The sequence below is a fragment of the Carcharhinus amblyrhynchos genome, chromosome 14, assembly GCF_965287045.1.
Source record: "Carcharhinus amblyrhynchos chromosome 14, sCarAmb.v2.hapA, whole genome shotgun sequence".
Taxonomy (NCBI): Eukaryota; Metazoa; Chordata; class Chondrichthyes; order Carcharhiniformes; family Carcharhinidae; genus Carcharhinus; species Carcharhinus amblyrhynchos.
The window spans coordinates 40,203,998-40,348,176 of NC_137337.1; the positions used below are offsets into that span (position 1 = coordinate 40,203,998).

General features: G+C 40.1%; 2 protein-coding genes across 2 annotated transcripts; one reads left to right on the plus strand and one right to left on the minus strand.

Annotated features, from left to right (window-relative positions):
• Nucleotides 1–6,324: 6,324 nt before the first annotated feature.
• On the minus strand, nt 6,325–87,199 carry exoc5 (exocyst complex component 5). Its single transcript, XM_080202759.1, has 18 exons — nt 86,998–87,199; nt 66,382–66,476; nt 55,065–55,212; nt 42,795–42,989; nt 39,935–39,999; nt 39,488–39,516; nt 39,068–39,177; nt 37,244–37,288; nt 36,943–37,083; nt 35,600–35,682; nt 31,921–32,130; nt 22,232–22,379; nt 21,891–21,999; nt 17,861–17,981; nt 16,524–16,610; nt 14,325–14,433; nt 11,570–11,785; nt 6,325–8,519 (listed from the first exon to the last, which is right to left on the minus strand). The coding sequence occupies exons 1-18, from the start codon at nt 87,022–87,024 to the stop codon at nt 8,331–8,333; spliced, it is 2,127 nt and encodes a 708-aa protein (XP_080058885.1). The 5' UTR covers nt 87,025–87,199; the 3' UTR covers nt 6,325–8,330.
• Nucleotides 87,200–87,282: 83 nt separating this feature from the next.
• Nucleotides 87,283–103,734, plus strand: ap5m1 (adaptor related protein complex 5 subunit mu 1). The gene is made up of 8 exons (XM_080201995.1): nt 87,283–87,436; nt 90,801–91,464; nt 92,195–92,422; nt 93,559–93,698; nt 96,615–96,700; nt 98,158–98,273; nt 100,003–100,099; nt 103,442–103,734. The coding sequence occupies exons 1-8, from the start codon at nt 87,372–87,374 to the stop codon at nt 103,522–103,524; spliced, it is 1,479 nt and encodes a 492-aa protein (XP_080058121.1). The 5' UTR covers nt 87,283–87,371; the 3' UTR covers nt 103,525–103,734.
• Nucleotides 103,735–144,179: the final 40,445 nt, after the last annotated feature.

The following is a 144,179-nucleotide window of genomic DNA, read 5'->3' on the forward strand; positions in this document are numbered from 1 at the left end:
CTAGTAAACCTCCTCTGCACTCCCTCCAAGGCCAAAATATCTTTGCGCAGGTGCGGCGCCCAAAACTGCACACAGTACTCCAGCTGCGGCCTCACCAATGCCCTATACAGCTGCAGCAAGACCTCCCTACTTTTATATTCAATCCCCTTCGCTATGAAGGCCAGCATCCCATTCGCCTTCCTGACCACATGCTGCACCTGCAAGCTGGGTTTTTGCGACTCATGCACAAGGACCCCGAGGTCCCTCTGCACCGTTGCCTGCTGCAGTTTTTCGCCCCATAAGTAATAGTCCTTCCTACCATTCTTCCTACCAAAGTGGACCACCTCACACTTGCCAACATTAAATTCCATTTGCCATTTCCTGGCCCATTCGCCCAGCCTATCTAGATCCTTCTGCAGACTCTCCACACCCTCCGCACAATTTGCCGTTCCCCCAATCTTGGTGTCATCCACAAATTCTCTGTGATGATTCATTGGGAATTTCAGCCTCCAGCTGTGCCCACTCTTCTAGATCCTGGCAGATTGCCAGTTTGTGTACTTCAGGATAGCTTCGAACCCCTTTTCCTCTGAAAATACATTTCTATGGCAGCATGAATCACAAGGGCTTTATATCCAGGTAGAAATGTTCATTAGCTATTTTTGAGACCCCAACTCTTTTTTAAATCTTGGAAGTAAATGGACAGTTTAAAGCATAACTGCTTACAACCCAACATTGTCAACACCTTCTTGAGACTTTGGTGACAAGCTAGTTTCACCAGCATAAACAAATGCTGCTAACATTGTCTCCATTTTGAACTTCAGAACAGGACACATTTTACCCTAAATTAGAGACATTCCTAAATTATAACCATCTTCTAAATCTCATAATTGTAGTAATAATGACTACTTGTGGAATAGAAAATCCATCTGACAGCATCAGGAATTTACTAACAGATTTATGGAATACCTCAAGACCAAGATAATGGTGTCAGAAACGTCTGCTTTAAGATCCAATATTTTGATTGTAGGATATGATACCTACTTAGACATTTTTCCCCATTAGCAATTAAAAGCACACGAAGGACATTTAGATGGTAATATTTTAGAAAATCCATTTATAATTATGTATGGCAATTTACAAAGATTAACTGTTTAAAATTAAAGTGGAGGGGATAAGCAGGGAATTTGGCAGTAGTTTGAATGCAGTTTGGAATTGTGGAATTGACACCCAGGTACCAGAAATCTGATAATATAACATGCATCATACTTGTCATTAAAAATGAGCTGAGATTTAGATGTGAAGTATATTTTTCATAATGCTTCCTGTACAAATAGCAAAGAAGTCTAAATATATTCATGCAACTTAAAATTCATTTCATTAAACAATTTATTTAACCATTAATTTAGATACATGCACACAGTTTTAGAAAATGCTTGTTAGGCCCTTCTTAACAACTGCAGTAGCCAAACTTTACATTTCACATTGAAGTTCTAATTACAAGTTTAAACATAGCACTCCAGAGAATATTCCATTTCATTTTAATTTCTTTTCCACATGCTATACAAAGACTATAAAATGATTCTTTAAAAAACTGATAGCAGTCGTGGCCACTTACAGTTTGAGATTAACACTTAAAATTTTACATTTCAAATACTCAAAAGTCAGCTACAAAACAGTAGTTCTTACAAAAAAATCAATCTGAAATATTAACTCTGTTCTTCCCTCCACAGATGCTGCACAACCTGTTGACTGTTTTCAGAATTTTGTCTTTTTTTAAATACAGAACAGCAGCTACTGTACTGACTGTAAACGACAACATTTTTGATTTCAGGGCACAAAGTTAATCATATTATTCGTACTTAGTTTTTATACATGCCATAATGGTCATTGAATGTGCTATAAAACCGGAAATGCTTTCAAGGTTATACACCCACCACATTAAAAATAAATCAGCAGAATAACCGTTATTTACCCATTGTGACTTTTTTTGGAATAAACGTTAGCAGAATTTTCAAAGAGAAATAAATGTTGATTAAAAACTTTTCTTCAAATGTGCGGAGCAATTGACTGTAGTTATCAAAACATGCCATCTAAAGGTACAATGTGGAATTACAGTACTAGCTGTGGGAAAATGTTTGGAAAACTCAGTTCTTTCGTGAGCAGTTTTGGGATTCTGTAACTCATGTATTGATATTAAACAATATTAATATTAAACAATAGCTAATTCTTACCAGCAATTACTTTAGTCATGGTTTCAGCTTTTGGCATCATTAAAATATATTTCGTAAGTTTGTTTTTTGTATAAAGCACACATCATTTTGTGCATATTAAAATGGATTGTTTGTAGGGAAGCCACTTTAATTGGTTAGGAATCGTTTGTATATACAAATAATTATTCTTCTAAGGACTGGAAAATAACTAGATGTTATTGGCTGGAACTCGACCACCCCGCCCACCACAGAATCGGAGTGGCGAGGGTCCGACAACGGAAATCTCCGTTGACCTCGGGCAGGAGTTTGCCTGAGCGCGACTGTAAAATCCCGCCCAACTTTTAAAGTTGTGTAAATTGATGATCGCCCAGCCTAACTGTACCCAAAAAAGAGGAAAAGACAAACAGAAAGGAAGCAAAAAAGTTTCTCAATTTTTCTGTAGCTAATATCATTAATGTAAGTGGGCAATCCAGATATTTCCCAATGTTGGACTGAGCCAAACCGATGTCCGAGCAGACATCTGACATAATAGCTCATCCCAAGTAAATTGAATGAGACACACTATATGCCAAAAGAGAAATTCAATAAAAAAGGTATTATTCTATTCTGATTGCATTTTGTAATTTCTCCTAGATATTACAGGGAACAGACTGATCAAATTGCCAAAAGTTAGGCCTATCAAGATTTCCCTCAGAAACTTTGCAAATCTTTTATTGCAATACTTTTATGGCCACTAGAGGTCTATCGAATTTGATGAATGCATTACAGTAGGGGCAAAGGTTATTTGGAGAGCACTTGACTAACTGGCCAGTAACAGATTATACCTAGGATTGTACAGCACATTATTTCCGAAAAGACAAAGACAATCAGATGAGAGAACTTGGCTGAAACTGTTAACTGGCTCAGTTAACTTGTATTTTCCAAAATAGTCATGTGTTTTTCTAGCACACTAAACTGACTGAAATGTCTAGATTGACATGGTACAAAGTGTACCTTCAGATGTCTTTACTTTCTTTGACGAAGCTTCCCAATATAAAACTAGGTCACGAGGTTCCCTTTACTTTGAAACAAAATAGTAGTATGGAATCACTTCCAACAATAAAGTATTAAGTATTGATTTTAAATTGTAAAACTTGAAGCAGGGGACAAAAAGATGCGTGGTCCCAGAATTACAATCTGTATACTTTACTCACTCCTTTTAAAACAGGGTCGCAACTTAATATCAAAACAAAATTAAGCAAAGTTGTGAGAGGTCTTTATTACCAACAATATCAAAGGATCATTTTCTATGTTTACCATTTAATAAACAAGTGCATTACTCAGGATAATAAGCCTTGCATACTGACTGTTCTCCACAGGCCCAAATAAAGCCTAATCCTCTAACAAATGAGGTTGAGTGAAAAAAGTTTTATGCCCTGAAAAATAAGTGTACAGGTATAGTTGAACAAATAGTTAATTCGTACAGTTTGAAGTCAGGGTGCCCAAAAGAGACAATCTTCTCATCTGAGTGAAGTGCTGCATTTAAGAAAGTAATCTCCAAGTCAAATGAAATTCTCCCACAACTTGGGCAGGAATTTTGAATAAGAGCAGAAGTCATTTTTATCTTCATTCCTTCAGAGAGAGTTGGTCAACCACAAAATCATGGAACAGATTTACTTGGCTGAGACAAAACCAGCATACAACAAATCTTCTGGAGTGCCAGTTTCAGATCAAAAGCAAACATGGACTCAAAAAGGATACAAGAGCTTATGGAATGTCAGGTTTAAGTTTCATGTCAAAAACAGCAGCAGCTCTGAGGTGCTGTGTAAACTTAAAAGATCACACAATAGCTGACATAGTTATCCTTTATCGGGTAGAAGTAACAGGTACAAAACAGCCACTACACTGCAATGGAGACCAACTTCTTTCTCCCATCTAACAAGCTTCCCAACATAGAAGTTTGAGTTAACTCACTCTAATTGAAGTATCAAAGGGCAAATGCCTTCCATTTCATTTAGGAGCCTTTCAGTGGCAGAACCCATAGCAAACTTTCCCAATTAGGGAGATCCAACTGGACAGAAGTGTGCAAGCTTGGCCACTACACTTCAATCCAATTCTCTCTAAAGCATAGATTGGTTAAAGGAATGTACATGTAATCTTTTGATATGGTGCTACTATAAATATTTGTTGAAGACCAAGCACAGTAGATGAATAAAAACGTAGCACCTTATGTTTTAAACTGTTGTTTATCAATTAAAACTGCAGACATTTTCTGGGAGTACACTAGCCAGTCAAATGTACATGGAACTTTGCAGCACAGAATACATTTTCCCCTTAGTCCCATTGCTCTTCCTTTCCTCCAGATCCTTTAAAACGTTCCACATTAATTATCCACTTCATTTACAAAAGTGATGAAGAATTCTGCTTCCATTACTGTACCTGGAAGCACCATCACATCCTAACAACCCTGTGCATAACAAAATAATTCCTCATCTCCATTCTTTTGATAATAGTCTAAACTTAAGATTGCTATAACCGACAACCAAACTTCACAGCCAAAGCCATGATTTTTAGAGCCGAATCGCCCCTTCAAGTTATCCAGAATACTGGCCAAAGCTCACTTTCTATTCTGAGTAAAATGAAGCATCAACTTGTTTTAATAATCCAACTCAATATATCGAAACATTCCAAAGTGATTTACAGAGGGACAAACAAAACATTGGCTGCTGATCCAAAGGAAGTCGGTGAAAAAAGATGGTGCTAAAAGTAGAATAAGTCTAGGGACAGAATGGCAGACTGTGGTTGCCCATGAATAGTGTACTTACACATTGGCAGCATGGTGGAGCGAAGGAGAGGGAAAGCGTGCATCAGTCCAGAATTAAAGAAACAGTGTGTTTGGGAAAGAAGCAAGCTTAGGGCAGGATGAAATGACAAGGAAGCCAAGGTAGGTCATGAAGGACTGCAAGAGGAATAAAGCTTCATGTGGAAAAGAATAAAGGTTGCAGACTTTTGGATGAGCTAAGGTTTACAAAAAGGAGCCCATGTTTTTGCTGTGGGGTGGGATTTAGAAATTTCAGTGCCAAATGTGATGCATCAAGTTTATGGGGCTATTATGGAGAGGGCAGCAGGTGGTCATGATGATAGAGAAGATATGGGATTGGTAGCTCTGTTTGAAGTAAAATAGGATTTGATAGCTACAGTCTTGTTCAGCTTGTGTGAGCGATGAAGGGCATAGGTGATGTGACAGGGACAGAAGGTAATGGCTTTGAGCTTCCCAGTGTTATCCAGAAGATATTATACAGCTATTATCAGTTTCTCTGACATCTAGAGAGCCAAGTACTTTCAGTGCACGTGTGGAAGCCGAGGAGGATGTCACCAAAAGGCTGCAGGTAAAAGAGGAGGAGGAAGCCAAGAATAGATCTCTGTGGGTAAGTAGGCATAACACTTTTCTCCAAGCCTTCGGGTACTTTTTTTAAAGCACGACTGTGTCACAAACATTCTACTTCTTTTAGTCGCATGCAACGGGTAAACAACTCATGGCACAATGCACAGCAACATTAGAAGCAGCTTTACTAAGCTTATTATTTGTCACATTCACCCCCAAGTGATGGAATCACACTGATTAGTAAATACAAGTGTAAAAAACAGATTACATTCCTGTTGTGTCTTACTATACCACCTAAACCCCTAAAGTGCTCCTAATATAAATAACTTTGACTAACAGGGCCTGCTAGGTCAATAAGAATTAAGTGAGGGAAAAGCTATTTGTTTCAAAATCTGAAAGCAAGTCATTTGTAGAACATGATTTCTCATAATCCTACTGTACAGAAGGCCATTTGGCTATCAAATCTGCACCAACCAGAATCCCACCCAGATCCTCTCTCATAACCCCATGTTTCACCCTAGCTAGTCCTCCTGACACCAAAGGGTAAGTTAGCATGGCCAATCAACCTAACCCGCACATCTTTTAACCCGGGGGGGGGGGGGGGGGGGGGGGGGGGGGGAGAACCGGAGCATTTACCAGAGTTTTCACAAACTACAGCTACACTAAAATAGTAACATTGCAGAGCTGCTGTCGGAGGTTGAAGCCAAAATGTGAAATGATCTATGGTTCTGATCATCCACAGGAGGGGGAGGGGGGGGGGGGTGGAGAGAAATATGCTACAAATGCAGCCTTATATCACTTATTAAATTCATAATCAGTATGAATCAGTGTGTTTACAATCATGTCTGCACATTGAAGATCATGTTCTCAAGGTTTATCTGGCTTCATCATACCTCATTGCCTAAAGTTCTCTGACCTTTGGTGCTGGCCCACAGCTTTAGCTACGGGTTCTTTTGACATCAGCTTAGTCCAACTTTCAAACAAAAGGCTGCAACTCTATCGCATATTTCCATTAATCCAAAGCTCATTTGAATAAGTCATTCCAATTAAGCAATTTTAGCGAAAGGAGGAAGTTTAATTCAGATTCAACAACTTTAAGAATTTACCCTTAAAATTGTTTTAAGAAGTTTACTCTTAAATTAAAGGGTAAACTTCTAGAACTACTACATGTCTCTGAGTCAAAGATTGTAACGAGGATACATTTCCAGCCTACACTGCATTACTCCCACTAATTCCAATATACCTGTTGTTAAGTGGCCTGGCAAGGAAGTCAAATATGGGGGAAATCAAACATATCATATTCAATAAATTAATTTCAGAAAACTCAAGACAGAAATGAACCTCAGTAGGTTTGACTTTCCTCCTCTTCAGCGAGTTTTCTTGCCTTTAAACAATATTAGATTTGCAGCCATCAGGAGGTTTAGAAGTTATATAATGAAAAATCATGTCTGGTTACCACGACAAGTGGCATTTCAAATATTAAAACCATTTGTCCTGACCATTGAAGAACTGTTTAAATTGGATAACTTCTCTTTCCACTGTATATAGATAACAACATCCAGGATTATTGACAATAATAGAAATAAAGAGAAATACTTCACTACGTTGTATAAGGGGGCGATTGCAGTTTAATGATGAGAAAGCAACCTTTACAATTTAACCATCAGTGGAAGAATTCTTCAGTTTTCCACCACTCATCATTTGTAACTCTTTGCTCTTCATAAAGAGGAGGAAATACTGCACAGGATGCATGCGAAGAAAATTATAGTTAATACAACCTTTTGGAAATAATGCAAAATCAAATTCTAGAACGTCAAAAAATACAAAATGTAAAAAATTCTGACCATTTGTTTATAGTACTTTGAGTCACATTGATGAACAAGATTTGCTCAGAGAACAATTAAATTATCTCCAAAATAATTTGAGTTTTTTTGCAATTACTGATGATTATGGCAAAGATGATTAAAACTCACTCACTTTAAGAGACAGAAATGCATTCCCCCATTAACTTAGAAGAGCAATGACATTCAATTCTTCTTTCTCCTTTAGTAATTTTATTACCACAGCAGAGAACAGCAACATCAACACCAGAGATGGCAAAGGTAATATGTAGTTCATCAATACTAAAGCTAAGTTAATTTACATAGGAATGGCATAACAGTGATACATTGCAACTTCCTCAATCCTTAGCCCATTTCCAGACCAACAAAATAACCCATGAAGCAATAACTATGTTCGATATGCCAAAGCACCTGCTGTAGCTGTTTAATCAAAGACCTGTATAAACAAATATACTCCTATTAATATAGTGTTACATCTGTGTACAGCAAGAGGAAATAAATCCATTATACCTGGATAAAACACTGTACATTTTCTTCAAACAAGTGTTTATAGAACTGAGCTTTAAACTTATTCAGTGCTTCAACAACCTCCCTGATTGTATTTAGTTATGAACGTAAATTTTGTAACATATGCAAAACTTGAATAACGTTAGTAGCTTCTGATAGGTTCAGCTCCAGATAATGTTAGAGCATAAATTGTGCAAAAATATGACTGTTTAGCTTGGATTAACTCAGCCTCTGTTTTTAATGAAACACAGTTCAATAATGGCTGCCTTTTAATGATGTCACAAATATCCCAAATATATTTGTAAATGGCTATCTAACAGGAGTTGGAATGCCCTGTACTTAAAGCTTCCAAAGTTCCAAACAGCCTAAGCTCGAAAAGTCCAGCACATCAAGCTCGACACTATATTCTGCTTTCAAAAATCAAGGATTTCAGCTGAAGTGACGACCAAGGCGTGCTGATCTGTAGTCGGACCGTAACTGCACAAAGGCATGAAGGATGTTCTTGTCAAGATTAGTCAGATGCTCTCCAGAACAGACCTGCTTAAGGTTGTCAGGTGCTACTACCAGGAGATTACAGAGTGCATGTAGCGTGTCAAAAAGTTGCAACACCAAGGGAATCTGTAAGGAAAAGGAGAAAACTTGCAATTAAACAAGGAGTTTTAAGTCTAGAGAGAGCAAATCACATCTTTGGGGAAAAAAAATTTATAATCTGAAGGATACAGAAGACATGTGACCAAAGTGGTTTGGACAAAAAAATTTGTTCTCTCTTCCCCAAGAGAAATCCACAACCTGGAATCATTTCTGGGAAACAAACTTTTTAGATTTGGTGATGATTAAGCATAGAATCATAGAATCTGTACAATGCAGGAGGCCATTTGGCCCATCAAGTGCAGCAACCACAATCCCACCAAGGCCCTATCCCTGTAAACCTACATATTCCCCCATGCTAATCGCCCTGATACTCGGGTCAATTTAATATGGCCAATCCACCTAACCCACACATCTTTGGACTGTGGGAGGAAACCAGAGCACCCAGAGGAAACCCACACAGACATAGGGAGAATGTGCAAACTCCACAGACAATAACCCGAGGTAGGAATTGAACCCAGGGCCCTGGCGCTGTGAGGCAGCAGTGCTAACTACTGTGCTTCCATGCCGCCCCAAAAACGGGATAGCAGAGAATGGTTTCAATCCATAGACCTCAGGGTTATGGGCTCAGCATGTTTCCACTGCGCCACTCTGCTATATGATTGAGAAGTGCTGACAGAAGAGTGCAATAGCAAACACATAATAGTGCACTTTACATTTAAGTATAGATGAATACAGTAGTGAATCTCTTGTGGAGCTTGTGATAAGTTGCAGGATTTCTTTTTAGCAAGGGCAAAATGTTACAACATGAATCATAGCACATACAATTCTGCTAATGAACATTGTATTCTTCAGATTACTTGGATAAACAAGGGGCAAGCTGAGAAAAGTCTCTCTTATGAAGTTAATAGCAAAGTTTTTCAAGAAATTTGGTACAGAAAAACCCTGGCCAGTTTCAAGTTTTCATTGACAAGAAGTTGTGATGTCTGGTGCATTAATGCACCAGCTTTTTGAAAGCTGATTTGTTTAAGATATGCAAATAAAAGATGTTTACAGAAATATTAAAATATTTCAATAGTTAAGTTGTGAAAATAGAATATCAGATTCTGGCTGATTCAGTCTGTTTCTGGTCAATGATAACCTCCCAGATGTTAATAGTGGGGGATACAGCAATGATAAAGCCACTGAATGCCAAAGGAGTGGTGGTCAGATTCTCTCTTCTTGGTAAAGGTCATTGTCTGGCACCAGTGTTATTGGTCACTTATCAGCCCAGCCTGAATGGTGTCCAGGTCTTGCTGCATATGGACACTGACTGCTTCAGTATGCAAAGAGTCACAAATACTGCTGAACAGTGCACAATCATCTGCAAACATACCCTTTTGACCATATGATAGAAAGAACATCATTGAAACAACTGAAGATGGTTGGGCCTGGGACATTGCAGCAAGAATGTCTCAGGACTGAGATGACTGACTTCCAAAATTCACAATTATCTTTTCTTGTACAAGGTATGACTCTGACCACTTGAGACTGTTCCAACTGATTCCCCTTGACCTCAGTTTTACTCGGGATCTTCTATGTTACACATAGTCAAAAGCTGCCTTGATGTCAAGAGCAGTCACTCTCACCTCACCAGTTCAGTTCATGTCCATGTCTGGACCAAGACTGTAATAAGGTCAGGTGCTGAGTGGTTCTGGCAGAATCTAAACAGAGTCAGTGAGCAGATTATTGGTGAGTAAATGCACTTGATAGCAGAATATATTCCACTTTCCATGACTTTTCTTAGATGCTACATTCTATCCATTTTCTTGTGTGCCTCAGAAACAGGACAATAAATAAAGATCAGCTTCAGTAAATAGAGGCCTTCGAAGTGTGGATGCTAAAACATATGCTTAAAATTCCCTACAGAGACCGTTAACAATTGAAATTGGAAGAACAAAAAGAACTCTTAAAAGTGACATCCAGAAACAAAGTTAGTATTTCTGCCTTTGGTCAGAGATGAAAAGTTAACAGCGATTTCTTCTAGAGGGCGAAGTGGCAGACAGAAGGGAGAGAAGTCCACCTAGGCATAGGATGATGGGATCAGACAGCTATTATACAAGAGCCACAATGGATTTGTAAGCATGGCACCAGACAGATGTGAGAGATATACAATGTCAGCAGTTCTCCTGGTAGGAGTAGCTACAAGCAATACAGGATAGAAGGATTTGAATAAGTTACATATCAGGCAAAAGTCTGTCACCTTAAGAGAAAAAAATCCACCATTAGCTTTTCAGCAACTTCATACTTCTATAAATACACAGTTTCATTTTCTTCTGTTGTATTTATAATGATTTCAAAAGTATACTGTAATAACAAAATAAAGTATTGACTTATTTTGATTCAATACTTCACATTTCTATATATATTTCTTGTTGTAAATCCCTCATATCAGCCTGATATGCAAGACCATCTGGTGATACAAGTATAAAACTGCTTCAATTAATTTACTGAAAATGGGGCAGCTCTGTCTGATCTTCAATTTTGAATATGGATTTGCTGAATGTCTGCATGGATGCATTTAACTACTTTACATAAATAATTTTCTATGATTGCTGATTTACAAGCAAACAGGTGTTTGGATTAAAGGCTTTTGGGCAACCAAAATTTTAGGTGCTAATGTAATATACTCCTAACAACACTGCATGACTTCTGACCAATTAAAAAGAACCCTTACAATTTATTATTATTCAGTAAAAGGCAGTGCTAACTACCAAAGTAGACAGTAATGAAAATTCCAATAAATTTAATAGAACATACATCTATGTAAGTTAATATGGGGAAGGTATTCTAAAACTAAACTGTTCATTATTATTAGAAGCCACTTTTCTACGAGATTTGCATTGTGTTGGGGGGGAGGGGGGAGAGAGAGAGAAATTGTCAAGAGTAAATACCAAAATTTAAGTTTTAAAAAAAAAGTTTCCATACGCAACCGAATTATTTAATTTGAATTCAGAGAGAAGAAAATGGTACATAATCAAAGGCAGTGAAAAGTACAAGACATGTTGAGACAATAAGTTAATATTAAGTGTATACAACACCTTAAATTCTTTGGCACACTTCCGATATTCAGCTACATCACAGATAGCCAGCATGCCACCCATTGAACTGTAAGTATACTGCTGAAGGTGCTCGTGAATTAGACGATGGAAGCGAACTCCAAATTCTGTTAGAACAGTATCCACATTCTTTCCATCCATTGAATTTCGATTTTTTTCTACTTGCTTTCGAACATAGCCACAGACTTTGACACAAGCCTACCCAAAAAGATCAAAGTATGACAATAATACAATTTATTACATTCTATTACGAAATGGAACATAATATTCTATGCTCAATGCAGTTGCTTCAAAACTGTATAAAAATAAAACATTTAATGTTATTTTAAAATCAGTTTCAAAGTTGGTAAATACTAAGGAACTTTTAACTTGTAATGATTTTCTTTTACTTGCATGATTCAAATCATTAATGAGCCAAACAGAGCTTTAATTTTGAAACCAAAATTTATGTATATCTATACTGAATTTTTAATAATTCTACCTTCAGGGATAAGCACACCAACACTTGTGTACAAAACATTGATCCCAAATTAACAAAGACTCATGGAGCTGTTTTACAATCAGACTCCTGCTGGGATTTATTGCTTGATGTGTTTCTAAAGCAGCTGTTCCTGTGTAAGCAACAAAATTATTGCAAACCCTGGCAAAACATTGTCACTTCTATCTTGGGATCACTGCATAAAATAGTCTTTGATGTATACGCTATTACTATAGAGGCTAAAACTACACGTCAATCCATTACCGCCAGCTAGTTGCATCAGACAATAATTTTACTTTTACTTTACATGTAATGTATGTATAATAGGTAATGCATTTAACTAAGCCAGTATGAAATTGTGCATTTTGAAAATTCCAAATGTCCACAATTTGCAGATGAAAGTTCAGACTGTGAACAAGTAATGACTCAAGATTAAGCCATTTGCCTTGCCTCTTGGGGAAAAGTGAAGTATTGGCCCCACCAGTTTCAGGGGGGATAACATTTTGTGGCAACATCAAGCAGCTCAAACAAAGCACATTAGGGTCTGACAGTCAAAAATCTGGGGTTTCTAGGGATCATCTATCAATATGATACATTCAGGGAAATCCCAACAGGAACTAGTGATATAGAAAATGCAGCTCTTCCCAACTTTTTACTTAGGAAATATCATGCCATCTAACTAGGTTGCATTCTAATTCCAATTATAGAAATGAAAGCAATGTTGTACTTCACAAGCCAACAACAGTTTGCCATACTGAACTTATCCAACCATCCTGTACTACAGTCAGCAGCAGGCTTTTGAAAGGACGGCACAGTGGTTAGCACTGTTGCCTCACAGCACTGAGGACCCTGGTTCTTAGGGTGACTGTCTGTGTGGAGTTTACACAAAATTTCCCAGTGTCCATGTGGGTTTCCTCAGGGTTCCTCCCACAGTACACAGATGTGCAGGTTGGGTGGATTGGCCATGCTAAATTGTCCCTTAGTGTCCAAAAGTGTGCAGGTTAGATGGATTAGCCATGATAAATGTGCAGGGTTATAGTATAGGGCAGAGAGTGGGTCTGGGTAAATGTTCTTTGAGAGTTGGTGCAGACTCCTTCTGAACTGTAAGGATCCTATTTTGTGCTTATACAGAAGAAAAAAAAGTGAGCTAATTCTACCATGTTCACTGTCCAAGACAGGAGCAGCAGATACTGTGCAAATTATAGGAAAAGTACCACCCCTTCAGTCATCAATAATCTTTCCAGATATTGTAAGATAATATAACTAATATTGTCTCCTTATTTCCTTAGAGAGACAATATTGATCCAATCTACTGAATGAAGAGTGCTACCAACACAGCATGACTTGTTTGATCAAACTTTTGCCTTAGTAAGACTATCAGGTTTTCAAGCTCCATTACAGGAATGGAGTCATAATGTAGATGATCAGTTCAATACTACTGCAGAATTACATTGATCGAAGTGCCACCTTCTGGATAAGACACTAAAATGAAACATGTTGTCGTAACTAAGATTCTATTGCACCCTTCAATGAGCAGATTTTTTTTAAAGAGATGCGGCCAACATTTTATCTCAATCATTAAAAAGCAGTTGATGTTTTGTTCTTTGCAGAACCTTCCTGTGTACAAACTGACTGATGTGGGTATGCCGGCGTTGGACTGGCGTAAACACAGTAAAAAGTCTGACAACACCAGGTTTCTGGCCAGAACTCTCCATTCACCTGACGAAGAGGCAGTCCCCTCGAAAGCTTGTGAGTATATTATCAAATAAATAGGTTGGACTAAAACCTGGTGTTGTCAGACTTTTTACTGTACAAACTGACTGCCATGCTTTCTTGCATAACAGTGATTGTAATTCAAAAAAAAAACAAATTTTAGATGCAAAGTGCTTTGGAACATCTCAAGCATGCAGCAACTATGTAATGCAAATTCTCTCTTTCTCATTCTCTGTTTCTCATAAAACACAAAGTAAAACAAAAGGAAGGTTAAAAAATGGTAAACAGATTCAAACCGAAAGCAATAACCATGGAAATAACTGATTGCAGATCAGTAATTCCACCCTAAGACTGTCAGCACAATCTTTTGACACAGCACAGGAATATATCCCAGAAAAGCATCTCAATTATTGTACATATAAATGTTACACTTAATTCTCCTGAATTGCTGTGTCAAAAGATTGTTTTATTATGGATGGTTTACAGATACATACATTATGGATGGTTTACAGAAACATACATTATGGATGGTTTACGGATACATACATTAGTATATTGAATTAGTACGTTGTTTTCATCCTCAGGTTTGAAGTCTGTCTTTTTCTGTTCCACACTCAGGATGTGTTTCATGTGTCCAATCATGCAATTCAATGTCCTTCATAAAAAAAAAGTAGTTATTTTTAATGAGATACAGCAGTTACTTTATTCAACGCTGGTACATTTAGGCAATTTTAAAAAATGCGAACAAATAATATATTTACTGAAGTAGTGTAAATTGCAACATAAATTGTGTAAAAAGGGTTAACTTTTGAAATATTTATATCAATAATATAATAAAGTTCAAAATATTTACTTTTGACTTCCACAATAACAAAATATACAATCTTCCCAGAATTGTTCCAGAGATGAGATAGATTCTGTGCTGGCACGGGTTGATCTTGACTATTTTTATTAGTGATCTAGATGATATATTTATGTGTCTACAGGTTTGCAAATGAACAATGAAAGATTATGAATATTGGACTATACATGATATCCAAGGTAGATATGGGGGGATTCAGACAGGCAAATGATGTTTAAGCTGGTAAAGTGCTGTGTTATATATGTAGACTGGGTAAATAAAATAAAGTTCACAAGAAGGCTGACTACATACTGCAATGAAGTTACTGCAAAAATCTCCTAGTTGCCATACTCCGATGCCTGTTTGGGTACACTGAGGGAGGATTTAGCATGGTCATTGTACCTAACCAGCACGTCTATCAGACTGTGGGAGGAAACCAGAGCACCCAGAAGAAACCCACACAGACACAGGGAGAACGTACAGACTCCACACAGGCAGTGACCCATGCCACTTCAAAGCCAGGTCCCTGGCACTGTGAGGCGGCAGTACATCCCTCAAGTAAAAAACACTCATACTGATAGATGCTGATTTGCTAAAATCCTATAATCAAAAGCGGATTTATGTTCTCAGTGGGGTACTATAATACTTTGTATAATACTGGATAGAATTAACAGGGCCAGAGTGATCTCCCGGGCTGGTTCTGACTGCCCAAGTTTCCCAGGATTGCTTCCCACAAACACCTGGATTTTTCAAATCTAGTTTCTTGCCTCTTCCAAATCTAATGGCTTTAGGTGAGGCAGCAGTGCACATACTGTGTTTTAAGTTGTGAATTAATTAAGTGGAAATTGGTTGGATGGGCTGGAGATTTTTTTCCTGTCCATCACGTAAGACTTCAGTTGTGTGGAACGACAGAAAAACTAGGATTGTTCTTGATGCAAGGAAAGTAAAATTGAACATTCCTGTTAAATCTTAAATTATGGGTTTTGATAAAGTAAATGAGGAGAGGTTGTTTATACTGGTAGGTGGATTGGCAAATAGAGAACACAGATTTAAAACAACTGGAAAAGACCCAGTGGGAAAATAAGTTTTTTTTTAAAAACCTCAGTTATAATCTGGAATGTACTGCCTGGTAAAGTAACAAAAGCAGACACAATATTAATCTTAAAAAATAAATTGGATATATGGTCAACAGGAGAAGGCTAGGATAGACAGCATGGGAATGCAACTAATTGGATAGCTGCTTCCAGCAAACACACCTGGCTGAATGTCAAATTTTATGATTCTGGAACCCTAAATTTACAAAATAGACCAATGCACCTGCATCCAATTTAGGTATTGCCAAGGATTCAAAAGTCCAACCAACTGGAAAAAATGTTGCTCATTAAAAAAGGACATTTCAAAAAAACCAGCAAGGATCTGGAGGAAGTAAAAGAAATGCTAAAAATATTCACTTCACAGCACATGGTCCTTTAATAGAATCTGAAATCATTAGAACACATTTACCATTGTGCTTCCAAATATAAATGCAAAATGCACTGTAATCAAATTATACCAAAGATTTTTCAGATAGTTAGCTACTGTAGAGCCTTCAAAATCTTAATTTGAAACTAATTTCATTCTAAACGAAAACGCACTGAGAATTTTCAATTACCCAAACTTTAGAATCTCCCATTTGGATAAAAGGCTTTCTATGGTACAAAAAGTAATTTTTATGGGGAGAAAAATGTTTATTTTGTTTATGGATTAAGCAGCTTAATAATGACACTATTTAGTGAAAGGCTCTATCCAACAGATGTCTGATGGATGATTAACCAAACGATAATGAGATGCTGTATAGACAGATGAAAAACTGTGGGGTTTAATGACATCCCTGATACAGCATGTTGCAATGAATTTATATTTACCTGTCAATCCCTGTATCCAGTTTAACTTCCATCTGTTCAATCACTTCCTTCTTCTTCTGCAGGCACTCAGTGAGTTTAGGAGAAGAGCTGCAGGTAAAGCAAACATTAACTTATCTTACTGCCCAGATTTTGAACTGGCGTAACTCCTCAAACGGAGGGGACACTGAGGAAAGCCCTTCGTTTTTGCAATTCTTATGATAAAAGATCTTTGTCAGGTTTTTGAAACCAACCAAAATCCATCACTTTCACAATGGAGATTTGGACCATTTACTCCAAAAAAAATTAGATTCCACCATTTGACCCCCAGACTCAGTTATTGGTTTACAAATAATTAACACTGTAAATGGAATTTGAAATAAGTTCCTGTTTCCAACTGAGGTGCAGAACAGAACTTGCTGGAAGATATGCGCTGCAAAATTCTTAATAGTCCTAATACATTTGGCTTTCAAATTACATGTTCCAAATTGCTGTTGAAGTGATCTCCACAAAATGTTGTTCATCATTCCCAGAAATTTGTTATGAGCCTTGAGGGTGCAACATATTCACGAGTATGTACACACTTCATATGGGGAAGGTACCCAGGGAAGATGTGTTATATTTTGTGCAGCAGGTGGTCAGGAAGGCGAATGGGATGCTGGCCTTCATAGCAAGGGGGATTGAATATAAAAGTAGGGAGGTCTTGCTGCAGCTGTATAGGGCATTGGTGAGGCCGCAGCTGGAGTACTGTGTGCAGTCTTGGGCGCCGCACCTGCGCAAAGATATTTTGGCCTTGGAGGGAGTGGAGAGGAGGTTTACTAGGCTGATACCGGAGTTGAGCTATGAGGAGAGGCTGAATAAACTAGGCTTGTACTCATTAGAGTTTAGAAGAATGAGGGGAGATCTCATTGAGATGTATAAGATGATGAATGGGATGGATAGGATAGAGGTGGAGAGACTCTTCCCGCTCAAAAAAGACAGTAGGACTAGGGGGCACAGCCTCAAGATAAAAGGGGGGCGGTTTAGAACAGAGTTGAGGAGGAACTTCTTCACTCAAAGGGTGGTGAATCTCTGGAATTCTCTGCCTGTTGAAGTGGTGGAGGCTGCCTCGCTAAATACTTTTAAGACGCGGGTTGATGGGTTTTTGATAAGAGAGGGGATTAAGGGTTATGGGGAGAGGGCGGGAAAGTGGAACTGAGCCGCGACAGATCAGCCATGATCTTATTGAATGGTGGGGCAGGCTCGAAGGGCTAGATGGCCTACTCCTGCTCCTATTTCTTATGTTCTTATTGCGTGAGTTCCATATGATTATTGGCAAAATTCAGTGAAAGTGTTCTAGCCAATCAACAAAATTCTCTCACCTTATCAGTGGCATGAGGTGGTCATTAAACTGTTTGTCAAATAAATGAAAAATAGTATTTGCTTGTTGTACAACATCTAAAAAGTAAAGAGGTGCAGTCTTGGAATCTGTAGACGGGATTGCTGAGGGAAATAAAAGACAACATGCTCTCAGCTTTCAATCATGTATAAAGAACCAATTATCAGAACACTAATTAAATATTATCTGTTTTATTAATTGCCTAGTTCATAGAAGCAGGCCAACTTAACCAAATTCATTAAGGAGATAGACAACTATAGACTCAGCCTAATTTCAAATCACTACAAAATGATGAAAAACAATTTACAGATGACAACAAGGTTTCAAAAACAGACCTTCCTATTTCATGCATCTTGATTTCTCAGAGGAAGAGATAACTCGAATAGAATGGGAAATCACTACATAACATAGTTCATCACAACTTCCAAAAGGTTTTGGATAGTTCCAACCATAAGGTATTAGTTACACTCAAAGCTGTGGAAATTCAAGGCAAATCTTGGGAACAGCCATTAGCTGAAGGGTAGAAAATTGTGTAAAATGAGAGTTATGTTGAATGATTAAGAGAATGAAGAGGGTCCCAAAATAGCATTTTGGTGGTTAAAAGTAGAGGTTAGATGATTGTATAAAAAAGTAGTGATGGACACGTGGGCAGAAGAGACCCCCAGTTTTCATCTTGGAAAGGATGTATTCGAGGTGTGATTTTACTGAGTATTCAAAATCATCAAGGAATGTGAGGAAATAAATCCAGAACAGTACCTTTTGGTTGAGAGTCCTAAGTTCCAATCAGTAAGAAGAAAACTTTGGCTTATTGGGAAGTTCTTACAGATAGAATTTGAAGCACAAATCTGGAAATCATTTTAGAAATTGCACCGCACTGGGTGGCTCGTAGGAGCTTTCTAGATGAATGATCTTGCTGATCCATAACTAACAATTGATCTTGCAAATACAGATTAAAACTCTATTAAAATTAGATTCAAAACTTACAGAAGTCAAAAATTATACAATCACTTGCAATTTATAGCACTTTCAACGTGGAAAAATGCACTAAGCAACTAAGAAAAACAGCGAAACAAAGAGGAGATTAGGAAGGAAATCTCAAATGCCTGCTCAAAGAGATTAATTTTAAAATGAAAATACCTTAAAAAGGAGAGTAAAACAAGCTTATGGAGGAGGGACATTTCAGAGTGGAACCTAGGAAACTGAAAGCACCCAGAAGTTCACAAGAGACAAAAGTTGGCGAAACAGATAGTAGGAACGGACATGGAGTATACATGACAGCCTATACAACTATGAGAGTCATCTCAACCAGTTTGAGCCTCTGACAGGGTCCATCACATCATTCACACACAGATGGATAGGACTGCACTCCTGTTTATTCTTAACTGTCCAGGCATCAACAGAGGTCACCTGCAATGGCTTTTCTTCCTGCTCTGGTAAGGTTGACTTTGCAGTCTCCTATTTCCCATCAACATGCTATCCCTCAACATCATCATTTGGAAGTGTCCACATGTATACGGAATCTACCTCATTAATGTCTCGTTCCCCATCTCCGCTCATTAAAAAGTATCACACTGTTCAAACATCCAGTACTTGACGAATAGAAATTTCAAGCAGATATTGGCAAGACCCAGGTCATTGTCTTCAGGCCCAACTCAAGCTGCTTCCTTGCCACTTGTTCCTACTCTCGCCCAAGCATCTGTCTGAACTTGAGCCTTGGGTGTCACATTTGACTTGAGATGCATTTCTGACCATATATCTGCATCAAGTCACCAACCTATGCTTCTGTATCATCCAACTCCACGCCAAGTTGTAAAAGGATATGGTATGATAGTAATGTTTTTCTCTTTTAATTCACAGGTTTTAAGTCGGTCCGCCTTGTTCTCCAACGAGGGGCATACGCACGATGGGTCGTACTTGGGCTGCTCTTGAATGTTCGAGATTGGCCTAGTGCTTCATGTCGTTAGTGTGTGCTTAAACTGGGACCAGATGCTGGGCAACACGACAGCTCAGTGACTATCACTGTTTGCTGTGCAGACACATGGATTTGGGCCAGTGTCTGTGGGAGTTTGCGCATTCTCCCTGTGCTTGCGTGGGTTTTCTCCGGGTGCTCCGGATTCCTCCCACACCCCAAAGATGTGCTATTAGGCTGATTGGAAGTAATAAATTGTCCCTAAATCAGTTCCCCTCAATGTAGATTGCCATAAAAACAATAGATAAGGGTCATGGGCGGGGGAGGAGACTGGTAATATTAAAATGGTGGCGTGGGCTCGTTGGGCTGAAGGGCCTGTTTCCCGGGCTGTTTTTGTTCTTTGCCATCTCAGTTCATCTGTTGCTGAAACTCCCATCCATACCTATAGGCTTGGTTATTCCAATGATGTTGCTGAGGGGTTTGATAGAGATGAGAAACAGGAGAGTTGTAAGAAATGTCCTTGGGGAACATTTTCCATAAATTTGAGGTCATCCAAAAACTTTACTGTTCATATCCTAACACTCCAACTCCTATTCATTCTGGTATTCATTGACCTACATTGGCTCCCAATAAAACAACACTTCCAGTTTAAAATTCTCATCTTCCTTTTTATGTTCTGTCATGGCCTCTCCCGTCCTTTTTTCTGTAAGCTCTTACTGATCTCTTGTATATCTTCAGTTTTCATCATTCCATTATTGTCGTCTATGCATTCAGTCAGTAAAGCCCTAAACTTTGGAATTCCTTCCTTCATGATACTCCTTAAAACCTACCTCATTGACCAAGTTTTTGATTAATATCTCTATGTAATTTGGTATCTAATTTTATTTGTTAAAACTCCTATGGGATGTTTTACTTTGAGAAATTTAATGTTTAGATGAAAGCTGTTGTGGTTGGTTTTGGTTATAGGTTACAAAGATGCGACCTTCAGAAGGATTTAAACCAAGGATGAGAATTTTTAAATTTAAAATTGACTTGGAATTTGTATTAATCAGTGAGGTTAGATGTAATGGCAAATGTAACTCAGTACAAGACTACAGAATTTTGGAAGTGTCAATATTTAAAGTATATGGAAGGTGGGATATTGGCCAATAGAACACTGGAGGTTTTGAGTCTGATATGAATGAGGGTTTTAGTCTGAGATTAGCTGAAGAAGGCAGGAGGCAGCTGATGGCTTGGAGAAGCAATCAGGCAATCCTTGTGAGAGATTAGATATAGGTTCAAATAGAATGCAGAATTGAGAATGGCCCAGTTAAGCCTGAGCATGCCCTGGGAAGTGGATTGAGTCAATGGTAACAGTGCACAGAAACTAAAGTCAATGGCTTTGTTCTACTGAGTGTTTATACGAGACAGCATGTCAGGCAAGCTGTTTGACCACACAGGTTAATTCAGGAGTTTGAGAGAGAATGAACACGTTAAATAGGGTATTATTAGTGTAGATGTGGACGTTGATTTCCATGGCTTCAGACAGTATCATTAAGAGAAAACGGAGTTGAGCAAAAAAGAACCATGGATAGTCCCCAGTGGAAATAGAGGGGAGGCAGATAGGCCATTTTTAAAGAAGCTGCAAAAAGATACACAAGGCCAAGCTAAGAACCATCTCACTAAGCTTCAAATTCAAGAAAGGGCTTTAGAGAAAGATCACATGATCAGCAGTGCAAAAAGGCTGCAGCGAGGTCAAGGGGGAATGAGGAAGGTTCATCACAGAATGCCATTTATCACTGTTTAGGATCATTTGGGTCTTAAGGATGGAAATCTGATTGGAGTGATTCAAACATGGAGACAGAATAGCAACATGTTCAAGGATTTTAGAGAAGAAAGGGTAGTTAGAGATGTTCTAGTAGTTAGTGTCTGCAGAGAGATCAAGGCTGTTTTTTGGTGAGGTAGCAGTGACAATAAATTTGAAAGGAAGACAGGAATGGTATACATGATGATCGAATCACTTAGAACATCAGCTAAAGTGGGGGCCAAGAACAGAAATTGGGTGATTAAATTTAATGTCAATAAAAAAATTTAACTAATCCATAGAGAAACTTCCATTAATTACCTGCAAGTCCAATTTCTAGAGCATAGTCAATATGCTCAACACACAAATACTCCACAAGAATAGTAAATATTCGAAAAGCATTCTTTGGTAAATCAGAAGAGTCAGACAGCTATTAAAAAAAAAGATAAGAATTAGTAAAAGGAGACATTGTTTGATATAATAGTTATATTGAGCTGCCACAAAGAAACGCTTCTCAGGATAACCTCTCGTAAGTGAGTTCAAAATGGAAGACTGGAAGCCAACAATGATACCTACTATTTGTGACCCACTCAAAGAACATGGCAAAGTTCCAATCTCAAAACTGCAGAACAATATAGTGATGTTTTAAATAACATTCTTACCCTATGACACCTCTCAAAGGCCTGTCTGGTCTCCTGCAAAAGATTGACAACCACCTCCTGTGACAGGAAAGTCTCACCATGTGTGTCAATACTTGGCCCCAATGGTAAGTTGGTACGTTGGCGAATTCGCTCTTTTAGATCCTGAATCCTACAAAATATACATCCATTGTTCAACAAGATCATCCTCAATTCAGGTGTACAAAGATTTACAACTGTACTAATTCATAGCAGAGAAGTGTTTCTAAAAGTATACAGTTAGCAAAAAAAAGGTGCGACTGTACAAAGTCGTCATTTATCATAATGCTGATGCCAGACATACCTATGAGTGACATTTTGTAATCATAAGACTAAGACATAGGAGCAGAATTAGGCCATTTGACCCACTGAGTCTGCTCAGCTATTCAATCTTGGCTGGTAAGTTTCTTGACCCCATTCTCCCGCCTTTTCCCCCATAACCTTTGATCTCTTTACCAATCAAGAACTCATCTATCTTTGTTTTAAATACATTCAATAGCCTGGTCTCCAAAGCCTTTCTTCTGTGGCAATGTATTCTATAGATTCACCACCCTCTGGCTAAAGAAATTCCTCTTCATCTCGGTTCTAAAGGGTTGTCTCTTTATTTTGAGGCTGTGCCCATGGCTCTTGATATCTAATGGAAACATCTTCCCCATGTCCACTTTATCCAGGCCTTTCACTACTCTAAGTTTCAATGAAATTTCCCCCTCTCATCCTTCTAAATTCCACTGAGTACAGACCCAGAGTCTTTAAGTTCTCCTCATGCTTCAAGCTTTTCATTCCCAGGATCACTCTTGTGAACCTCCTCTGGACCCTCTTCAAGGCCAACATATCCTTTCTTAGATATTTGTTCCAAAATTGCTCACAATATTCCAAATGTGGTATTGCCAGAGCCTTTTAAAGTCTCAGCAGTATATCCTTGCTTTTGAATCTGTGTAATACTATAGCCGTAACAAAAGCTATCTTCTTAAAAAGTGAGTTAAGTGTGCAGAATTACCCATTTTGTGCAGGTTGTTTAACACTGTAACTCATGCTCTCTCTGTCAGGGTGAGGTTCTCATGCTCTGTGTCAGCATGTAGGGCTCCAAAGCTTTTATCATGTGTATAAATTTTCATGACCACAAAATTACTTTCTGAATTAGTTAGCTCATAATAACTCCATTGTACAAGTGGAGCTTCCTATCAGTTTGAGGGGAGGTAGTGATATTGTTGCTTGACTAGTAGTCCAGAGACCCAGGTTCAAATCCCACCATAGCACTTGGTGGAATTTTTAAAAAACTCAATGAAACATCTGAAATTAAAAGTCATCATTGTCGATCGTAAAAATGCAACTGGTTCACAAATGTTCTTTAGGGAAGGAAATCTGGTTTGGCCTACGTGTGCCTCCAGACATACAGCAATATGGTTGAGCTTAAATGCCCTCTGAAATGGCTAAGCAAGCCATTCAGTTGTGTTCAATTACAAAGGAAACAAAAAGGAATGAAACCAGACAGACCACCCAGCATCAATATAGGCATGGAAAATGATAATGGCAAACCCAACCCTACCAACACTGAAGTCTTCCTTACTAACATCTGGGGGCTTATGCTGAATTTTGAAAAACTGCCTCAGGCTAGTCATCCTCACAAAATCATACCTTACAGATAATGTCCTAGACACCACCATTCCTGTTCTGTCTACACTTCCCATTGCCTTGGAAAAGCAGCCAGTATAATCGAGGATCCCACAGAACCCAGATATACTCTCTTCCACCTTATTCTGTTGGAAAAATGATACAAAAGTCTGAGGATATGTAACAACTAACTCATGAACAGATTCTTCCCTACTGCCACCAAATCTTTGAATGGACCTGCCCATATATTAAGCTCATCTTTCTCTACAACCTGGCTATGACTATTATACTACATCCTGCACCTTCTCCTTTCCTTCTTCATGAATGGTATGGTTTGTCCATAGATCAAGAAACAATATTTTTCACTCTATACTAATAGATGTGACAATAAAAATCAAATTAAAAATCAAATATGCCCTGTCCACCAGCAGGACAGACCCCACAGAGTGATGGTGACATAGTGGTTGGTATACAGTCAGGAGGGAGTTGCCCTGAAAGTCTTCAATATCAGCTCTAAACTCAGGAAGTCTCATGGCACCAGGTCACACATGGATAAAAAACCTCCTGCTGATTACCACGTACTCTTACCACTAATTCAGTACTTCTTCATATTGAACACCACTTGGAGGAAGCACCAAGGTTGCAAGGGCACGTGATGTACTCTGGGTGGGTGACTTCAACATCACCACCTAGAGTGGCTCAGAAGAACCACCCACAGACTGAGCTGGCTACGTCCTAAAAGGATATAACTGCTAGATTGGGACTGCGACAGATGGTGAGGGATCCAACAAGAGGAAAAAACATGCTCGACTTCATCCTCATCAATCTGCCTTCCAGCAAATACATTTGTCCATTACAGCATCAACGGGTGTGACCACCACACTGTCCTTGTGGAGACAAAGTCCCATCTTCACACTGATGATACCTTCCAACATGTTGTCTGGCATTACCACCCAAGTTAAATGGGATAGACTTCGAACAGATCTAGCAACTGAGGACTCTGCATCCATGAGATACTGTGGACCATGAGCAGCAGCAGAATTGTACAACCAGAATCCATAACCTCATGGCCCAGCATATTCCCACTCTACCATTATCACCAAGCCAGGAAATTAACTTTGGTTCAATAAAGAATGCAGGAAGCAATATGAACAGCAACTCAAGGCATTCCTCATTTTGAGATATCAACCTGATGAAACTAGAACACAGGACTACTTGCATGCTATACAGCATAAACAGATGGTAATAGGCAGAGCTAAACGTTCACCCAACAGATCAGATCTAAGCTCTGCAGTCCTGCCACATCGAGCACGAATGATAGTGATCAATTAAACTCACTGGAGAACGAGATTCCACAAATATCCCCATTCTCAATGATGGAGCAGCCCAGCACATCAGTGCATAAGATGAGGCTGAAGCATTTGCAACAACTTCAGCCAGAAGTCCAAATGGGATAATCCATCTCAGTCTTCTCCAGATGTCCTCAACATCACAGATGTCAGTCTTCAGCCAATTCGATTCACTCCATATACCAAAAAGTAGGTGGAGGCACTTCGCACTGCAAAGGCAATGGGCCTGACAATACTCCAGCAATAGTACTGAAGACTTGAGCCGCAGAACTTGCTGTGTCTCGAGCCAAGTTGTTCGAATACATCTACAATATTGGGATCTACTCAGCAACACGGAAAACTGTCCAGGTATGTGTTGTACAAATCTAACCCAGCCGAGTATCACTCCATCAGTCTACTCTCAACCGTCAGTAAAGTGGTCATCAATAGCGCCACCAAGTGGCACTTACTCAGCAAGAATCTGCTAATGGATGCAGAGTTTGGGTTCCACCAGGGTCATTCCGCTCCTGACCTCATTAGAACCTTGGTTCAAACATGGACAAAAGAGCTAAATGTCAGAGAAGAGGTTAGCGTGACTGCAATAGTGCAAAATAAGTTTGTGTGGTGCCTTAATTATGGTTAGAACAGTGTTTTAAAGTGCAAAGTATACCATTTACAGAAAGCTTACATAACATGCTCGACAATTCTGAAGTCTGTCTAGAATTAAGTGAAGCATTTTGAAACAGGTGACAAGTTTCCATCAGCATGGATGAATCGAAGCAGAAAAGGGGTAGGTTGACCAGACAGCACTAGAGCCTCCAAATGCATAACCATTTTTTGGGTGGCTTTGCAGCACTGCAAATACTAAGACATTGCAATGAGGCAAGTTAGTAATTGCATGTGAATCAAAACACTGACTTTTCATCTAAAAAGAAGTCGCTCTTCCATTCAACAGAATGCAGAGCTTAATATCGGGAAACAAACTTCAATGTACACAGACAACATAAACACACTTGAGCAAACTCAACAACTTTAAAAAAAAATCAGCTGCACTAAATTACAAATTAGTTTCTTCACACTTCACTGTACTGCATTTTCAAATGCTTTTTCAAAGCACTGTCCCTTAAATTTAATTATGTAATTGTACAGACATACCAAGCATTACAAAAGGGGACATAGTGATGGAGTGCACCTGCTGTGCATTCAGGTCATGGTATTTAATTAGATAAATTCATAAACGCTCTTCATGTATAGACAAGCTAAGCTGGTTTCTAGACTCTTCTGTGAAATCCAAATTGGATGTCAGGCCTGAAGCAAACTCAGTCACCAAAATAATCATTAAATTGGCACTGTAAATGGCTGCCTATCAAAGATAAGAAACCTTTATTGTATGAATCTGATAAATTGTTTGATTGCAATATAAATGACTTGAGTAATAAGCATATTAACAAAGTGCAAAGAGAGGGAAATGCAGATTTTCATAGATTTGCCCCAGAAAGTGTAATATGAGCAATTTATGGAAATATTTTATGGGACTGAACCCTAGTTACCACTCAAGCTAGAACTTCCATTGAAAATTATTTTTCAAAGGAGGAAAATGATCACTGATATGGTAATAAAAAATTTCTACAAAGGGACACTGGCCAGGGAAGTGGGGGATCACGCAAATGACCCAAGGGCAGGAATGAAATCACCAAACCATTCTTTTGGATTGACCCACTGCATATCACTTTCACTAGATGAGTATGACCCAATTTAATCATCTGAAATTGTGTTTAACACATCACTCAGTTTTTTGCTACAGGCTTCATAAACTGATTTACACTTAATTTGCCATTGAGGCAGCTTTGATGAGATCATGTACTACCATATTGTATTTCAAAAAACTAAATTACTTTGAATTCAATTATGTTGATGAGGTTAGAAAGATTATCTACTCCAACCAAAACCTTCAGAATAAAACAATTTAAGAAAGCTGTTCGAGTACAGCTACAACACTGGCATCCAATTGGCAATATGGAAAATTGTACAGGTATGCCCTATACACAAAAAGCAGGACAATCCAACATGGCCAACAGCTGCCCCATCAGTCTTTTTCAATCATCAGTAAAGTGATGGAAGAGGTCATCAGCAGTGCTATCAAGTGGCACTGGCTTAGCAATAACCTGTGCATTCACACTCAGTTTGGGCTTGGGCCACTCAGTTCCTGGCTTCATTACAGCCTTGGTTCAAACATGGACAAAAGAGCTGAAGGCCAGAAGTGAGGCGAGAGTGGCAGCCCTTGACAACAAGACAGCATTTGACCAGATATGACATCAAGACACCCTAGTAAAACTGGTGTCAATGGGAATCTGGGGCAAAATCTTCGACTGGTTAGATTCATACCTCGCATAAATAAAGACGATTGTGATGGTTGGGGGCCAATCATCTCAGCTTCAGGCAACCATCATCAGCTGCTTCATCAATGACCTTTCTTCATCATAAGATCAGAAGTAGGGGTGTCAGCTGATGATTGCACAATGTTCAGTTGCATTCGAAACTCCTCAGGTACTGAAGCAGTCCATGTTCAAATGCAGCCAGACCTGGACAATATCCAGGCTTGGGTTGATAGCTGATGAGTAACATTCATGTCACAGGTGCCAGGCAATGACCATCCCCAACAAGATGAGTAACCACTGCCTCATGACATTCAATGGTATTACCATCGCTGAATTACAGCATCCCGGAGGTTACCATTAACCAGAAACGGAACTGGACTAACCATGTAAATACTGTAGCTTCAAGGGTTGGAGGCCAGGAATCCTCCAGCATTCAACTACTCTCCTGTCTCCCCAAAACCTGCCCACCATCAGGTTAAGTCAGAAGTGTGATGGAATATTCTCCATTAGCTTAGAGGAGTGCAGCTCCAACAACACACAAGAAGCCGAACACTACCCAAAACAAAGCAATCCCTATGTCCCACGGTGATATACCTTACAAAGATTCACTGCCTCCATCATAGATATACAGTAGCACCACCAGTTTCTACCAAATGCAAGATACACTTTAGTAACTCATTAAGGCTCACTAGGCAGCACCTTCCTAACCCACAACCACTGCCAACTAGAAGGATAAGGGCAACAGACACATGGTAACACTACCATGTGGAAGTTCTCCTCCAAACCACTGACCATCCTGACTTGAAAATACTTTTCCATTCCCTCACTGTCGCTGGATCATAATCCTGGAACTCCCTTCCTAACTGCACTATGTGTAGTTACAACACAGGGACTTGAAGACAACTCACCACCACCTTCTCAAGACTATTCAGGGATGGTACTGGCCTAACCTGTGAGGCCTATTTTCCATAAACGAATGAAAAAAAAAAGAAATTTAGTCTTGAAGTCCAAAATGTCAAAATTATTTACAGGAGTAAGGCTGACATTTTGAGCAGACCAATCTTTGGTTTTAGAATCAGTGATTGATTATGAATACCATCAGTAAGCATTAGTCACATCCAGTGTTCCCTGCAAAGAATGCATATGCACAAAAACCTGGAAGGTAACAAGCAACAAAAACACAACTTGTATATTCATATAGTACCTTTAATGTAATAAAATGTCCTATAACTTTTCACAGGAGCATTATAAAATAAATAAGGAGCCACATGAATATTAGGGCAGCCCGGTGGCAAGCACTGCTGCCTCATAGCACCAGGGACCCAGGTTCAATTCAAACCTTGGGTGATTGAGTGTGGAGTTTGCACGTTCTCCCAGTGTCTCCCAGGTTTCTTCCAGGTGCTCCGATTTCCTCCCACAGTCCAAAGATGTGCAGTTTAAGTGGATTGGCCATGCTAAATTGGCCATTAGTGTCCCAAGTGTAGGTTAGATGGATTAGCCATGGTAAACATTTAGGACTATGGGGATAGGGTGGGGGAAAGGGCATAGATAAGAGACTATCACAGGAAGTTGGTACATGCTTGATGGGCTGAATGACCTCCTTCTGCACTGTACAGATTCTATGATTAGTTCAAATGACAAAAAGTTTGGTCAAAGAGGCAGGTGTTCAAGTTCTTTAAATGGAGGAGAGTGAAGTGGAGAGCCAGAAGGGTGTTGGGGCTGTATTCCAATCTTTGGAGCTTAGGCAACTGAAAGCACAGCCAATGGTGCAGCAATTAAAATAGAGGATTTTAATTGAGTTAACAGGTCAGAATTAGAGTGCAGATATCTCAGCAAGTTACGGGACTGGAGGAGAATACAGAGCTAGGAAGATGGGAGACCACGGAGGATGTGAAAACACGGATGAGGATTTTAAAATTGAAACGTTTCTTGACCAGGAGCCATGCCATATCAGTGGATGATAGATAACAGGATTTGTGCAAGTTCAGATATGGACAGAGTTTTGTGTAACCTCAAGAGGGAAGAATCTGAGAAACCAGCCAGAAATGTGTTAGAATATTCACGTCGGAGCAAAATTTAACAGTACCACATTTTGAAATGATTGGCCACGTACAAAACATTACACAGAACACTGGTCCAGTCTCAGAGTCACAGGAGTTTACAGCATGGAAACAGGCCCTTCAACCCAACTGGTTCATTACACCCTTTTGTTTTAAAACCTTAAGCTAATCCCAATTGCCTGCATTTGGCCCATATCCCTCTATACCCATCGTACCCGTGTAACTGTTTAAATGTTTAAAAAGATAAAATTGTACCCGCCTCTACTACTACCTCTGGCAGCTTATTCCAGAGGGTCACCACCCTCTGAAAAAATTCCCTCTCTGGACACTTTTGTATCTCTCCCCTCATCTGAAACCCATGCCCTCTAGTTTTAGGCTCCCCTACCTTTGGGAAAAGATATTGACTATCTACCTTGTCTATGCCCCTCTTTACTTTATAGACTTCTATAAGGTCACCCCTCAGCCTCCTATGCTCCAGAGAAAACAGTCACAGTCTATTCAGCCTGTCCTTATAACTCAATCCATCAAGTCCCAGTAGCATCCTCGTAAATCTTTTCTGCACTCCTTCTAGTTTAATAATATCCTTTCTATAATAGCGTGACAGAATTGCACAATATTCCAAGTACGGCAGTACCAATGTCTTATACAACTTTAACAAGACGTCCCAACTCCTGTATTCAATGTTCTGACCGATGAAACCAAGCATGCCGAATGCCTCCTTCACCACTTTGTCCACCTGTGACTCCACTTTCAAGGAGCTGTGAACACGTACCCCTATGTTCTCTTTGTTCTGTAACTATCCTCAACGTGCTACCATTAACTGAGTAAGTCCTGCCCTGGTTCAATCTACCAAAATGCATCACCTCGAATTTGTCTAAATTAAGCCAGTTTTGAATCCATTTATATACCTCACCCTGGATCTTATGAGATTTAACTTTATGCAACAACCTACCACGTGGTACCTTGTCAAAGGCCTTGCTAAAGTTTATGTAGACAACATCAACTACACTGCCCTTATCTACCATCTTGGTTACCCCTTCAAAAAACTCAATCAAATTTGTGAGACATGATTTTCCACTCAAAACTATGCTGACTGTCCCTAATCAGTCCTTGCATCTCTAAATTTCTGCAGATCCTCTCTAAACATCTTCCAACAATTTACCCACCAGAGATGTGACGCTCACTGGCTGCAGTTCCCAGGCTTTTCCCTGCAGCCCTTTTTAAACAAAGGTACATTTGCCACTCTCCAATCTTCAGGCACCTCACCTGTGACTATTGATGATTCAAATATCTTGGCTGGGGACTTGCAATTTCCTCCCTAGCCTCCCACAATGTCCAGGGATATACTTCATCAGGTCCTGCAGATTTATCTACCTTGATGCGCTTTAAGACTTTCAGCACCTCCTTCTCTGTAATATGTACATTCTTTAAGCCATCACTATTTATTTCCCCAAGTTCCCCAACATCCGTGTCACTCCCAACAGTAAATACCATTGAGAAATATTCATTTAGGATCTCACCCATCTCTTGTGGATCCACACATAGATGACCATGTTGATCCTTAAGAGGCCCTACTCTCTCCCTTGTTATTCGTTTGCCCTTTATGTATTTGTAGAAGCTCTTTGGGTTTTCCTTTGCCTCATCAAGACTTGATAAATCATGAAGACTTTAATGAGTGTTAACACCACAAAAACACAAAATGCTGGAAAGGCTCGGCAGACCTGACAGCGTCTGTGGAGATAGAATAAAGGCAAATGTTCCAAGTCAGGACGACCCTTCTTCAGAGTTCAACAATTTCAGACTATAACCTCTGTCCTTTTTAGTATGGTAGCTGTTGGTGATTCTGTCTTCCCATTTACACTTCCTCTAGGCACATCTTTTGTATATTCCTATCTATCTCTTTTCACCTTTCATCATTTAATTTCTCTGATCTTCCACTTTATCACAAACATTCCTGTTTGCTCTGACCCACCTTTTCTTGGCTTAAATACTTATCTTTCTAAGCACTCCACATCTGACCAAGGATCACCTTCCTGAAATGTTAACCCTGCTTCTCTCTCCACAGATGTTGTCAGACTTGCTGAACATTTCTAATACTTGTTTCATTTAAGCATTCTAATCCCTACGTGACCCAATCTATATCAGTGTTTTAATTTCAAAACAATTAATCTTGTACCCAATCTAAAAATTGGGGTAGCAATAACAAAGACCGCTTGATGTAAGAATGGCGAGAATGTCAGAAAATACCAAAAACCAGGCTGAATTTCTTAAAAGTTTGTTTCAAGTAATCCACTTACCCTCCAGAGCCATAGGACCGTTTCTGATGATTTTTGGAATCGTAATAACGTTGCAACACCATACTACTCCTATTTTTCAAGTACCCAGTCTCAATTTCTATATAATTTTCAAGGTATGAAATGAAAATGCCTTTGATCATCTTAGCCAAAAAAGTCTGCTTATCAGTGCCAAGGTCGAACTCTGATAACTTGCTTGCCAAATTTGTGGTCCTGTAGGACAGAAACACAATATCACATTTATTACCTGCTCCCCAACCCTTGCCAACAGTATTCAACCAACTACTAGATAGCATTTTTATTATACATCTTGACCAGGCAGATTTGACTTTCACATTTTCCTTCCATTTGTAATATACTTTACAGCTCGACTCACTTACAAACTCAGCTTAGCAAGCTCTCTGGAGAGTTCAGCTGAGATTTAAATACATAATTTTTGAACACTGTCATGCTTGTTTTAATTTAAAACTGTATTCCACCATTCAAGGCACAGTATATTAGTGGATTGACATGCTGTGCTACTATGCGAGTCTGGGTAATCGGTTAAAAATAAGCCTTGGAAGAATCTGGTGTTTGGGTTTTGCCCTCCAATGTACATATCACATACCATGGAAAAGTGGAAGAAATGCAGGCAAAATATGCAAATATAAAAGCAGTTAACTAGCTTTCATGTTATGAAACAGCAGCTTGAAGTGCATTCATCAACCTGAATGAAGGGGATTAATACTCAAATTTTGTAACTGCAGTGCAAGTGCTGACGTTGAAATGATTCCCCAACAAATAGCAATAGTCATTGTTACAAGGCATCTGCAGACAAGGAAGGCTGTTTATCTTCGGTCAACTATCTGCAACGGCCTACGCATTCCACCTTGCATCTTCCAACTGTGTCATCTTAAATAAGTATTATGCTTTTATTTTTGATTCTATTGAGAAGTCCCATTCCATAAAATTGTCACGATGTACAAAGACAATCTTTGATATCAGTTTTCTTTTCAATAGTTTGAACCACTCCAACCATTTTCCTACACCTGCAGCTTAATTTGAATTATCTTTTCAGCTTGAGTACTGCTGAAAAAGAGAGACATGTCAAAATTTTTCATCTTGCACTCAGGACAGGTGCAAGAATGCCAAATTCCAAGACAGCAACAATTTATACTCCATGAGAAAAGGCTGCTGGTGGTTTAACAAGTTTACTCCAATCGATTGAGAGTTTGCCATGGAAAATGAACCAGGGAACGCTCCAAAGCCATGCACGTTAGGTTGATTGGCCATGCTAAGTTGCTCCTTAGTGTCAGGGAAATTAGCAGAATAAATACGTGAGGTTATGGGGTTAGGACCTCGATGGAGCTGTTGTCAGGCTCAATGGGCCAAATGGCCTCCTTCTGCACTGTAGGAATTCTTTAGTTCTGATGTGTCCTTTTTCAGCATCAAATTTACAGAGTAAGCAAATAGCTTGATGTTGATTTTATGTTAACAGCAATTCAGTTGTTGGCATCAAGTTTTTCAGGTTTACTTTACAATTTGAGCACAAAAAAATTAAGGCCGCCTGAATACTTTCAGAGATGCTGCTGTCTTTTGGATGAAACATTAACCAAAGCACTGACAGCCCTCTCAGTTGGATGCCAAAGATCCCATGGCATTATTTTGAAGAAGTGTGAGGGAGTTTTCCCTAGTGTCCTAGATAATATTTAGCCCTCAATCAACATCACAAAAACAGATTATCTGGTAATTATCACACTGTTTTTTTGAGACAGTTGCTGTGCACAAATTATCTAATGTGCTCCTTACATTACAACAATAACTACACTACTTCAAATCTACTTCAATTACTGTAAAGCACTTTGGAATATCCCATCGTAATGAAAGCCAGATATACATATTGAAACTGAGTAACTTCCCACAATACGCTGAGACAATGATACAAATACTATGGAATACTGGACTGTAGAAAACACCAAGAGAAAAAGCGTCACTGCATTTTAGGAAAAATATCATTGACCTCAGCATCTACAGCACATCAACCATGCGACTGGCAAAATTACATTTTAAGCCAAAATGAGGATGTAATATTTTTTGAAGGGTACTCTATTACCCCAAACAAAAAAGGTAGCTCTTTCCATTTAAGTATTAAAAAATTCACCTCTTCCCCATCTCTTATATGAATTTCAATATGCATCATGGGAAGCAATACAATAAAGTCCTGCCTTTTGCGACTTTCTTGTTCCTGTTTTCACTTATTTGTGCTTTGTAACATATACGGTAACATAAGAAATAGGAGCAGAAGTAGGCCATCTAGCCCTTCGAGCCTGCCCCGCCATTCAATAAGATCATGGCTGATCTGAAGTGGATCAGTTCCACTTTCCCACTTTCTCCCCATAACCCTCAATTCCTTTGTCTGTCAAAAACCTATCTGCCCGTGACTTAAATATATTTAGCGAGGTAGCCTCCACCACCAACGGGCAAAGAATTCCAGAGATTCACCACCCTTTGAGTGAAGAAGTTCCTCCTCAACTCCAATCTAAACTGCCCCCCCGCTTATCTTGAGGCTGTGCCCTCTAGTCCTGCTATCCTTTCTAAGCGGGAAGAATCTCTCTACCTCTACCCTATCCATCCCTTTCATTATCTTATACATCTCTATAAGATCCCCCCTCATCCTTGTAAACTACAACGAGTTCAGACCCAGTCTATTTAGTCTCTCTTCATAGTCCAACCCCTTCATCTCCAGTATCAGCCTAGTGAACCTCCTCTGCACTCCCTCCAAGGCCAAAATATCCTTGCGCAAGTGCGGCGACCAAAACTGCACACAGTACTCCAGCTGCGGCCTCACCAGTACCCTGTACAATTGCAGCATGACCTCCCTGCTTTTATATTCTATCCCCCTCACTATAAAGGCTTGCATTCCATTCACCTTCTTGATCACCTGCTGCACCTGCAGGCTAGGTTTTTGCAACTCATGCACAAGGACCCCCAGGTCCCTCTGCACTGTAGCATGCTGCAGCTTTTCGCCCTTTAAATAATAATCCCTCCTACTATTATTTCTGCCAAAGTGGATAACCTCACACTTGCTAACATTATACTCCATCTGCCAGGTCCTCGCCCACTCGTTCAGCCTATCCAGATCCCTCTGCAGACTTTCCACACCCTCTACGCAATTTGCTTTACCACTCATCTTCGTGTCAATTAATTTGAAATAGATCTTTCACTTTACAATGATTGTTTGCAATTGTGTATGTCAGATATGTCTTAGTGATGAGGCTCTGGAATATAACAGGTGTGGTGTGACAGGCGTTAACTCTTGGAATAATTTCAGAGGGAACTAGACTAATTCCTGACGAGGACAGAAATCACATGATTATAGAATGTAAGTGTCTGTATAAATCTTTGTAATCCTTGGTTTGCGAGACCTCCTTGGCTGCTTTCACGGGGAGGGGGGCGGGGGGTAATCGGAGCAGGTCTAATTCAAAAGCATGTTCCTCCTTAGTGATTTTGCCATTTGCAAGGTTTCACAGGAATGTAACCTCGCAAATGGCAGAACTTAACTATACTGTAATTAGTTGAAGGCAATGACTGATGCTTAAAAACATCTATTTTTTTGAAAATGAGCCACAAATACTATTTGAAGCACGATACTTGAAACATAAGTATGATTTTCTCATAATTAAGACACATGGTAACATCTTACCTTGTATATAGGTCATATAGGTTCTTTAAGTATTGCTCTGCGTCAGATCTTTTACATTCTTCTAATCGATCTCGAATAAAACTCTAAACACATATGCAAAAGGCAATTATTTCCAACTCTAGGATTTTGAATACATAATTTGTGATCACCTAGTGACAATAAATTGATTGCAGCACATAACTCAATCACATCACCAATGAAAGTACACAGCAAATAATCACGTCTGCAACAAGTGTAACTAAAAACAATGAGTACTCAATGCTTGAATTTACTTTTGAGAAACAAATTAGTTAAATGCCTTGTTAAACAACAGTACTGATGCATCAGAAACATTTCAGGCTAATTACGGGTTGGCAATGTGTCACAAAAGGTTTGAATGTCAACAAGATTCCCAGGCCAAATTTCTAAATCCCAAAGTTCACTCTTCTTAAAATGTAGTGCATGTGTTTGGAAATATGATATAGTATACAGGATTCTGTCATTTATAAATAGGGACAGAGTTAAAAAAAGGAATGATAACTCTATTTGAAACACTGGTTCTGCCTCAACTGAAGTACTATGCCCAGTTCTGGGCACCACACCATATGAAGGATTAAACAGGGTACAGAGAAGACTGTCAAAAATGGTTCCAGGAATGCAGCAGTTAAATTATTGGGGTTAAATAGATTGGAGAACCTGGGGTTCTTCTTATTGAAAAAGAGATTAAGAGGAGATTTGATAGAGATGTTCAGAATCATAAAAGAATCTGGACAGAGTATATAGAGAAAAACTGCTCCCACTGGTGGAAGAATCAAAAAGCAGAGGAGACCGATTTAAGGTGACTGGCAAATGAAGCAATGGTGACATGAATAAAATCTTTTTTAATGCAATGAGTGGTTAAGATCCGTAATGCACAGCTTGAGTGTGTGGTGGAGACATATTTAACAAAGCCTTCAGAAGAGAATTGGATAATTATTTGGAGAGGAAAGAAATTGCAGGGCAATGGGTGAAGTGGGAAAAATGGGACTTGAGTTGCTCTTGCAACAGTCCCGATAGGGCGACGGGCTTCCATTTTTGTTATAACCATTCTTTGCACCAGCTGGAGCATAGAATATAGAACAGTACAGGTCCTTTGGCCCTCGATGTTGTGCTGAGCTGTGTCCAAACCCAAGATCAAGCTATCCCACTCCCTATCATTCTGGTGTGCTCCACGTGCTTATCAAATAACCACTTAAAAGTTCCTAAAGTGTCCAACTCCACTATCACAGCAGGCAGTGCATTCCATACCCCAACCACACTGAGTAAAGAAAAGAGTAGATGGTCGCACAACTGGGATTTTAAGTACATGCATAGTAAAACTTTACCTGAAGTTTAATCTCAAAAATGTTTTGTATAAGTTTGGCCATCACATTCTCTGGACTGCTGAAGACTTCACGAACTTCTTTATTTACTCGTTGGCATAACGTGGCTGTATCTTCAAATAAATCATTCCTGAAGTATGAGCCCTACACAGAAAACATTTAAAACATTACAAGTCATGGAATCCATGGATTAAGATATTGTACTAAATATAGTCAGCTGAAAATATATTTTGCACATAAACACTGAATATTTAACAGAAGGAAATGAAACCACTGCACAAAAGATGGGATTATAGCAGATTACCTCTTGGCACTGTTTTATATATACATCCACACAATGAGAATAACCCTGAAAGAGAGAAAATAGATCCATATTTCATAAGGTTTAAATGAAAAATTGAGATTAAATTAGAAAGCAAATATTCTATTAAAAACAGAATTCTTAGTTCCTTGATTGCAATGGTTTCCATGAACAGCAATGAATGTCTCTTGGTTACCCATTTTAAAATAATCAATTAAAAAATTAAAAACACATACACACAAGACTGGTGACAATAAGCAGCATAAAACAGAAAAGCTGAAAACTGAGGTCAGGCAAAACTGAATTTTTCTCTCTCCACAGATGCTGCCTAACTTGTTGAGTATTTCCAGCATTTTCGGTTAATATTTCAGACATCCAGGTGTCTGCACGGTGGCACAGTGATTAGCATTGCTGCCTCACAGCACCAGAGACCTGGATTCAATTCCTGGCTTGGGTCACTGTCTGTGTTAAGTCTGCACATTCTCCCCATGTCTGTGTGGGTTTCCTCCAGGTGCCCTAGTTTCCTCCCACAGTCTGAAAAGATGTGCTAGTTAGGTGCATTGGCCATGCTAAATTCTCCCTCAGTGTATCCAAACAGGCACCAGAGTGTGGCGACTAGGGGATTTTCACAGTAACTTCACTGCAGCGTTAAAGAAAGAATATTTGTCACACTAATAAATAAATAAAATCTGCAGTATTTTGCCATTGGGAAATGTGAAGTCGATGTTGAAGTAGGTAAATGTGAGAAGTTGACAAGAATGAGATAGATGTGCGAGACAGAAGCAGGTAGGAAATGTAGGATTGAAACTAAAATGAAAGAGACTAAAGTAGATGAAAGTGTAACAGGTGACATATCAGCAAGTGAAGCAGATGAAACAAGTAGGTGAAAATCAGAAATCAGAGAAAGGGAAGCAATTGGAATTGAGAGACAAAGGATTAAAATAATCGAGAGATAGGAAACAGTTGAGGTTAAAACTGATGAGATAGATACAAACAAATAGATGAAACAAAAACATAACTGCAGAGGTAAAACATAACAGGAAAAAAATGTCAATTCTTCACCAATAAGACAGTCAAGGTTTGGATAAAAAACAGCAGGACCAGTACAAGGCAGTAAACATTCTGAATAATTATTTCTTCCAAGTACTCGCAAAGGAAGTTAAAACACATTTTTCTTAAATAGAGAAGCTTTTGCAAAATAAATGACCTGACAGACAAAAGTCTCAAAAAATTTCCAGAGAATATGTTATTTATCTCAGCAAGGCACTGCAAGAAGTATTGATAATCAAAATGAGTGAGTTACTGAATATTGGCAAGGTGCCAGCACATTGGAAACAGACCTCCGTTCTCACCTACAAAAGATGAGAGAACAAGCACCAGCAACTACAAACCCATTAGTCTCACTTCACTCCCTTACAATAATAAAAAAAATCAAGAGCACACTCAAGGTCTTTCTGTGCTATAATAAATGAACAGCAGTCAACCTTGGTTCAGGAGGGAAAATCCTGCTTGATCAACCTCTTAGAATCAAATAGAGACTATGAAAATCCCTTCAAACCTGTGGGGATTCAGGGAAATTTTAGGAATGTGTAAGAAATTAATTCAGGAGTTGAAAGCTTTGGGAATTCGCTGCAGAGGAGAGGAGACAGCATTAAGGTCTGAGTTGAGAAGAAATCAGAGGTACGTCAGTTTTCAGCCTCAAAAGAAAATGCCTCAGATGATCTTGGTTCACAAAGCCGGAGGAGGTGGGTAAGGGAGAATGGGGATTTTAGTAAACTTTAACAATTAATATAGTTAGACAAATATAGTTAAACTTAAAATGAATACCTTAAAATGGAGTAAAACTGATGCAACCTCATGCATCCTGGAAACTTCACCTCTTTTCTGTGCATTTGTAAATTCTTGAATCAACTGGCATTCCAAGTCATGATATTTACCTAGCAAAGTCAGAAATCATCTTTTACTTTGTTTGGTACTTGGAGTCTGAAATCATTTATTAAATTCTCAGATTTTAAATAGAAACACTGTATATATTTTTAAGCATTCTGTTTTATGACTATTGGACATCCTTCAACTTCTCATTAACCAATTATAGTATTTTACCATAAAAAGTTAACTTCTAATCGCTACAAAGTTATCATGGCATACTGGGAGAACATTAGTGTCCAAACTGTATTTCTGAATATGCCGATTTGGAGGGTTTCCTTGCAATAGTTACAGAACATCAATATAGTTACAAGAACTCACTTGCAATCTTTGACTTCACTTCCGAAAACCTACAAGGAATGAAGAAAGAGAAATACCCCATAAGAGATCTCTTACTATCCTTTTTTCATATTGAAAATTCAATAAGTGACAACTTTCAGATGTCTGATGAACACTCCAACACTTCACACAAAAAGTGCAAGACTGTGCACCAAGATAAGTTAACTTTTGAATCCTAACATATCTCCTTATTCTTAATCAACACATTTGAAACACAAAAGTTTGATCTCACTGGTTAAACACTTCATTCTCACTACATTGTTGCACTGAATGCTGAAAGTCATTTACATAAAAGAGAAAACAGTACTTTATTGCAGTGCGTATGGTTACTTTGTTAACATGGTTTTTTTTCAATCCTGGCCAATTTCATTCAAATGCCTACCAAGTTAAAGGTTATATAATGAAATTCTATTTTGAATATTTGCTCACCTGTCAAAGGGCAGTTCTTGAGCAATAAGGTGCAGCTTCTGAATTATATCAGCTGCTTCCTTAATCTGAAGAAAAAAGGTCATATTCAACTATGAAGTAAAAGACAACTTTTTTCCTGCTTCAAAAAAAATCGAGAGTTCTAAAAAAAGGTAGTGAAAATATAAAACTGGCTTGCCAAATTTAAGGATCCTTCTATACGTCAAAAAGAATATGGTTAGTGAAGAGTACAATCTTGGATTATTTTATCCAAAACACAATTTTGATTAAAAGTAAAGCAACAGTTTGGAAACAGAGCTAAAAAAAGACCATCCACACACAAATAATGCAGGTTATTAATGCTCTTCTGTTCCACCTTCACTAGGTCTAACTCTCCATTAGAAGGGCTTAAAAGTTGAGCATAATGAAAATGTACACAGTTTATAGAAAGTTGCAGATTACTGATGGCACTGAGTCAGCCATCAGGGTTGTGCATTACTCCGGATCCTAGCAAAGGAAAAAGTACAACAATTTACTTTGTGGCTTCAAGTACTTTTTTTTTTGCTTGCGAATTAGGAGTAATTTACAACACTGATGGCCATCAGTAGCCTTTTTTCCATTATATCACATCCTCATGATGCTCAGCTTAGCTTCCTTCTAACCATAAGCTTCAAGTAAATGGAAACAATGAATATTCCATGGAATGATTAAGTGAAAATAATCCAGATGATCTTGACTGAAGAATAATTTACACACTGCTTACAATGGCTATTCTTCAAAAGTACTTCATTGGTTGCATAACATTATTGGGATATTCTGCAAATGGTATTACTGGAATGTAAGATTTTCTTTCTATAACCCAAAATGCAGTAAATCTCCTAATAGAACTGTGTTAGGGCAAGATCTATCTTGAGATGACACTGTTTAAATTTGTGATAATGACGCAACCTCATTAAGTCTTAACTGTTCTTTTTGTAGTATGAAAGAATACTGATTACACTTTAGGGCACTGAAATCAGTAAAATAAATCTACCATTTTAAACTAGCTCAGATTACTATTAAAGGATACTGGAATGATATTAAAATACTAATCACCAGCATTGAGTATGTCCACATCAAATCTAGTATTCATGTCAAGCAGGTTAGAAACTGGATGGTTAACTTGACCAGTATGAAGTAGGAGTGTGATGGGAAAAAAGAAAGCAGAAAGAGAAGGGTGGGCGTGTAAGACAGACAGGGAGCAAGATAAAGACAACAGTGACAATGGAACACTAGACTAGGGCTCTCAGCAGTGAGGGGAATATGGGGAAAACAATGGAGAGGAAGGTGTAGATGGAAGGGAAAAATTGGGTTTAGATAGTATTTGATCAAACCTATTTCCTTTGCCAATAAGCAGATGGCGTATCTGATACTATCACCATCATCAGAGATGTGAGCAGAGGTAACTCAGGGAGAGGGGGTGGCATGATGTCTGCATGAGTACGAATACAATGCTTGGTGAAGGTAATGGGAAGAAAGTGGGTGCAGTTTTTCAGTTGTGGATTGGAGCTTCTTCATCGTCCGATAATTATTTCCACTAAGTGTTTGGGGGTCAAGGGAATTAAGCACTCTGATCTATACAGTGAGGAAGGTTGAACTCGAGGCAGGAATGGTCTACATGTAATCTACTCTCACCCTGGTGCTTCTCCTGGAAAAATGCATCCTTCAAATAACTCTCCCTTTTCAGCCAAGAGTGTGCAGATCCATATCTGTTTGATGGGCTGGGGGAGGTGGAACTTCCTCGTTTAAAGAAAACAAAAGTGGATATCTGCACTGTGTGGCTGGAAGTGAAGTGAGGAAATGCAAGAGTTTCTGTGACAGGTGCAGCATGAATCTCAAACAATTTGCATTATTTATTTAGTTGGACTATTTAATGCTGTCAGACCATGATTGGGTAGATGCGACTCTACATTCTGTTTCCCTGTTCTTTTTTACATCATATTCTTCTTTGCTTTGGTGGTCAGTGATTTCCCAAGCAAAGTTATTAATCTTCCAACTGTTATTTCTGTTTCATCTATTGCCAAGTGCTTCCTTTTCCTCCAGCCAGTCTTAATGAATGCCATGGAGAATAGTTCTTGTGGCTTCATTGGGCTCTTTCTACAGATACAATAAGTTGCCAGCAGCTGCTTTAGTTTGACTTTCATGACTCTATGAAAATAGATTGAGAGGCACATGGATGGATAGGGAGGAGTGCTTCAAACTCTGGGATAGATTCTCCAAAAACTTAAAGGTGTCAGCAAGGGGATGAGGAAGCGTGGACACGTTAGACGTTTCTTCGTTATACTTATTTAACACATAACGATTATACATATACCCAAACACTATGATTTTCTTGATGATAGCTGTGCATTGAAAGTTAAAGTACTGTAAAATTTTAACTGTTGCTGAAACACATTATAGATTTTGCCATCCAAAATTTTAAAAATCTTCATACTAACTTATTCCTCATTTATGCTGTTGATATATTTTTATTAAAATGCTTCAGCACACAATAGAATTCAATTAGAATTAACTAAAGTGTGTGTGGGGGTGGGGGGGGGGGGGGGAGAATGGAATCTCACTTCTTTATCCATGTGAATATGATTAAGCCAAGAGCCAAAATTCTTAGCTTCATTAGCAAAATTGGAAAATAAAATGAAAAAAAAAATACTAACAAATGCTTTATCAGCACTCTGCAGGTTACCACTTTTAATTTACATTTCTGAACAATGAAACTGTTAGACTCTTTGAAAAGTTTAGACTCAGTGGTTTGAAGTCTGACCGTGCTAAGTCATGGTAGCAGCTTGTAATTAGAGAAGCACTGCTTACTGCTTTGAACCATTTTTACCCTGCTGACAGCACTTACCTTTTCTGGATTTGTAAAAACGTCAGACTTCAGCTCTCCATCCAGAAACTCATTAAAGTATTTCATCAGTTTCTGCGCCTCTACAGCTCGTTGCCTTGGTGTATTTACTCCCTCCAGTTGGTCTCCAAGGTGACAAACCTTTGTTGCTACGTAGCTGATATGTTCATCCAGCTCCTGGAAATGCTGGAAGGCAATCTATAGGCATAGAAGTGAAGTGTCAAAATTAAGGTTGTATTGCATACATTGACCAAATATCTCACTTTAATAGAAGAAAAATATTGATATTTAAGGTTCAGTGGTCATGAAGAATGAAACGACCTTTACGTTAAAGCATAAAGAATGCTCAGTTTTTCTCTTCAAAAAGAAGAATCAATCCTACTACCCAGTGACAAAAGTATATTGCAATGCAGATTTCAACGAAGCATCGTTAGCACTTTATTAGTTGAGAATTCCATGTTTCTAAGGACAAAAATCAGTCTTCATCCTATTTTTACCAATCTCACTCAAAATGTTACGAGAGAAGTTGATTTCAAATTGCTTGTCCTTGCCTGCACATGCAAACGTGGCCAAATGCTATTTGTCCCTGCCGCTAAAACCTTCATGATCTACTTGTCCAACTCTGGTCTACTGTGCTTTGCAAACCACACCACCATTTGCATAGCCTTCAGCTGCTGCATGTCTAAAACTCAGGATTCAAAGCGTCAGCCTGGTTCAGTTGGTAACATTCCTGTCTGCATTCGAAAGCCACAAGTCTTTGCTCTACTCTCGGAATTCAGTACATAACCTAGACCAATTTAGCAAATACAGCATTGTTAGAAATGTCATTTTCATACAAGAGGTTTAATCAAGATCTCATTTTCCTGATCAGGTTGGATTTCAAGATTCTGTCCCACATGTACAGCAGTAAATTCGCTCTTAACCTGATGCCTCACCACCAAAAACAGAATAATGAATCCTCTATTTAATTTGCTCTTCATGAAAGTGTATGCAAATTGGTTGGTGCACTCATTCGTACAACAGTGACTACACTTTAATAAAATTCATTGAATGTGAAGAATTAAGGGACATGCCAAAGACATTGCAAACGCAAGTTTCCTCACTGCGCTGTCTCTCCACACCTACAAAAGCCTCAAAATTGTGTTCTTCAACCAGACTGTCACCTTATGTACACAGATATATGAATTAGGAACAATAGGCCACTCAGCTTCTCGAGCCTACACAGCCATTCAATAAGTTCATGATTGATCTGACTGTAACTTCAACTCCACATTCCCACCTATCATGATAACATTTCACCTCCTTTCTTATAAGAAAGAATGTAGCTCTGACTTAAGAGTGATCAAAAATTGTTTCCACTATTTTGAGGAAGAGTTCCAAAGACTCACCACTCTCAAAAGAATAAATTTCTCCTCACATCTGTCCTAAGTGGGCAGCCCTTTATTTTTAAGCAGTGATCCCTTGTCCTAGATTCTCCCACAAAGAGCGAACATCCTTTCTGCATTCATCTGGTCAAGATCCCTCAGGATCTTATATGATTCAATCAGGCCACCTTTTACCCTTCTAAACTCATGGGTACAACCTTGGCTTGTCGAACGTTTCCACACAAGACAACCAACTATTAGTCTTGTAAACCTTTCCCGAACTGTTTCAAACTCATTTACATCCTTCCTTAAATAGGGAGACCAATATTGTACAGTATTCTAGGCATGGTCACACCTATGTACTGTATAGCTGAAGCATAACCTCTTTGCTTTGATATAGAGTCAGTTAGCTCAGTTGGGTGGAAGGCTGGTTAGTGATGCAAAATGATGCTAACAGCAAGGTTCAATTCCTGTACCAGCTGAGGTTATTCATGAAGGCCCACCTCAACCCTCGCTTAAGATGTGGTGATCCTCAGATGACATCACCACCAATCAGCTCTTCCCTTCAAAGGGCAGTTTATGATCATTTGGGATTATGGTGACTTTACCTTCTCCTCACAATAAATGTTTAACACAGTTGGCTTGCCAAATTACTTGCTGCACCTACATACTAACCTTTTGCAATTAGTGCACTAGATTATTCAGAAATCTCTGTATCTCAGCGCTCTGCAATCTCTCACCACTTAAACATGCTTCTTCTTATTCTTCATGCCAAAATGGATTATTTTACATTTTGCACATATAATCCATTTGCCAAAACAGTGTCCTTTAATGTATCAATATCCCTTCACAGCTTACTTTCCAACTGATTTTTGTATTAACAAAATTAGCAACTAGGTCTTCTGTCCCTTCATCTGAATCAATGATATAAATTGTGAAAAAAAATTGAGGGCCCAGTTCTGTTCTCTGTGGCACATTATTCATTACATTTTGCCAATCAGAACAGGACCATTTTACATGGACTATTTCCTGCTAGCCAGCCAATGTCAATATGTTAAATCCCTACACTGAGCTTTTAATTTTAACAACAACCTTTGAAATGGCAGCTTATCAAATACATTCTTGAAATCCGAGTACAGCACAGCCCTCAGTTGCCTCATATCTGCAGCATATTATTGGTTAAACATGATTTCCGTCTCACAAAATCATGTTGACACTGTCTGATTACTTGAATTTATCTGGGTGTCCTGTTATAACAGCTTTAATAATAATTTCCAACATTTTTCCTATGACAGATGTTGCGCTAACTCGACCTGTAGTTTCCATAGAACTCCTACAGTGCAGAAAGAGGCCGTTTGGCCCATGAAGTCCGCACTGCCTCTCCGAAACAGCATGCCACTGAGGCCCTCCCCTCTGCCCCATCCTGTAACCCTCGCATTTACCATTGCTAACCCATCAAACCTACACACTGGACACTAAGGGGCAATTTAGCATGGCAAATCCACCTAACATGCACTTCATTTCATTGTTCTGTGGGAGGAATCCCGAGTACCCAGAGAAAACCCATGCAGACATGGGAGAATGTGCAAACTCCAGTCACCCAAGGCCAGAAGCAAACCTGGGTCCCTGGCACCATGCCACCTCTGCTTTCAGTCTGCTTCCCTTTTTGAATGAAGGCACTACATTCGCTATATTCCAATCAGCTAAAAGGTATATCTACCATGTATTCTGGATTATCCCCTTAAACATGTGCCACTGCATCTCTACTGGCCTATCCCATAATCCAAATAGTCCGTTCACTTGAGCTAACTCTGCTTTTATGCCCTCATAATTGCCCTCACTTGGATGAGTCTCTTCTGTCCTTCAAAGAATGTAAAATTCAAACATATTATGATCACTGCTACCTAGAATTGCCTTCACTGTGAGGTAATTAATCAATCCTACCCCGTTGCACAATAGTCCTTTGACTGTTTTGAATCTTGCTGAGTGCCTTTTCTCTACCTCGGGATATTCTATCAAACAAATGCAATTAGCTGTACAATACAGTCAGTTGTATATTTGTTTAATGTTTCTCTCCAAATTTAAGATAAGGTCGGGGCGAGGGTGGTAAACCAATAGATCTTATACAAAATAAAAGCAGCGCTGGATGCTCAAAGCATATCTTTCATACCTACCAAAACATTTCTAAACATGCTTGGATAACATGTTACAGATTAATTTCACTGTTACACCGATCTGTGAGCATGAAATAGATAGTCTAAGTATTACCAGTTTCAATAAATGGTTCTCTGGCTTTCTTTTCTTATCAATGACCCTGTGAATACAGTAATGGCAGGCAATATTCATAGAATCGTAGAATCCCTACAGTTCAGGAGGTGGCCATTTGGCCCACTGAGTCCACACCAACCACCAACACACCCAGGCTCTATTCTTGCAACCCCACGTATTCACCCTGCTAATCTCCTAACAATAGGGTCAATTTAGCATGGCCAAATTAACCTAGCCCACACATCTTTGGACTTGATCATGATTACAGATTATTTAAATGGTGCATGGCACTGTTCATGATATAGCATTGAAGTCCATTCTACATATCTCTCAGGCTTGGAAATATATCGTATTCAGTTCAGTAAAATGTTTGCAAGTAGTGTCTTAAATCGATATTTGCATAAAAAGTCAGTAAAGTTTCAATTTTCAACCAAGGTCATATGTAGAGGTTTAAAAGGACATAAAAAGCAAAACTTCCAACGGAATGACAAATGGCTTGCAAAACAGCAACTTCAAATTTTTCATACTTAAAAAAAAATCCACCAAAAAAGTCAACACTAAAAAGAACAATTTTTTAAAAAGTGAAAAAACTGAAAACACTGGAAATATAAACCATTACAGAAAACATTTTGAAACTCTCACCATCTATTTCAAGAGTTGTGTGGAATAAAGTGATTGTCAGGCATAGGCCCTTCATCAGAAATGCATTATGTTACATATCAACAGCATGAAGGAAAGAAGATAGAAAGGGCACAGGATGCACCCTGCGTGGGGACATCAATGTCCATCACCAAGAATGGCTCGGTAGCCAAACTGGCAGAGTTATGCAGGACATATCTGCCAGGCTGGGCATGTAGCAGGTGAGAACAGGAGTGACAAGATGAAAAAGCTACCTGACCTTGCCCTCACTAATCTGACCATTCAGAGACTATTCCTTCAGTTTGACCACATGCTTCCACCATATCTACAATCTGCTCCCCGCCTGAAACATTCCAACCAACTGCAGTAGATGCATTACCTGCCATTCACCATGTCCTACATTACTGTCCAGAAGCCCAAAACACTCCTGGGGAAGATAGCAATTTACAACATGTCTTCCAATTAAAATACTTTTTTCACTGCTCATGGTGTAGTCCCCACAACAATGGAGATATCAAACTCCATGTGATACCAGGTAACAGCTAAAGGCACTGAATTCTGCAAAAGCCTAAATGGGCCCTGATAGTATTCCAGCAACAGTACTGAAAACACACTCCAGAACTTGCCGTTCCATTATAGTTACAAAACTGACAATTACCTGGCAATGTGGAAAATTGCCCAGATTATGTCCTGGATACTAAAAGCAGGCCATATTCATTGCAGCCAATTACCACCCCATCAGTTTACTCTTGATCGTCAGTAAAATGATGGAAGGGGTCAACAGCACCGCCAAGTGGCACTTACTCAGTAATAATCTGCTCATGGACGCGGGTTTTGGGTTCTGCAACGGTCACTCAGCTCTTGACTTCATTATAGCCTTGGTTTAAACATAGACAAGAGGGCTGAACATCAGAGTTGAGATGAAAGCGACTACCCTGGACGTCAATGCAGTCTTTGATAGAGTGTGACATCAGAGAACCCAAGCAAAGCTGGATTCATTGGGAATCAGGGAGAATACTGACAGCAGAATGAAACTTACCACTGAGTTCCATCTGCTTTTTCAGTTTGGTGAACAACACAAAATGAGATGAGTAGACCATATGGCCCCTCAACACTGTTCTACCATTTCCTACCATTATGGCTAATCTGCTGCCTCAACTTGACTTTTCTGTCACTCCCCATATCTCTTGATTCCTGGAGAAATCAAAAACTTTTCACCCCAATTATCTGTGGTCAGCGTGGAACAACTTGAGTGGTTCTAACTTTATGAATGATCCACATATGAAATGTTAAATCATCTGTTCCCCATGATGATGCTTGGCTGTGCTGAGTGCTTCCAACATCATCTATTTTTCGTTTTGGAATGTTAAACATTATGTGCACAGAGGTCAGAAACAATGCAAGTAGAGAAAAGGAGTGAGAAGGGAAATGTTAGAGATACTTACAACTGGGGGTTTTTTAATTAGTATTCATTACTGCAAATGTAACTAGAGTAAATTAATATTTATTAGGGAATTAATATAGGTTCCTACTGAACTGTGCATGAGCAAGACAACACTTCAAATCAAATCACTTATCAGCAGAAAAATGTTGCACACAGACAGGGAGAAAGCGGGAAAGTGGAACTGATCCACTTCAGATCAGCCATGATCTTATTGAATGGCAGGGCAGGCTCGAAGGGCTAGATGGCCTACTCCTGCTCCTATTTCTTATGTTCTTATGTTCTTGACATCTAAAAATGGTTTAGGTACAGCTTGGTCATTTGACCACATGTTGAAAGAGCATGACCCCAACTTACAAAAGATCCCTTTTGCTTCTGTTCAGGTGATAGACAATTTTTTGTTTTAACTTCACGTAGCATTAAAAGAATAGCCTGAATTTTGTAGTTGCGATAGTGAAACTGTCAGCATTCATCATTTGGACATGGACTGTTTCAGTGGTTACCAATGGTGCTAAACATTATGCAATCAGCAGCAAACATCCCACTTCTGATCTTGTAATGAAGCAGTTGAAGGTTGGGCACTACCCTGAGGAACTCTTGCAATGATTTCCTTGAGTTGAGATGATTGACCTCCAACAATCACAACCACCTTCTGTGTGCTCTGTGTGACACCAATCAGCAAAGAGTTTTCCCTGACTCCCACTGAATCCAGTTTTGCTCACATTCATTGTGCCACACAGTCAAATGCGGCCTTGATGTCAAGGACAGTCACTCTCACCTCATCTCTTCATTTAACTCTCCTCAACAGTCTTTCACTTCTTTCCTTTCTAAAAGCTATATACATTACAGTTTATCAAATGCAGAAAAATAAAATAACTCCAGTATCTAGACACAATTATCAATTTGCACCATTACCTGTTTTGGAATCCTTACAATCAATCTAATTTAACAGCATTCTATAAATCTGTACAGAAACAGGTGGATCTTGAATGCAGTAGATATGTTAGTATCAATCTAATGCTAAACAGCAGGCATCCTTGCCTGGAAACTCCAATATTTGAAAATGTAAGCATGGAATTAAGTTTAGGCTCTGTTGCCGTGACATAATTCAATTAAAGGGAGATAATTTTGGTTAAAACTGGTCAGAAATTAAACTTTTAAAATGCTAATTAGCAAAACTATCCAGAAATGGCAAGGAATACAATCACTCATGGCTTACTCTTTTTTTAAATAACTGAAAAAAATGAGTGTAGCATTGAATGCTGTTCAGTCTCCGCTTAGCATCAATGTACAGTTCTTGTCCTTTCTTTGGATATTTGCATATGCTACTAGCTAACTGATTCAAGTTGGTTTAGTCGTGAATTTTAGTGTTACCCCGATCAAGACAATTTATGATTAATTACAACAGCACGTTTTAAACTAGGTATGCAAGCAATTTTCAAATTACGTCTGTCCTTCTCAATAATAGCCATCCTTTTTGGATTAGTGCACAAAATGTCCTTAAGTTTAACCAACTTGCATATATTTTCTTAAAAATGATAAGCAGCTCTACAAGTTTGGTTTAAGTTCACACAATGAAAATTCATTGAAGGAAATGCTTGAATAGGGGTATCAAAGAGTTCCAATACATAATTCTTTGAAACCACAGGTAAATAAAACCACAAAAAGACCAAAAACACTATTTTTAATAGGGGAACAGAGCAACGAGGCAAGAATGTATACAATGCAATGGGTAGGACACAGTCAGAGAATTGTGTACAGTTGTGAAACTCCATGATTATAGGAGGGCAGTAAAATCATTGAAACTGTTGATTTGCCAGACTGACAACAGCAAATTCACTGAGGAGAGATGAGACACTGTGACTCAGTGACACTCCCACCAGTGTAAAAAACTCTAAGAGGATTTTTTTAAAATATGAATTTTGATAAAGCGGATAGGAAAAGATGATTTCCTCTGGTTGAGTCGTCAGTGGAAAGGGATCAATTAAAAATGCCATTAAAAAACAAGGGGAGATTAGCAGAAATTTCTTGGCATAGGAGAGTTACTGGAGCATGGATTGCTTTGCTGCAGGGAGTAGTTGAAACAGATTCTTGCTTTTATTAAGGGAGAACAGATAGATAAACAAAGTGAAGGAATATGCAGCGCTAGACAGAACAGTAATTTAATTTGGATTGCTGAACAAAGTGCTAACATATATGAGTCAAGTAGCTTTGCCCTGTTAACTTCTACAAAGATGTGAGCAATGTGATTGAAGATACAAGACTCATGAGCACCACATACATATTTCACGTATATAATAGTCAGTGTCTCCATTCCCTAGATGTTTTCCTTCAATCAAAGCGTATTCAACTTAAGTGGAAATGCTAGTATCAAAAAATTCCTCATGAAGGAATCAATATTTTTGAATTTTTTGTTCATATTTTTCCAAGCTATCACCTGAACAGGTGATCTTTGGATGACCAAAGATTGTAACATTTAAAGTGCATAATGTATCTAGCTTGGCTATATTAGATGCTGTCCAAGAACCTGTTTGGCATATTAACAGGTCACACTGATCAGTGTGAACAGCAGATAGGGAGGAGAGAGGCTCAGTGATGCTGAAATACTTCTATACTACTGAAGAAGCTGAGCCTCAGAGAAGGCTGATGATAGTAATAAGTCTATAAAACTGACAGATGACAGATGGGACAAAGAAAAGCCTTTGAATAGTGGGATGCTACTAGAACTGGAATGCTGTTGACAGCTCTCTGCTGGGTACAGTCTCAGGAGAAGCGAATGAACAACTGAGGGCAAGAAGTTGTTAGGACAGTTTGAGTTCGAGCTGCTATTGAGGGAAATCAAAGGCTAGATCCTCAAAATAAAGCGGCTTAATTCCCTTAAGAAATCGTTTTCCTTAGTGGAGGATTTGAGAACCAGGGACATAGATTCAAGATAAATGGTAGTAAGTGTAGAGAGGACGAGGAAGAACTTTTTTTTGTGTAAGTGGTGGGCGTCTGGAATTTCGGCGCCCGAGTTTGTGATGGAGGCAGACCCTCAACCATAAGTACCTGGATCTACATCTTAAAAGCTATAAGCTGTAGGGCTATGGGCTGGGTGCTGAAAAGTGAGGTTAGAAAGGGCTCCTAGGTGTCCTTGGACTGGCATGGAGAAGATGGGCCAAATGGTCTCCTTCTGTGCTGTAATTTTTCTATGACTCTATGAGGAAGACAAAGTTTGAAGAATTTTTGTGACTCACTGATGTCTGTGTGAACTGCTGAAGAAAGCCATGCAATCTGTCTTTGTTGTGTCTGTCATTCCATATGCAGTTTCTGGCATATCTGATCACAGTTTGCTAATACATGTTCACCACATGTTAACTCTGGATGTTGAGTACAAGATGGACTGTGCTGATCGTTTACTTTGCAGATTTTTGTATAATAAATTAATTCTGTTTGTTTAAAACTGCAAAATCTTGCGGCTCTATTCTCCAAGTAATTGGGATTTCATATTTTGTCTACAAAAAATTTCTAAACAGATCTTGGTGAAATTTGGAGTTCTTGTCCAGATCCGGACCAAAGTTTAGGTTTGACAAATTCAGCTTTGACATAAGGTCATCTGGACTCCAAACGACAGCTTTTTTCTCTCCTTTCAAACGCTACCAGACCTGCTTAGATTTTCCAGCATTTTCTCTTTTGGTTTCAGATTCCAGCTTCTGCAGTAATTTGCTTTTAACCAAAATTTGGGATCTGGTCTGGGATCATAATATCCTCTTTCATTTGCTTCAGGACTAACTAGAAAAGATTTTATAATCAACTATACATAATAATTGGTATATCACTCTATAATAGAATTATTTCAAAAGATGGTATCATGGGAGATGACTTTCATGTGGGAGACTTGATAATCCATAAAGTTAAGAAGCCCAAAACTATGGCACTGATCAACATAAATGGAAAAATGATTACAGCAATATGGTCATTGTGGAATATTGCTCAGTTTTACTTCCTCGCCACCTGCCACAAGTCAAGTGTGGTAGCTGTCCTTCAGGGCTATTGATGGTGGATGCAAGTCCCCTATCTAGCATGCATTGTCCCCATGCTATGCTCTATGGTCCACCTGCACCAAACATACATAAAAACTTGGATGCTCAAAAAATCCCTCAGAAAGTGGGGATCAACTTATAACACTGCTATTTCCAGGGCTACTTCCTTAAATACTCTAGGATGAATATAGAAGTGAACTATTGATGTGGGTTGTCATTATTGTGAAATGTCATCAGCATCTGATGAAGGGCGGCACAGTGAATAACGCTGTCATCTCACATCACTAGGGATCTGGGTTCAATTCCAGTCTTGGGTGAATGTCTGTGTGGAGTTTGCACATTTTCCTTGTGTCGGCATGGGATTCCTCCGAGTGCTAAGTTTCTTCCCTAAGACGTGAGGTTAGGTGGACTGTCCAAGCTAAATTGCCCCTTAGTGTCCCAAGATCTTAGGTTAGCTGGATTAGCCATGGTAAACTTATGGGGTTACAGGGATATGATGGGGGAAGCGGGTCTGGTAAGATAATCTATCAAGAGTCAGTGCAGACTCAATGGGCTGAATGGCCTCTTCTGCAGTTTCGAGGCTCCATGGTTCTAAAAGTCTTAAGCTCCTGCATGCACTCTGCCATCATCTGTTTGAGCCTTTGCACGCAAATATAAGGTTCTGGTAAGGAAATATGCATTTGTGGGGAGAGAAATTGCAGCTAACTACTGCACACGATGTGGGAAAATTTTTTCTGATCTGGCTGGGGTCCGGAATGCACTGCCTGGAAGTGTGGTGGAGGCAGGTGCAATCAAAACATTGAAGAAGACATTATTTCTATTCATATAATTATCTAATGTACAAGGATATTGGACAAGGCAGGGGAATGGCACAAAGTCATAACATTCATTTGGAGACACAATAGGCCAAATGGCCTCCTTCTGTGCCATAATACTTATTGATTCTTCACACTCTTATATTGTCCTTCCATGATAACACGTATGGCACCATACAGTGCGACAGCTCCACCTGACAGTCTGAAAATCAAAGGTGGGGTCAAACATACTTGAATCTATCTTAGCCCCTACATGATTTGGTACCTTTTCCTCAGTCTTACTGACTTAAATTTTCCTGCTGACATGCAGGAAACTCCTCAAATCAAGATTGAAAGCCAAGACAAAGTGCAGAATGCCTTGATCAGAGAACTTGGAGATGATACAGTTTCCTCTTCCAAATCATTCATATATATATCTGAGTAGTTGGGGTTCTAGCACAGATCGCTGTAGAACCCCACTAGTCACTGACTGCCAATCAGAAGACGATCCATTTACGTCAACTCTTTGCTTCCTATATGCTAACCAGCTTTCTATCCAGCTTAAAACATTATCTGCAATCCCATGTGCATTAATTTTACATAGTAGTTTGTTATGTGAGACCTTGTTGAAAGCCTTCCAAAAGTCTAAATAAGCTACATCCACTCGTTTTCCTCGGTCAACTCTGCTGGTTACATCCTCAAAAAGTTCCAATAGATTCGTCAAGCACAATTTCCCTTTTGTAAATCCATGCTGACTTTGACTGATTATACCACTGTCTTCCAAATGCTGAGTTATGAAATTCTTGACAAGACTCTAGTAATTTCCCCAGTACCAACATTAGGCTCACTGATCTATAGTTCCCTCCTTTTTCTCTACTTTCCTTTTTGAATAGCAGGCTTACATTAGCTACCCTCCATTTCCAGCGTCCAAAGAATTTTGGAAAATAGCCACCAATGAATCTGCTATTTCCAGGGCTACTTCCTTAAATACTCTAGGATGAAGGTCATCAGGATCTGGAGATTTATCCATCTTTAATCCCATCAATTTCCCCAAAATCATTTTGTTACTAATGCTGATCTCCTTCAGCTCCTCATAAAACATGCTGTACTTCTGGTACATTATTCAAGTCTTCCTTTGTGAAGACCGAAACAAAATACAAATTTAATTCCTCAGCTATTTCTTTATTCCTCATTATGAATTCTCCTGTTTCTGACTGCAAGAGGCATACATTCGTTTTTGTCAACCTTTTCCTCTTTAGATAACTATAGAAAATTTTCCTCAATGTTTAGTTCCCATCCTTGCTCACTTTGGAGGCACGTCTCTGTAAAGGCAACTATATCATTTCCCCTTTACACCTATCTGTGCAACTAACTCATCCATTTTGCTTTGGATGCTCTGAATATTCAGATACAAAACCTTAAAGGTGGACACTTCTAACATTTATTTTCCCTTTTCTACTTTTTTTTTAAACTCAGTCCTTTTCAAACTCTGGCCCTTGATTTCTCTGCCTATCACTTTCCTGATTCAAGGATGCTATCAAAAGAAACATGAAAGCACTCAACATTAATGACCTAAAGTGGGAAACTCTAGCTGATGATTAATGCAAATGGCAACATCTGCTGTGGACAGGTATTCACCACTATGACTGAATTCTAAACCTTAAAGTCTGGTTGGTTTAAATATAGTGAAACAGAAAATACAGTATTTTAAATCCAACACAATATTCCAGGGATACTTTACTGACCTGATTGCTCTTCTGTAATTCCTGGACTTTTTTAGCAAATTCCTTCGCTTCTTTCTGGCACTGCTGTTCCAGTTTCTCCACTCTCCTTTGGATGCGTTCATCCAGCATCTTCAGCTCCTCAATATGATTCACGAATTCTTCCAAAAGCCTGTTGCATAAAAGTATGTTCATTCAATATGTTCACATACTAGTTTTACAGCACCATATCAACAATCGCTGCTTCTCTCCACATTTTCATAACCTTTATTATGGGCAAATGCATCAATATCATTGCCCTAGCTAAAAGTTGGCTTAAAAGTGATAAAGTTAAATCCCTTATTGAAACATCCTGCTTGGCGACACTACCCATGATCTACCTCAACTAAACAATAGCAGTGCCAGATCAATCAATATCACTAAATCACACCTCAGTCTCTCCCCCTTCCTGCTGCCACATCAACAAACCTCCACCCCGCAACTATTTCTTCTTTAAAATCCTAATTCTTTACTGCTCTCTAAACATCATTCCAAATTTTGCTTTCTTTCCGCTAGGTTATCTCCATAATTTTTTCCTTTGACCTCTGATACTGTCCGTACACCAATGCATTTTGAATCACCCAGTGAAATGAGATTCTAAGGACAGATAGGATAAACCAATTTAATCTCAATTTGGGGAAGTGAGGGATTAGGAAAATGAAAAGTAGAAAGCTCAACAGAAGTGCTGTGGTAGTCATTCAAAACAAAGGTAATGATCAATGAGCTTCCCAGTCAGAACACCTACGCAGAAATTAAAAGAGTCGCCATGCTCAGTTTGCAGGAACAAGGCCCAGTTACTCTTCTATAATGAGACCTTATAAGGATATACACACAGGTGTTGCTCCAACATACATTAGCTGTAGCCTTGGGAAAAAGCCCATACTGTTCATCCAGATATCCTCAGGTATCTCCCTGCCACAGATGAGTGTGTGGATCTAACATTGGACACTGTCCACAAAAGGCACATGGATTCACAGCAGCCTGGAGTCTGTGTAGGCACATGGGAAGATTTTCTTGATTCTTCATTGGGATATGGGCACAGTCAACACCATATTTGATAACCATTCCGAACGGCCTTCAAGGTGGTGGTGCTGAGCTGTCTTCTCAAGTCACTGCAGTCTATCTGGTGTAGGTAGACTCAGTGTTCAGTGCTGTTGGAAAGGGAGATTCAGGATTTTGATCCAGCGACAACGAAGGAATGGTGATATGGTTCCAAATTAAAATGGTATGTAGCTCAGAGGTGAATTTGCAGTTGGTGGTGTCCCCATACATCTGCTATCCTTGTCCCTCTAGGTCATAGAATCCACAAGTTTGGAAGGTACTGTCGAAGGAGGCTAGGCAAGTTGTTGCAGTGCATCTTGTATATTGTATACACACTCTGCAGCCACTGTGAGCTGATGATAGAGGAAGTGAATGTTGCTGTATGGTAGGTTGACCAAGTGGCTAGCTTTGTCCCAGATGGTGCCAAGTTTCTCAAGTGTTGTTGGAGCTGTAGTCATCCAGGTAATGGAGAGTATTTCATCACACTCCTGATTTGTGTCTTGTAGACAGGTTTTGGTTAAACAGGAGGCTAGTTACTCGCCACAGAATTCCCAGCATCTGATCTATTCTTGTAACCAAAGTATTTAGATGACCAGTCCAGTTTAATTTCTGGTCAACAGTACCCCATGATAGTGGAGGATTCAGTGATAGTAATGTCACGGGAAGTTGGTTAAGATTCTCTCTTGATGAAGACAGTCACTGCCCGGCAGTTGTGCAACATAAAACATTACTTGCCACTTATCAGCTCAAGCTTGAATGCTGCCCAGTACTTGCTGCATATAGGATCAGCCAGTTTCAGTGTCTGAGGAATTGTAAAATGGTGAACATTGTGCAATCATCAAGTGAACAGGTGAACATCCCCACTTCTCATCTTACGATGGAGGGATGGTCATTGATTAAGCAGTTAAAAGATAGTAGGGCCTAGGACACTACCCTGAGGAACTTCTGAAGTGATGCCCTGGGATTGAGATGATTGACCTCCAACAACCACAACCATCTTCCTTTCTGCTAAGTATGGCTCCAACCAGAGGAATTTTCACCCTACTTCCCACTGACTTTAGTATTGCTGGTGCTCTTTGATGCCACAATGGATGAAATGCTAACTTGATGTCAAGGGCAGTCACTCTCACCTCGAGTTCAGCTTTGTCAATGAAATAAACAACTCTACATCACCGCCAAGCACCCAATTTACCCCAGGGGGATCAACCAAGAGAAAAATGGAAACAAAGGTGGACTGAGTAGAAGCAATGGTATTCATTGTGTAGAATTATATTTTTCTTCAATAAAGTATGAAATACTGACCAAAATCTTAGTTTCTAGTATACATGCAGTTATTTCCAGGCTTGACTACATAGCCCAAACAGGCATCTCTTGTGGAAAAACACTAGATAGCTACTCAATATCATGCAGCACAGCAATAACACACCTACCTACGGCCACCTTGGTTGTGGAACATACATTCAACAAACAAACAGAAATTCCTCCTCAGGAAAGAATTCACATCCCACATTAACCGTGCATGTCAATGTTCGCAGCTCTCTTCCATTATTACTATAGAATAGGCCCAGACAAGGTTCTCCCCATCTCATTTGTTTGCCCTGATCACAGAGCTTCCAACAAGTCAACCAAAGCAGCCATGACATAGAGAACAAAGACAAGTAATTCCGTATCCAAGCTACATGCTACGTGTAACAATCAACCACCTCTTCCCTTAGTATCTTCTAAAACACAAAAATTTGGACAACTCTTGATTACATTCAACCACACTAAAATGGAAGGAATGCCCTCCAACAGGGTTTTTCAACCTTGTTGTGATCAAGGACATCCTTTGGATCCTCAAAGTACATGTACACTGGGAATTTGTCATCTTGTATAAAAGGAATTCTTTTTTCCACTCTACCCTCTCCTCAGCATAAATAATTATCTAACCACATGAAACCACCAAGGATCACTGTCAGGCAAAGATGAGCATTCTCTTTTCTCTCCTCTACCTATTTCAGACACTGCTTGCCTATTCTGTGACCTTGAGGGCAAAAGGTCACAGATATACTTCAGATTTGTTAAACTATGCTTGACTGGCAATTCAATGAACCTACATGTAGCCTCCACAGTGAATTCACCTGAAGTCTTCAAGAAAATTATTTCAGCCAGATAACTTACATAATTGAAAATATGAAAATTAACACAGTCTAGTTTATATGGAAATTATAATCTACTTAGTTTGGTGCAATAAAAATCTGTCACACTTAACAAATATTGTGGAAAACTGAGCTCATTCTATTGATGCTTAAAATTGTTTGGCAAATCAAGCTTAAGTTCTACTATCATTTTTTTTGCTATTTTGCAATCCAGAGGCTCAATCTAATGCTCTGGTGACACTGGTTCAAATCCCACCACAACAGCTGGTGGAATTTAACTTCACTTAATAAATCTGAAATATAAATATTAAGCACCGTAAATGATCACAAAAATATCAATTGTAATAAAAATCTGCTTATTACTGTCCTTCAGGGAAGGGAATCTGCCATCCTTACCTGACCTGGCCAACATGCGACTCTAGATTCACAGCAGTGTGGTTGACACTTAATTGCCCTCTGAAATGGCATATCAACACATGCAATTTAAGAGCAATTAGGGATAGGCAACAAGTGTTAGCCTTGTCAGTGGTGCCTACATTCCATAAAAATACTGAAGTAATTTGAAACATCAGTTGGACACACCACTAATTATATTTCAACGGTAGGACTAATTGTATTGTTAGGATATAGTGAGCTAGAACATACTTTTGAAAATAGCCTGAAAAACAATGGTCAATGTATCTGTTGTACGAGAAAAAAAATTAACAATTACAAACATAAAAATTAGGAGCAGGATTAGGCCACTCAGGCCCTCGAGCCTGCTCCACCATTCAATCAGAACACAGTTGATCTCTGCCTGGTCTCAAATCCACCTTCCCACCGTTCATCATATTCCTCTTTCCTTTTGTTATTAGAAATATATCCATCCCCTTCTTGAAACTATGGGGCAGCGAGTTCCACAAGGTCATCATCCTGTACGGGAAGCAGTTCCTCCTCCTCAGTTTTAAATCCACTGCCTCTTAACTACACCTGTGACCTCTTGTTCTTGATTACCCCATTAGAGGAAACATTTGGTCTACATTTACTTTATCAATCCCCTTTAAAATTTTATATACCTCGATCAGATCCCCCCCCAATCCTTCTCAATTCCATCGAGTAAAGCCACAACTGTTTAATCCCTCCTCATACGTTAACCACTTCATCCCCAGAATCAATCTAGTGAATCTCCTCTGAACTGCATTCAATGCCACCACTCCCTTCCTCAAATAAGGAGACCAAAACTGAACACAATACTCCAGATTTGGTCTCATCAATACTTTATGCAGCTGGGACAACACTTCTCTACTTTTATATTCCAATTCTTTTGCAATAAATGCCACCATCCCATTTGCTTTTTTTTATTACATGTTGCACCTGCATACTGTGCCCAGAAGCATTTTCAATCTGCTTTCCATTCAGATAATAATTCACTTTTGTTTTTTCTGCCAAAACATACAACCTCACACTTACAGTGGACAGCTGAGTTTTAAATATACCTCTCACAAGAAGCATGATATAAATACATTTCTTAAAGGCACAATATCATCCGAGTAGACAAGAACGTTGGGTTGAAGTTACAATCAGATAGATCATTCATGAATCTATTATATGGGGGGGCAGGCTAGGAGGTAGGCTGAATGGTCCACTCCTGTTCCTAATTTGTATGCTGGCAATTATGTTACATTTTGGGTTTTTATCTTGATAGCTCCATGTTGAGAGTATGGGGGAGGTGGGGAAATAGTTGGTTTTGGCTACTTTAGTGTTTGTTTTACGAATGTATTTGTTTATTTGGTTTTCTTTCTGGGGTTTCAGAGTGGGGTTTTGCTCATGTTGATTGACAGAGACAGTCACGTGTTAATGAGCAGAACCAGGCCTGTACGAGAGACAGTGTTTTTAAAATCAAGAGCAATTTCTGCCTGGTTCTGAAAGCAGCAACAGGTGTCTTTCTTTCTGTCTCCCCCTCTCTCTCTCTAGAGGTTGATGTTTGGGCCTGTCAGAAGACTGCATGTGTGTTTGTGTGTGTGTCTCTCTCGCTCTCTCTCCCCCCAGACGAAACAAGCTCAAACACGCAAGTCTGTGCGTTGTTAACCGACTCTGAAGAGGAATTTAAATCTAAGAGAAATATTGCTTGATTTGAAACCAGGGATAAGTTATCATTTAAGAATTGTAACTTGCCATGTTTAAGTTTAGCTAATTCATTTGTTCTAGTTAAACTGTATTGCCTTGACAAAAGTTTCCTAACGTGTCAATAGAATCACATCTGAAGTGAAACACCTTATCCTCACACTAATGCCAAAATAGAAAAATTGTTGGGGTCTAGTGGGGCTTCATAACATACCTTGGGATTTCTGCTCAGATACCCGAACACTACCTACAATGACCTTTCACTCCCCATGTTGATCAATAATCTATCTAGTTTTGCTTTAAAAATATTCAAAGACTTTAATTCCATTACCTATTCAGGGACAGAGTTCCAGACCCTCAGAAAAAGATTTTTCCTCATCTGTCTTAAATAAACAAAGCATTATTTTTAAACAGTGACTACTAATTCTAGATTCTCCAGCAAAATAAAACATCCTCTCCACATCCACCCTGTAAATACTCTTCAGGATCTTAAAGGTTTCGATCAAGTCACCTCCTACTTTCCTAAACTCTATGGATACAAACCTAACCTCTCCAAGCTTTACTCTTAAAGCAACCCACCCCTTCCTGGGATTACTCTAGTGAACCTTTTCTGAACTGTCTCTAATGGATTTAGATCTTAAATAAGGAGACCAGTAGTGTACACAATACTCCAGATGTGGTCTCATCAGGACACTAAGTACAATAAGCAGACTTACAAAAGATACCAACTGTTTCAACACATGTCCAAAATCTTACCAGTCCTTTACACTCAACTAAACATCTTGGACAGTAGCTACATGGCAATAATTTGCTTAGCGACCCCCCACACCAAAAAGCAAAGCAAAGAGCTTAAGACTTTGAGAAAATCTACGCATTTTAATCGCTGATGGACGCTTTAACAGTCATCTTTTGCAAATGTGCATCACAGCAATTGCATCTCAAATGCTCCAGCACTTAAATACTGTGAAATATTCACACCCTTCCAGGTGAATTGTCCAATAAATGAGCATTAATTGTAACGCCCAAACATTCTTCATGTTATTGTTCTCAGTACGCAAAAAAAATACACTTTTTGAAAGCCAGAAAGAAATTCATAATAAAAACAAAAAATGGAGGACATGTAGGGAGACAAAATATACAGTGTACTTTGTAGCCAAATATGCACTGAAGATTCATTCAATGGGACACCAATGTCTGATGATATGGGGTCATTTGTGACCCAAAGAGGTACTGGTGGTCCCTCTGCAACTGGTAAGGAGGGACATGCACACGCATACACACACTCCATTTAAATAAAATGCTTATGCTAGCTTAATAAAGTTTTATCATATTTCTAGTTTGTCCACGCAAAGAATATGTGAGTTAACTAAAACAGTCTGTGTTTTATGAAACTCAAATGAGTTATTTATTAAAAACTAGAAACAGCTTGGATAGAGTAAGCAGCTGGGAACTCAGTGGTGATGGAATTTGGTGGAGAAGGAGGTGATCCATTCTTTTTCTACCTTTTCTTGTCTTCAGTATTTGGTTCTCAATTCAGTACAGGGAAAGAAGCTGAATAACTGGTAAGTTATTCGCCATATAATAAATAGTTCTATACTTAAGTATGGCAGAGCAGCTCAGCCAAGTGAAATGTGCAAGTGGGACATCATGGATACATCTACAGGAAGTCACCTGCTGCAGAAGCTTGGGCTTCAGATTTCAGAATTCGAATGGCAGCTGGAGTCACTGTTGTGCATCTGCAAGGCTGAGAAATCACTGAATAGCACATTTAGGAAGGTGGTTACAATGCAGGCGAGGGGCATGCAGGCAGAGTGAATGGGTGACTGCCAGGCCATCTAAGAGAACCAGGCAGGTATTGCAAGAGTCCCCAAGTCGATCTTGCTACTAACTGGTTTTCCATTTTGGATATTGGTGAAGATTATCATTCCTCAGAGGAGTGCTGCAAGGGCTAAGTCATTGGCACCATGTGAGAGTCAACTGCACAGGAGGGGAGAAAGAAGTGCATAAAAACAATAGCCATAGGTGATTCGGTTAGCGGAATAGACAAGTGCTTCTGTGACCATAGACGTAACTCAAGAACATGTTGCTTCCCCGGTGCCTGGGCCAAGGTCATTTCTAAGTGACTACAGGACATTCCCCCAAGGGAGGGTTAACATCCAGAGGTTGTGGTCTACAGAGGTACCAACAATGGAAGGAGGACATAGGACGATATCCTGAAAGCAGATTTTAAGGTTTTAGACAAGAAACTAACAAGCTGGACCTTAAGAACAGTAATCTCAGGATTATTCCCAGTGCCTCATGCAAATGAATACAGTAATGAGAGGACTGAACATGTGGCTAGAGAATTGGTGTGGGATGAGCACACCGAATTTCTGAGACATTGGAACCAGTTCTGGCGCAAGTAAGACCTTTATAAGATGGGTGGGTTGCACCTTCGTAGGACCAGGATTAACATCTTCCCAGGGAGATACTGTTGTTGGGGAAGGTTTAAACTTAAGTGGCAGGAGGATGGGAACTGGACAGGGAGCTTAGATTGGAGGGGAGCAAAACTGGTAACAGGATGTAGGACAATCGGAGGCAAAATTAAAAGACAGATGAAGCAAAGGCAAGCATCAAATAGAATCAGAATACAAAATAACATTAAAAAAAAAGTTAAGGGTACTTGATCTGAATGCATACAGTATTCGCAACAAGCTAGAGAACTGGAAGGCACAAATAGAGGCAAGTGATATGATTTAATTGCCATTAGAGATGTGGTTACAGGATGACCATGACTGGGAACTGAATATTCAAAGATATTCATCATTTAGAAAGGATAGGCAAAGGAAGTGGGGTAATTCTGTTAATAAGGAACAAGATCAGTGCATTGTTGAGAAAGGTTCTTAGATTGAAGGATCAAGATGTAGAATCAGTTTAGATGGAGCTAAGTAGTAGCAAGGGACAGCAAACCTTTGTGGGAGCTGGTCATCAAACAGTAGTGGCAATATTGGGCAAAACATAAAACAAGAAATTAGAGCTGCACGTAACACGCGTAATATAGTAATAATGGGCGACTTCAATTTACTTGTAGACTGGGGAAATCTAATTAGCACTAATGCTGTGAAGGAGAATTTCTGGAGTGTACACAATATGGGTTTCTGGAACAGTACGTTGAACCAACCAGGAATCAGGTTATTTTAGATTTAGTATTACGTAATGTGAAAAGATTAATTAACAACCTTGGAATAAAAAAGCCTTCAGGGAATAGTGACCATAACACGAGAATTTTACACAAAGTTTGAAAGTGATATAGTTCATTCCGAATGATGCGCCAGAATTCTACCACCCCGCCTGCCACGGAATCAGAATGGATGAGGGGCAGACAATGGAAATGTCCTTTGACCACAGGTGGGAATTTCCGGTCTCACTCTGAGCAAGGTTGTAAAATCCCACCCAATCCCACTTAAATCTCAGACTTAAGACCATGGGCTTAAATGGTGACGGGATGAGGAGTAATTTGGCTATGGTAGATTCAGAAAATACACAAAAATGTTTTACAGTAGACAGCAGTGGCTGTCAATGGCTAACAGAAGTTAAAGATTGCATTAGATCAAGGAAAGTGGTTTATAAGGATGCCAGTAAAAGTGGTAATCTCAAGGATAGGGAGTAAATTTGAATCCAGCATAGGAAGACTAAGAAACTGATATTGGAAAAAGAACATGAATGCAAGCTAGCGCAAAACATACTGGCAGGCTGTAAAAGTCTTAGCACAGAAGAAACAAAATGATTAGCAAGGGCAAATATGGTTGCATTACAAGCAGAAACTGAACAATTATTTTTTGTCTGTCTTTACAGAGGAAGATACAGAAAATCTCTCAAAAATACTGGGGAAGATAGGGACATGTGAAAATGAGGGACTGTAAGAAATTACTAATAGAGCTATTACTCAAAAAAGATTAATTCAATTGAAGTTTCAGAAATCTCCTGGAACTAATGAGATACATCCTTGGGCATTGAAGGAGATGCATTTGCAGATAATGGGTGCATTGGTAGTTATCTTTCAAAATTCTACAGAATCTGGAAAGATTCCTGCAAACTGGAATGTAACCCAACTATTGGAGGGGGGAGGGAAAGGGAAAGAAAGACAACCTATTTGTCTGGTATCAGTAGCAGGGAAAATGTTAACGAGACAATTAGAAAATAATGATATGATTAGGCTAGAAGCGATTTGGGTTTAAGAAAGGGAAATAAGAACATAAGAAAATAGGGGCAGGAGTAGGCCAACTAGCCCTTCGAGCCTGCCCCGCCATTCAAAAAGATCATGGCTGATTTTGGCCTTGGAGGGAGTGCAGAGGAGGTTTACTAGGCTGATGCCGGAGTTGAGGGGGTTGAGCTATGAGGAGAGGCTGAATAAATTAGGCTTGTACTCGTTAGAGTTTAGAAGAATGAGGGGAGATCTCATTGAGACATATAAGATGATGAATGGGATGGATAGGACAGAGGTGGAGAGACTCTTCCTGCTCAGAAAGGATAGCAGGACTAGGGGGCACAGCCTCAAGATAAAGGGGGGGCGGTTTAGAACAGAGTTGAGGAGGAACTTCTTCACTCAAAGGGTGGTGAATCTCTGGAATTCTCTGCCCGTTGAAGTGGTGGAGGCTACCTCGCTAAATATTTTTAAGACGCGGGTTGATGGGTTTTTGATAAGAGAGGGGATTAAGGGTTATGGGGAGAGGGCGGGAATGTGGAACTACTTGTTGGGAGTGTTTTTAGGATGGTACCTGTAGCATAGATAAAGGAGAATCAGAGAGTGTGGTGCACTTGTATTTTCAGAAGGTTCTTGATAAGGTGTCATATAGGAAGTCAGTGAACAAAATTGGAGCACATGGGCTTGGGGGTAACACACTGCTACTGAAGGAGAATTGATTAACAGACATAACAGTATGAACAAATAATTCACAGGATGGCAAGCTATTAAGTGGGGTACCGCAAGGATCAGTGCTGCAGCCGCAGCTGTTCCCAAATCTCTGCAATTGATTTGGGTTTGGGGATCAAATTTAATATTTTCAAATATTATTCAAGCTAGATGGGGATGCAAGTTGTCATGAGGATGCAAGGAAGCTTCAATGGGACTTGGATAGGTTTAGGTGAATGGGCAAAGATATGGCAGATGAAATATAATGTGCTCATGTGTGAAGTTATCCACTTTGGTAGAAAAAACAGAAATACAAAGCATTTCTTAAATAGTATGAAGACAGCTGTTATTTTTCAAATATTTTTGGGGAAAATTGTGCTATTTTGTAAATAAGGTTCTGTGTGTAAATAATTTAATTAAGCTGGGCAAAGCTTAATTAAGTTTTCCTGAAGAATTGAGAGAAACAAAAGGAAGAAGTGGTGCTGAATGCATGCATTTGTATTGAAACTGTGATCAAGTGGTTTTATAAGTGCATAAGTAAGTTCAGAAATTTGTATTGGGAAATGGCAGTGGACTTGGTGTTGTCAGCTGTTAAAATTTCAAAAGGGGAGCAAAAAACTTCTACATCTTTCAACAGTTTCATAAGTAAACAAGGGAAGGTTATTTAATTTAATTTGATCTAAAAGCAGGGGCAATAGGAAACGCAGAAATATTTTTACATTTTGGAAACGTATAAAGTGCTGAGAGCAATGAAATCAAAGATGAATGGGAAAAAGTAGTGATGTTAAGTTGAATTGGGATTGGCTGTGTGGAGAAGAATGCCTGGGCTGTGCTGGACGAAGGTGCAAAATTTGAACCAGCCATCCAGTCAAGTCAGAAAAGTCTTGGGCTGCAAATGGCAATGATATAAGAAGCACAAAAATACCAAATACTCCATTGTATCCCAGCTTATCATTTAACAAGTTAAAGCTCTCTACTTCATGCGCCCAAAGAACAAAAATAATTGCACTGGACCAGAATATTAATTATATATTCATCTATTTCTCTAACTACATCACACTAAGCATACCAATCCTGCAACAGCTTAAACGTTGGACTAAAACAAAAACCTTTCATTAAAATCCAGCACCTTTTTGGATCAAAAGCTTCTGCTCCACCTTTGGAACCTCCACCAGGCGTCCTCCATGCTAGACGTTCAATATACTCATCAACATCAAAAGGTTCCTGGAAACAAAATAAAAATTAACCACTAGAAATTCACATCTGAAGTGCCTAGCACATATAATAATGCATTAATAAAATAATTATGTCACCGCTAATTAGGAGAAATTGAGAGTACACCCAATAAAACCTTGGGCAAAGCATTAAGATTTTCCAGTCTACAAAAGGCATGCATTAACACATTATCCATAATTAACTTCTATCAACGCAATATTATCCTGTTAACAAGGGAGGTTACCTCATGAGAGATCAGTGAATAAGATCCTTCTTACACAACAGCAACATGCATTTATGGAGGGCCTCTAATGTAGTAAAATGAGCCAAGGTGCTTCAAAGGTGTGTTATTAGTATAAAATTTGATCCCAGGCTATATTGGGACATTAAGAGAGGTGACCAAAAATTTGGCCAAAGAGACTGTTTGAAGGAGCATCATAAAGGAATAACAAGAGATAAAGATGTGGACAGGTTTATAGATGAAACTCCAGAACTAAAATATATACTTATGCATTAATTAGTTAACCCAAATTTTGTAGGTAAGAGCATGTTACTTTCAATTCAATAAATCTTTTGTGTAAGTGAGTATGATCTTGCATAAATTATTTGGGCTCTTTTCAATTAACATCATCCTAATTCAGCATAACAATAGACGTTGTACGTTATCATTTCACATAAGTATATGCATAATTATATGTGCAAGCTATTTTGTACTTTCATTCAAGTTTAATCTACAAAAATATGAAAGGAAAACAGAAGTATAGCAATGAAGTTAGCAATGCCCAATGTGATTTCACACCAAGTTTTTATGCTAACCTTGCTGAATCTGAACATAAGGCACTGCATTATGTACATAAAATAAACATTTATTATTTTATTGAAAGTTGACAATGTAAAACTCTGGCCAAAATTTTGTGGATCACATGCACAGAAATTACACCAAAATTTACTGTTTTGAGGCCAACTTTAATGACATGATTTTCACCTGGCTATCCTAGGCTATAAAACCAGTGTAAAACATACATCAATAAAGCATCTCCAATGAAGATAAGAGCTCTTGCCCCATCTTACCCACGCTTCTCCTGTTTGTGTAATTGTTTTGATCCTGTCACAACACTAACTTGCTCCAGTTCCGATAATAGAATTAACACTTCAGGTTGATACCTATTTCATTCTCCACAGATGCCGCCTGAACTGTGAATATTTCCAACATTTGCCAAAGCAAGTGTGAACTGAAATCAGGCATTTGATTTTTTTTTGACAGTTAGCTGCACAAGGCTAAGAATGCTACTATTTACCAGAGCTGCTAAGTAACAAGTATATGAAACAATTTCACAGCACCAGTTCCTTGCCCCAAAGCTGCGATTAAATTCAGATAACAACAAATTGCAAAAGATTTCAGAACTATTAAAAATTAGCCCGTTTACCTTTAGGTAAAAGTATGGCTTATGGTTCGTGCTACTTGCTAGAACTTGATCATATAATTTAAAATTATTTGCCAATGTAGTACTTAGGAGTTATATTAGCAGCTTTTAAATAAGAAATGAATGGAGATCTAATTTTTCTCTTAAAATCACTTTTTACTTTATCCTGGTATCAGATTTTGTGGGTAGCTGGTATGTAATCACTGCCTACTCAAGTCATTACACTGAATTTTTAAAAGCTTCGTGGATTATGGCAGGAACACATTTATTGCTCATTTCTTGTTGAGCTGAAAAACCAAGAGAAGCCAAGAACAAAGTTCAAACAGCGCTATAGAGAAAAAAATTGGGAACAAGGCAAACAATGTTAAAAAGACAAGGTTAAAGACCCTGTGCTTTTATGCGCAGAGCATCTGCAATAAAATGGACGAACTAATTGCGCAGATAGGATGTAAACGAGTACGGTGTTTTTGGAATTACGGAGACGTGGCTGCAGGATGACCAGGGGTGGGAATTGAATGTCCCAGGGTATTCAATATTTAGGAAGGGCAGGCATAAAAGGAAAAGGCGGTGGAGTGGCACTGCTGGTTAAAGAGGAAATTAACGTGGTGAGAAAGGATATTAGCTCTGACAATGTGGAATCTGTGCAGGTAGAGTTGAGAAATACCAAAGGGTAAAAAACATTAGTAGATGTCATATATAGACCCCCCACGACGGTGATGTTGGGAATGGCATTAAACACGAAAGTAGAGATGCATGTGATAAGGGAACATTGGTGATTTTAATCTGGACATAGATTGGGCAAATCAAATTAGCCATAATGCCATCGAGGAGGAATTTCTGGAATGTATACGGGATGGTTTTCTTGACCAACATGTGGAGGAACCAACTAGAGAGCAGGCCACCTTAGACTGGGTACTCATTGCTAATCTAGCTGTATGAGACCCCTTGGGGATCAGCAACTGTAACATGATAGAATTTATCAAGATGGAATGTGAAGTAGTTAATTCGGAGATTAGGGTGCTGACTCTTAATAAAGGAAACTATGAGGATATGAGAAATGAATTGGCCTTGATAGATTGGGGAGATTACTTAAAGGGATGACAGTGGATAGGCAATGGCAAACATTCAAGGAACCCATGGAGGATCTGCAGCAACTGTTTATTCCTGTCTGGCACAAAAGCAAAATGGGTATGTGGCCAAACGAGACATCTAAAATGGCGATTTGTAAAGCACTCTGGGACAATTGGGCAAGAGTTTCTGGTGCAGATGGAGGAGGAGAAGAAAGTGGGTTCCCAGACACGCGTACTTTGTTTGAATAGAGGGGAGTACGGTAGGATGAGAGAAGAATTGGCGAATGTTGACTGGGGGAGCGCGTTGGAGGGAGGGTCTGCTGAGGAGCAGTGGAGGATCTTTAAGGAGATCTTCCTTGGTGCTCAGCGGAAATTTATTCCGATGGTCAAAAAGGACAGTAGGAGGAGAGGTAATAAGCCGTGGATAACGAAGGAGGTGAAGGAAAGTGTTAAATTAAAAGCGGAGGAATTTAGAGTAGCTAAGAGTAGTGGGCGAGAAGAGGATTGGGAGAGGTTTAAATGTGAACAAAGATTGACAAAGAAGTTGATAAAGAAGGGTAGGAGAAACTATGAAGCTGGGCTAGCGCTTAATATAAAAAAGGATAGCAAGAGTTTTTATAAATATATAAAAAGGAAGAGGCTGGCTAGGGTGAACGTTGGTCCTTTAGAGGATGAGAAAGGGGACCTAGTGGTAGGGGATGGGGATATGGCTAAGGTATTGAATAACTTTTTTGTTTCTGTCTTCACGGAGGAGGACGTGAATAATTTGCCGGGTGTTAGCGATGGAAAGGTGGTAGGACTGGAGGGTCTCAATGACATTACTGTTACTAGAGAGGCGGTGCTCGACAGACTGGAGGGGCTGATTGTGGACAAGTCCCCAGGACCGGATGGAATGCGTCCGAGGGTTCTGAAAGAAATGGCGGAGGTGATAGTGGATGCCTTGGTGGTTATTTTCCAGACGCCGCTGGATTCCGGGGAAGTGCCAGAAGATTGGAAAACGGCTAATGTTACGCCGTTGTTTAAGAAGGGTGCCAGGCAAAAGGCGGGGAATTATAGGCCGGTTAGTTTAACGTCTGTGGTAGGTAAAATGTTAGAATCCGTCATTAAGGAGGAAATTGCGAGGCATCTTGAAGGGAATTGCTTGATAGAGCAGACGCAGCACGGTTTCATTAAAGGGAAGTCGTGTCTGACAAATTTACTGGAGTTCTATGAGGATGTGTCTAGGGCGGTGGATAGAGGAGAGCCGGTGGATGTGGTCTTTCTGGATTTTCAGAAGGCGTTTGACAAAGTACCTCACAAGAGGTTATTGCAGAAGATCGAGGGACATGGAGTTGGGGGTAGGGTGTTAGCGTGGATAGAGGATTGGTTGTCAAATAGGAGGCAGAGAGTGGGGGTCAACGGGTGCTATTCGGATTGGCGGATGGTGACTAGTGGAGTGCCCCAGGGGTCAGTGCTGGGGCCTCAGCTTTTTACCATTTATAGAGATGATCTGGAGGAGGGAACCGAGTGTAGGGTGTCGAAATTTGCTGATGACACCAAGATTGGGGGAACGGCAAATTGTGCAGAGGGTGTGGAGAGTCTGCAGAAGGATCTAGATAGGCTGGGCGAATGGGCCAGGAAATGGCAAATGGAATTTAATGTTGGCAAGTGTGAGGTGGTCCACTTTGGTAGGAAGAATGGTAGGAAGGACTATTACTTACGTGGCGAAAAACTGCAGCAGGCGACGGTGCAGAGGGACCTTGGGGTCCTTGTGCATGAGTCGCAAAAACCCAGCTTGCAGGTGCAGCATGTGGTCAGGAAGGCGAATGGGATGCTGGCCTTCATAGCGAGGGGGATTGAATATAAAAGTAGGGAGGTCTTGCTGCAGCTGTATAGGGCATTGGTGAGGCCGCAGCTGGAGTACTGTGTGCAGTTTTGGGCGCCGCACCTGCGCAAAGATATTTTGGCCTTGGAGGGAGTGCAGAGGAGGTTTACTAGGCTGATGCCAGAGTTGAGGGGGTTGAGCTATGAGGAGAGGCTGAATAAACTAGGCTTGTACTCGTTAGAGTTTAGAAGAATGAGGGGAGATCTCTGAGACATATAAGATGATGAATGGGATGGATAGGATAGAGGTGGAGAGACTCTTCCCGCTCAAAAAAGACAGTAGGACGAGGGGGCACAGCCTCAAGATAAAGGGGGGGCGGTTTAGAACGGAGTTGAGGAGGAACTTCTTCACTCAAAGGGTGGTGAATCTCTGGAATTCTCTGCCCGTTGAAGTGGTGGAGGCTGCCTCGCTAAATATTTTTAAGACGCGGGTTGATTGGTTTTTGATAAGAGAGGGGATTAAGGGTTATGGGGAGAGGGCGGGAAAGTGGAACTGAGCCACGACAGATCAGCCATGATCTTATTGAATGGCGGGGCAGGCTCGAAGGGCTAGATGGCCTACTCCTGCTCTTATGTTCTTAAAATGACAGGCTGCAGTTTAAAGACAGAGACAAACAGACTGCAACCCTGACAAGTGAATAAACAGGATATGGGTCATTTCCAGGATGAAAGGAACTTTATGTCATACTGGGGTGTTTCATCTCCGGGATGAAAGAGACTTTTTGGTCACACTGGGTTGTGTACCAGACATAAGGGCACTGTGACCTCTTAGGAAGGAGGTATGTGACCTATGTGCCTCCAGCACTTACAGACATGGCCGTTGGGGACACACCCAGAGATCAGTGTGGTAGCATTTGATGCGACTCTTATTGATCAGGGGGATCAAGTTCTGATCAATTGATTGGCAATGACCAAAAGGGATGTGAAACCCAACAGAGTTCAAAGGGTGCTGTGCAACCAGGCATCCCTCTCTCTCTGACCCCATGAATGAACTACAACAATGGTGAACATTGCCAGCGACGACCAGAGAGAGACAGACTAACTAGAGCCAGAGTGCCAGATCTAAGAACCAAAATATGCAGATGACTACCGAGACCAATGCACAGATAAAGGCCAAGATCTGCTTGGGTACTTGCCAGTCACGCAAAGTTAAGTCAAGGTCTTGTATTGGACTTGAACTTTAGTATTTTCCTGTAAGATAAATTATTGGTTGGGTGGATGATTATTGATTGTGTGGGTTTAAATAAATATTGGTTGTACTAATAAAACGTCTACTCATAGTTATTTGTCCACCGCATAAGGGTTAAAACAGACTGTGCAGCAGGCAACACGTAAAACAGCCAATCCATGGCTTACAAAGGAAATTAGAGAGACTATCCAATCTAAGGAAGCAACATACAGATTGGCCAAAAAAAAAGGTCTGAGGATTGGGAGCAGTTTAGAATTCAGCAAAGGAGGACCAATGGATTGATTAAGGAGGGGGAAAACACAGTATGAAAGTAAGCTTGCAGGGAACATAAAGACTGACACTAAGAGTTTCTATAGATATGTGAAGAGAAAGAGTTTGAAGACAAATGTAGGTCCCCTACAGGCAGAAATGGGGGACTGTATAATAGGGGACAAAAACAACCAAGCAACTGAATACATACTTTGGTTCTGGGTTCACAACAGACCACAAATCAGATGTCAGAAATGTTGGAGAATGCAAGATTTAGTGAGACAGAAGAACTGAGGAAGATCAATATTAGCTGAGAAATGGTGCTGGGAAAACTGATGGCATTGAAGGCCAATAAATCCCCAGGGCCTAATAATCTCCATCCCAGGGTACTTAAGGAAGTGGCTCTATAAATAGTGGACGCGTTGGTAGTCATCTTCCAGGATTCTATAGACTTTGGAACAGTCCCCTCAGAAGGTAGCTAATGTCATTCCAATATTTAAGAGAAGTAGAGAGAAAACTGGGAATCAACATTGGTAGTGGGGAGAATTCTCAAATCCATTATCAAGGACTTTATAGTAGAATAGTTAAAAAGTATTAGCAGGATCAGAAGGGGAAATCACACTTGACAAATCTGTTGGAATTCTTTGAAGATGTAACTAGAAGAGTTGACAAGGGAGAGCCAGTCGATGTGGTATATTTGGACTTTCAGAAAGCATTTGACAAAGTCCCGCATAACAGGATTATCATGCAAAATTAAAGCACATGGGATTGTATTGAGATAGATAGAAAACTGGTTGGCAGAGAGGAAACACAGGAATTAATGGGTGTTTTTCAAATTGGCAGGCAGTAACTAGTGGGTGCCACAGAGATCAGTGCTGGGACCCCAGCTATTCACAAAATATATTAAGGATTTGTATGAGGGAACAAAATGTATCACCACAAAGTTTGCAAATGATACCAAGTTGGGTGGGAAGATGAACTGTGACAAGGATGCAAAGATCCTTCAGAATGATCTGGACAGATTGGGTGAATGGGCAAATCAATGGCAGATGCAGTATAATTTTGACAAATGTGAGGTTTTTCAGTTTGGAAACAGAAACAAGGCAGCAGGTTACTACTTGAATGGCTGTAAACTGGGAGAGGGGAGTCTGCAGTGGAACATGGGTGTCCTTGTGCACTGGTCACTGAAGGTAAGTGTACAGGTGCAGCAGGCAGTAAAGAAGGAAGGCCAACATGCCATTTGCATTGCGAGAGGTTGAGTACAGGAGCAGGGATGTTTTGTAGTAATTATACAGGAGGCCACACCTAGACTATGGTGTGCAGTTTTGGTCTCCTTTTCTGAGGAAGGATGTTCTTGCTCTTGAGGGAGTGCAGCGAAGGTTTACCAAGCTGATTCTGGGGATGGCAGGACTGATGTATGAGAAGAGACTGACTAGGTTAGGATTGTTTTTGCTAGAGTTCAGATGAATAGGCAGGAACTTACAGATACTGATTGGGAGAGGTTGTTTGAGGTAAGTCCACGTTCGACATGTGGGATTCTTTTAAGGGACAGCTGAGAAGGTTGCAAGACAGGCATGTGCCGGTTATGAGGAAGGATGTGAAAGGTAGCATCAGGGAGCAGTGGATAACTAGGAAGATTGAGGACTTGGTCAGGAGGAAAAGAGAGGCGTATGTTAGGTCTAAGCAACTGGGAATGGAGAGAGCATTGGAGGAATACAGACAGAGTAGGAGAGAGCTCAAACGGGGAGTTAGAAGGGCGAAAAGGGGGCATGAGATGGTCTTGGCAGACAGGATTAAGGAAAATCCAAAAGTATTTTATTCCTATGTTAGGAATAAAAGGGTGGTTAGAGGAAAAATTGGTCCTCTTAGGGACAGAGGAGGGGAACTATGCCTAGACTCCGAGGGAATGGGGGAGATGCTGAATGAATACTTTGCATAGTATTCACGAAGGAGAGGGACCTGTTGTCAGGTACTGTCTTGGAGGGAGTTGTAGACCTGTTAGAGGAAATATCTATTATGAGGGAGGAAGTGTTAGGGTTTTTAGGTAGTATTAAAACTAATAAATCTCTGGGGTCTGATGGCATTTATCCTAGGCTGCTTAGGGAGACAAGGGATGAAATTGCTGGGCCTCTGACGCAAATCTTTGTCTGTTCTTTGGACACAGGTGAGGTCCCAGAGGACTGGAGGATAGCGAACATGGTACCGTTGTTTACAAAGGGTAGTAGCGATAACCCGAGTAATTATAGGCCGGTGAGTTTGACGTCAGTGGTAGGGAAGTTGTTGGAGAGGATTCTTAGGGATAGGATGTATAAGCATTTAGAGTGTGGTAATTTGATTAGTGATAGGCAGCATGGATTTGTAAAGGGGAGGTCGTGCCTTACGAATCTGGTAGAATTTTTTTGAGGAGGGGACAAAAACGGTCGACGAAGGACGAGCCATGGATGTCATCTACGTGGATTTCAGTAAGGCGTTTGACAAAGTCCCTCATGGTCGGTTGGTAGAAAAGGTTAAGGCTCATGGGATACAAGGGCAGGTGTCTAGATGGATTGAGAACTGGCTTGGTAATAGGAGACAGTAGTAGTGGAAGGGTCCTTTTCTAGCTGGAGGTCTGTAACTAGTGGTGTGCCGCAGGGCTCAGTACTGGGACCTTTGTTATTTGTAATATACATAAATGACTTGGAAGAGGGAGTAAGTGGTGTGATCAGCAAGTTTGCAGATGATATGAAGATGGCTGGACTTGCTGATAGTGAGGAGCAGTGTCAGACAATACAGCGGGATATAGGTCAGCTGGTATATTGGGCAGAGAAATGGCAGAAGGAATTTAATCCAGATAAATGCGAGGTGATGCATTTTGGAAGAAATAATGTCGGGGAGAGTTACACGGTAAATGGTAGGCCTATTAAGAGTATAGAAACGCAGAGGGAACTGGGAGTGCAAGTACACAAGTCCTTGAAGGTGGCATTTCAGGTGGAGAAGGCAGCCTATGGTATGCTTGCCTTTATAAGGAGAGGTATGGAGTATAAAAGGTGGTGTATAATGTTGCAGTTGTATAGAACATTGGTTCGCCCGCACTTGGAGTATTGCGTCCAGTTCTGGTTGCCTTACTACCGGAAGGACATGGAGACGCTGGAGAGCGTGCGCAGGAGGTTTACCAGGATGTTGCCTGGTATGGAAGGGCTGAGCTACGAGGAAAGATTGGGCAAATTGGGGCTGTTCTCCTTAGAAAGGCGAAGAATGAGGGGAGATCTAATAGAGGTGTATAAGATTATGAAGGGTATAGATAAAGTGAACAGTGCTAAGCTTTTTCCTAGGTTGGATACAATCATTATGAGGGGCAATGGGCTTAGGGTGGGGGGCGTGAGGTATAACTCGGATGTTAGAGGGAGATTTTTCACACAGAGGGTGATGGGGGCCTGGAATGCACTGCCAATTAGGGTGGTGGAGGCAGGCACGCTAGGGTTGTTTAAGGCTTACTTAGACAGGCACATGAGCAGACTAGAGATGGAGGGATACAGGAGACTTTTCTAAATAAAGATCAAGAGCTTTGGGCTCACTTACTTTATTTCTGCACTTCTGGGGGTTCCATAAATGTCTGTCTAAGTTTTGCATGCTAATTGATGTCTTTTCTTTTACTTCACAGGTGATTTGGTCCGCCTTGTTGACCAACAAGGAGCATACACGCAGAGGGGCATGCAAGGGCTGCTCTTGGATGTTGCTTCGAGAGTTGCCTACTGCTTCACGTCGTTACTGTACGCTTAAACTGGGCCATCTGACGGGCAACATGACAGCTCAGTGACTATCACTGTTTGCTGTGCAGATACGTGGATTTGGGCCAGTGTCTGCGGGAGTTTGCACATTCTCCCCGTGATTGTGTGGGTTTTCTCTGGGTGCTCCGGTTTCCTCCTACATCCCAAAAACGTGCTCTTTGATGTTAACAAATTGTCCCAAATTAGTCTTCCCTCAATCTTCCCCAATAGGTGTAGACATAGGTCATGAGTAGAGGAGGGCACTCAATGTTAAAATGGCAGCCCGGGCTCACTGGGCCGAAGGGCCTGTTTCCCATGCTGTGTTGTTCTTTGATTGAAGGGGGGCTCTCAGAGACTTATAAAATTCTGACAGGAATTGATAGGATAGATGCAGGGAGGATATTCCCGGGCGGGGGAGGAAGAGCACGCGAGAGAAGTCCAAAACCAGGGGTCACAATCTTAGAATTCAGGGTAAACCATTTAGGATGGAGGTAAGGAGACATTTCTTCACCCAAAAATTGGTGAGCCCATGGAATTCAGCACCACAGGAAGTACTTGATACCAAAACATTGAAAGTATTCAAGAGGCAGCTGGATATAGTACTTGGAGCAAATGGGATCAACTTATGGAGAAAAAACAGAATTACGTTATTGAGTTGGATGATCAGCCATGATCGTAAATGAATAGCAGAGCAGGCTCAAAGGGCCAAATGGCCTCCTCCTGCTTCTATCATCTCTGTTTCGATGCTCATTAACCACTGCAGTATTAAAAATAATGCTGATTTGGAGTAAATATTTTCAAGAAAAAAAAAGGGCGAAACTCCAAAATACCCAAATCAAAAATCCTAATACCAACCCACCAATATCGCACCCTGCTACCTTCCCCACCAGGCTCCCAAAGCCAACCAGCTGGATGTAAAAGAGCTTATAGCACAGGATAAAGCAAAAATGAAAACTTGTCAGATGCCAAGGAGGAATATTGATCCAAAGACATGTTGCATGATTCTGATGAATCAGTTTGGGAAATACAAGACTGTCACATACTTGATTAAAGATTTGGAATGGGAATCATCACCGTCAAGAAAAGTAGGCTAAGGTTCTATAAGATTTGGAATAAGCTGGTGGGAATTCACAGCACCAAGTGTCCCGTGGCAATACCAAAACATAAGGGAGCTATCTTCGCAAAGTACAAGAGCATTTGTTTCGAAGACAATGGTTCAACAATCCTACTTCCCAAGGACAATCCCAGAATGGAACAAGCTGCCATATGAAACAAACAGTCAGAAGCCCTAACACTTGAAGTCTTCAAGATCTATATCTAGATTATTTACATTTACAAAGTTTTTCAGGGGGAAGATTGTGATGTAATGATAATGTGACTGGACTAGTAAGGCAGAGGCCAAGGCTAACGCTCTGGGGACATTGGTTCAACCCAACCATAACAGCAAGGAGAACTTAATTTCAATTAATAAAATCTGGATTTGAAAATTAGTCTCAGTGAACATGAAACTATTGTAAAAACCCATCAGGATCACAGTGCCCTTTAGTGAAGGAAATTGGTCACCCTTACCTGGTCTGGTCTGTATGTGACTCCAGACACACAGCAATATGGCTGACTCTTAACTGCACTTTGCAATGGCCTAGCAAGCCATTCAGTTAAAGGGCAATTAGGGATAGACAACAAAATGTTAGCTGAGCAAGTAACGCCCAACATGAAATAATAAAAATCATCAGGACTACCATAATCAGCAGGTCCTGTCTGATTAATATTAGCACTATGATGTTGGATATTAGTCTGTAATGTTGACGCAACTAAGGTAGAAAGTGCAGTGGCGACATTAAAAGGGAAATGGAGAAGTAAAGAGAAAGTATGCAAACATATTACATAAGAACATAAGAAATAGGAGCAGGAGTAGGCCATCCAGCCCTTCGAGCCTGCCCCGCCATTCAATAAGATCATGGCTGATCTGTCATGTCTCAGTTCCACATTCCCGCCCTCTCCCCATAACCCTTAATCCCCTCGCCTATCAAAAACCCATCAACCCGCGTCTTAAAAATATTTAGCGAGGCAGCCTCCACCACTTCAACGGGCAGAGAATTCCAGAGATTCACCACCCTTTGAGTGAAGAAGTTCCTCCTCAACTCCGTTCTAAACCGCCCCCCTTTTATCTTGAGGCTGTGCCCCCTAGTCCTACTGTCCTTTCTGAGCGGGAAGAGCCTCTCCATCTCTATCTTATCCATCCCATTCATCATCTTATACATCTCAATGAGACCTCCCCTCATTCTTCTAAACTCTAACGAGTACAAGCCTAGTTTATTCAGCCTCTCCTCATAGCTCAACCCCCTCAACTCCGGTATCAGCCTAGTAAACATCCTCTGCGTTCCCTCCAAGGCCAAAATATCCTTGCGTAAATACAGCGAGCAAAACTGCACACAGTACTCCAGCTGCGGCCTCACCAATGCCCTATACAGCTGCAGCAAGACCTCCCTACTTTTATGTTCAATCCCCCTCGCTATGAAGGCCAGCATCCCATTCGCCTTCCTGACCACATGCTGCACCTGCAAGCTGGGTTTTTGCGACTCATGCACAAGGACCCCGAGGTCCCTCTGCACCGTCGCCTGCTGCAGTTTTTCGCCCCGTAAGTAATAGTCCTTCCTACCATTATTCCTACCAAAGTGGATCACCTCGCACTTGTCGACATTAAATTCCATTTGCCGGTTCCTGGCCCATTCGCCCAGCCTATCTAGGTCCTTCTGCAGACTCTCCACACCCTCCGCGCAATTTGCCGTTCCACCAATCTTGGTGTCATCAGCAAATTTCGACACCATACACTCGGTTCCCTCCTCCAGATCACCTATATAAATGGTAAATAGCTGAGGCCCCAGCACCGACCCCTGGGGCACTCCACTAGTCACCAACCGCCAATCCGAATAGCACCCATTAACCCCCGCTCTGTCTCCTATTTGACAACCAATCTTCTATCCACGCTAACACCCTACCCCCAACTCCATGCCCCCTTACCTTCTGCAATAACCTCTTGTGAGGTACCTTGTCAAACGCCTTCTGAAAATCAAGAAAGACCACATCCACCGGCTCTCCTCTATCCACCGCCCTAGACACATCCTCATAGAACTCCAATAAATTTGTCAGACACGACTTCCCCTTAACGAAACCGTGCTGCGTCTGCTCTATCAAGCAATTCCCCTCAAGATGCCTCGCTATTTCCTCCTTGATGACGGATTCTAACATTTTACCTACAACAGACGTTAAACTAACCGGCCTATAATTCCCCGCCTTTTGCCTGGCACCCTTCTTAAACAACGGCGTAACATTAGCCGCTTTCCAATCTTCCGACACTTCCCCGGAATCCTGCTGAGCACCAAGAAAGATCTCCTTAAAGATCCTCCACTGCAATCCAAGGAAAACCAAAAGACATTTTATCAATAAATATTAAGGCCAATTTGGAACCAAAAAAGGTAACAACTGTGGTGCAGCATGATATGGGCCTGGTTCTTAAGGAATACTTTGCAGCTGTTTTCACTAAAGAGGTCAACAATACAGATTTTGTGGTTGAGGCAGAGTGTGAAATATTTGATGGGATATAGTGAGGGAGGAAATCTTAAGCAGTTCAGGAGCCAGGAAAATGGATAACCAACAGGTCCTGATCAAATGCATTCCAGGTCAAAAAAAGGAAGGGAAGAAATAGTAGAAGCCCTAACCATCATTTTCCAATTCTCTTTGGCCACAGCTATACGGCAGAAGATTGGAAAACAGCTACTACTGTATCATTGTTTAAAAAGGGAGGGTGGCATGATAGCACTCCTGCTTCACAGCGTCAGGGACCCAGGTTCAATTCCTGGCTTGGGTCACTGTCTGTGTGGAGTTTGCATGTTCTCCTCATGTCTGTGTGGGTTTCTGCTGGGTGCTCCCACATTCTGAAAGACGTGGTTAGTTGCATTGACCTGAACAAGCATCAGCCTGTGGCGACTTCATAGTAACTTCATTGCAGTGTTAATGTAAGCCTCATTTGTGAATAAACAAACTTTAAGAAAAAGGCCAAATAAATCACAGGCAAGTCAGCTTAACTTTGGTAATAGGTGAAATATTATCAAAAAAAATTCTGACAGTAAAACCGTAGTTTACAAAGGTATGGACTATCAAGGAAGATTGCATGGATTTAGCAAGAGGTTTTGGTTGACTAACATGATCAGATGTTTTGAGGTCAACGAGGATAGCTCATTTGATGCTGTTAAATAGATTTTAAAAATGCTTTTGAAAAGGTTGCATATCGTAGGCTGGTCAAGGAAAGTGGCAAGATATATGCAAAAATTGACTCAGCATCAGAAACCAAAGGGTAATGGTCACATGGCATTTCTGTACTGGAAGGCTGTTTCCAAGGTAGTTCTATATGATTGAGTAGAGTCCCCTGCTGTTTGCGGTGTACAGTGATTTAGATTTGTATGCTGGGGACATGGTTAAGAGGTTGGCAGATAATACAAAAATTGACCTTGTGGTTGAGAGAAAGGAAGAAAGCTGCAGACGACAAGATATTAATGGACTGGTCGGGTAGGCAAAAAAAGAGTAAAATGGAATCCAATCCACAGAAGTGTGAGGTAACGCATTTACAGACAGCAAGCAAGGCAAGGGATTACATGACAAATAGAAGGATAATGAGAATTGTAGAGAAACAGAGGAACCTTGATGCACATGTCCACAGGATGATGAAGAAAGCAAGGCAGACAGATAAGGTGGCTCAGAAGGTATATTAGATACTTTTGTTGTGGCCGAGGCATAGAGTAGAAGAGCAGAAAGGTTATGCTTGAACTGTATAGCACAAGAAGATATTTAGAGTACTGCACACAGTTCCAGGTGTGTCATAGGAAGGATGTCATCACAACAAAAAGGATACACAGGAGATTTATGAGGAAGTAGCGTAACTTCTCCAGTTCTGGCAAAGATTGGATATACAATGAAGAGAAACTGAGAGATTTAACTGAGGCGTATAAAATTCTGAGGGGCCTAGACAGAGAGGATCTATTTCTGTTCGTAGAGATGTCAACAACAGGAGGCTTTAGATCTTAATTGTTAAGAGGATCACAGGGAAGCTGAGAAACTATTGCACCTGGATAATAGTAGGTACCTGGAGCTTTCTGCCCGAGAGGGTGGTAAAAGCAGAAATCCTCATTACATTTAAAAACATCTGAAGTGCTGTAACATCAAGGCTACAGGCTAAGAGATGAATGGTAAAATTAGTCTGGATGCGTTTTCTTGGTCAACACAGGCACAATTGGCCAAACGGCCTCCCTCTGTGACATAATTTTTTCTGCTTTTCATGGAATAATGCTGTATGGGAAGTCAGTCCATTGTGCCAATGGCAGATCTTCAAAAGAAATAACCAATTAGTCCCACTTCCTTGCTCTTTCCCCATATTCCTGCATGTTTTCCCCATGAGATTTTGTTTGGGAAATGGCAGAGAACATCTGCCCATTTTTAATGTTGATGTTATTTCTCCCAACCATATTCATACAGTATTCCCTATTCAAGATCTTGCTCAGAAAATCACCCCCCTCCTCCATTTCCATTATTGAACCAGTCAATACAAGAAACAAAACTGGCCTGCAGTTAATCAATTCAGATTATCCTGCCAATTAAGTAAGTAATCTCTACAAAGTATCATCAATGACAGAAATGAAAAACCTGTTTGGAATTGGAAGCACAACTTTAAATACAGGAGACCGCTTGTTGAGAACTCCAATATACAATCATGAGAGAATCTAACCATCCCCCCATGACATCCAATGGCATTACCATGACTGAATCCCTCATTGTTAACATCCTGGGGGTCACTGTTGACCAGAAACAGAACTATCCCGCCGTTTAATGACTGTGCCTACAAAAATAGGTCACATGCTGAGAATATGAAGTGCAACTCACCTCGTGACTCCCAAATCCTGTCCACTACCTACAAAGCACACAATCCCTCAGGATTGAGGACAGCTTGTTTCCACTCCAGTTCAATGAGTTCCAAGATGGCCAGTAGATTTGCAATCAGCAGATTCTCCAAATGTGAGGCAATTAGTGTTTGAAGGTCCAAGCAAATGAGGAATTAGGGGATTTGCAGGCTTTCTCCAATATATCAACATTGCTTCCGCATGCTCCTCATAGTCATAGAGTTTACAGCCCTTCAGCCCAACTTGTCTATGCCGCCTCTCCTAATGAAGTTCTTCAATGCATTACGCATCTTCCTGAGTAAACATTCTTCATTTTGGTTAGTTACAAGCTAAGGACTGCATGAGTCTGCAGTGATGTTTGATTTCTTCAGGGATGCTTTGAGGACACTTCAAACATTTCCACTGTCCTCCTGTGAGTTGTTTGCCATGACCAAGTTCAGAATAGAACGGTTGCTTCTGGACTCTGATGTCAGACATACAAACAACATGTCCCGCCCAGCAAAGCTGGTTTTAGGTGTTTAGCACCTCGATGATCGGCGTGTTGGCTTGGGAGAGGACGTTGCTGTTGGACTGCCTTTCGTGCCAATTGATTTATAGCAACTTGCAAAGGCACTACTGATGGTGATACTGCATTCTTTGAGGTCATCCAAGTTTTCAAAGCATATAGGAGCACAGGGATTGCTGCTGCCCAGTAAACCATGAGATCCTGATCCTTAAAAGCTTTTTGACTCTGTTGGCCGAAGGCTACTTGGCCTGTTGGAAGCAATGATCATCATCTATGTCTGCCTTCATTGAAAGAAGGGTTCCCAAGATATGGAACACTCTCCACTTGCCCGGAGGCACCAACAACACTCTCACGATCAGCACACAATCCACCAATACAAACATTCACCCCCTCCAGCCCTGGCACACAGTGGCAGTTAGTATGTACTATCTTCAACATGCACTGCAGTAACTCACCAAGCCCCCTTTGGAAGCACTGTGAACTCTTCCATCTAGAGAAAGGGCAACAGATGCATAGAAACACCATCACCCACCTGCAAGGTCCCTCCCAAGCCACTCACCACCCTGACATGGAACTAAATCGCTTTTCTTCCACTTTAATTGAGTCAAAATCCAGGAACTCCCTACTTAACAGCACAGTGGGTGTCGTTATATCAGGTGGACTATAACAGTTCAAGAAAGCAGGTCACCATCATCATCATCATCTCGAGGATAACTGGGATTGGACAACAAATGCTGACTTTGTCAACAATGCTCACATCCCAAGAAATAATGAAAGAAATGCTATACACAACAATGTAGTAACATAAATAAAAGCCCTTGAATCAATGAATGATTTGCATAGCTACTACCTGAGTAGTTACAGCTACATACAGATGTCCACTCCAAGCAATTAAAATTCAAAATGTTTTGATTACAGACCATAATGTTCATACACACTGAATATCTAAATCTATTATGGTAATTATAAAAAATCCAACTGAGCCTCCTGGGCACTTTTGCCATGTTTGACAAAACACGAGCTCTACAAGTGTTAAAAACGTAGGTTGGCTGTGGTTGCAATTATTTAACAGGACATTTATAAAAATGTACAAGTGGGTCATTTATACTTAGATCAAGGCTGCATATATAATAGTCGCATGTACTTCATATTAGAATAACATAGCTGGTTTGAACTGGTATTTATCTGGAAGGAACTGCAGCAAAGCAATAAAAGCAAAATACTGCAAATCTGAACAGAAATAGAAAATCCCAGAAATACTCAAGTTGGTCCGGCAACATCTGTGGAGGGAGGGCTAAAGTTTCAGGTCAATGACCTCTCAGAACTGGAAAAATTCAGATCTGCAGGTTTAAAGCAAGCATAGGAGGTATGGGAAGTGAGTGGTGGGGTGGAAGAAAGGAGAGATCAAATGCCAAAAGGATGATGGTACAAGACAAAAGGGGGTGAGAGATGTAAAGAAATAAAAGACATGTTGTGAGGTGTAAATGGGAAAATCATTTCCAACAGCTCCATCCAAAAAGAAAAATCGAAAAAATTCAAAATGAAAGGGGGGCAATGGTTACCTATGATCTGTAAAGATTCCAAGGTACCTAAAAGATGAGATGCTGTACCTCAAACCTACACTCAGCTTCACTGAGTGCTGGAGGCCAACAACTGAAGTTAACCTGAGAATTAAAATGGCAGACAACTAGGAGCTCAAAGTCAGGTTTATGAGCTGAATGAAAGCGTTACCATCCTGGAGACCACATCATGCGTAGCAAATACAGTATCCAAAATTGAAAATATAAGTTAGCGGCTGTTTCGTTTAGAAGGAACGTTTGGACCGTGGACGATGAGAAGGTAAAAGGGCAGGTGTTGCACTGTATCAATTGAAGTACATGCATTTGGAGGGCATTGATCAGATGGCTGCTGGAGCTTATACAAAGCGACACTTAGGAACACAAAAATTGAATGGTGTCTAGAGATGTACACCTGCAACATTTCATTTTATGAATAAATGCACTAAAGACAGTCAGTAATGTAACACTGCATCTCCTGTGCATGAGAAGAGGTGAGGGTATCAAAGGTGATGGAGGAGTAAACTGGGCTGCTACCAAAATGGACAATTTCACATTTCCCACATTATACTCCATTGCTAGATTTTTGCCCATTCATTTAACCCATCTATATCCCTTTGTAGCCTCCATACATCATCTTTGCAACTTAACTTTCCTACCTATCTTTATATCAGCAAATATAACAACTGTATTTTTTGTCTCTTCATTTAAGTCACTTATATAAACTGTAATAAGGTGAGGATCCTGCATTTGTCCATGTAGCACACCACTCATTACATCTTGTCAACCAGAAAATGACTCATTAATGCCTACTGTTTCCTGTTAGCTCACCAACCTTCTATCCCTGCCAATATATTACACCCTACATCATGAGCTTCGATTTTCCATTATGTGGATTTGGGTTCTCCTCTATTGGTAAGTACACTGATGGAATTTAAGACTGTTGCCTTCCATTTTGGTGTTCCTAATAATTCAACACGTTAATCATGTCATTGTTGCACATGAAGAAATCTGGCCCATCAGTAATCTCCACAATGTTAATATGTAATATAAATACAATTACATTTAAGATTTACAATTTCATATGAAATACATATAAGCTGCATTGTGACAATTCAGCCAATAGTCATACATTAAACTACTGTTGCCAACAGATTAATATAATTCTGAATACTTCTGAGGTCTAAGATAACTCGTAAAATACAGTAGCTAAAAAACCATTCTTGATTTAACCAATCATGTGTATCAATAAAAGCAAAATACTGTGGATGCTAGAATTTGAAAGAAAAACAAAAAAATGCTGGAAAAACCCAGCAGGTCTGGCAGCATCTGTGGAGACAGAAAGCAACTTAATGCTTTGAATCCATATAAATTCTTCTTCACAGCTAAAGAGAGAGAGAGAAAAAATGATGGATAATACCGTACAAGAGGGGATGGGGCAACTGGAGAACAGTAGAAGGTCAGTGGTTGGTGGGAGCTAGAGGAGACTGCAACGAAGATGCGTAGGTTACAATACAGAGAAAGTGTTAATAGTAAAAAGTGCTAGTAGTTGCATAAAGGTTAAAAAAAAGCATTAGGACATAAATGTGTTGCATATTAAAAAAGGGTCAAAATGGAGAACAGTCTAAAGTTGTTGAACTCAATGTTGAGTCCTAAGGCTGTAACAAGCCTAATCAGAAGAGGAGGCACTGCTCCAGTTTGAGTTGGGCTTCTGGAGTATTGCAAAAGGCCAAGGATGGACATGTGTGTATGAAAGCAAGATGCTGAGTTTAAATGGCAAGCAACAGGGAAGTTGACATCATGCTTGCAGACTGAGCAAAGGTGTTCTGCAAAGTGGTCACCCAGTCTGTGTTTAATCTCTCCAATGTAGAGGAGAACAGTGAATACAGGAGGCCAAAATTAAGGAGGTTTCATAGTGACATCACGTTGGATTTGACAGAAACAGCAGAGGATGATCCTTTGAATGTGGAAGCTGATGAGATGTAAAGTGAGGATAAAGGGGACCCTATCGTGGTTCTGGGAAGGGGTGAGATGCAGAAATGGGTCAAACCCAGTTGAGTGCCCTGTCAACCACAGACAGGAGGAAACCTCAGTTAAGGAAAAAGCAGACATGTCAGAAGCACCATTTTCAAAAGTAGCACCATCAGAACAGATATTAAGTTTTGATAACACAATGAAATCAAAACCTGCAAAGTAAAAGGGAGCAAAATAGAAGCAAATGTTAAGTTTTGTCTTTAAAACTGTGGGATGGTATTGAGTGAAGTAATGACTGAAATTATAGGTGCCCTTTAAGGCAGGACATTAAAACCGTAGAAAAAGGTAAAATTCACTATTATACCAGAAGTTACAGTTGAGAAAAATATTTATTAAGTCTGTTTTTCACTGAAATAGAAAGGGTTGCATCAACGTTTTTAAAATTAACAGTTTCAGACGAAACAATACAATACTGCTTTCATTATCTGATGGATCACTAAAAGAGGACATTAATTCAGGATCATCTCGACGCAGGAAATTAAAAGAATGCATTTTTATAGACCATTACTTAAAGTAGTGCTCAAATTATAAACTGTTCAGACACTATTCCACTTAAAATGAATTGAATACAAGCAGGGAAGCAAGGTTTGAACAGATATTCTCAGCTGAGCTAATATAAACACGATGAGCCAAAATAATATAAACACGATGAGCCACGATGATCCTGTGAATCAGTTATAGTAACTGATTTTGTTGAATTAACTACAGTGCAATGGGTGTCCCCGAGCATAGTACAACAACCAACCGCTAAAACATTAGACCCTTACAATGACAGTTAACAATTAAAAGCTTATTTCCGTGCTAACACATCTGGATAGTCAGCCATTTTCCCTGACTACCGAAAGCACGGAGGCCCGAGATGAAGCAGACTGGGTTGCCAGCATTGACAATGGGGCAGCACAAGCACAGCCAGACAGCGCCTCATCCCGAGACAGGGACCCACCTCGAAAAGTTCCGCGGTCGCAGCCATTCCGCCCGAACACAGGAGCCGCTCCCTAACCTGCTGGCTCAGCCACCTACATAATGAGCAGAATTGAGGGCGATGCTGTTGGGTTTTTGACGGTGGGGGATTCTAAGGGCGTTGAACTCCACTACCTGCCACTCCCCCACCAACTACCCGCTCGGTGCTTCCGCCATCTTGCCACCATCGGAAGTTACGCACTGACACCCCGGAGCCGCCGCGTCTGCGCAGCTGGGCGCTGCCCTCTGACCCCGGCGGCGGGTTGGCGCAGGTCAGCTGCAGGCTTTGGGTGCTGGAAGGTTTTCTTCAGTGTGGTGTCTGTGTTAGCGTTAGTGTCGCTGGGTTTGGCGTAAAAAATGAGTGTTCGGGCGGTTTGGCTGCTGGGGCTCGAGAAGGGTGAAACATCCGTGAAGCTGTCGAGGTAAAAGATGTGAAAATGCGAACTTGATTTATTATTGTCGCATGTATGGGGATGCAGTGAAAAGTATTAGCAACATAGAAAATAGGGGCAGGAGTAGGCCATTGGAGCCTGTATCACTCTCTCCCTGAAGAAGTTCTTCCTCATCTCAGTCCTTCCTTGCGCGCTATGCAGACAAAACATACCATTATTCATAGAGAAGGAGGAGAGGGTGCAAATGTAATGTTACACTCATAGCTAGGATGTAGAGAAAGATCAACTTAATGCAAGGTAGGTCCATTCACAAGTCTGACAGCAGCAGGGAAGAAAGAAGCTGTTCTTGAATGAATAAATCATCCAGGATTGGTTCTTCATCCTAATGCTGTCCCCTGAATAGCAAAGGAGACTTTCAGACATTAATGTAGTTTTAGCAAAACATACAAATAAACAAGTATGAAGTACTGATCTCTAGAATGGTATTGGAAACATAATACTTTCATAATGTTCAAGGATTATATTTTGCACATTAACTAAAGTTAGGTTGGATGGATAGAACTTTTTGATAGCCGTTTAATTAGTTCTAGGCTCTTTTTAAAACCACTGCTTCTTGCAAAGAGAAAATTTCATTTTATTTCAATTTTCATAGTGATTGATATAGACAGAATTCTACAGTGCAGAAGGTGGCCATTTGGTCTATTGAGGCTGCACTGACCACAATACCACCTGGGTCCTAACCCCATGCATTTACCCTAACTAGTTCCCCTGACACTAAGGGGCAATTTAGCATGGCCAATCCACCTAACCTGCACATCTTTGGAGTGTGGGAGGAAACCAGAGCATCTGAAGAAACCCATGCAGACATGGGGAGAACATGCAAACTCCACACGGACAGAATTCAAGCTGGGAATCAAATTGGGATCCCTGGCTAACCACAATGCCACCCATGTCTCCTTGAAATTATATTTCATTTCAAGTGATGCCTAGAAAGCTGAGTGACTTTCTGGCAATTTCAATTTGTGTAATGCTATTAATGGACAAGTGACCCAAATTGATTCAAAGGAACTGATTCAAGACAAAAATTGAGTCGAACAAACATTAGAAAGGTGACTAAAAGCTTGATGAAAGGGGGAGACATGTGAATTCTACAGGTTAAAGCCAAGACAACTGCCACTAATGGAGTGAAGTGGAGGATGTACAATAGGCCAGAAATGGAGAAACACCACACTCTCAGAGGAAAATGAAAAGGGATGTAATTTGCTTTGATATTTGTAATATGTGTAAATTACTAAGGCCAATGCAAGTATGGGCATATCTGTGAGGAACACCTCAAGGACATCATATACTTTAACTTTACAGCACAGTTCAACCTAGAGCTCTTTTAAGGCACCAAACAAACTCAAATTAACTTGGGGACAAATTAAAAGGAGCAGCCCCCCAAAAAGGAAGGGGGGACAGCCCGAACAAAACCAAAGTCGAAAGGAAACTTAAAACATTAAATCAAAATGTGATTGTCAGGGTTTATAATGCACCCCAGCCCCTGCGGTGCCTGGTGGGCGCAGAAGGCATCAACTGCAACAGTTCAACTTGAATGATGAATGAGAGCCTTTCCTCCAGTATGTATATATATATTACATATATGTGTGAAAAGTAATTGCTAACAATACTATATTTGATTATATATTCAACTATATCTTTCTATTTCAAGTATAAATAAATTAGAGATGATACCATTTATACCAAATTACAAATGCAATGGATTAGGTTTTGACCGAACTGGTACTTTTTGATATTGAACCATTCCTGATATAAAATTGTATTTCATTAACTTTGAAACGTATGCTATTCTATTTGTTTATGAGATTAAATGTAGATGTTGGTTATGTAAGATACTGCGCAGTGCATTTGAGGTTTTGTACATGGAATTTCGAAACATGTTTGTTAGCAATTTTATGCCCATGTGATAAAAAGGGAAGTAGAAGCACGGATAAAAGAAGTTTAAAAAAATAGAAAAAGTTGTAAATGGCTGTTTTTCAATTGGAAAAGAGGCACATGGTGGACTTGAACAAGATTTGTACTAGAACTACCACTTACGTTACTAGCTTGGACTTAGAGCTGCAGAGCACAATTTCAAAGTAGGTATCAAAGCATAGGGGATCCTGGGCTTTATAAATGGAGGCATAGAATATAAAATCTATATGTAGCACTAGCTCGGCCATAGCTTGAGCATCGTGTCCCATTATGGCACTGTACTTTAGGAAGCACGATACAGGCGCGATTTAAGACCATAAGATATACAAGCAGAATTATATTATTCAGCCCATCGGGTCTGCTTCGCCATTCAACCATGGCTGATGTGATTGTCGTCCCCATTCTTCTTTCTTCTTCTCATAACCATTGATCCCCTTATTGATCAAGAACCGTTTAGTAGAATGACTTAGTAGATGGTTTCAGTGATGAGGGATCACTGCTATATGGAAAGACTGGTGAAGCCTCCTCAGAGCACAGAAAGCTGAAGAGGAATTTGATAACAGGTGTTTAAAATCATGATGGTCTTAGAGTAAATAGAAACAAAGTTTCTAGTGGTTGAAGGTTGATAACAAGAGGGCACAGATTTAAATGTCAAAAGAATCAAAGGCAGGGCGAGGAAAATCTTTTTCATGGAACAGGTGGTTAGGATTTGGAAAGAACTGCCAGATAGGATAGTCAATACAGACTCAGTAGCAACCTTCAAATAGTAATTGTGTCAATATCTGAAGGAGGAAAAATTGCAGGAATATGGGGAAAGAGTGAGTGAGTGGGACTGACTTACCAGTGCCAGACTCACTGAGCCAAATAGCTTCGTATGCTATGTTATTTTATGATTCCTTTGGCTAAGGAGAAAATGATTTACATTAATACAGCAGCTTTCATGTGCTTAGGATTTCCCAAACTAATTCAGAAACTTTGAAGAAGAGTCATACGGACTTGAAACATTAATTCCGTTTCTCTCTCCACAGATGCCGCCAGATGTGCTGAGATTTTCCAGCATTTTCTGTTTCTACTCAGTAAATTTGCCACCTACGTACTGGCAATACTAATAGTTTCAAACCAGTAAAAAAAATGTGCAATGGTGTATTGACATTAAAGCCAGTAAAGTTACTGTGGTAGGGATGGGAGACAGGAAATAGGTACAGAAATTTTAAAATCAAGTTGAATTTGCAAGTTTTGTTATTGCACTTAGAATATATAATAAAAAGCCTCTTTTGGATTAATATTACACCCATTATTAGCATTTTGCTTAATTTCATCAGGCACATAAAGCACTGCTTTAAATTAGTTGCTCACAATTAAATTGGTCTGTACTGATCATTATTAAAGAAAAAAACATGCCTTTTTTCCTTTTTTCTAGACGATATCCAACAGTTGAAAAAAGAGCCCGAATTTTCAATGGAGAAAGCTATATGGAGGTACCAGAAGACAAGATCTTCCTAAATGCACTGTTAGCTGAGCTCGGTATGACTGATCTGGATAAGAACTTTGTGGAACACAGGGATGGCTGTTGCAGAATAAATAGGACATCTATTTATGAAGTTGCAGTTGGAGAAGGTGTTCTTTGGCCTGTCCTTGTATTGACACAAAATGCAATTCTCTATGCTTGTCTTCCTTTAGTCGAACAGTCTTTGACTCTCCGCCCATCTTTAATTTCTTTACGTGGAATTTCTCCTGCATTTGCACTACTCACGGGGTTAATGACATTTTTACACACGGCACAAAGAAATGAATCAGAAATTGCTACCAAAATGGCGCAGCTCCCTGCTATGTTGATGCATGCTTGTCCACTGGGGACTCCAACAAATACTGATTTTGGATTAATGCAGACCCTGTCTGGCAGCCTTGTTCCTCAGAATGCAATCTCTTCAGCACAGACACAAAAGCAACCAGCCTGGAAGCCTGGTGTATACAAAGGGAAACCACAGGTTAATGTATGTGTCACTGAACAGATTACATCCATGCAGTACGACAAGAAAGATGTCATTGACGTGTGGCAGGATTATGGAACTGTAACATGTAAGGTGAGGTTCATGTACAGTAAACTAGTATTAGAAATCACTTTTCCAACTGAAATAAGGAAGGCTGTGTTGTATTTTAAGAAGTTACATTTTTAATATGGAAACACCATAGACAAGGATTTTCTTTTTACATTTATGTTCCTCATTTATTTAGTAAAATACTTTTGTTACGACTAAATTTCAATACATTTCTCCCTATTTGCTGAATTCTAACAACTGGTAAATAAATGAAAGGGTATGTATTGAGTTACAGCTTTGTGTTTAGTTTCATGAATAAAATTTCCATTACTTATTGGTACCCTTTTATGTTAATTAGGACTCTCGAAAATGAGAGAGTTCTGGCAGGTAGCGTCTCTTTCACTCAATATGAAAATTCCCTTCCATGGTGACACACTTGCTTTAGAGTGCGAACATTATTGATTCACCCCACCCAAGGGCAAAAGCCCATAACCAAAGATGGTGCCAGTCAAGTGCTGCACTGCCAGTGATGCTGTCTTTTCAAACCAATATTAGCCCAAGGTTTGAACCGCCTGTACAAATAATTCCAAGGTCGAAAAAAAGACAATATACAGATAGAAAGAAAAGAGCATCTATATATTGTCTTTATTTGGCCTTAGAAGTTTTTGCTGCAAGTACTCAGCAATGTTTGCTTTCTTTTATTTAATGAAAGTGCTCAATTTTAATTTTCTTCATATGCTTTTGTTTCTGACTTGCTGTATTTGTTCCAATTTAGTGTGATCTAGAAGGAATAATGCCAACTGTTACAGTAAGTCTGAATCTACCCATCAACGGGTCTCCTCTCCAGGATATCCTTGTGCACCCGTGTGTCAGTGCAGTTGACTCCACTATCCTTACTTTTAACAGTGTTGATGATATGGATGATTCACTGTTCAATGGGCCATACAAATTTCCTTTCACACCACCATTAGATGTATTTAAACTCTGCTACTACACCTCACAGGTAAGAATATATTGTATTTATTGAATTTAAAGCAAAAAGTAAATTTAGCACAATTTCTTTATAAGTGATTTTTAAAAAAATAATAAAGGGACATTGTCATTAAAGTGGAATTGAATTTAGCTTGCTTTGGACTGTCAATTTTTAGCTTGGACTCACTTTGTTCTCAGGTGTCAATCTTATCTCAGAAGTAGCTTTCTCCCTCAAAATTGGAGTGCTGTGGGTTCAAGGCAATATGTTACGAACACATACTGAACGATCTATTACACTGCTGTTTGTAGTTCCTATTGCATATATCCTGCTGTGTTTGGTTACTTTATAACAGAGTTTAGTTCAAAAGTATTTTGTTAGCTGTATTTTAGTTTGAATTTTGAGTATTTTGTTGGCTGTGAAGTGCTGTCAAACATCTTGAGGACAAAGGCGATGCTACGTAAATCTAAGTTTTTTTCTTTATTCATTTCAGTTTTCTCCTTCAACTAATTATTGCAAATGTGCAGACACTATCAGTGGCTGTCAATTATTTATGTTGTTTTTTTGTGTATTTAATTGTGCTGACTTTTCTTAAATGCACCATGTCACAGAATAGTACGCATGGCATTATTGAATTGGACCAATATGTAGGTATATGTTTTCCAGAAGCTGTTAGCTGTCATTGGCAAACCTTAATGCAGCCAAAGACAGTTTATTAAGTCTGTTAGCTGGACAGCTAGTTAGTGATGCAGAGCAATTTCTGTGTTCAATTTTTGTACCGGCTAATGCTATTTAAAATGCATGCAAATTAGTATTTGCATACATTATGCAGCTCCACGCCAATTTCCAGCCCAGAGCTGACGGTGCTGAAAATCTAGCTGCCAAAGATGCACGGAGGCCGTGGCGCCCACCGGGGAGCCTGTGAAATGGCCTCTGTGGAATTTCGCAGCCCACTACACAACAAAAGCAGTGTAGCAGTTCAGATTCACTGCATTCAAGATGGCTTATTTTGAATTTTTAGAATCTTTCAAGTTGACAAGAAAAATTCCAACTTGATTTGAGCAAAAACAACAAATTGTCCTTCCTTATCAAACTAAATAATCACCTGAATTACTGTAGTTAAGTTTTAGGAAAATGGCTGAGTAACATTACCTCTCGTTTGTTTACAGGTACCAGTCCCTCCGATTCTTGGTTCCTATCAAATGAAGGAAGTAGAGCAATTTATAAAGATTACAGTTAATCTGAAACTACATGAAAGTGTCAAAAATGGATTTGAATACTGTGAAGCTCACATTCCCTTCTTCAACAGGTAATGCAAGTGACAGCTTCAGGAGTGATTTATGCAGTGCCAATCTGAGAGATTGTTTCCATTGGTCGGGAAATCCAAAACATGGGGAGGAGTGGGGAGTGAGTGGGTAGCAGGTGGCAGTTACAGAATAACGGGCCGATCATTTAGGACTGAGATGAAAAATTTCTTCACTCAAAGGGTTGTGAATCCTTAGGATTCTTCACCCCAGTTAGTTGTGAATGCACCAGTGTTGAATACATTTGAGGTTGGGATAGACGTATTTTTAGCCTCTCAGGAAATTAAGGAATATGGGGAGTGTTGGAAAAATGGATCATCCATGACCATATTGAATAGCGGAGCAAGCCGGACGATCTATGAAGTCTACTCCTGCTCCTATTTCTTAGTGTAAGTTAGAATGATACCTGACTGAAAGGGGAAACAGATGCTAATGTTCTCATGTGTCTTCTGCCCAGGTCGTGCTGTGTAGTAGAGGTTGTGGTTTGGAAAGTGCTGTCAAAGAAGGCTTGTCAGTTTGCTGCACTGTGAATATGAAACACATTGCTGGTGGAGGGGATGAATATTTAAGTTGGTTAATGGGATGCTGATCAAATGGCTACTTTATCCTGGATGGTGTCAAGCTTTTCGAGTGTTGTTGGAGCAGTAGTCATCCTGGCAAATGTAGAGAACATAGAGTTAGGTCATAATTCAACAAGGACATCATTAAATAGTAAAATAGGCTCAAGGGGCTAAATGGACTTCTTGTTCTATGTTCCATTGAGAGGTTTATGTTGAGGACGAGCGCAAATAACCAGAAAACTTATGGAGGGGTAGCAACTTGTAAGCAGTGTGATAAATTGTTCAGTTGTTTGCTTTGTGGCACTTTGTATGATTTCTGGTGAAGATGGCAAATTGGTGAAGGTAATGTCTGAGTGACCTTTGTATGGGATAGGACGCGAGCAACTGAATGAGTTGGATCTTGTGAAAGGCTGAGTTTAGGAATCTTGGTACAGATGATTTGGTGAATGTGGAGTCCCTTCTCAAGTGGGACTGGTATAAACGACCAGTGAGACATTTACACTTAAATATTATTGCATTAGGATATTCAATTGCAACTTAAGATACCTTAATTGCTCTGAAATTAGAACTGTGATATAGATCTCATTGTGCAACAGATGAAATTTTATTACAATGCATGGACCTCAGAATCTGTTTCCTTGGTGAATTGTCAATGAACATTGTGAATTTTCCCTTCCGTTTATAAAAGAACAAGCTGTACAGACTTTTCTTGTGGACTGTTTATCCAAGGGATTTTCTTTAGTAATTTAAATAGATAGTTAGAACCACTGCAAACAAGCCTGACATTTAGAGATACCAGTTACATTAACCATATTGATTCACGTCTAAACTGTTAAATAGTTGTAATAACTATTTTTACACTTTAAATAAATGTTAATTCCATTACTACAAAATTCTTGGAAGCTATTTTTTCAAGTGTAACCATTTTTGAATTCTATGACTACCCTGTCTATTACCCTTTATACACAGTACGGTATGTTTTCATTTTGTTTGTGATGATTTTAAAAATCCAACAATATTTAATTTCATTATAACTACTCTGAATTTAATAAAATTCCAAAGGGTTGCATGGCCTAATAATGCATTTTATTATAGTCTAGATACAAAGTAGGTGGTTACAAAAACAAAACTGCAACATCTTTTATATTTCTTTAACTCTTAAATAATTCTCAGTAGTAATTACATTTTCTCTCTGGTTCTTTTCAATAGTTAAGTTAATCTTTGCAATGTTTTTGCCATTTATAGGCCATCTTCCAGTTGTGTGCATTGTTCCTGTGCTTGAAATTCAATTGTCCTTTTGAAGGGCATGTAGAATGTTTAACATCTTTCATATAAATTTCAATTCATTAAAGATAAGATTAAGTCAATGGAACCTTTGCTCACACAGAAAATTGTGTACGGTTTCTGTTTACATCCTTAGAATTCAGCTACGTGCTAAGGAACAGTTGCAAAAGTGGAAGGACCAGAAAATGCGGTCCCACTTGCATTAGAAGTCAAATAGGAGCTCAGTCTGTCGTCAATTTTCTCTAGGTGGTTGCTACACTTTATGCCCACACTGAATTAAATAATTGCTAAATAAAATTGTAGAATTCCACTTTATGAAAGGAAATCAAGATTGAGGTTTTCTAATTTGAAATGTTGCCTAATACATAATTATGACCTTCATTTAACAATATTATGCAGTTATTAGCAAAGGATGTAATGTTATTTAGATTATTTTGAGTGTAGAAAGCAGCCTAATAAATTGTCATTGCTCCTAATCAGTTCCAGTCTACAATCATTGGAACATCAGCAGAACTCAAATAAATTCAGAACGATGGGGTTATTGAGGATGAACATACTGGACTTTTATTTTGTTTAGCTATTCTATCATAGAATCCCTACAGTGCAGACGAAGGCCATTCTGCCCATTGAGTCTGCACTGACAACAGTTCCAGCCAGGCCCTGTCCCCATCTTTACCCTTCCAATCTCCTGACACGGGCAATTTAGCATGGCCAATCCACCTAACCTGCACACCTTTGGACTGTGGGAGGAAACTGGAGCAGCCAGAGGAAACCTATGCAGAGACAGGGAGAATGTGCAAACTCCACACAGACAGTGACCTGAAGCAGGAATTGAACAAAGTTCCCTGGCGCTGTGCGTCAGCAGTGCTAATCACTGTGCTATCATGCTGCCCTTTAATTTTGTTGTATTAGCTGAATTCTCTCCACTTCACTAAGTGCCACATTTGTTACTAAGTTTAAAATATTATTCCAAGAGGAAGTCAAAAGAAAATTTAAATCCTTTGAAATAAAGAAACAGAAATGAATTCCAGGTGCTTCAAAATATACCTGGTTTTGCTAATCTCTTTTTCTCTTCAGGGGTCCAATAGCTAATGCTGACTGTAAGGTGAGCCACGGGCAGCTGGAGGTGTCGCGGGAAAAAAGCTTACTAATATGGGTCATCGGTTAGTTCAACTGTTCTATTTTACTTAATTTTATTCACAAAACAGAAGTTCTTTTGTAAGATTAACTGTAGTCATTCGTGAAACTTTTTCTTTTAAATGTTAGCCTCCAATATAAAGAAATTAACCTTGCATTTAATCACACAGATCAGTTAACATATTGTTAAACAATCCACCACTGAAGCTACTAGCAGTGTCATCAATGGAACTACTTTTAATAACTCATGTGACACAGGGAAACCTAACTCAATTTTCCCTCTATGATTGCAGCAATTCCAACTTTACTAATAAATAGAAAGTTCTTTATACAGCCCACAATTTATAAACCACACGTTAATACCCAAATCTATGAACATTTAATTGTGTGCCATTCACTCAATATGCTTCAGTAGTCCGGCAATGGAGGAAACATTTTTAAAATGCAGGGGATACCTTAAGTTAATTTCCCGCATGCTGGTGACTTCAAATTGGCCTGTGCTCTGTAGTGGAGCTATTTGCTCAGCAATATCATCGGTGTTACTATTAAATTACACATTTATTATTCACAAGATGTCTGCTTGTTCACACAGGGAGGAGATTATTTGTGAAAGTGGAATGAGATAAATTGTCCAAACATAAATGATTTGTATACTCAGGATGTCTGAGCATTTCATGTGATCTTAGCATTATTTTGTTTTATAGTCGGGGAAGAATTGTATGTTTGGATCTTCCCCTTACATGACACAAGCAGCAGATTAATTTACAATAACTTCAAAAAATGCTTCAAATTCACCTGTGCCTGTTTCCTTCAACAATTAGAGAAATTATATTCTCCGTGTTGGTATATATTTATTGAACAAGTAATTGAATACAGAGTTGTTGCAGTGCAGAAGGTGGCCATTTGGCCCTTTGTGTCTGCACAAGCTCTCCAAAAGAGCATCATGGTTTAGTGCTATTCATCTGCCTTTTTCCTGTACCTTGCGCATAATAAAGCCAATTTATTTTGTTCTCGATTTTAAAAAGTTCAGAACTTTTTATCTGATTTCAGGTATTTATAATTTGACTGGTTTCTAGCATATTCTTAATGTTGGATTAATAAAGATTACTATGATAATATATAAGTGAATCTACATATTCATTGCCTGATTTTTCTAACCACTCAACTCAGTTTACACTGCTGATTATTCCCCCTATTGAGCTAACTTTCTATAATGAAACAGAAAACCCTTTGGAAAGTTGAAGCTTCTGTGCTGTTTATTGACCTGTAAAGTTGTTGGAAAGCCTTAAAATTGATTTTTTTATATAGAAATTTTCAAATCCAGTGGTTAATGTGATAATGAGAATTAATTTTGAGATTGATTTTTTTGATGAATCAATAAGAATATTTTCTCTAATAGCAATACATTGAATATTAGAAAGTATTTTAGTGCATTTAGTATTATGAATATATTGCAAATGCTGTTGGCTTTGTGTGTGTTTAGGTCAGAAATTCCCTAAATCTTTGGAAGTATCTTTAACTGGTGTAGTAATGTTTCCTGCAAAGCATTCCATGCAGCCAACTGATCCATTTTGCACAGGACTTACTGCTTATGTTAAGGTTTGTTGATTGGTACTTTACTTTTAAAATGATTATCTCAACTTATCGTTTGAAGAAGTTAAGATTTAACATGTATACATTTTAACTAATTCAGATCATGCAACAAAAGCTTGCAATTTGGGTAATGTTCCTGTGTTCGATTTTAGTTATACAATATGTTTTACTGATAATTATACAATTGCTGCAGCACTTTGTAATGGGTGAGTACAAAAAGATTAATTGTAAGGAATATTTGCCATAATTAGTAGATACATTGACCACCTATTAAAATCTGTTCAATTGGTGACTGCAGCTACATTTTAAACCACACTCTGCAATAAAAACCTACAGCATTAAGAATGTTGTAATCAAAAATCACTTGTCATTATCTTTGATGATGAAAACTGTATGTATCCCCTCAATTTTTACTAATGCCACACTGACAATTTCAGTCCAGTTCAGCTTTCTGAATTCAAAATGATAAAAATAATGTTCAGCTAAAACCTTGCGTAATGTACAAAATAAATACTGCCATTAGCTAAATTGTCAAAATCATTTTTAAACAGTGATCAAAATTCCAAACAGTGAGCATGCCTTTGATTTTCATATAAACATTAATTGCTGTAAGTTCTGACTAGGTGAAGTTAATTCCTGAAACACAAAAAAAAGTAATTATTCACATTTTGTAGACTGGTGTAAGTGGATTAGTAGTTTTTAGAATAGGGAGATTTATGTAAGAGAGATGGCTTTTTGGATTCTTGAACACAATCATTTAATTATCTCTGGTTTTGAAAAGTTAAGTTATAAAATGGTTCTTCCCTGTTTTTACGTAATCTTGGGCAACATAACTTAGTCTCTTGTAAGATATGATAAAGGATGTCTAAATGAGCTCATTTACAATAGGAACTAATGTATTTATAAGGTTGTTTAAAATGTTTAGTAGTGTTTGCACTAACTTCCAAAAACCTTAGAAGGGAGTTAACTGTTCAGATAACTTGAAACGTTGTGAGTTCAAAGGAAACCTCTAATTAAGCAATGTATAACCACACAAATTTAGACTGAACAAGAACTTTAAACAGGGCAATGAGTTAAGTATGTCATTTATTCCGAGAAAATGCTGATTTATTTCTCCATAATACGTTGTTTGTATAGATTTTCTAGACAAATTTGAAACCTATTCAGTGCAGCACACAAGAAAGAACTTTATGAAAATGAGTTGGTTAAAAGTGCCAATCCATTCAAGTTTCTGGAAATGCGGAGGTGGGAGGGGGATGGTATAGTGGGGTGTGATTGTGGTGGCTAACTTTAAGTTGGATTAGTATTAGGAAACAAGTATAATCTTATTAACTGAATCCGATGATTTGTTTCAGAAAATCTTCTTGAAATGAGATACCCAAAATGTAATTCACATCTTTCAACGAGGTGGTAACTTAAATCCATCATATCTAACAGCTAAAAATAGAAAAGGCGTGTAACTTGGACTGGAGTTAATCTCTTATCCTACAGTTAGCTGAGTACACTGAACCTGTTGAACAGCTGATTTGTTAATATCCCAATTACAAAACTATTTAGAGTTCAGCTGGCTGGAGAAGAAATTCATTGTGGCAAGTGAGGGTAGATAAGAAACAAGCTAAATAGTGAAAAGTTTTCAAAGTAGACTTTGACAGGATAATAAAACCTGACTGGTCTCATTTTGTCCTGAAGCTATTAGTTAATCTTTTACTTTCTTGCTTCTATTTTATCGCCCCAGCTTTACTTTCGAATCCCAGATTATACACTGACTGGTTGTTATGTGGACCAACATTCTGTGCAAGTGTACTCATCAGCAAAGCCCAGAATCATCACATGTAAGATTCAATTGTTTTCCTGTATTTAAGCCATGAACATTTTTTAATTGTCTTCTAGCCAGAATAGATTTTACCTGCAGGGGTCAGTCTTGTCTGCTTTTACGTAGCTGAAAGCAGTGTGCTCTGGCACAGTGAGGAGAATATTGGCATGTCATTCATATTGTCAAGACTTGCAATTGCCTGATAAAATAAGTCCAATTCAACATAAAAAATGCTGCAAGATTTAATCATTATCTAATGATTATGGTAGGTAGAATTATTGATCCTCACTCTTTCACCCCCTCACCCCAATTTGTAAACATTTTAGGTTCTTTGCTGTCCCTGTATCATATACCATTGTCCCTCAATTTGCTGATGATGTCTATTCGGGATCAAGAATGTCTGTCATGGGTCTTCATGTGACTGAATAGATCGATTCTCAACCCATGGGTCTTTGGGCACATGAAGTAGGGCATCCCACAAGCTGATGGGATTGGAATAGCAGGATTTATTTCCTATTCTTTCCTTTCCTGTTGCCACTCTGCCTAATCACTGAAATGTTGTGACTAGAAGCGTGAGTGAAGGACAAGTTCTCTATCTTGATTGATTATGCATCAGTTTCTCCAGTTATTAATGCTGCTGCTGACACACTTTAAGGAGAGCTTCAGAGTGTCTTTGAAATGTTCATTTTTTTGTCCTGCCCTGAAAATTTGGTTATTTGGAGAACAGGACCTGGTGGGGGAAGACTCTTCTTGGCCATCCAGATACAGTGTCCAGTCCATCAAAGTTGATTTTGCAGAAGTTTTGCCTGAATTCTTGTGGAGCTGGATTCAAGAGGATGCTAGCATTTGTTTGGTGATCCTACTATTGAAAATGGAAGATTGCAGGTGGAATATCTCTGGTATGAGTGATATAGTGGTATCATCGCTGGACTAGTTACCCAGAGACCCAGGATAATGCTCTGGAATCCCGCATTTGAATGCCACCATGGAAGGTGGTGGAATTTGAATTCAAAAGAAAATCTGAATTAAAAGCCTGATAGTAACCATGTCATTAAAAACCCAACTGGTTCACTAATGTCCTTCCGGGAGGGAAACCTGCCATCCTTACCTGGTCTGGTCTGCATGTGATTCCAGACCCACAGCAATTGGTTGATTCTGAAATGTCCATCTTGGCCTCCTCTGGAGGTCCCCAGCATCACTGGTGCCAATCTTCAATTCTATTCACTCCAAGTGATATCAAGAAACAGCTGAAGGCCATGATTTACTGTAAAGGCTTTGGGCCCTAATGATATCCCAGCAATAGTACTGAAGACATGCTCCAGAACTTCCACGCCCCCTAGTTGAGCTACTCCAGTACAGCTACAACATTGGTATCTATCCTGTAATAGCTACGACATTGGTGTCTATCCTGTTGGTTGGTTTGGGGAGAACTCTACACTGATTGGAATCATACCTGGTACAAAGGAAGATGGTTGTAGTGATTGAAGGTCATTCATCCCAACTCCAAGACATCACTGCAGGAGTTCCTCAGAGGGATGCCCTCAGCCCAACCATCTTCACCTGCTTCATCATAAGATGTGAGGATGTTCACTGCTAACTGCACAATGTTCAGCACCATTTGGGACTTCTCAGATACTGAAGCAGTCCATGGCCAAAAGCAACAAAACCTGGACAATATCAGCTTGTGCTGGCAAATGACATTCTTGCCACACATTCTTTTCCAACAAGAGAGAATCTAACCATCACTTCTTGACATTTAATGGCTTTTCCATCACAGAAACCCCCACTATCAACATCCTAGGGGTACTGTTGACAAGAAAATCTACTGGACTAGCCATTTAACTACTGTGGCTACAAGCAGATCAGAGGCTAGGAATCCTGCAGCAAACAACTCAGCTCCCAACTCTCCAAAACCTATCCACAAACTACAAGGCACATCAGGATTGTGATGGAATACTCTCTCCTTGCCTCAACAGCATTCAAGAAGCTTGGCACCATCCAGGACAAAGCAGCCCACTTGATTGTCATCCCTTCCACAAGCGTTCACGCCCTTCACCACCAGTGCACCATAGTAGCAGCATTGTGTACTATCTACAAAATGCACTCCAAGAACTCACCAAGATTCCTTAGCACCTTCCAAGCAAATGACCAATACCATATAGAAGGACAAGGATACCTGGGAACACCACGACCTGGAAGTTTCAGTCCATGCTACTTACCATCTTAACTTGAAAATATATTGCCATTGCTTCATGTTGCTGGGTCAAAATCCTGGAATTCCCTCCCTAATAACACTTCTGGTGTACTTACACCACATGGACTGCAGATCAAGAAGGCAGCTCGCCACCACCTTCCCAAGGGTAATTAGGGGTAGGCAATGAGTGCTGGCCTAGCCAGCAACGCTCACATTCCTTGAATGCATTTTTAAAACTTGTGTGTTGCTGGTACATAGTCCAAGTCTCACTGCATAACAGAAAAATGGTGATGACAACTACTGTGTACAGGAGAACTTTTGCTGATTTGCCGAGGCCTTTGTCGTAAAACACTTACTGCCTTAGTTGTAGAAAGCTGAACTGGCACACTTCATCTGGTATTGGTTCTTCTCATTAATGGTGGCCTTTTGAGTGAGGTGGTTGCCAGGGTAAAGAAAATACTCAACATATTCCAGAGTCCCTCCAACGTGCATGGGAGGTGGAATTTTTGGCTGACCGAGTGTTGGTCGATATGAGTTTTGTTTTGACAACATTGAAGGACAGGTCAAGAATCATGAACTTATAATTTAAAAGGTCTAAAAGATTTTGGCACAGAGGCAACTCAGGCTAGGCAATATTTAATACTGACACCAGAGGGGGGATGATCTTTAGGGAGGTGAATGTCATGATCGGGTAGATTATGAATAGTATGGGGATTATCACACTGTTTTGCTTCTCCCTGCTCCTGATTTTGAAGCCATTTGTTCCAGATCTCCCACTCAAGACAGTTGCAGCTCAAAAGAAGCATTGACAAATGACGGGAAGCCAGCTATCTAATTCTCCCTTTGGTATCATATATCATTTCTTGGCCAAAAGCACAGTTAAATGGCTGACTTCTGTTATTTTTAAATGGGGCTTTTGAACTAGTTGCTGAAAAGAAACTTCTATATACAAATGGAATATAGATTGACACTTATGTAAACTGCCAATTTATTGCAACTTCATAAATTATTAGTTTTTTAATAATGCCATACTTCTGTTGAGTTGCAATTACTTTTGTCAAATGAATGTATTTTCTTTGGTCAGTATGTGTTAATCCTGAGTTTTGCATTCCATTGAAATATGACCAACATGCCTCTGTTAATTGAGTGTCTTTTTTGTTTTTCTAGCCAAGGAACTACTGTCTTCTGAGTACTACATCTGGAACTCCAAAGGTGATGCACCTGTGGCCAGCAGGCCATTGAATTCCTAATTCAACTGAGTGTAGACATATGGACCAAATGTTTCAAAACAAAGATAACTGGTTTGATAATTCAGTATTTATTTAAAAATTGCACTAGTTAAATATTCAGCTGTGTCCCAGAAGGTAACCTATTTTAAATTGTATAAAATAAATGTTTTATGGTAAAGTTTGATCAAGCGATGTACCAGTGTCAAAAATTGTAAATATGATTAATAAAACATGATGAAAAATTTGTATTTATTATAAATGCTACAAGTTGTAAAATTCTGAAGATTTCTCTCCTCCACTGCTCTGTCAAATACACTTGATTCACTGGGTCACAGTTCCACAGGTATTCTCCAGCAAGTTGTCGAAATGACTATTATTATTGTCACTGTTAGGAGCTTATTCATCAGGTCCTCAGCATCTCACATGTGTGTTGCCAACATATGTGTTGAAAGAAGGTCTGGACCAGAAACTTTTGATAGATTTTGTATTCTACTCCTCACCCCCCTCCCTGTCAATTGTAGTGTCACTATCCTCGTCTCAGCGGGGATCAGCCATCACAGTCAGGCCATGGAATAAATCTGGAGCTTTCTGATCACAATATTTCAGCTAATCAGTGGATAAAGTGAGACGTTTCTGATCTATTTGATGCAGCTAATCACTGATAATATCACTAAGACATTGGGAAAGCTGTGCTACAGTGTAATTCTAATTATTATTCATAGAACCCCTACAGTACAGAAAGAAGCCAGTCAGCCCATCAAGTCTGCACTGACCACAATCCCACCCAGGCCCTACCCCCATATCCCTACATATTTACCCACTAATCCCTCTAACCTACGCATTTCCCGACACTAAGGACAATTTTAGCATGGCCAGTCAACCTAACCTGCACATCTTCGGACTATGGGAGGAAACCGGAGCCCCCGAAGGAAACTCACGCAGACACGAGGAGAACGTGCAAACTCCACACAGACAGTGACCCAAGCCAGGAATCGAACCTAGGTCCCTGGAGATGTGAAACAGCAGTGCTAACCACTGTCACCCATATTCTTTGTTTCAACTGCAAATCACAAGAAGTTCAAGAAGAATTTACACACGTATGGTAAGTTTCCAGTCCCTGTGTTTTTAAAGAATAATTGAAGATTTGTATTTCCACCATCAAAGTAAGTCATGGAGGTTTACAGCATAGAAACAGACCCTTCAGCCCAACTTGTCCATGCTGCCCTTTCTTTCAAATGACTAAGATGATCCCTCTGTCTTCTGCCATCAGATCAATTTTGTACCCATTTGGTTACCTCATCTTGAATCCCATAAGATTTAATCTTATACAACAACCTACCTTGTGGTACCTTGTGAAAGGCCTCGCTAAAGTCCACGTAGACAACATCAACTGCACAACCCTCATCTACCTTCTTGGTTACCCCTTCAAAAAACTCAATCAAATTTTTGAGACATGATTTCCCACCATAAAACCGTGCTGACTATCCCCAATCAATCCTTGCCTCTCTAAATGCCTGTAGATCCTGTCTGTTAGAATATCTTACCCATTACAGATGTAACACTCACCGGCCTGTAGTTCTCAGGCTTTTCCCTGCAGCCCTTAAACAAAGGCACAACATTTAACACCCTCCAATCTTCAGGCATTTCATCTGTGGTTGTCGTTGATTCAAGTATCTTTGCTAAGGGACCTGTAATTTCTTCCCTGGAATCCCGGGCATTCCTCCACAGCATCCCGGGATACACTTCATCAGGTCCTGGGGATTTATTTACCTTGATGACATTAAGACTTCCAGCATCTTCACAGTAATATGTACATTCTTCAAGAAATCACTATTTATTTCCCCACGTTCCCTAATGTCCATGCCTTTCTCAGCAGTAAATACTGATGAGAAAAATTCATTTAGGATCTCATCCATGTTTTGTGGATCCACATAGATTTCCTTGTTGATCTTTAAGAAGTCATAGAGGTTTACAGTATGGAAACAGGCCCTTCAGCCCAATGGCCCTACTCTCTCCCTAGTTATTCTTTTGCCCTTCATGTATTTGTAGAAGCTCTTTGGATTCTCCTTTCCCTTATCTGCCAAATCAATCTTGTGTCCCCTTTGTGCCCTCCTGATTTCTCTCTATTCTCTCTATTCCTGAACCCTCTATACTCTTCAAGGAATCCACTTGATCCCAGCTGCCTTTGTATGTCATATGCCCCCATCATCTTCTTGACCAGGGACTCAATATCATAAGTCATCCAGGGTTCCCAACTTCTACCAGCCTTGCCCTTCACCGTAAAAGGAATATGCTTACCCTGAACCCTGGTTAACACTCATTTGAAAGCCCCCCCACTATCATTCTCCATAGCTATATTAAAACTAATGGAACTATGGTCACTAGTCCCAAAGTGATCCCTCACTAATACTTCTATCCCTGCCCTTCCTTATTTCCTAAGAGGCGGTCAAGTTTTGCCCCCTCTCTGACTGGGCCATCCATATACTAAATGTGAAATTCCTCCTGAATACACTCAACAAGTTACCTTCCATCCACTATTCTAATACTGTAGCTGTCCCAGTCAATGTTGGGAAAATTATTTAATAAATAAATACACTTTAATGTTAAAATCCCCTACTATCACCACCCTATTTTCTTGGAACTATCTGTAATCTCCCCACATAATTAGAATCATAGAATCCCTACAGTGTAGAGAGAACATTCAGCGCATCGAGTCTGCACTGACTCTCAGATAAAGAGTATCTTGCCCTGACCCTCTTTCCCTGCCATATCCCCACAAATTTATCAAGGCTAATCTATCTAACCTACACAGCTTTGGACACTTAGGGGCAATTTAGCTTAGTCAATCCACCTAAACTGCACATCTTTGGACTTTGGGGGGAGGTGGGGGGGGGGGGGGGGGGGGGGCGGTGTGCGGGGACCACAGCACCCGGAGGAAACCAATGCAGACATTGGGAGAACGTGCAAACTCCACACAAAATCATCCAAGGCCAGAATTGAACCTGGGTCCCTAGTGCAGTGTTAACCACTGTGCTGCTATGCTACCCCAGTGTTAATATTTTTAAGTGAAGTAGTTAATCTATAATTCATTCACAACTTGAATTTATTGTTAAAAGAAAGTATTTGGATGCTGCATTGGATGACAGTGGTACGCATCAAACATTTTCATCAAGAAGCAGAAGATTGCTCAAACTGCAGCTTCACATACCATACACTAGATTAATGGTTGTTTAGTGTTTGAATAATCCAGCTACTTCAAAAACAACATCACCCTACACCAGAATTGCAAATCCTAAGGAAAGTAGTGTCAAAACTCACCTTTGTTTTATTTTGTACCTGTCTTATTTTATTCGAATGTCTTGTCCCAATACACTCGTTTCAAACACAAGCTTATTCCAGAACACTACAAATGTGATTCCATAGCTGGCCTCCAAGAATTGTGCAAGAACACATCAGAAACACTTGACTATTCAGTCTTTCTTTCTGCTGTGGCAAAACTCCAAGTTTCCACTCCAAGCTCACTGCTAGATAGAACAGATGAGACTGCAAACTAGTTTTGTGAAGAATTGTGGTATGAACCCATATTCCATCATTGACATAGCAGAAAAGTCATTTCTGCACCTATCCAACCCAAACGATAAACACATCTCTAGGGATTTATACATACTTTAATAATTTGCAGTTTCTTGTCATCCACACAATAAAATACCAAAATAGGCAAGAAACACATTTTCCCAAGGTAAATATGTACTGATGTTTAAAATCAACCAATAAGTAAGGGCCAAGTTTTAACAGCTATTTTGTGATTACTTCCTTTCTCAGGCAATTAAAAGAGGGCAGTTGAAAAGAAATCTTGCGGTGTTAAGCTCTACCTTATTAATGATGTATCAACCAACGATTACAAAATGGCCAACAAATTTGCCCCTAACTCCATCATGATTAAATAATCTGTGCGCATTTTGATTTTGAGTTGGCATCTTAAGAATAGTTACTTGGGCAGCATATTGTAAATGCAGAGAGTAACCACTGATGAATGAACATTTGTGAGTCAGGCAATTACTGCCAGTCTAAGCAATACTTAGTACCAGCTGTTGATGACTTGACCATAAACTTGTGATGAAGGTGAAACAAATGTATTACTTCAATATTGTTCTTCCAACTATTGTACTGATTTCATGATTTCCTCTCAAGTTTTACAAAAGCAATGTATGAAATATATGTCTGCCCAAACACTATGCTGACAACCTTCACCAGATAGTTCCTGTTGTCTGCAAATTAATATACTTACTTAAGAATGATATACATTTTGCACAAAACATTTCAGGCTAACACTTCAGTATTGCAACATATGAGCAATACAGTTTTAAAGTCTTTTGTAACTATATACAAATACTCAATGCTGTTTACCATTTGAAAGGGAACTTTTTTTTCTAAATCTGCATTTCAGTATGATTACATTCTGTACCACAGCCCTAATGTAAATTAAATAGAATATTCTTTTTGCTTCTTTTTATGTAAGTTAGGAATGGCAAACTAAATTCACATTGTGGTAATATAGGCATCTTATTACTATATTCCAGTCTTTAATTAAGGGATGGATTAGGGGGTGGGATTTGAAAGCCAGATAAATTCTGTGCTAATTTATATTTGAAATATTCCCTCCATAATTGCCATGCCTCCAGTTGGGGGAGAAAAAGTGAACAAATGGGAAGGCCGATGCCATCTGCAGGGTTCGTTTTCCCTCCATCAGGCCTCTGAGGAAACAAAGGAGGCAGGAGAGAAGCCCATACTTTTTACCTTTTGTGGTCAGCTGATCCCACTGAGTTGCTTTCGGTCATGTCTGGAAATCTACTACTTCAGAAAGATTTTTTGAAGGCAGAGTCTGTTTCCAGTTTGGTAGGTGACCTGTTTTGTGTTTTCAGTGTGTCTGGGAACTCCTTAGTGTAATTAGTGACCTTTGAACTCCGAAGCTAATCCTGTGCTGTTTTGTATTCCTTACTCATCTTTAAGGCTGGTCTTCTCTCTTTTTCAGTATCCGTTGCCACAATTAAAGAAGAAACAGCTGCATTTCAAAGGGATTCCGATTCTAGAAGCTTAATCGTGATTGACAAGGCCTTCTTATTCTGGGCAATAAGAAAACTCTGGGAGTCCTTTCTTCTGCTGAAACTTCAATCATTTTCAAAAATTATCTCATTTGGATTTCATTCTATTTCTTTTATAACTATTCTACTATACAATTTTACAAAGTTGAAAGATGCTTAGTATTTGCAGTATATATGAAATGCATTCATCCCAAGATTGGTGCCAGACCTATATTGTTGATGGGGAGGAAGCTAAAATCCATTTAGCTTCACAACATGGTTATAAAACATTGTGCAAATCCTGCAGACGGTCTTCTGTCACAACACTTTTATCTGTGTACATAAAAGTAGCTTGCAGCATGGCATTCTATAAGCTAAAATGTCCAGGAAGTGTGCACATTAAAGCTACTGTTTTAAGTATTTTCATGGCTTTTTATACAGGAGACGACATTTTAAAAGATACTTTGTCATGTTGAGAAGTTGTAAGTAGATTAGTATATGCATTCTGGAGCATAACCTTGTTTTTCTCAACTGTACCTATTCAATAATTATATTTAAAGGGATCAGTTTTGGGGTGTGCAGTTGCCTTCAATTGTTTTGTCTTAATGTCTTTAGTGTCTGAAGACAAATTAAGACCCAACAACCTTAAAGACGCTTTTACCATTAATAAGTTAGCTTTTCTCTTTTTCCTCCTTCCCCTTCCCCCTTTCCCTCTCTTCCACCAACTCCCCTCTTCTTGCATCCTACCTCAACACCACCCCCCCCTCCCCCAAACAAAAGACAAGAGCTGAGTCTTTCTGACATGTTTGATCTTTGGTACTTAACTAAAGTGATCATTCTTCATGTGTGAGTCAAGACAGTGAAAAGCTATCTGACTGCAGAGGGCATCACAACTGAGTCTAATCCTGTTCTTGCATGAGGTTCAGGTATAGTCTTCAGCAAAGGTCACTTAATGGTCTCTGCAGCAATAATGGTAGATTTATTTTTCCTTCTCCGGCCAAAGAGAGTCTAATGTCAATTGAAGGACCCTTATCACTGCCCCAACTACCTCAATGTTAGACTAGCACAGGGCTACTGTTGGCAGTGAATTTATGTAGTGAGTGAGCACCACAATAAAAAAAATGCAGTTTTCCTAGAATATATTTCAACATATATAGCTGTTCAAATTCCAACTAACTTAACATAAAAATTGATTTAACGAGGGATCAAAGATGATTCATGACTGTAAGCTTCAGCAGAGAAATAATTCATGTGTGAGTAGAATATGTATGATCACCACTAAATCAGAACTCAGACAGAACAATACTTTGTGCATTTCTAATTAAAATGGTTAACTTGGTAAGCAAATGATTTAACTATAAACCTATTAATTTTTCTTTTGTATAATGATACACGAGTAATTTTTGCTGTGCCAGAACTTTTAACCTAAATCTTTTATTCATCATTAATGCAGTTCTGAGCTTGAAGCTTCAACCGACATGCATAAAATTGTGGTAATATGTCCTCTTCATTGACATAAAACCATGACGCATTGAATCATAGAACCCTTATGGGGCAGAAGGAAACCATTCAGCCCATCAAGTCTGCACCAAACACAATCCCACCCAGACTCTATTCCTGTAACGTCTCATATTTACCTTGCTAATCCCCCTAACACTAGGGTTAGCCTAGCATGGCCAATCAACCTAGCCCGTACATCTTTGGAGTGTGGGAGGAAACTGGAGCAGCCAGAGGAAACCCACACAGACACGGGGAGAACATGCAAACTCCACAATGACAGTGACCCGAGGCCGGAATGGAACCCAGGTCACTAGCACTGTGAGGCACAGTGCTAACCACTGTGCCGCCATGCCGCATCCTAAAATGTCTTCAAACTGTTCATCTACTTTGAAACAAAGACAGAAAAAGCTGAAAATCTCAGCAGGTCTGACAGCATTTGTGAAGAGAGAACAGAGCCAACGTTTCGAGTCTGGATGATGCAGATGTGAAATGTTGGCCCGATTCTTTCTACACAGGTGCCCCAAGGCCTACTGAGATTTTCCAACATTTTCTGCCTTTGTTTCTGATTCCAGCATCTGCAGTAATTTGCTTTCATCTACTTTCAAAGTTCATTTTAAAACAAAACATTACATTCTAAATGAGACTACTTCTTGGCATGAGGTTTGAAGCCTTGCACCAGTACTTCAAACTGTGGACTTTCACAGTAGCTTCATTGCAGTGTTAATGTTAGCCTGCTTGTGACACTAACAAATAAACTGAAACACAAACTTAAACAATCCAAATGTCAATATTATGTAAATGATTTCAGTGCCAAACTCCACCACGTCTATATAATTTTACACAATTCCAGTCCCCTGCCCAGCCCCATCACCTACCATTTAAGAGCAATTCTTAACGCATCTGCCTGGACTCAGTTACAATTCCTTTTCCAAAGTACAAGGAGACAATTTGATCCCAGACCACTTCTAAGACCACTGCTAAAATGTTCATTTAGTTGTGTTGTGCTGATTGTTCTGTCTTTCAATCATCTTCCACACTTCTATTTCCCATGTGAAGATCAATCAATCTCATGCAGGAACCCTCATTGGAGGCACAGTGGTTCACTCAGCTGCCTCACAGTGCTAGGGACCCGAGTTCGATTCCCAGCTTGGGTGATTGTGCGGAGTCTGTATGTTCTCCCTGTGTCTGCATGAGTTTCCTTTGGGTGCTCTGGTTTCCTCCCACAGTCCAAAAGATGTGCTGGTTAGGTGCATTGGTTGTGCCAAATTCTCCCTTGGTGTACCTAAACAGACACCAGTCTGGTGACTAGGGGATTTTCAAAGTAACTTCATTTCAGTGTTAATGTAAGCCTACTTGTGAATAAATAAACTAAACTTTAGAACTCATCTCTTGTTCCTTAATGTTTAGTCATCAAAACTCATTGGCACATATAATTCCCATTACACTGCATATAGTGCTGTATTCTATGATAGCTGCTAAATACCCAATTTCCAGAACAAATTTTGCGGATGTAAATATTATTTTAACCTTTTAAAAGTAGCCAGTCATGCTGCTGTTCGCTACATGTCCAGCCCTTGCCTAACCAAACTTGTTCAAACACTGTTATCACTGCGACATATGTTGTTTGGTTCAGTCCATATTGTGTATGTTCAGGAATTAATGAAAATAGGGGAGAGCACTGGTGGGAATACAACTATAGAAAACTATCCGAGAACACTTTTAAACATATTAGCCGAATGGTAATACCTCTTGACACAGTTTCACAGTGAAACTTTTCAATATGCTAAAACTGATGGTAAACGGTATTATCCACATAAAAGTGGCGCAGTACAGCCCAACAACGTAGAATAAGATGTATTTGGAAAAAGAAGACAGTTAACAAAGATGTTGAAAAACAATTAACATTGTTCAGATTTCAGGGACTTTTTGGGATTACATGCTAAATGCCAGCAAATCAGATTTGTAGCAACTGAAAGTGAAACCGATACTTCCTTTACTAAAGTTTGCGATACTTTCCAATTGCAGCCACCGTTCAGCCGGGTTAGCCGCATTATCAGGTTCGAATACATTGCAGGGATTGTTATCTGTTTTTACAAAGAGGACTGCAATCACAAAAAAAGTTAAATGTTAGCTGAATTCTGAACCTTTTAACCTGGCTCAAGCCTGTTACTCCCTGTTATGCAAATACCTTAAAATCCCCCTGTTTAGTTCAGTGGAAATATTTTTTTGAATGACAGGTTTACTTTGTGTGGATTCAATTGGTGATTAATCCCCCTTTGATCTAGGGTATTTTGCTAAACTACCAGTTACCTCTTCTGACAGAGTGCAACCGAGATTAGGGAGATCATTGGAATGCTATCAGGGTGTAGGTTTATTTTCCATAACCTCTAAGAGCAGGGGCGAGGAAAGCAATCTATTTGTAGGATTTGATGCTGTGCGGCGCTTGTCAATGGAGTCAGGAAGTTGATTGTATTTATTTTAACACTGCAACTGTTTTTTTTACGCAAACAAGGAGGGCTTTTTTGTTGTTAACGTTACACGTCCTTGTTGATCGGGCAGTTATGTCAACACTCAAAACGCCAATTTGGTGAAGGGACGAATGTTCCGTGTTCATCACAAACACGGAACTGTCACTTTATCCCTTTACCCTCATCAAGAAATAAGCAGATTTCCCCTTCACATAGCTGTCGCCTTGATGAAAAAAGTAGCGTGGTGTAGAGAAAGGTTGAATAATCAAAGCCGAAGACTGTGAAAATGTTTTTTGTACAAAATACTCCCGTTACTTTCACTTGCTGTTTACAGGTAACAGCACAAGTAATACCATCCTTTCAGACACTTCCAACAAATACCGCCTTGCAAATCCAATATTGAAGAAATCTCAACGTCCCAATTTCACTTTTAATGCTATTTTCATTTTGGAAGGGTTGCGAATTTCTGTGATTGGTCTCATAAATGTGTGAATTGTATCGTTTTCCTGACAGGCCACGGTAGGACGTGAGAAAGAAAATGTTTGAAAGACTTAATTAATTAATAAACTCCAAATCGGTTGAAATAGTTTCTCTGAGTATTTGTATCTAACTATCTATCAAAGAGGCTATTTTTAATTTTAAATTAAATGTTAAAGAGGTTTTTGTGTGAATTTGTTTGAAAAATAAGCGCAGCTGCAGTGTTAAAGCAAAATGAGCAGGCATGTATGCAACATTTTGGTCGTGACAAATTTGAGAATTCAATAAAATGATAAATTATTGTAAACAATAAAGCGAGGCTCTGTTTCCTGTGGTTCAGATTTACATAGTTTTCTTAAAAAACAAAGTATGTTCAGATAAAATGGACTGTTGCACATATGAATTCTTGATCTCTCAGGAAAGGGACATTGGCGGGTAAAGATCAAAGGATATTGATTGTTCTTGTACAACTCCAAGCTGTTTGTTGTTATGAGGAGGCATTGTGAAAAGGCTATTTCTTGTTCCTGCAGGGGAAATGTGCAGGGGACTAATGGGGGAGTATTGAATTGGCGGGATGGGGAGGAATACCCCTGAATAAAGAAAATCTTCATGTCCATGTAGCCCACACCATGTACTGTTCCGAGCAGCATTAGAAGAGGCCAGGACACAAGTTGTCCTGTCAAAAAGTATAACACAAGGAACTATCAAACCATGTTATCATAGAATCAATTCCTGCTATAGTCACTGTCGTCCACTTGTCACATAACGAACTGTATGATGACCCACTCCTGCGTATTACCTTTTCTTTCCTGGACACAGTAGCATAGTAGTTAGCACTATTTCCTCACAGTGTCAGGACCATGGTTCAATACCAACCTTGGCTGACTGTGCGGAGTTTACATATTCTCCCGTTTGTGCGTGGATTTCCTCCGGGTGCTCTGGTTTCCTCCCACAGTCCAAAGATGCGTAGGTTAGGTGAGTTAGCCATGGTAAATGAGCAGGGTTATGGGGATAGAGTGGGAGGGTGCGTCTAGGTAAGATGCTCTCTCAGAGAGTGGTGCAGACTTGATGGAATAAATGGCCTCCTTCTGCACTGTAGAGATTCTATGGTTCTAGCAGAGCAGTTCTGTCAGGAATGACTCCATCTGGCGCATTGAATGCGATCACAGTTATATCTAAAAATGGCAAATTGAACAGAGAGTAAAGGGAAATAAACAAGCTGAAGGAGGAGGAAACATAGTGATTTAACAGTCTCAGCTCTTTGTTTATTCTTTCTGTATGATATCAATTTTTAACATTTATTTATCAGTGTCACAAGTAGGCTTACATTAACGCTGCAAATAAATTACTGTGAAAATCCCCTCGTCGCCACACTTAGGCACCTGTTCGGAAACACTGAGGGAGAATTTAGTATGGCCAATGCACCTTTCGGATTGTGGGAGGAAACCCATGCACACACGGGGAGAACAAACGTGTAGACTCTGCAGAGACAGTGACCCAAGCCGGGAATCGAACCTGTGTCCTTGGTGCTATGGGATAGCAATGCTGTGCCACCATGCCATCCAGCAAAAAATAAATATTGATATCTGTGATATTAGACCACATGATGTCAGAATACATGATTTACACGAGCATTCTGAAACTGCTCCCTATGCCACCAACATTGTATGTACAATACATAACAGTAAAACAGCTGGGCTGAAGACAGTAACAATATGATTGTGTTAAATCATATTATTGCAGCAGTGAAACCCAGAGGTTACATAATATCCAATCTCCTGACACAGCTTTCAATTTTATTTTGAATTTAGGTTAATTAAATTTTTTATTCATTAGGGTTATTTATGAATCTGGAATGATTTACACCCATAATTTAGAACTGAATAGAATCTTAATGAAACAGTGTCAATTACTATATTATATCACGAGATTTTGTCATGTATTTATTAAAAATAGGGTTTCTAGAAGGCTTTTATGCTATTGAGATGCCGAGTATATAAAAGTAGCATGAGAATGATAAAAACATTTTTTAAAAGCTCTTTGTTTATATGTTTGGATTATTCATATTTTAAGTAAAGTTGGGACAGTAGTGGGAAAATTCGTGAACGTATCATGTTAATGGAAAGGAAACCTTCAAGGCAGTTTAGAAGAAAATAGAAAAGCTGCCTTTATATAGCACCTTTCACATTCTCAGAACATCTCAAAATGCTTTAAAACCAATGAATTACTTTGGCAGTGCAATCACTTCTGTTTCACAGACAAACTTGACGCAAGTTTTCTATACAGCAATGTGCCACAAATATCAATGAGATAATTGGCCATCCAATCTCTTTTGGTGATTATGATGGAAAGACAAATGTTAATCAGAATACCAAGAGACCTTCTCCACTTGTCTTCAGATGGTGAGTGCCTTTGGATCTTTTGCATTACTTGAACTGGACCTGAGTTTAACACGGCAACTGGAAGGCAGCACCTCCGATAGTGCACAACTCAGTACAGCACTGACAGCCTACATTCATGTGCTCATGTTTGGAGTGGGAGTTAAACCCATGATTTTCTGATTAAACATGACAGTGCTATCACTGAGTCAGCTTAACACCATGTCAATTCAAAACCAACGTTTCACAGAAATAAAATAATTCTGCAGTTTCTTTCGAGGGCAGTAGCACAATGGTTAGCTGCTTCACAGCACCAGGGACCCAGGTGCAATGCCCTGCTTGGGTCACTGCCTGTGTGCAATTTGCACGTTCTCCTCATGTCTGCATGGGTTTCCGCCGGGGTGCTCCAATTTCCTCCCAGACGTACCAGACGTGCTGGTTAGGTGCATTGAACCGACAAGGGGAATTTCACAGTAACTTCATTGCAGTGTTAATGTAAGCCTTACTTGTGACTAATAAATAAACTCGAGTCATCTGTCTGTCCATTCCTGTGATAATGCAGAGCACTGTGGATTGGCAGGCTGCTATTTGATTCCCATATTTACCCATAAAGTCGGGATCTGAGCAGAAGGAATTTACACATCAGAAATTTCTATAAATATAGTGTTTAACTTACATAGAAAATATGGTGGTTTTCCCAGGAAGCAAACTTTGCATGTCAGGTAGCATTCTGTAGATTCCAGAAAATTTCTATCTCAGGAAAACTTCTATCTTGGTTAGAAGTTCGTATTGTGCCAGGAGCTTTGCATTAAACATAAGGGGTCATTAAATAAGCCAACAAACTATGGGGAATTGAACACCAGTCAATTAGGGCTTTAAAATGAAATCTTGACAATTTCAAGTTAAAGCTTTCAACCTTCTGGTAACTTATAGACAAATAAAAGAAAACAAGAATTTTGAATAGAATTCCATTCATTAAAACACAAAGACAATATCAGAGTAATAGAACTGAACTAATCACCAAAAACTCACACAGCACTTATTCCAGTGTCATTTTTTTGCTTCAGGTAAAATGCCAAACAAAGTGATTATTGAAACGAGGGAAAAAGTTTGGCATGGGCTGTAACAATATATCCTACAATGGTACTGATCAAGTTAAACATTAGAATTGAAAACAGCCTTCAGTTCTAGTCAAGAGCTGAATTAAGAAGACTGGTACTTGCTCCCAAAGGAGACAATAATATTTACAGCATCTTGTCACATGAACATGTATTCTCATTTTTAATTTTAACAAGACATGCATCCTGTAATGCCATGCTGCTTTTTCAGGTTCTAAAAAGAACTTACGAAAGAATGCAAAGAATAATATTGCTTGTGTTGTCAATATTTATTCCTGTAGTCTAACAAATTAACAATAGCTGTTGAAAAAAATATACACACTAAACCCCAAATAAGTTTAAAAGCACATGTCTGAAGGGCCTCTTCCTGTGTTGTAAAGCTCTATAATCCTGAGCAGAGTTACAGCAAATATTGTATCGAAATGAAATATGTGGATGTATGTGGGCTTTGCTGGCTAGGCCAGCATTTATCCCCATCCATAACTGCCCTTGAGAAGGTGATGGTGAGCTGCCTTCTTGAACTGCTGCAGTCCACATGGTGTAGGTATACCCAAGTACTGTTAAGGGAGAGAGTTCCATAATTTTGACGCAGCAACAATGAAAGGACGGCAAAATGTTTCAAACTCAGGATGGTGAGGGGCTTGGAAGGGAACTTCCAGGTGGTGATGGTCCCACGTTTCTGCTGCACTTGTCGTTCTAGGTGGTATTGGTTATTGGTTATGGGTTGGGGTGGTGTCTAAGAAGCCCTGTGGAGAGTTCCTGCACTGCACCTTGTAGATGTGCATCACTGGTAGAGGGAGTGAATGTTTGTAGATGGAGTGCCAATCAATTGGGTTGTTTTGTCCTGAGTGGTTTAAGCTCTTGAGTGTTTTGGAGCTGCACTCATCCAGGCAAGTGGACAGTATTTGATCACACTCCTGACTAATGCCTTTTAGATGGTGGAGTGGATAGGCTTTGGGGAGTCAGCAGGTAAGTTGATTGCCTCAGGGTTCCTGGCCTCTGACCTGATCTAACAGCCACAGTACTTATATGGCTAGTCCAGTCTCTGGTCAATGGTAATCCCCAAGACGTTGATAGTGGGGTGTTTTCCAGCTTTTAATTTAAACATTCTCCAAGCATTCCAGTTTAATGAGACAAACAAGAACAGTAATTCAACCATTTCTTTATTTAATACTTCCGGTACCAACTCAAACATAAACAATTGCCACTCATTAACTTTACTGAACTTTAACTCTAACTGTACATTAATTTTAACTGAACATCAACATTAATTATTTAACTGAAAATAGATACTACCAAGTTTAGGAAAACCTTGGCCAAGAAATACCCTTGATGAAGAATCTATCTTCTTCTTCTCTGAAGCATCTTTCAGAGTACCTGTCTTGCGATCGTTACTTTCTTCTGAGTTATCGCTGGCAAAACAAAAACTGCACGTCTTTTATCCACCATACTCAACTCACGTCCGGAAGATTCTCTGTCATCCAGCCAACTGTGTAACTAGAATCTAATCACATGGCTCAAGCATCCAATTAAATTATTTTCAAATGACGCCATTACACTTAGTTCAAGCTGCATGCTCCACACATACCAGCAATAAATCGAAGCCACACTGTCTGGATTAATGTAAATGAGTTCCCTTATGTAAGAAACTTCCTGATCACAGCTCCCTGACCAGAGCAACTTGACAACCTGTATCTGGTTTTAATTATAAGTTGACCAAAAATCCAAGCATGCTTAACTCTGAGCCAGAAAAGCCATTTTAAAGCCACTACTGCCATTATTGTTGTTAAATCACGTTGCAGCCATTCTTTCTCTGTCCACAGGGGGATTCAGCTGTCACATTAATAAAGGATAAATTAATATTCCCATCTTAATATTTTTAAATATTCCCAAAATCATCTAGAATGTTTGTATACTGTGTCCATTTTGAACTGAAATAGTAAAAATATTATTTTCCCTTTCCTATATGAGGATCAGCATTAAATAGCTTAAAATGTGGAGTTTACTTCAGGCATGATTAAATTTAATGTTTTACAAAGCAGATTTTTAAATGGAATTCCCATCAGTTTAATGTATTAGATTGATCTAAGAAACTATAGTATAATAATGTTTTCTAAGTGGTACATACCACTCTTTGCTCTCACTAAATGTATAGGTTTCAATCAAAAAAAGTTCTAAAACTCCACCAAGATTTTACACACTATTTGTACCATATAGTTCCAGTCTGTTACAATATTTACTGTAAGTCTTTAGCCATAAGGGATGACACAGTGTTTAGTATTATTGCTTCACAGCACCAGGGACCCAGATCTGATTCCCGGCTTGGGTGACTGTCTGTGTGGAGTCTGCACATTCTCCCCATGTCTGAGTGGGTTTCCTCTGGGTGCTCCAGAAGACTTGCAGGTTAGGTGCATTGGCCATGCTAAATTCTCCCTCAGTGTACCCGAACAGGTGCCAGAGTTTGGCGATTAGGAGATTTTCGCAGTAACTTCACTGCAGTGTTAACGTGAGCCTACTTGTGACACTAATATATCAACTTTCAAACATGGGCTTAGAATTTCTGTGTGGTCCAGTGCATATGTTTTTCTCAATAGTTTCATTCAAATTAAATTGAATATCTCCATTTCCATGCTGTGCATTTCTAAAAATACAAACTCACAGAATATGCTTCATTCACAAACTGTCAGATGTTGTGTGCCAGACCTCTCTGCTAATAAAGTCATCAAAATGACAGCAGGAAAAAATGAAAGCCAAGAACTCTGTTAAATTCCAAAGTTACTGTTGTGAATGGCATCACTGCATTTGCACTGATTTCTCTGAAATGGCTAACAAAGTGTAATCTCTAAAAGTAATAATTAATAATGGATAACAAATATATATAAAAAAGAACATGACCAGCATTCCCCGCCACCTTCTATTATTTCTACTGCAAAGCAAAACTTTTGCCCTTGATAATCACTTGTGAATTTGCGTTAGAAGTCACTTGAACTTGTTGTATCCTGTCAAAGGCGTACAAACAATGTTTTATCATTTATTTTAACTCAGGTTTCACAAGATTACTTCCCTATAGGTACAATTACTTTGGACTTTACCAGCTTCCGTTGTGTGCACAAGCACATGGAGGCACTGTCAGTAACAGGGAGTCAACATACTTCCATACTTGGGAGGTGTCCAACTTAGTTGGGTTTGATCAATTTTAGCAGAATACATGCTGGTCTTTCACATGATTTAAACCGTTATGTTTTTGTTTTATTAATAATCACAGTCTATAATTAGAGCCAGACAATTGTGGGAAACACCTTGCAATGCTACACTGATAATATTCCAGTATGTTCTGGGATTGGGAACAGGTCAGTACATCTTAAAGGGGTATTATCATTTAAACACTCTGGCTTGCAAGCCTGAAATTTCTGCGCCACTTTTCTAGAATGTACCTCAAATCGTGCGAAAACATCAGTGATCTTCACATGAATTGAATTGGTGAAGAGTTTTAAAGACTTAATTTGTATTATATCATAGAAACTGTTCTAGAGCACCTTCACTATTTTGCACAGTAACTTCATTGCAGTATTAATGGAAGCCTACTTGTGACACTAATAAATAATCTTTAACTTAAACTCACTGGAAGATTTATATGGTTCCTTGATTAATATAATGCTTCTTTAAATACAGTTGTCAAATCAACTCACTTTCTTGCAGAAGTGAATAGAAAACAGCCTTCAATTTAGAAATACAAAACTACAAATGACACATTGGATGTGACAAGTATGGTCAAACTCTGCAAAGTCTATCCCTGAGTGCAGAATACTGCACTAGTCTAGTCTGCCCTCTAATGGCTGATTTATTGTACTGCAGTATGTAAATCTCCACCGAGTTAGAAGTTATCTCACCCTAAAATTAAACTCAAGATCCTTTATTTGCACTGATGTTATTGCATAATGATCTATATAAGCCAAGGATTTCTATTTCTCGAACCTAACATTTTGGATAACGTAGGGTGTTTCAGCAAAAGATCAGTGACTGAAATAATAACTGCAGCTACTCCTGTACCTAATCATTAAATATTGATGTCTGTTAAACCATAACTACCATATGTTGCTATCTTATATAATAATTTAAAATATATAGATCACTGTTATGTACCGTGGGTGACATGATAGCACAGTACTTAACGCTGCTGCCTCACAGCACCAGGGACCCAGGTTTAATTCCAGTATTGGGTCACACTGTCCTCGTGTCTGTGTGAGTTTCCTCTGGGTGCTCCGGTTTCCTCCCACTATCCAAAGATATGGGGGTTAGGTATGTTGGCCATGCAAAATTGTCCCTTAGTGCCCCAAAGTGTGTAGATTAGGGAGATTAATGGTATAAATACCAAGGGTTACAGGAATAGGGCCTGGGTAAAATACTCTATTGGAGGGTCGGTGCACATTGGATGGGCCAAATGGCCTCTTTCTGCATTGTAGGGATTCTATAATTCTATGATACACTTTGAAGGATCATTTTGTCATGAATATCAGGAATATAGAGGATTTGTAGACAGATATTTTCTATCTTTTCACTGTATGAAGCATTCTCTGAACCATTCTCCATCTGAAAGGCTGGGTAGTTTTTTTTTCTGGCTTTCTATCACAGTTCTATAACTTGGTTTGCATTTGCTCGTCATAGGGATTTGATTTCTGGTTCCTCTGCATATACTGACTGGGGAAATCATCAGGGCTAATCCACAGCCAAACACTCCACTAAGTGTTTGCTATTCACTTTTCCTTTTCCCTCCAATGTTCTAGCCTTCCTGAATGAGATGACTGACTCAGGTTGGGTCTTGGTACCATGAGACTTCCTGTCTCTCATCCAATGTATCCAGCATGGTAGACAGTTTCCAGCCGTCACAGTCATTGGTGATTTTGCTATTGTCAGATGTCACTTTGTACGTACAGAGGTGCATGATGTGAACCTGGAGAGGGGTGGGGAGATATTGCTGATAAATCCCATCTTGTCCTCATATGTGCACATTCCAACAGGGGTCATTGCATTGTTACTGGATGCAGGAACATGGGAGGATCTTTGCTTCCCGGCCCCTGGCAATGGAGAAACCTCCATTGATCTGACTGTGATCAGCCAATGCATAGATCAAACTTGGGACCTTCTTATTCAGCATGGTTCATGTGATAATCCCTAGGAGATCCTTGGAGAATCTCTGATTAATCTCCCAACGCAGCTTGTTGGGTGTAAGCTCCTCCAGTAACAGGCCTACCTGGGACTCATTACCTGAGCCTTTTATAAGGCAGGCCCAGGATTGGGCCTACTGAGCTATAGTCCCTGACAGGAACTAATGTGTGTTCACTACGACAGTGGTTTTACTTTGCATTCTGTAATAAACTATCATCCTTTCCACTGGGCTTCCTGAGTCATTACAGCTCACTGCAGCACCAGGGGAAATTGAGTCAGCATGCCGTCAGAAAGCTGGCTAAGAATTCTTTATTTTTGGATGGGTGATCTATTTTCGGAAGACTATTTTATTTTATTTAAAATTAATGGTGTGTCTGTATATTCATGGATTTGCTGTAATTCCTGTTCCATTTTAAACTCAGAGAAGCACTGAGGCTGTAAATTAAGGAATTAAGGGTTATGGGAGAAATTAAGGGTTGTAGTGAGTGGGCAGGTAAGTGGAGCTGAGTCCACGAAAAGATCAGCCACGATCTTATTGAATGGCGGAGCAGGTTTGAGGGGCCAGATGGCCTACTCCCGCTCCTGGTTCTTATGTTTTTATGTAATCCAAACCGGTTGATGAGTAACAATCCTCCTGTGGCTTTGATGTAAAAAGACAAATGTATGAGTTACGCCTGCTTTTTGGGTGTATAATGGGCTCAATATACCAACGTAACAGTGAGACGTGCCACACGGAGTTAGCAAGTGTCAGGCCTACCCTGCTTTGGTAAGCTGGTTTCATCTGAGTACACTACCATAAATTGTTTTTGGATGTTTATCTGTCAAAGGTACGATATGAATGCAAGAGGCTTTTGCTGCTCAGGTTTCCTCAGTTCCCACTGGACTGCTAACTAAATGAACATTTGGTTCAGATAGAAATCTAGCCAAAAAATGTCCTCTGTGAATGCACAGTGCTATGGCACTGTCATCATTTAATGTGTTATCATGGCCTACCATGAATGATGCCTTCTTGAATTGATGGTGCCATTTCTTAGGATTTACAAAATAAAAGAGTGGTTTGTGTTAAATATTTGATTTCCAAAGTTCCACTTGGTCACATTTTCCTCTCATGAGTCAGACTCCATTTAAAACTGTTTTCCTGCCTAGTCTTTGCAATGTTTCATTCAGATTGATCCGACCTGAAGCCAGATCCATGTTCTTTGCTTGTTTGAAGTTGGTAACATTCCATCTCCATCAATTGATTTAGACAGGATGAGAATGTATCTCTTTCCTGGTCATTTTGGCTATCTGGGTGGTCGAGAAGTCGGTTTGTACCTGACCACTGACGGTCTGAAGTGGCTCATGCAGTGGCCTGAACTATCAGCATCGGGTGACACATTTGTGATTACTCAAAATTTCAGTCATTGGAAGCAAAAGTGAAAAGGTAAAAAGATCTGAGGACTGTAAATCCCTAATGAAAGACAGATAGGGTCTTATAGATAAACTTTAATCACAATGCCAATCTTCTCAGTTCTCTGCCAAAGGGCAAGTTCTATCCATAGCACCATGACTGTCACCGCAGATACGGAAAGGAAGCAGGTCCCCAATCCACCCCAACTAAAACAGAGATCAAACCACATGCTGTTGGCACCAATCTGATCCATTAATCTGGCCACCCAGTCAACTGAGCCAACCAGCCGCCTATGAAATCTGAGTTGCTGTAGCAACATATACTTTTACATTCATGTTGTAGTCTGGAGGTATGGATGGTGATGGTAGAGGCTCCAATTTCCTTTCCTCCACATGGCTGGCCAGGAAACTCTCCCACTCTAACTGCCTGCTATTGGCATATTTTGGAAGGATTTACAGATTAATAACTCAGGGTGGGATTTTCCATCCCTTCGCATTGGTGAGATGAGATCTTCCAGTCCCTCCAAAGGGGATCCTCCACGGTGGGTTCTCTGACGGCAGGAAGGGCAAGGCATGCATAACACTGTAGATATCAACCAGACTGGAAGGTCCCACCAGCAGCCAATGGCAAGCTGCCTCCACCACCAGAAAACACATTTTGATTTTAATTTGATTTTATTTATTATTGTCACGTGTATTAACATACAGTGAAAACTATTGTTTCTTGTGCGCTGTGCAGACTAAGCATATCGTACATAGAGAAGGAAAGGAGAGAGTGCAGAATGTAATGTTACAGTCATAGCTAGGGTGTAGAGAAAGATCAACTTAATGTGAGGTGGGTCCATTCAAAACTCTGATGGCAGCAGGGAAGAAGCTGTTGATATGTGACCTGATCTTTGTATCTTTTTCCCTATGGAAGAAGGTGGAAGAGATTATGTTCAGGGTGCAGGGGGTCATTAATTATGCAGGCTGTTTTTCCGAGGCAGCGAGACGTGTAACTAGTGTCAATGGATGGGAGGCTGGTTTGCGTGATGGACTGGCCTTCGTTCACAACTCTGTAGTTTCTTGCAGCTTTAGACAGAGCAGGAGCCATACCAAGCTGTGATACAACCAGAAAGAATGCTTTCTGTGCTTTCCACTGCTGCAGTAGGCCAGAAACTCCCACCTTCAGGCTGCATTACAAATGCACTTTTCTTGGCCATTAAATCTAGAAGTGGGACTTGACCTCAGAGCTTCTGGCTCAAAGGCAGTGATGCCATCCAGTGCACCAGAAGGTCAGCCCTGCCACAGCTGTCCCAGCACTAAATCAAATCTTGTTAAAGACTGGAAATTCCTGAATGATATGAAGTGGATTTGACTATGGACAAAAGAACAGCATATATTTTCCTTGCCCTCATTCTCTGAAATCCCATGACAAAGCTGCTTGTGTACTTTGCACAAGACCATTTATCCATTTCTTTGCCTGAAGGTCTATATCCCTGTTCCTCAATCAGGTTGAAATTTTATGTCCAATAGAATTTGGCTAGCAATATGTGCTCTTGATTCAGAACATGAACTTTGCTTCTGGTGCTGTCTACAGTAACTGTTTTGAAGGGAAAAGTGTTGAAAGATATAATTCGATTCCATGTGTTCTCTGCCTGAAGGCAAATCCTTGGCTCATTGTCTGTGGGTGAATCATCCACTATTGCTCAGTCTGCCACAGGAACTGTCACAAAAAACATCCTATATATCCGACTCCAAGAAATCTTGAGGGTTATTTCTGGTAGAGTTGAAATCAACACAATTCAAGTGACTTCCTGTGCTAGCACACATTAAACCTCCTTGTCGTGACACTGGAAACCTGACTGGAAAGCAACATAATTTATTACAGAGTGCAAAGTAAAACCACTACCATTTTGTACACGGTACAGTGGCTGGGATATAGTTCACTTATAACAGGCTCAGGTAATGAGTTCCAGCTGGATAGGCCACGGCCTGTTACCAGGGGAACTCATACTCAACAAGACCCACAGGGAGATCAATCACTTATTCCCCATAGACACTCTGGTGCCTGTTTGGGTACACCAAGAGAGAATTTAGTGTGGTCAATGCATCTAACCCGCATGGTTTCCAGACTGTGGGAGGAAACCAGAGCATCCAAAGATAACCCATGCAGACACGGGGAGAACGTTCAGGCTCTGCACAGACAACAACCCAAGCCGGGTCCCTGGCACTGTGAGGCAGCAGTGCTAACCATTGTGTCATTGTGCTGCCCATTCAACCTTCCACTATTTCTCATTCTGCATCTCATTGGACATTGCATTCTCCCATTCTCATTGACATTTCCATCTCAGACCTGGTGCTGTAATCTTCTTCAATCTGGTTAAAGAATTGCATGGTTGCTTTCTCTATTCACTCTGATTCCAATGCTCTCTTTCCCTCGCTATGATGTTATCACATTGCCTTTCAGCAATTTGCCACGTGAAAAAAATTAAACATAAACAGGCGAGGACATTAAGACTACCTAACAATGGACAGTGCTAGATCATTCCTACAGCAACTTACTTTACATAGTGCATTAATGTAACGAAACATTCCAAGCATTATTAAAGAAGGTACAACACCGGGCCACAAAAGGAGATATTAGAAAAGCAGAAGCTGAAAATCTGAAATAAAAATGAAAAATGCTGGAAATAATCAGCAGCATCTGTGGAGAGAAATGGTTAACATTTCATATCAGTGACCTTTCATCAGAATAACTCCATTATTGTAAGGAGATAATAGGTCAAATGACCAAAAACCTGGTCAAAGCAGTAGGTTTTAAGGAGTGTCTTAAAGGAGGATAGTGAGGTAGAGAGATAGAGAGGTGTAGGGAGAGAATTTCTGAGCTTGGGGTCTAGGTAACTGAAAGCACGGCTACCACTGGTGAAACATAGAACATAGAACACTACAGCACAAACAGGCCCTTCGGCCCACAAGTTGTGCCGATCACATCTGGAGGCTTGTGGGAAAGGAGGTGATTACTGAGATGAGGAACACGTAGGCCTTTGAAAACAAGATTCAAATTTTAAAATCATGACAATGCTTGATGTAGTCAGAGAGCATGAGACTGATCAGGGGCTGGGATCTGGTGCAAGTTAAGACACAGGCAGTTGAGTTCCGGATAACCTTGAGTTTATGATGGGTAGCATGTGGGGACCAGCCAGGAGTGCATTGGAATAGTCACGCCTAGAGGTAATGAAGGCATGAGTAAGGCATGAGTATGGAGCTGATTGGCTGGATAAGGGCAAAGTTGGGCAATGTTATGAAGGTGGGAATAGATGGTCTTTGCCATGGTTCAAATATGAGGTTAGAAGTTCATCTCAGGATCAAATGTGACATCGAGGTTTCAAATAGACTGGCTTAACCTCAGACTGTTGGCATGGAGAGGGATGGAGTCGATAGCTAGGGAGAAGGAGGCAATTCAGCCCATTGAGTCCGTACTGACCACAATCCCAGCCAGGCCCTATTCCCATAACTCTACACATTTACCTGCTAGCCCCCCTTATGGCCAATCCACAAAACCCGCACAATTTTTAAAAATTTTATAGACAATTGAATTGCGGACCAAAAACTATGGCTTCAATCTTCCCAATATTTAGTGGGAGGAAATTCCTGTCAGATGTTGGATAAACAGTATGATAATGCAGCAAAGATGGAGGAGTCAAGAGAGGTGGTTGGCGGTTATAGTTCTGGATGTCATTAGCTTACTTGTGAAAACTAACACTGTGCCTTCAAATGATAGAATGTAGATGAGAATCTAGAATGTAGATGAGCAGGAATCATAGGATCCTTACAGTGTAGAAGGAGGCAATTTGGTCCATCGAGTCTGTACTGACCACAATCCCAAACAGGCCCTACTCCTGTTTACCTGCTAGCCCCCTCACATTAGAGTCAATTTAGCATGGCCCATCCACAAAATCCGAACAGCTTTGGACTCCTACAACAATTATTAAATTTTTTATAGACAACTATTCCACATTGTACTATGGGTAATATCTTGATCTCACAAGTGTCACTGTATTAGAAACGATCTTTTGTGACCTTCCATATCCTGAGGAATGGAGCAGGCTGAAAAGGCGAGTTCTATTCTTCACGTGGCAATTGTAGACCAATTTAATTATTTAAATATTTCCAACTATTTACCAAACCTTCTTGGTGGCAGTCGTCTGAGCCAATGCAGACAACGCCAAACATTCTGTCAGTTCTCTCTGTTGTCTGTTTTTTTTCATATTTCTCTTTTCAAAGTTGATTTTGAAACGTATTTCCCACAACACTATCTTACTGTTTGCACCAGCTTATTCAAACCTAGTGGAACTAAGACCGAGAGCAATCATTCAACACAAGGTGAGACCCTGCTGACTTTCTGCTTGACGGACTTCCTGAACTGGAAGCTCATAAAGCAGCTTCATTGAAAGAAGCCATGAAGTGATATTTTAACCAAGCAAGCCGTTTATATTAGAGAGCTGAATTCCTGATTGAAAACAATAGGCATTCTGAGTTATCAGTGTAAGTTCCGTTAAGTCCCTTAACCACGTATATATTGGGAATACAGTTTCACAGCATGTACAGGATTCCCCCGGCAGGTGCCTTGTATCCATTTCTATTCAGGATAGGGGAGGTTTGTTTGCTGTGTAACTAAAGAACTAAGCACAGTGTGCAGGTGCTACCTCTGATTCACTCCAGTTACCTCTTCACTGGCAGAAATTGAATGAGACAAGAATAGAAACGTCCACGAGACCAAATTAATATCCGAGAAAAAGAACCAGATGTCGGGATAGGCTGAACACATGAGAGGGGCGCACAAGCTGTCTCACTAAGGTGTCCTTCAGGAAACTTGTAACTTAGACAGATTAGTGCTGACAAATTCTTTCAACGCGTTGGATGTGGCATCTGCAAGAATTAATTTCTGCTACAGCTAAAACCATGCTGCACAATAGGATAGCAAAGACTTCTTTACTTTGTTGCTGCTCTCTTCGGTCTTAGGTGACGACCCGTCCCACCCTCGACATAGTGGATGTTTGAGAGTTATTTTTCTATGCGGTCCTGTTAGCTAGCACCGTGGATTATATGTGCGTTGACCTTCCCTCTTACCATATTGAGAAGCTAAAGTGAGTGCGAGGAGGCATGAAATGAATACATGTCATCCAACCCATTAAGCTCACTGTCTCCATAAATCATTTCAGCTACTCTGGAATAGCCAATAAATCTTACGACGAAAGGTTCTATAGAAAATACCACCTGAACTGTAAAAGGTCATCAAATAACACAAATGAAGTATTTACCCCTGGCTCTGGCCCCAGTCAATTCTGACCTGTCTCTCTGTGAACAATCTTTTGAAATCAATTTCTTGAGGTTTCATGTTCAGGTAGTCCAGGGCATAAAAAGGTCTGTAGAATTATAAACAAATGATCTTAGAATCCCTGCAGTGCAGGAGGAATCCATTCGGCCCATCGAGTCTGCACAGACCACAATCCACCCAGGCCCTATTCCCGTAACCCCACATATTCATCTTACAATCCCCCTGACACTAAGGGGCAATTTAAGATGGCCAATCAACCTGACCCATATATCTTTGGATTGGGGGAGGAAACCGAAACACCTGAAGGAAACCCACGCAGACACGGGGAGAATGTGTGCAAACTCTACACAGACAGTGACCCCAGGCCAGAATTGAACCCGAGTCCCTGGTGCTGTGAGGCAGCAGTGCTAACCACTGTGCCACCATGCCACCCCATGACTAGTATTAACGAGTAAAAAAGTAATGATGAATTTCCATACATCATTGGTTCGACCATAGCTATACTGGCAACTTGTTGCTCCTATTACATATAGAAGTTTAAAACTAGAAAGAACAAACCAGGCTTACCAGGATGGTGCCAAGAATGGGATATTTATTTATAAGGACCACCTTGAATCACTGCAATTATTTCCACTGAAGCAGGGAAGACTGAGAAAAGTCAGTAAAAGCTTGATCATGAAGGATGTTGGTAAAGAGAATTGGGGAAGGTTATTTCCTCCTGTGGTAAAGTCAGACTGGGGAGGGGGGTCATCAATTTAAAATCCTTATTGACAGTGAGGAGAGAGCAGTTTGGAGAAATTTATGCAAAGGATTGTAGGAGCATGCAATGCTTTGGGGAGTGGTTGAAACTACATTTTTTAAGCGATGATGGGATAGCTGACCATGCGCAGTTTTATGGAAATCTGTGCAGAGCATGTTAAACTGAATGGCAGGGACAGATAGGATGTACCATTCCCTCATTGGGTCAAAAATCCAGGTGCCATATTTATAGGTCACCTAGATAGTCTGCACAATCCCTTCTACCTTTGCACAGTCACTTTTCTGCCCTTCCCTTCTAACCCTTCCTTGATCACCCTCCATGCAACTTGCACTACCACCACCCACCCTCAAGTATAGGCTGGCATTTATAGATGCTCCCTAAACAGGACAATTGCAGCAATGCATCTTTAATCATGGGAAAAGTCACTGGGTGTGCGACACTTACATACAATCAAAAAACTGCATGCTCTAATTTCTTGCTGGTGGGGAACTTAATGGGGCGGATGGGGAGGTAGCTTAATTTCAGTGAGCTGCCCTTTTAATGAGCATGCATGACATAGTAATGCTTGCAAAAGTGTTTCCCAACATTGTTAGTCAGAAGGCCCGAGCCTTTAAAACCTCAAGCACAAAATTCCAAACATTCATCCCAATGTCAGGAAACTGATTGAAAACCGCCCACCCGCCAAGCTTCCCACTGATAGGACCACAAGATTCCACTCATAGTTAGAGAAATTATCTACCCAGCATTTTGCTATTGACCATCTGGCAACATCTGCAAAGATCTGAGTGTTACAGTAATAAGGAAACAGAAACAGAACATCTCTCACAAATGCTCCTGTCAGGGTGCTGAGGTCCATACTCTGAGACATAATAGTGTGACAGTTCCATGAAAGAGGAGGCAGAAACCAAATTGTAGTACAAAAATCATGTTTAATCAGATAACTGACCCCACGTGGGAAACTGGCCTCCAGCACAATCATGTTTGGAGGAGCATAGTTAAGTATTGGTTTGGCTCCAACCTCATACCAAGATCTGCCTTTTTTTATTTCATTCAGGGGATGTGGGCTTTTATTGCCCATCCCTAATTGCCGTTGAACTGAGTGACTTGCTCAGCCATTTTAGAGAGCGTTTAAGAGTCAGCCACATTGCTGTGGATCTGGAGTCACATGTAGGCCAGACTGAGGAAGGATGGCAGATTTCCTTCCCTAAAGGACGTTCGTGAACCAGATGGGTTTTCGCAACAATTGACAACGGTCATCAATAGAATTTGAATTCCAGATTTTTACTGAATTCAAATTTCACCATCTGCTGTGGTGGGATTTGAACCCATGTCCATGACATGGCTCTGTAAACTAGTAGTCCAGTGACAAACCACTACTCACTGCCTCCCCATACATCAGTGGATGGTGATATTGCTGGAATTATACCTCATTCCATTGCAAGTGCAGGATAGCAAAGTCCTGATACAAATGCAGTCCGCTGGGCCTCTATCTATTGAGATTCTCAGTCATCACTCACTCAATAAGTGGTCCAGGAAACCCTAAGCTCATCCATCTCACCTATTCCTTAATTCAATGGTCTATGTATCTGAAGCAGCTTTTGAATGGCATGCAGGTCAACAGATATGAGACAGCACATCTCACTGAATATATCACAATGAATCCGTCTTAAACTAATCCAAACAAAAAAAGTAAAACTTTACATGCTAGAATCAGGTTTAAAAAAGGGAATAGCACTTTAATATATCCAACAGATGAGGCATGCGTGTAAGTCTCTGAACATTTCCAGTGTCATATAAAGGTACCAGGGTGAAAAGAAGATTTCAACCAAAGTCTGATGTGTGTTAGTCATTGATTCTCCTTTTCATAGTTCTTCCTGTAGCTCTTGGTCTTCATGATCTTCTCAGATGAGTGCTGCAATTCGCCCAGATCTAAAGGGAGACCTATATTGTGAACGGCGGAGATCAGCACTATCATTTTTCAGGTGTCACAAACTGCAGCACTTCTCCCTGAGCTATCACAATCCCTGAGCAGGTCAAAATCTGCTTGTAATTCAAACACTTTTATCTGCCTGGCTGTAGCTGTGATCAACTGTTGTACAGAGATGTCAAAAAGATGTTAACAACCAGAGACGCAATTCACCAGATAGACTCCAAGGAGCAAAACTCATAAGCTATTTTGCCTTTGGGATAGTTTAGGGATGCATTCATTGTAGGGAACATATGATTTATGCATGCATCACGGGCAGCATTCATGAATATGCATAGTATTAATTCTGTAGTCACAAACTGTTTGATGGAGCAATCAGCGTTTCTACTGAATATGCAACTGATTGAATTGTAACGTGGGTGCAGTCGCTGCAGCACTCTGCCTGAGGAATTTAGAATTAAGGGAAGAACCTTTTACTTTCCCCTTCCTCTTAGATGAAGCTATTAATTGTTTTTCTGGTGAAATACTGTGAGAATGGCGCCGTGCTAAATTGGAAAGATGGGCAAGGAGTGTTGGGAATAACACAGTCAAGCCTAATTCTACAAGCTAACATCAAAATGTGCGCACTTCCGCGATTGGAAGCAGAAACGCTGGCTGATTTCACTCCTCCAAATCAGAGGCAATAACGCTAATTGTATCTGCATTAATGTGGCGCCACATTCACACTGCACCTTTACCAGGGGGTATAACATGAAAAACATAATTTTTCTTTGTTAATTAATGGGTTATTTACATATTGCTGTGATGATTGTTTCAGGAAATGTAAACTTCAGTGTTTCTGCAATGCTGAGATATGATTGCAAATTCTTCCTTCCCGCCTGCCATTGGAATTTTAGTGGGCGAATTGCCGAGAATGTGAAACGCCATTGACGGTCGGGCGGGAATTTTGGGTTTTTAGACTAGTATGGCCGGTGAATTCCGCCCAGTGAGTTGATTCATCATGATCCACAGCAACTAAATTGGCAAGTTTAGCAATCAGGAAAGCAGTTCTGTGTAAAGCTTATTGATTAGTCACAAGTAAGGCTTACATTAATACTGCAATGAAGTTACTGTGAAATCGACCATTTTGGGTCAATGCGCTTAACCAGCACGTCTTTCAGACCGTGGGAGGAAACTGGAGCACCCAAAGGAAACCCATGCAGACATAGTTAGAACGTGCAAACTCCACATAGACAGACAGTGAACCAAGCCAGGAATCGAACCAGGCCCCTGGCATTGTGAGGCAGCAGTGCTAACCAGTGTGCCACTGTAAATGCTACAGTAAGCCTCAGATAAAGGAAATTACCCACAGAAGAGAATATCTACAGTAGGAGAAAATAAAATAACCTTTAATTAAAGTCGATGAGTAACCATACTGGGTGGATCTGATGAACTGGAAGTGTTGCACCTTATTTCTGATATTGAAAAGTAGCATGGTCTCTTAACTGTTGAGAGAAGGAGGAGAGATTCAACAAATTGAGATTGAGAAAACTGGAATTTCATGTATTGCCTAAATGGAAGGATTAGAACAAAATACAAATGGGAGAGAGGTCAACACCAGGGGGCATAAATTTAAAGTAACTGACAGAAGGATTAGAGGGAAGTTGGGAAGATTGTTCTCCCAAGAAAACCTTTCATTTATATAGAGCTTTGCACAACCATCAGATGTCACAAAGCATTTTAAAGCCAATGAAATACTTCTGAGATGTAGTCAACATGTATGCAGCAGGATGCTACAAATACCAATGGACCAAATGACCAGAGAGTATATTTTATGATTGTTTTTCCAGACACCAGGAGAATCCTGCTGGTCTTCTTTGAATCACAACACTAACTTTTATTTATATAGCATTTTTAACACAATCAAACATTCCCAAGACACTTCCCAGAGGCATTTAAAAACAAAATCTGTCATTGAGCCAAATATGACATGAGTTATTAGGGTATTTGACAAAAAGCTTGGTCAACGAGGTAGGTTTTAAGATTCATCTTAGATTAGAAAAGCAAGATTAGAAGGCAGAGAGATTTAAGGAGGGAATTCCACAGCTTAAGGCATGGACACTGAGACACAGTCACCAATCCTAGAGTGATTAAAATTGGAAGTGCCTAAGATGCCAGAATTAGAAGAATGCAGATATCTCAGGGGTTTGTAGGGCTGGAGGAGATTATGGAGATAGGGATGGGCATGGCCATGGACAGATTTGCAAACAAACGTGAACATTTGAAAATCAAGATGTTGGTTGACTCATTGGAATCATTTAAGGTCAGTGATTTGATTTGATTTGATTTATTATTGTCACATGTATTAGTATACAGTGAAAAGTATTGTTTCTTGTACGTTATACAAACAAACCATACCGTACATAGAGACGGAAGGGAGAGAGTGTAGAATGTGTATAACAGTCATAGTTAGGGTGTAGAGAAAGGTCAACTTATTATGAGATAGGTCCATTGAAAAGTCTGATGGCAGCAGGGTAAAAAAAGTGTTCTTGAGTCAGTTGGTACGTGTCCTCAGACTTTTGTATCTTTTTCCCAACGGAAGAAGGTGGAAGAGAGAATATCCGGGGTGCGTGAGATCCTGGATTATGCTGTCTGCTTTTCTAAGGCAACAGGAAATGTAGACAGGTCAATGGATGTGAGACTGATTTGTGTGATGGACTGGGCTTCATTCATGACCCTTTGCACAAGGGTGATGGGTGAATGAGATTTGGGGTGAGTTAGAACACAGCAGAGTTTTGGATGGGGGGGGGGTTGTCCACCATAATTGTGTTAGAAAAATCAATCTAGAGGTAACAAAATGGGTGAAGGTTGGTTGGCATGGTGGCATGATGGTTAGCACTGCTATCTGACAGTGCCAAGGACCTAGGTTCAATTCCAGCCTTGTAAGACTGTGTGGAGTTTGCATGTTCTCCCCATGTCTGCATGGCTTTCCTCCCACAGACCAAAGACATAGGTTAGATAGATGAGCCATGGTAAATATGCGGTGTTATGGGGATAGGGTGAAGGAGTAGGGCTGGAGGGGATGCTTTTTTGAAGATTCAGTGCTGAATCGATAGGTCAAATGGCCTCCTGTAGGATTCTATTGTTTAGCAGCAGAAAAGCTGAGGCAAAGGAGGGTTTGGGCGATATTACAGAGATGGAAATATGCATGGCAATGTTTTGCATATGGTTAAAATGTTATCTTAAGGTCAAACTAACATAGACATTATTGACAGTTAATTTCAGTCTCAGAGAGTTGACAGGGAAAGGGATGGAGAGGGTGGAATCTTTGGTGGGGATCGAAGATAATGGGCAGAATTTTCCCATCCCGTCCACAGCAGGACTTGAGCGGGCAGAATGGGACCATGCAAAGATCCATTGGCCTCGGGTGGGATTTTCCAGTCTTGGGGGCGAGTGCGGCTGGAAAATCCCACCCAGTGGCTTCCATCCTCCCAATAGTTAAATTGGAAGAAATTCTTGCCCATTTATTGCTGGATTTTGGGCAAGCAGTTTAACAATTAAAGACAGTGAAGGAGTCAAGAAAGGTGAGATAAAGCTGGGTGTCTTCTGTGTGCATGTGGAATGGATGTTTTTGGATGATAGTACCAAGGGGCAGAATGTAGATAGCAAATAGGAGGGGATCACGGATAGATCCTTGGAGAATTCCGGGGATAGCTTTGCAGGAATGGAAAGAGATTCTCTGTCTATAATTAGATGGTTAAGAATGGAACCAGGCAAATGCAGTTGGAGAGGTATTGCAGGCGGATGGTGCTGGGGTCCATTGCGTCAAAAGCTGCAGGCAGTTGAGAAAGGTGATAACTTCCATAGGATCCAATTCGGTATTGTGGTAGGGACAGAAACCTGATTGGAGTTACAGGAAAGGTGGGCATAAACTTGGGAGGCAGCATGTGCGAGAATGCCATGGGATCTTTTACATCCCATTGAGAAGGCAACTGGGATCTCTGTTTAACATTTTTTAACATTTAACATTTTAATGGTTCATTTGACAGAAAGCAACTCCTACAGTCCCTCAGGACAGCACAGGAGTGTCAGCCTGTATACTGTGCTCAATTCACTGGAGGGGAAACATTAAAATGCTCTAAATTGATATGAAAGTCCTAAGAAATTATCCTAGCACACTGCCTGAAGACTGCCCAAATATTGTATTCTTGTTTCATGTGTATGCCTCGTAAATACACATTTGTCAAACTGCTCAAGAATGACAATGACACCCCTCTGCACTTTTCTGCAATGATTTACATTGCCAGCAGAGGTCAGAGAAAAGTTAAGAATGAATTATTTCTATCCCTCTACCTTTTTCCGCCCAGCAACTGTCTCCAGTGAACCAAATAATTCCACGAGGGTGAATTCTTACAAGGGACAGCTTGCACCATTTTTTTGTGTGGTTTTGCAGGTTTTCCACCAAAGAAATGTACCCCTCTGGTGTTATTTTGTTTATTTATTAGAACATAAGAAATAGGAGCAGGAGTAGACCATCTAGCCCTTCAAGCCTGCCCTGCCATTCAATAAGATCATGGCTGATCTGTCATGGCTCAGTTCCACATTCCCGCCCTCTCCCCATAACCCTTAATCCCCTCGCTTATCAAAAACCCATCAACCCGCGTCTTAAAAATATTTAGCGAGGCAGCCTCCACCACTTCAACGGGCAGAGAATTCCAGAGATTCACCACCCTTTGAGTGAAGAAGTTCCTCCTCAACTCCGTTCTAAACCGCCCCCCCTTTATCTTGAGGCTGTGCCCCCTAGTCCTACTATCCTTTCTGAGCGGGAAGAGTCTCTCCACCTCTATTCTATCCATCCCATTCACCATCTTATACGTCTCAATGAGATCTCCCCTCATTCTTCTAAACTCTAACGAGTACAAGCCTAGTTTATTCAGCCTCTCCTCATAGCTCAACCCCCTCAACTCCGGTATCAGCCTAGTAAACCTCCTCTGCACTCCCTCCAAGGCCAAAATATCCTTGCGTAAGTACGGCGCCCAAAACTACACACAGTACTCCAGCTGCGGCCTCACCAATGCCCTATACAACCGCAGCAAGACCTCCCTACTTTTATATTCAATCCCCCTCACTATGAAGGCCAGCATCCCATTCGCCTTCCTGACCACCTGCTGCACCTGTAGGCTGGGTTTTTGCGACTCATGCACAAGGACCCCGAGGTCCCTCTGCACCGTTGCCTGCTGCAGTTTTTCGCCCTGTAAGTAAGAGTCCTTCCTACCATTATTCCTACCAAAGTGGACCACCTCGCACTTGCCAACATTAAATTCCATTTGCCATTTCCTGGCCCATTCGCCCAGCCTATCTAGATCCTTCTGCAGACTCTCTGCACCCTCCGCGCAATTTGCCGTTCCACCAATCTTGGTGTCATCAGCAAATTTTGACACCATACACTTGGTTCCCTCCTCCAGATCATCTATATAAATGGTAAATAGCTGAGGCCCCAGCACCGACCCCTGGGGCACTCCACTAGTCACCAACCGCCAATCCGAATAGCACCCATTAACCCCCACTCTCTGCCTCCTATTTGACAACCAATCCTCTATCCACGCTAACACCCTACCCCCAACTCCATGCCCCCTTACCTTCTGCAATTAGTGCCACAAATAGGCTTAAGTTAATACTGCAATGAAGTTACTGTGAAAATCCCCGAGTTGCCACACTCCAGCGCCTGTTCAGGTATACTTGTTAACTATTTTGGGACTGTGGGTGACCAGGAATTGGCAAATGAGTGGGAAAATATGGCTGAAAATTCACCCCAGATTAATACAGCAGTGAATATATTGAAATATTTAAAATTTTCCAGCAGTCCCTAACATTTTGTTCACTGAATGGTTCTTTTGGAGGGCAGACACAAGCAAGATGGGCTGAATGGTCTCCTTTTGTACTGTAACCATTCTATGATTCTATGGATAGCACCAACAATGTACAAATACAATGACATGATGAGCAGAAATAAAACTTGTAATGAGTTAACTTCTAAAGCTAAATTGCCCAGCAATCCGGTAGTTAGAGGAGGAAACGTAACACACAAGGATTAGAAAGCAGTAGTTGTTTTTCTGTCTCACCTATTTTTCAAACTTCATCTGCTGCTTCCCCAAATGCTATAGGGAACATATATGGGAACAAATTAGTAACCATGATGGTGGCTCTGTCCACTGGTCATAAACCTGTTGGCAACCTTATCATGCCATTTCCAGGAGTCAAAATGGGATTAAATTGCTAACAGGCAGTAAACTGCCTGCTGTTGGGTCCACATGCTTTAAAAGTGAAGACCTCACCTACAGGAACTGCTGGCCAGTCAAATGGCCATCAGCTCTCAGTCCCAGCAGCGCCACCAGGAGTGGAGGCCACTGCTGGTAATGCACAAGTCTCCAGAGCAGCAGCAACGATGGAGGGGTTGGAAGAGAGGGGCAGGCTCACCATGGCCAGGGTTGCGGGGAGGTTGTTGTGAAAGGCAGTAGTGGGGGGTGGGGGATGTCTTTCAGAATACCAGCCCTTAAGTGACCACATAGGTACCTCAAATGACTAGGGGTAGGAAGTCTACCTCAAAATCTCCATCCCTGTTTTAATTGGGCCACCAGCTATGTCTTTCCATTTGATTTTACTCCCCCTCCCCACATCTCCCAGGGAAAGGAGAGGACATTAAATTCCACCCATAGAATCAACTATCAACTAATTTGGGTACAAGGGTTTTAAAAGAAAAAATAAAAAGTATGCTTTAGCTTGCTAATATGAAAGGACACCTGCTGTAAATGAATCTCCTTCAGTTTACTTTTGGTTTTTCTTATTTCTTTTTGTCTGTATGCTCCCTTGTGTCACTTCTTTGACTTGTTCATCTTGCTATTGTCTCTTTTCTTTAATCTAAGAACATAAGAACATAAGAAATAGGAGCAGAAGTAGGCCATCTGGCCCTTCGAGCCTGCCCCGCCATTCAATAAGATCATGGCTGATCTGTCGTGGCTCAGTTCCACTTTCCCGCCCTCTCCCCATAACCCTTAATCCCTTCTCTTATCAAAAACCCATCAACCCGCTTCTTAAAAATATTTAGCGAGGCAGCCTCCACCACTTCAACGGGCAGAGAATTCCAGAGATTCACCACCCTTTGAGTGAAGAAGTTCCTCCTCAACTCCGTTCTGAACCGCCCCCCCTTTCTTTTCTCAGTCTTCATTAGGACTGAAAATAGAGAAAGAATAAATCGATTAGTCCCTTTCTTAACCAGAATACATTCTGAAGCTATTGTATGCTAGGAAAAGTACTTACAAGATGTTCTTGAATTGAACAATAAGTAATATTTATGTTTTCCCCATCAATTTCCATGTATCATGATCATTTTGAGGTCTGTCTTATAATGAATGCAAACCATTTGGTAGACCACAACATTTTCTGGCAAGTTTTAGTGTAACTCTAGTCTAAGAGCAGCATCATGTTTTTTTTTCCAAATAATTTTCATGCAGTTAACGTGTGGGGCTTTTATGCTGAAGCATTTGTACATTTCAAAGTTCCTCCATCCTTTGTACTGTCTCCAAGTTAGGTCTGACATAACTTTCTTATGCTTATTTACACAGCTCTGCACTGTCCTCCAGCTATCCCGCTCCAAAAAGACTATGTCATGTGATTTCCATCAACTATCAGTTCTGTACAATCCTCAACTTCCATAGAATCATAGAATCCCTATTGTGCAGAAGGAAGCCACCATCCCCATCCCTAACCCTATCCCTATAACTCCACTTACTTGCCCTGCTAGTCCCCTGACACTAAGGAGCAATTTACCAAAGCCAATCAACCTAACCCGCATGTCTTTGGATTGTGTGAGAAAACCAAAGCTCCAGAGAAACCCATGCAGGCACAAGGAGAATCTGCAAACCCTACACAGTCAGTGATCCAGGGCCAGAATTGAACCAGGTCCTTGGCACTGTGATGCAGCAGTGCTAACCACTGTGCCACCAAGCTGCCCAATCATTTTGTCTTCAAAAAAATGTAAACTGGTCTTTGAACCATTCAATGTTCCAACAGAAAAGGAGTTTCAGAATTTTGTCACACCTACAATGAAGGAATTATGATGTATTGTCTCCAAAGAGGAGAGAAATGTGGAAAGGCAGTGAATTTAAGGGAGAGAATGGCAATTTCAGGTCAAGCTGCCAATTTTAATTTAAATGGATTGGGATATATAGGTGGTAAAAGTTGGAAGACAGCAAGAGCTTTGGTTGGTTATCAGCCTTAAGATGACTACAGAGTTTGGAATCAGAGGCTGGGAAGAGGTGTGATCACCGAGGTGAGAATTTTAAATTGGAGGTATTGTGGAATGGGCACTCGGCACAGATTAGCAAGCGCAAGAGTGAACAGGACTTGGCAATTGTTATTATGTGAGCAGAGTTTTGGATGATCTGAAGTTTAGAGTTAATGGGAGGTTACTCAGGTGACTATTCAAATAATTGAGTCTGGGGAAGGCAAAGGTGTAGTTAAGGATTTTCGGAGAAAATTGGTTGATGCAGAGGGAGATGTGGGGGCCAAAGATAGTGGCTTCAATCTTCCCAATGTTTAACTGGAAGGAATTGGAACTCTCTAATGACTGGATGTCAGGCTAACAACACATAACAACAGTGAAAGATCACAGTTTACATTTATTGCACTTAACTTGTGTTACACAGAAGCACCACACGTTCACTGTTCATCACCATGACTGGGTGCCCCAGCTTGTATTGTCAAAATGTGTTTGGCTGAGTCACCACAGGACTACAATAGATCAGACTCTCATCCAGCACAATATTCGTTTGCCTTTTTATCACATTTTACACTCACAGCCTGAATGCAATTACATTCAACCACAATAACTAACTTATATTTATAAAGAAGTGACCTGATTTAAACCTTTAAGATCCTGAGAGAGGATGTTTTCTGTTGTTGGAGGTTCTAGAACTAGGGGTTACTGTTTAAAAATAAGGTGTTGTTTATTTAAGACAGAGATGAGGAGAAACTTTTTCTCTCAGAGGATCATGAATCTCTCCCTCAAAAGGCAGTGAAAGCAGAGCCTTTGGATAGTTTTAAGGCGGAGTGAGATAGATTATTGAGTAACAAGGAGGTGAAAGATTATTGGGGGTAGGCAGCAGTGGGGTGTTGATGTCACAATCAGATCAGCCATGGTCTTTTGAGTAATGGAGCAGGCTTAAAGGACCGAGTGGCCTATTTCTGCTCCTAATGTCTACGTTTGTTCCTATGTTTAATCAAATAAAATATCTGGAGATACCTCACTGGAGCATTACAAAACCAGATATGACACAGAAGCCACATGAGGCGATGATCTTAGGCTGGTCACTGTAAGGTGTCTGCTCATTCTTCCTCTGTCTGCGTACATTTCTTCCGGGTGCTCCAGTTTCCTCCCACAGTCCGAAAGACATGTTGGTTAGGTGTATTGGCCATGCTAAATTTTCCTTCAGTGTACCCAAATAGGCGCCGGAGTGTGGCAACTAGGGGATTTTCACGGTAACTTCATTGCAGTGTTAATGTAAACTTGCCTGTGACACTAATAAATAAATTAAAACTTAAAAAAGCTTGGTCAGAGAGGAAGTTCAAAGGAGTGTCTTGAAGGAGAAGATTGAGATGAGGAGGAGGAAAAGAATGTGGAGGATATCCCAGAACTCAGGACTTAAGTATCTGAAGATGTGACCATTAAAGGTGGAGTGGTTAAAATTAGGGAGGCTCAAGAGGCCAGAATTATAGCAGAATGAACTGAATTAACTGTCGAAAGAAAACATGGGGTGGGATTTTTTGGCTATGCAAGCCCCAAAACCAAAAAATCCCATGAGATCAACAGACTTTTGCATTGTCCAGCCCCCCACACACTATGATTCCCATGGCGAGCGGGACAGGAAAATTCCCTCATGATGTTTTAATTTGCTTCTTACCAGGTATCATTAGCAATCAGAATGGTCTGACACACCATGCTGTAAGAAGAGCAGTAGGAATATATAGGTTTTTCTGATTAACATGTAGCAGTAAGTTCCAGCAAGGAACTGACGAAAGTAATTATAATTTTTTGCAGTGAGCTAGACCATCAGTTATCCTCTGTGGGATAATCACACTATTAAAAACAGTTTCCAATTGACAACCTTGTGCTGCACCATCAATGCAATTCTCCTAGACAGTTCTCCGGCATGACTCAAATGGGTGGTTTGTAAGCAGATGGATTGAACACGTTGATGAAACATAAGTTGAGATCAAAGGAATCCCTCCCTGCCAAGGACATTAACCTCCTGTCCACTTTCCTTCTTCTTTTGGCGTCAAACAAACATGAATTTAGTTGGATAAAAGAACAGAGCCAACTTTTATTTCAATTCTAATTACTATGTAAATAGAAAAGCACTTACCTCCCTTCAGTTTCAATTTCTGACTCACAACTGTCTCACTAATTACCTAATGCCACAAAGAAATGAAAACAAACTGTGATTGATGAAAACACCATGGATCTATGCAAATTAAGTCTTTTAAATTCTGATAATAATAGCAGGAAACTCTGCGGAATGAATAGACACAGATTTTAGATTTCATGCACATCTGTTTGGGAAGATAATTACTCCTTTGGTCTATTTGTTTCCACTTTTTTTTCATAAACATGCAATTTTGAATATCTCCAGTATGAGTCACGAAGAGGATTATTGCTGATGCATACTAAATCAGAAGTGTAGCCATAAATGTAGGCAAGCAAAAAAGGTTGCTCACTGAGTTGTTCCAAAGAATAGCTAAGTTGTGTAGAACAGGTAGGTCCTAAATCCTTGAGCTGTGGCAAATTAGTTGACGCCCCTAATCATTAGTTAGGGAGAACTGGCTAGTGTTTCCACCCAGATATCTCTCTTCTGGATGTTTGATTTGATTTGATTTATTATTGTCACAATGCTAAACAAAGAATACCGTTCATAGCAAAGGAAAGGAGAATGCAAAATGGAATGTTACATTCATAGCTAGGGTGTAGAAAAAAGATCAACTTAATGCGAGGTTAGGTTCATTCAAAAGTCTGATGGCAGCAGGGAAGAAGCTGTTCTTGAGTCGTTTGGTACGTGTCATCAGATTTTTGTATCTTGTTCCCAAAGGAAGAAGGCGGAAGAGAGTATGTGTGTGGGGTCCTTAAATATGCTGGCTGCTTTCCTGAGGCACCAAATTCAAAGTGCAAAACGTATGGTTGAGGCTGACTTCATAAAAAACCATGGGGTTTCTGACCTGGATTTTAACAATGCCTATACCTAGCCCAGTCTGCAACACTGCAATGTGAATGAATGCCTTGCACCCAACACTCATGCTTCAGATGTACCTGCTGCCTAGTATCTCCTCAAAGAGTCTGATCAATGAGCCTCCCTTAAAGTCAAATTTGGATGGATAATGAAAGATACAAGGAGCATCTCAATGCCTGAGCTTTGAACATTGGAATCTTATATGAAACAGCAGAGAAAGAAGAAACTCTCCAAAGCATCACAGATCAGACAATGTCCTTGACCCTGTTTACGGCACATCAGGATGGACCTCAACATTCTGCTCTCATTAATACTGCGAAGAAGTATTCATATTGTTACCATTCTTTTTGAGCTGTGTAGTGTACAAACATATACACAGTCATATACAAGTGTAAATCTATATATTAAAAAAGTGTGCAAATATATTATATACAGAGGGAAAAGTGTAGCCACAGTAAAGCCATGAGTGCTCTAGCCAAGAGATGTGTTTTGCTCTTGTACACTCCTTCAAAGTGCCCTCCCATTTTTCTGTTAGAGGAGGTGAATACAGTCTGTTTATTTCACTGTCTAAATGGCAATGAGGAGCACAGTGCGCTGCCTTGTCATGCAGGCACTTGTTGGGGACTTCCTTCACACTACGGCTACTATATCTCTGCATGAGCAGCTGTCACTGGCACATATGCACCCGACAAGATGTCTGCTGAGGGGAAGTACCTCTAAGTACCTTCACCCTCCTCAGTACCCTGCGTAGCCCTGAGTTGGCTTTCAGCTGGGGTTGATGGCATTGGCTGCAGCAGTTGTTCATTCTAGCAACCACTATACAAACAATGCATTGTGCCAACTGAGGGAAGTTTGTACCATTACATCCACTCTGAGTGCTGCTGCATGTGTCTCTCCATGAGATTGGACAACCTCTCATGGTTAGAACTCATGCAGTTGAGCCCTTGTGACAATGTGGAGCTCATGATGGTGCTGGACTCTTCCATTCAGATTGCAAGAGCCCCCAATGCCTCGGTGAACTCCGTCAAATGTCCCCACATCAGCTGCTGATTATAAATATTGCGTTCAAAAAGGTGACTCCTGAGGCTCCATGCTCTCCTCCATTGACTTTCCACCCTTCTTCAAGTGGGACTCTGTGGAGATGTCTCTGATACCTCCTCCTGCCCTCTGGTACAGTGACTTTCACCCTGTGCCACTGACTCTATGTACATGGTCCAAATTCCTCCACGGCAGCTGGTAGAATTTAAATTCAGTTAACTACAAATCTGGAATTGAAAACTAGTCTATTTTGATGACCATGAAATCATTATTGATTGCCGTTAAAAAATAACATCTAGTTCACTAAAGCCCTTTGGAAAGAAAAACTGTTGTCCTTACCTGATCTGCCCTATATGTGACTGCAGGCAAGATAGTTGATTCTTAACTGCCCTCTGTCCAAGAAAGCACTGAGTAGCTTTTGGTGGAGGTGCAGATCCAGATGCTGGGATTTTCTGAAAGATTCATTAACATTGGGATATGGGGTGAATTGACTTTTGTATCTTTTTCCTGACAGAAGAAGGTGGAAGAGAATATGTTTGGAGGCGGCGGGGGTCCTTGATTAAGCTGGCTGCTTTTCCAAGGCAGCAGGAATTGTAGCCAGAGTCAATCAATCAAAGCTAAATAAAAACAAAGGGCAGAATTTTACCGTCCTGCCTGCCACGAAAATCGTAGCAGGCAGGACATGGAATATGTAAAGGTCCATTGATCTCAGGCAGGATCTTCTGGTTTTGGGGTGAATGCGACCAGAAAATCCCACCCACACACAAAAATAGAAAAATGTTTATCTTTTTAAAAA

What these genes read in the sequence shown, in the direction of transcription:
- exoc5 (XM_080202759.1), bottom strand. Translation starts at nt 87,024, where the DNA reads ATGGCTGCGACCGCGGAACTTTTCGAG. An exon ending in CAAGAACTGCCCTTTGACAG is followed by an intron (nt 39,517 to 39,934) that starts GTGAGCAAATAT and finishes CATTCCTTGTAG; the next exon opens with GTTTTCGGAAGTGAAGTCAA. An exon ending in ATATAAAACAGTGCCAAGAG is followed by an intron (nt 37,084 to 37,243) that starts GTAATCTGCTAT and finishes TTTTCTGTGTAG; the next exon opens with GGCTCATACTTCAGGAATGA.
- ap5m1 (XM_080201995.1), top strand. Translation starts at nt 87,372, where the DNA reads ATGAGTGTTCGGGCGGTTTGGCTGCTGGGGCTCGAGAAGGGTGAAACA. An exon ending in ATGGAACTGTAACATGTAAG is followed by an intron (nt 91,465 to 92,194) that starts GTGAGGTTCATG and finishes GTTCCAATTTAG; the next exon opens with TGTGATCTAGAAGGAATAAT. An exon ending in CACATTCCCTTCTTCAACAG is followed by an intron (nt 93,699 to 96,614) that starts GTAATGCAAGTG and finishes TTTTCTCTTCAG; the next exon opens with GGGTCCAATAGCTAATGCTG.